General features: G+C 40.4%; 1 protein-coding gene across 2 annotated transcripts; it reads right to left on the reverse strand.

Annotated features, from left to right (window-relative positions):
• Window positions 1-46,806: 46,806 nt before the first annotated feature.
• Window positions 46,807-97,243, reverse strand: TBC1D4 (TBC1 domain family member 4). Of its 2 annotated transcripts, XM_057424041.1 has the most exons (20): window positions 97,096-97,243; window positions 90,937-91,539; window positions 89,508-89,597; window positions 85,830-85,934; window positions 83,138-83,270; window positions 81,319-81,410; window positions 80,464-80,574; window positions 79,712-79,831; window positions 75,884-75,958; window positions 74,681-74,907; window positions 72,738-72,887; window positions 64,306-64,466; window positions 63,174-63,383; window positions 58,935-59,093; window positions 57,923-58,081; window positions 57,224-57,468; window positions 54,269-54,428; window positions 51,855-52,024; window positions 49,323-49,499; window positions 46,807-49,046 (listed from the first exon to the last, which is right to left on the reverse strand). In XM_057424041.1, exons 1-20 carry the CDS (start codon window positions 97,129-97,131, stop codon window positions 48,819-48,821), a joined length of 3,411 nt encoding a protein of 1,136 aa, XP_057280024.1. In that variant the 5' UTR covers window positions 97,132-97,243; the 3' UTR covers window positions 46,807-48,818. The 2 variants fall into 2 exon arrangements, with proteins under 2 accessions (XP_057280024.1, XP_057280025.1); XM_057424042.1 differs by lacking the exon at window positions 72,738-72,887 and having other exon boundaries at window positions 97,096-97,242.
• Window positions 97,244-121,896: the final 24,653 nt, after the last annotated feature.

Genomic DNA, 121,896 nt, shown 5'->3' on the forward strand with positions numbered 1-121,896 from the left:
ATCAGAAGGTGGCATGCCATGACAGGTCTCCACTCACTAACCAAAGGCATTGTCTGCCAGGATTTTGCTACTTATACTAAATTCATACCTGCTGCAGGTAAACAAAAATAATCCGTCTCCCAAAGGCTACATTTCTTAACATCAGTTACCACAGCCTGTTATTTATTCACTGCATTTACTTTCATATATTTGCATGTTGTCATTGATACCATAATGGCTGAAAATGGTCAAATTATACATGGTTTTCTTTCACTCTACTGACCTGATTTTTCTGGTAGACAGAAGGACCAGTCTTATACCTGTCAATAACTTATAGACTCTTACTTATTTCCCTCAAGAAACAGTTTCTTTCAGTAGTTAAAAAGCACACACTTAGTAAACTGCCCTAAGACAAAGCTAAGGTCAAGTTAATGGTGCAATAAATCACTCATTATGTTAAATGATCAGTTTCCACTGTACAGTATTATTGCTTTATTGACCTCTACTTAAGGATTTGTCGCAGTAGTATTTTATTGTAGTTACAGGAAACATGTTTGTAATACAACAGGGTGCAGTTTAGCTTATGCTTCTGTTTTTATTTCATTTGGTGCTTGCTGTGGACAAAGAGCTGAAGAAGCTGGAAGTACAACATGTAAGAATGGTGAAGGTCACTTTTGCTGAATGGAAGCAGAGCTGCAGTCATTGGGGAGGATGTTTGCCTTAGAGCTGTAATGCAAACACAGAAATAATGAACCTTCCTTTACATTTTTGCCACCTGAAGCGTTTACTATCCCCAATCCCACTTCCTCTGTTTTCCACGCTACTTCCTCTTCCATTCCCACCAATCAAGGGTTACTGTTCCCCCTATTTGGCTGCAGATTTACTTTAAATATTATTTCCTTAAGTGTTTCCATCAAATTGATGCCAGGTTCCAAGAAAAGAACTCTGCCCATTCTTCTGGAAGGAAATTGGTTTGTTTTGGCTGACACTAGAAAGTTGTCACATACATCTATACTGGAAAACATAAGACAGGCCAAAAATAAAGCAAGGGCAGCAAAGAAGAGATTAAGACTGTAAATATGGGAGTCATCTCTGGAGGAAATTGAAGATGTTCTAAGCCACCTGCAGTAGGAAAGTGTGTATGTATGGTGGGAGAGTATGGGCCTAGGGTGCATGGTGTTGGGAGGAGCTCCCAGGGCATTTGTGAAGAAAAAGGAAATCATGGGAAAGAGAAGAAAGTCAGAATGAAGCAAAAATCTACAGCAGCAATAGGTTCTTACTGAAGCAAGACCTCAGATTTAGTGTGTATTGACTTCACTCAGCTGAGTCATCAAGAACTAAGTCTGATTTGATAGCTTGGCTTCGCGAGCGAAGATTTGGGAAAGGCTTTAACCATGCTTACTACAAGCACGATGACCAAGGGCATGTGGGATATGCAAATCTGTTTGGAAAAGGGTGCTTAGGCAATCAGGGAGTTTCTGACCAGGACTGTCATCTCCTGCGCAATCTCGAGCTACCCATGCGCTGGTCCGCCCACATGCAAGGTTGGATCTGCAGCTTCCCATGCACCTTGTCACCTACCATTTCGACCCTCACCTGTCCATACAGACAAGTGGGAGTGAGCCCTTCCAGCCTGTGCAGTGGATTTTTTAGGTGAGGCACAGCTTGCACGGAACTGGCCCCACTCTTTACACCTGAGGTTTAACTGCCACGGCCTAGCTAGCTAGGCAAAGTGACAGCAAAGTCCACAGGTAGTAGGTTTTGTAAGAGTGTTCTTCTCTTTGATGGAAGACCGTACAAGGCTAGACAAGCTCCATCAGCCCGGGTTTGAAGATAGGGGTTTTCCTTCTCCTATGAGGAAGGCCTGTCTTCGCTAATGAAGATTCAGGAAGGGCTTTAACCCACACATTCTGAACAAGACTGTCTAAGTCTAGACCAGACATAACTATGCATATCACCAAGTATTCACTGTTCTGTGCCTAAGAATGGGAGAATTAACACACAAACCCTTCTCTTTCATGGCCTTAACAACAGGTCTGGAAATACTAAACTTTTCATCTGACTTTGCTGCAGCCAGGTGACAATGCATCTAAGCTATTGTCACTTTACAGCTAATTAGCTTTCAGAAGGACAAGGCTCTTTTCTTGCTAGCACAAGAATATAACTAACTGAAATATATGCAGACATGTTCAACCTCATTTAAAACTAGATCTCTCTGGTAGCAAAATCTACCCAACAACTGAGAAAAACATTCAGGCGGTTCAGCCGGTGCTAAACCCCAAGTGTCTTCTGCTTTTCTGGTAGCCCTATCCAAATGAGACATTTAAAATTCACTTGAGGTATGTCTACATGATCAGCAATCACAGCAAGAGATGCAGTGAAATACAGCTCCATGCATTAGAGATTACCCTTTAAAAGACACCACTGGCTGCAAACAGATGTTATCTCCACATGCACTCCACCTCTGGATTTTACTAACCTAAAGAGTTCAAAGCTTCAGATCACAGCCACTGCCAAAATATAGGGAGATTTCAAATCAGGTTATCACAGCAAGACTTTTGGCATTATTAACATTTCATGGCACTCAGGGGGAGAGACATAGATATTGTTTAAGAAAGGAAAATTGAAAGACCAAACTCATTTTCTCTCTGTATCACTACTCAGTTCTTTAGTGTTGTTTTTACAACTTTTTATCTGGCATATTTTAGTCCTGGGCGGAGGGAATGGAAGCAGAGAGAAACAGAATGGCTAAAATATTAGTATACGTTATGCAAAACATTAAAGTCTGAGAAAGAGCAATGTTATATTCAGTGATGAGCTCTATAGCAACAAAGTTACAGAAATCACAGCAGTGTGTCTTCAATCATGATGAACAGAAATATCCCCAGGAATATAAGTAAAGCATTGATCTGCTGTGCTACTGCCCAGACTGACAGGCAGAGCAAAGTATAATGTCACCAACAGTGTGGTTACTTGCTCGGCATTGCTGAGCTCACTCAGGGTCAATGGCCATTGCATTAATGTTTTGAATATTGGCTATAAATATTACAATATAAATCTTCCATGACACTTGGAGCTGTGCTGTGTTTAAATATATATATATATATTTTTTTTTTTTGTCCACATGTGCTCATGTGGGCAAAACACATAACATTAATTCTGCCTATAAAATGAAGCTACAAAAAGTAAAGAAAAAGAGGTCTGGCAACTATACCTCATATGTATAGTTTTATATGTACCATGTAAGTGCCCATGTGAGAAACCACAGTCTTGTAACGAAAGGAATTTATTATTCACATCTGACTTCTTTTCTTGAATTCTGGTCACTAATCCATCTTCCCTGGGATTACTTCTTAATGTTTGGAACTCTATGCAGCTTTCAACAAATGGTTTAAGAGTGGGTTTTCCAGCTCCCCCTTCAAATGTGGGCTTTATTCCATATAAACACACTTTACTGAGGTCTGGGATGAGTAATACTTAGTTCTGAGACAGTTGCAGGTATAAAATCTAACAACTCATTCAGGCTGCAAATGCAAGCTCTGTCCCACCAGAAAACCAGGAACCACAGTTAGAAATCTGAGCCTTTTTTTTCTTTTCCTTTCTTTTCCTGGTGCTATATTTCAGGTATAAGCTAAAGAATATAAACAAAATATGTTCTATTCTGTATGGAAAAACTAGTATCATTTAAATAGTCACTAGAAAACTAAACTCATTAAAACCTCTTTGGCTGGATACCTGGTACTAGGCAAGTCTGCTCAGATAGCCTTCATTGCAATATTTGGCAGTGGTCAAAAAGAGGAAAACACAGAGAAACGCCATTATTAGCTGTTTAGTTTCATAGTGCAGTCACCCCATTTTTAGATCAGTCTAACAGTGCTATGAAGGGTAGGGAAAAGGGCAGTAGAGGTCATCAGAATGACCCTTCCATATTAAGGGTCAACCCCATAGACTATGACTCTTTATCCTGGAGAGAAGTATATCCAGGAGGATATGACAAAGGTCTGCAAAATCCTAAGCACTATGAAGCAGATGAAGTGACTCATGATTCTTATTATTTCTCATAATAGTAGAACTAAAGAGTTCTCAGTGAATTTACCCAGAACAGTTTTAAAAGCAAACAGAAGGAAGTCCTTTTTCATATAGGCATAGAGTGGTAGCATGATTTTTACTGACAGCCTGTGATGTCAGCCACCCACAGGAAAAAGGGTTTAGAAAACAACTGTCTGAATGAACATGGGATAGGTGGCACCTCTGTATGATCATCTGCATGCAGCTCTCATCTCCAAAGCCCCAGAGCAGCCGATTTCTTTCAGCTGAGATTATAGCAAATTCAAGGTCTCACTGTTCACGTCCTTTTTCTGTCACCCTTTTCCTCAGCATCTGCCACAGGTCATGGTTAGAGACAGCAGGAGAGATTTCTAGACTGACCAGCAGAATTTAAGATTCAGAATGTCTCTTGAACACTCATAAAACTATTTTGCTGTAAAGTGCCTGAACACAGAGGGAAGAACAACCCTGCAATCACTCTGCAAGGCAGAGGATTCTTTTAAGCTCTTGGATCTTTCTGCCAGCTCCCCATGGACCCCTTGGCTGTATAAGGCTTAAACCTCAACAAGTGGGCACCGGAGATTTATATTTGTGCACTTGCATCACTCCCAGAGAGCATGGGATATACATGGACAGAGCATACATAGGCAGCACTCCTTTGGGATGAGTTGGATAATAGATTCTGGTTTGGCCAGCCTAAAAAAATTATTATATATTTTATCTCACCATCCTATAAAAACATTTAAAATGGGGCAGGTGCAGGAGGGGAGGGAGAGGAAGGGACAGGATTTTACTCCCAGTTTACAATCCAGACAGTCACCTTTGTGAGAACACCATAGCAGCAATACGGCACAACAGCTTGCCAGAAAACACAGCAAGCTGTGGATTTGGGAACAGCTCATTTTGCTGGCCAGGCTGCTGGGAGGCCTCCTGCCTTCTCTACTCAGAGGACAAAGTTGTTCCATGCTTTGCCCTGCTCCTTCCTCCCAGAGTAATTTCACAGGTCCCATGTGTGCTGTAAAGTCGATAGAGCAGGCTGGCTGGCAAGGTCGGATAACCAGACAGAGGTATAAACAAACAGAGCTGGTTGATGATTCCTATTCCTCCTCATTTTTCCAAAAGTCAGTGGAGGGCGGTTAAAATAAAGCTGACATGATGGTGAAATAGCGATTACCCTGTTTTCTGCCAGCATTCCTGGAAACACAGCTCATAAAACACACTGAATCATATAAAAGTCTTCAAGGATTCAGTAAGAGACAAGTAAATTAGTCTTTTCTTCATTGGCATCAATTTTTGCAGTAATGATGAAACCATACTCCTTCAGCTCTTCTGAAAGCTAAAGACTTATTCAAACAGGACCTGGCTCTACAATCCAGTCATGTTGAGTAACATTTCAAGGGGATTTTGCCATGACAGCTTGCACAAATATATATTGTTTTCCTATGAATCAGTCCAGCAGAACGGATCTTTCAGCTTTTGTCACTGCTGTTGTAATTTTCAAGCTGGCAATCAGCAGCAGTACGAAGTGTCAACTAAAATATTTTGTGTCCCTTATTTGGCAGTATTCTAGAAACTACATGCCATGCCAGCTTAAGGAACCCATTGCTTAGAGTAAGAAAAGGGTTACAGTAACACACCATACTTCCACCAAAAGAAAAAGCAAACACAGGGTACTCTACTGTTACACTGTTCTGCAGTCAGCTGAGAGGTTGCACAGCACAAAACTGCCAAAATTGTTCTTTTCAAGATCTGCCTTCTATTGATAACAACTCTGCACCCCTCCTCCTCCAAAAAGAAATGGGAAAAAGATGTAATTGCATAAAGGGCTCCTCTTTGCATGTCAAGGGGAGATGAAATCTTATGTTCACTAACAGTCCATTTAACAAATGTTGTCATAAGCAAGAAAGCTTTCTCTTTATCTCCTTTTAAAGACTAAATAACATTAAAAGTGGAAACAACCTTTACACAGATGTTCTGAATGTGGGTTATTTCTTCTAAGTGTCCTGTAAACCACACTACCTTTTTCTGTAGTGCTTCAAGGATGCATCTCAGGGGCCACCTCTTGCAGAAGGGGTCCATGAAGATTTTGGTTGGTTTTAACCAGGACAGTGGTGGTAGGGGTATGGTGCTAGGTGTTCACAGGGTTCAGAGATAAAAAGGTCACGAACACAGTGAAGGAGAAGTCACTGCTTGCCTATCTTGGGAAGGCCAAATTTATGCCTGCTCACCTCAGCCCCACGGGGAAGGGAGTAAAATGTTCAAAGCACAGCACAGTAATAAGAGCATTTTTTGAAACAACGTATTTCCTTATGTGGGCTGCAGCATCTAGCTCTGTCTTAATGTCATTAGTGTTTGTGGCCATAAAATTCCTCATCACGAGCCTTTTAATGCAAGATAGACTTTTCTACAAAATCAGTAATAGTCATTGTTCACCTCATAAATACATGAAGAAACTGATATTTTATGGTGCTATCCATGGCTCATCAAGCTTTAATGTATTCCTTGTAAACACATATTCTTTATTTGGTTAGGACAATAATAGTGCCACGTGCCAGACTTAGCATTAAATCCCAGTTCTCCTATTTCTAATGGGCTGTAACAGATGCTTTATCCTCAAAGAATATCCTTCATTCCATTTTCTGCTCTAAACACCCCAAAAATCCTCCATTATTGATCTGTACCAGTTTTCCCTCATTGCCTTTCAAATTGCCACACAGACAGCACTTTGCTGCAGACACATGAATAGCTGTTGGGAGGTGAGTGATTTGTATCTTGGCACAAGAATGACTGAGAATCACATCAGTGATTCAAAATGTAGCTTGGGGGGGGGGGGGGGGGAACAAGAAAAAGAAAAAAAACTCATAAGTTATAAACACACTGTCAGAAATCTCCCCCAGATCCTAAGCATCTTGCACTTTAGCAGCCTGCATCAATGCCCATTTCAAGAGCTGGATGTGCCACCAGGTCAGCAGAGCCCCATGCCCTTGTGCCAAGCATGAGTTGTTACTAAGGTCAGGCTTGAAGAAGTACAGGTCCAGGGATGGCTTTAACGAGACTCCTCTGATTTTACTTGTAAATGTCACCTTAACCAGGAGTTTGCTTTTTTAAAGCTTCGGGGGGGGGCTTCAGGAAACACTTGCCATCCATCAGTTAGATGGAAATACTTGACTGGTTTCCAGAGCTGAGGGTGGGTCATGAGCTCTCTGCAGCTGCCTCTTGGTTTTTACATTGTTTACATGCTATGAAGTAAGACCAGAAGAAACGAAGTTAATTGCAGTTCAGCTAGTTTCATTTCATTCAGTTATTTCAAGAATAAGCACATTATATCTTCCAGAAACTAGTGTTTAGCTCAGACAGGGGTCTAATAAACATGTTATCTTCTAATAGCCTAACAACAAGATGGATAGATCATCTAGCAACTTCAGATCTGGCAAAAGTTTCTAACCTGTTCACATGAAACCTTGTGTAGCTTGGCTTAGAGCACAGTCTACTTCCAATCTGATTTCCAGAAAGCTAGTCTGGAATTGAAAGCACAAGATTATAAAAACTTGTCTCTAATATACATAAGCCACCAAATCAATCTGCATACATCACCCTGTCTGTACATACCTGTGCTGTACATCACCATGTGGGTGAGACAAAGCCCCAACATGCTGTCAGATAGGAAAGAGGTCTCTCTGTGCTTTTATTGGGTTTCATTGGATAAAGATTCAACTGCAATTGAGAAGCTGGAACTCAAATAAAAATTACTACTATAACAAATCAAGCAAATAGATATTGCCCCTAATACTATTAGTGAGATTCAGCTCAGCAGAATAAGTCAGCAACAAATATAATCAAAGATACACAGAGAATGCCTGTTGATAAACCACACTGTAATTTTATTTTTATGTTTTCTTACAAAATTGTGGGTTTCTACCTGTCATAGTTTGATTAAGGGGTATACGCACTTACTAACGAGCAACTCTACGTTTCATGTCTACACAGCTTTGTGGACATCAGGTGAGATGTTTCTCTTTCATGTGTTTTTATAATTCAGAAAAAAACCCTGTGTTTACTCTATTAGTGCTTTCAGCCAAGATGCCAATTGATTTTCAGTGGTTACTCAGCTCATTTTCTGATTCCTTCTTTCGCTCTACAGACCCAAACAACATTATTTCTCTACTCTGGCTGATTTATAGATAAAAATTTTATTGACCTTGTTTGTCAAAACCATTTTCCTCTGAATTTATGTCATACTGATTTTTCTACTGATGGATACTAGATGAGTTTATGTTTTGCATAGAAACTGTAGGCTCTTAACCACATTCTCTTAACACCTAGGTGAATTATACACTACTCAGGACAAGTGCATCCTATGTAATATGCAGTATTACATATTGCAGTACGTAATTAAATGTTGTGACACCACTGTCAGGTCATCCCTGCCTCATATTGCTCATCTCCCTTGCCATCCTGCCCTCTCACTGAATGCAGAATTGGTCCCTTCTACTCTTATATTAAAGAAGCCTTAATTTTTGCTGTCCAACATCTAACCATAGATCAGCTTCTTGTCTTCACACTAACCACAGCACCTCCAGCTTGAGGTGCTGCTGATAGAATAACTTGAGATTTATGTATTTGATTTATTCCATTTTTATGGAGGAATTCTGAGTTAAGATTTGGGGCCAGCTGAGACTAAGCTTGCTCTGGATCGATTCCAATTCAACTTCAATTAAACTTCAAAACAAAGGCTCAGGTTCAGCATCACTCTCAATGCTTGAAGCAGTTGGTAAGGGGTTTTAGCTAGGTGTTGACTCAACTCCTTGAGTCTAAAATTCACTTTTACTGAGAAAGACAATTCTGTGCACTGCTTTGGGAGCATGGGGTGGTTTGGGGTTTTTTATGACTGAAATTTCAGCTGTTAATGCATTGAGAATCCTATGGAAACTCAGTACTGGTGATCGTGTACCATTGTGGGTTTAGACAGATTGTTATCCCATCCTTTATTCAGGTAAGCCCTTACATTCATTTGTTAAATTTTAGCAATAAGATTTGTTGTTACAGAGGAAAGATATTAGAAGCCAGAAGGTGCTATGGACACTTTCTGAAAAAAAAAACAACATTCAGGAACCTTTGGAATAAACCATATATTCAGTGAATGCAATTCAGGAAATCAATTGTACCAAAAGCTGCCTTATGGTGTTAGATGCTGAAATTATGGCCCTGTTAAAGTCAATGATCATTTTGCCATTAACTTCAGGTGGGCTAGGATTTCGACTTCTTGGTCTTCCTCCTGGAGAAAAAGCCTTGCTGGAGGAAATGGGGCCAGAGAAATGCCACCACAAAAACAATACAGGAAAGGGACTATACGTAAGGACAGAGCTGCACCAGGTGATAACTCAAACACCTAACCTATATAGGTTCAGACATGGAGAACAAGTGTACACATGGGAGGGAAAATAAAAGCACAATTATGCTCTGAAGTTTTCATTGTAGCTCAATAGCACCTCAGTATAGAAAACAAGAGTAATGATTTCTTAATACAAGGCCAGAGCCTCTCTGCTAGTAAAGTAGCAGAGAACGGGGATTTCCATCTTATTACCCTACTGAGGCATACAGGAAGGATTGTGATGTGGACCAGCTGTTAGTGCAAAGCCATGCATGCCAATGTGGCGCTCCTTCTCTTTTGCCAGCACAAATAAAAGGATGTTCATTTTTCCACTTTTTTTCATTGATCTAACCAGTCTAAAAAGTTATCCGCCTATCATTGTTTGCTATATATCTGAATGCTTGAGGATACCATAAACATTAGCTTGCAGCCCAGAAAGCGAACCGTATCCTCAGCTGCACCAAATGAAACATGACTAGCAGGTTGAGGGAGGTGATTCTCCTGCTCTGTTTCACTCTTGTGAGACCTCATCTGCAGTACTGTATCCAGCTCTGGGCCCCAGCATGAAGGGTAGATTCAGATTAGATATTAGGAAGAAGTTCTTCCTTGTTGAGGGCACGGGAGAAGGTGTGGATGCCCCATCCCTGGAAGTGCTCAAGGCCAAGCTGGATGGGACTTTGAACAACTTGGTCTAGTGGAAGGTGTCCCTACGCATGGAAGCGGTTGGAACTAGATTATTTTTAATGTCTCTTCCAACCCAAACCATTCTGTGTTTGTATATTGTCCATTTAGGGCAAAATATGCTTAGAAAGCAACACAGGCAAAAATGGAGAAAGCTTAGCATTTCATACTTCCAATTCTGTGCTCAGTTCCCAAACCAAATTTCTTCTAGTAAACATGAATGATCTCCAAGTATTGGTATTTACAGCCCAGATTCCTTCAGAAAAAGAAAACTGCTGTGGTAGAAAGTTCAACAGGCATGTTTTACTGCAAGAAAATCTTTGCAATTGACTTCTTTTCCAATTTTAAGAAAGACAGGAGAGAGGAATAGTTATCATAAAGTGGGAAATAAAATTAGAGGGCAACATCCAGGGCAAGTCACCTGTTCCTGAGAGATGAAAACCCTGTGTCAAAGAAAGAGACAGCCTTGCAGGAGAGACATCTCAAAGAAGCTGTGGTGGGACAAGTGGGAGTTCAGCCTAGAAAATAGTCTCTGTGGAGCTCAGCATAGTAACAAAACCAAACACACATGCTGCATAAAAAGTGTCTGGTATGAGGGCATCTCAACTGTGTGCCTAAAGAGCACAGAACTTGCAAAAATGAAAAAAAAAAAAAAAAAGAAAAAAGGATGCTGTTCTGTTAGGTGTGGTTTTCCTTTAAAAATTAATGCATTTTAAAAATGACATTTCTTACAGTTATCTTCCAGTCATTAGCACCAGATGCCAGGAATGCAAATGAGCAGCTGCCCTTCCCAGCCCCTATTTTGGATTTTACATAGTTGAGAGAATCTTTAGACCTTAGAGCATAGTTTTTCTATAATTCCTTTCGCTAAAACAGTCTGCAGCCTGGGTAAACACTGAAGAGGGCGTAGAGCCAAGTGGTTTGTCTACATAGGCAGCTTTTTGTTTCTCCAGCCTTCACTCAGATTTACAGCTGAGCAGTTATAAGCAGTGGATGCACCCTGGAGAATTGCTTTCAACCCACACAAACAAAGCTGATATCTGTAAATTTTCCTTCTCACTCCAAGTTTCAACCAGTTTCATTGTCTGTATATATCTCAGGGATGATCTGGGCAACCTATTGAATAGTCTGCCAAGAGCACTCACCACAACCCTAGTCCCACAGGGTCCAGACTGACCTCAGAGCAGTTAATGCTAGCACAGGTGTTTTAGCACTAGCACAGATTCTTCCAATTTTTATCAGTGTATTAAAAGTTGAATCAGACTGAGCTAGGGCCAAGGTGCTGGTATTCAGTCAAAAGGTTCATGTCTCTACGTTATGGTTTAAAAGACCTTTAGTTACCATCAAAGTACTTAAAATCTGCCTTTCAGTTAAGCATGTTGGTATGTGCAGCTGTAGGGACTAATGGAATATAGATTAATGGTTAATCTAACGGCTAATCCAATAGCTAGAACATGTGATGGAGATTGATGCATCAGTAGTTCAGGGACCCAGATAAACAGTTTGTTATACCATGCCTCACCTGCAACATTGGCTTGAGCTCATACTGAACCCCAAATCACACTCAATTCCTGTCTGCTTGATAGCACTCTGCCCCAAGTCTGGAGTGAACAGAGAGAACCTATAAATATTGAAGTACAGCTACGTATATAACCCACATATTATGAATAGCCTCTACTTGTCCTGCTGACAACTTTCAGGTTCTTGATTTTAGTAATTTAAATTTTTTCAGTGAAATTTGGGTTTGGGTTCATGCACAGCAGTTCTAGATTTGTAGAGCTTTCTTTTATATCACACTTCTGTGGCTCCCTAAAGTCCACAAGAAGGCTGAGTAATTACCCTTTCCCATGGGATAAAGCTCCTATTTTAGCTTAATTGAGACTGTAAATATAAATCAACTGCTGATCAAAAGCTGAATTTTGCCCAGGCTGCTCCCTGAGTCAATATATGTCTATATTTAGGTGGATGGATGAATGAAATGTACTTGCAATAAATCCATCTACTTTGGTTTAGTTGCAACTGCAGATTACAGTCTGAAGCTACTCAGAAGTAGTGAGGTGAGGAGTTCATGGCCGGCATATAGCTGAGACTGGTAAACCTGTATTTACCACCTCTGAGTGGCACATAGTCAGTTATAGTCAGTCTATAAATACTGAAGACAAATGTGGTATCACCATCTAAAGTGAGGTGAAGCAGGGAAGGGGTAGTACAATACAGGAACCTTTAGGTTCTCAGGCTGTGTACAAGTATGTGTGCCTAAATATAAACCTCTCTTGTTTTGGTTTTGGGTGACTAGGCTTATTATTATTACACAAAAGTTTGCAGATAACAGAGAATACACTGAATAAGAGAATTTACATCTAATTTAATAAATTCATATGTATCTTATATCATATATGCACATTCTATACATAAAATATGGTCTTACGACTTCTTGTGATCCAAGCTAGCTTAAAACAATAACAAGATCTGCATTTTAAATGTTTTGTAAAAGAAACTTTGTATCCTATGATTCTCTCCATGCAGGCATAGCCTGTTATGTTCTTAGCTTACACAGTATGGTTGATAAAGTTTTAAGCATGGTGTAGCAAGATAACTGAAGGCCTAACATCAGAAAAACTGTAGGAATGGGAGAGGGAAAGAATGCAAATTTAATTTAACTCAAATATTATTTATATATTTTTAGCTGAAGCAAACTAATCGTTAGCATCAGCATTATAATGATTCTACTCTCCTAAGGCTTTGTTTCCTGGAGTCTCAAAACAAAAGGCTACAGTGACAGTTTCTTCCTGCTGCCCTGAGTAATGTTGAAGCCACAGGCAATTGATCACAGGATTCTATAGAACAAAATGATTGTGGCAAATGTGTCAAACCTGGAATATGTTTCCACAACACATACAGCAGAGGGATCATGTCTGGTGTAAGCTTAAATCCACATTAGGGACAAATATTAAATATTTTATTAATCAAATTCTTCCTCGTAGGTTATGCCTTTTGACAGACAAATACTCTTATCCCCTTCTACACTACGATTGATCAGCAAATAAGGAAATATCCAATGGTCAGCATAGTTTATAAGCTCACAGTCTTCAGCACACCTTTCTAGTAACTATTTTTGCCCATTTTTTCTGGGGAATTGGGTTTTGGTCACAGTGATTGACTCTTTTTGTCTCAGTAGGCACATATACAGTGTTATTTAAAGCAAAAGTTCAAGACCAGACTCAAGGTCAGATTTCCCTTCAGATCCTGCGCTCACATGAGAAAACTCATGCTTGGGTTACACTAGCTCAAAAACAGAGCTACTTGCTTTGGCAATAGGCTGAGCATAGCGTCTCTCATCAGACATCCACATGCCCAGCAGCAAGATCACACCCTCATGGGTCTCCTTCTAGAAGGGTACCTGCATTGCCTGACACAGAGGCAACAGGAGCTGCTGGGTGGCAGACTGTGCAGGCATGGAGAAGCCGGGGAATACATCAGGCTTTAGCTCACTGCCCAGCCCTGGCTTTTAGGGAAGCAGTGGAGGTATAACCAGTCTCAATATTTCCTTTTCCCCACTGCACTAATAAATTTAATAGCACAGCTATGTTGTTGCAATGCAGCATCAGCCTACAGAAAGTACTGGCTGTGATCCCAAAGCACTACAGATGGCTTAGTACTGCATATGGGAGCGTGTAGCATAGGATTTTATACCATGGGATGTATAGCTCCTGGATTGGAGCTGGGATTGTGCTTCGGTTTGGATAGAAAAAGCTGGTATCTATCTGCGATGATCCATGCAGACGCAGCCCAAGACTGCTGCATGGTTTCCCTATGGTGGGGCTGTGCAAGGAGGCAGCTGTTTCTCCTCCTTGCTCAGCCACTGATAGGGAAGCAGAGAAGCCTTTGAAATTATTAGATAGTGCCAGAACTGCTAAAACCAGCTATTAAAATTCTTTCCAAAGGTGTTTTTTTCATGTTTGGGATGCACATTTAACAGAAGGGAGGGGAACAAAGAGGACACAGGAAAAAATGAAATGAGATGGATTTTTTTTTTTTTGCTTTCAAGAAACATTGAAAGTGATTATTTATCATGTTGTTCAGCAGTTCAGGATTGTATCATTTGAACTAAGCTGTTTCTAAATCAGTATAAACAAGGGTCAACTCTTATATGAACACTCATATTTTTTTATTATTAATAGACAAATTAAGGGAGACAGATACAAAACTAACTAGAAGATGAAGAGAGCAAGAGCTGCTAAATGCATCTTCTAGTGTTTCATTTCTTATTTTATTTTTGCTTTGATGAAGTTCAGCTCCATTTTGCAAAGGTATTGCAATAAAGAAGGTATAATATTAGTAAATCTGCTGACTCTGTAGAAAGTTCTTTCCTTCTGGTCATAAGTGCTTTCTTCTTTCTTTAATTATTTTTCCCTTCTGTAATGAATTTATCAGAGGCAGAAAGAGCCAAACCTGCTTTTCATTTGTTAGCAAAAATTATTCACTGTCTTCCAAAAAAACAACATTTGATAGCATTGTCCAGCTGAAAAAGTACCAAGGTAAGACACAGAAGAGACCTCTTCTACTCATCTGCTGTTTGTCTGTAAAATAAGTCTTATCACCTCTTCACTCCTCAGTTTCTCCAGTAGACTAATTTGTAGTGTTTGAAAATGCATAGGTGAAACACCTCCATTTTGTCTTTAACATGAGCATCCACTGAAGACAACCAGGTTGGACAACTGTCACTGGTGGAGAAATTTGCCTGTCATAGGCTTAAAGAAAAAAGACCAGTGCTGATAAGCAAATAAAAAAAAAAAAAAAAAGAGTACAGTCTATCTTTCAAATCTCAGGCTGAGATTGTAATTTTGGCAGCTGGGAAACCTAAACAAACACATTTGCCTTGAAAACTAATGAGACAAAACTGTGGATCTATGAATAGCTTTGGTGCTATTCATACTACTGCTTCTCAGAGTAAAAGCATATTTGGGGCCATAGAACATGATAAATTATACCTACCTTATGTTATAATAGGCAGGAAATCCCCAAAATTATATGGATACATATAGTAGTACAAAATGCCACCATAGTGGTGCTTCTGTGCCCTGAGCTGGGAGTGCTCAGCGGAGACAGAGTGGTGGGATATTCTGGCAGGGCAAGATTTTGACGTAGCTGAAGCTGTGGGAGCTCTTGTCACCTCATTTGAGCCCTAATGATGGTTTTAATAAGCAAGTTAAAGCACTGGTGCCCCTGTGAGCTCAGTGTTCCTCCAGCATATGAGCTGATTGCAGTTTCACAAGCTGTGCACACCAGCATTGCTGGGGGACTAACCCTGTCCCCTTCCGTCAGACTCTTCATGCCCTCAGCCTCTAATTCCCACAGCCATGCCGGCTCCCGTGAGTCCAGCACAAATATTTGTGTGTCCAAACAATGAATCCGATGGGGGAACTGATCCAGACCAAATTCAAAGTGTGATTTTGGGATACAACTGAGCTGACACAAGCGGCTGCTGCATGGCTAGCCCAGACTCCCCATCCAACACACACAGTCCATCCTCCTCTGCTGGGCTGGCATATCCCTAAATGAAGAGACCTAAACTATCAGGAAAATATTCCTCTTGTTATTTTAGTTGTTATGTTCCTGCCATATTAACTCCTTGAACCACCACGCCACAAGATTAGCAAAGCATTCTGTGCTGGTGCAAGGGTGCAGTGTGATGGGGAGCTGGAAAAAAAACAAGATCTCCCTACGGCATCAGCTGGTGGTGCACTCCATCAGCACACCAATAATTGCATCACGTAATCGGTCCTTAACCTTACTCTGGAGCATCCTCCTCATCCACACTACAGAGCCCCTGCAGGAGGGACAGGCGCAGTGCGAGAGTGAGCAGGTGGGGATGGGGGAGAAGGACTGCTTCTCCCAGGGGTACTCTTAGTTACACCAGCAGAAAAGATGGGCTTGGAAATCTTTGTGGAAGAGTGCTGAGTATTTCTAATTGAGAATTTTTCCATATTTCTTTTTCTTGCACAGCATTAGATTGCTGGGTACTGGAGTGTCCTTTATGATTTGAAAATAGGAGGTTTTAATTATTAAAATGTGCTGGTTTGTACTTATCTTTTATAGGAGATAAAATGTATATGAATACATCAAGTATTTATTTGTTTTTTGGAGATGAAAATGACTGTTCTTTAAAGTAGTTCGTTTATAGTAACAAAGCCTAAAAATCTAGAACAAAACTTTCCAAATGGCCTAGTTCAGTTTCATTGGGTTTTTTTTTCTGGTTTCTTTTTTTTCTTTCCGGTTGATTCCTCACCCTTGTAGGTTTTCATCTTTCCATCCTGATTAAAGCTAGGAAAAGCCTCACAGATGATACTCTGTCAGACATGAAAATAACTTCCTATGCATCTCTGGCTCTGAAGCAACATTAGCAATACCTAGTGTCTTCTTGTTCTGTGACCAAGGTTGGGCTACACGGGAAGCAACTGCCAGTGAAGGGAGCAGAAGGAGCATGAGCTACAGTTTGGATGCACCCGAGCCCCTGCAAGGTTACCTACAATCTTTACCCCATCTCAGAGATTACAAGTATTCTGGAACCTGAATCCCCAGACAATCTTTTTAGCAGGAGCCAGCACCCACTGGGACAATTAAGAAGGAAAATCTGCAAGAAAGAATTTAGAGAAATGTCTTTATTCCTTGCTGAAAAAAAGATTAAGCGCTGCAGGGAAATGCTGGTCTCTAGTGGGCACTTCCTAGCTGAGGCAAGTTTTCATTGTACTTAGGTAGCTGGCAATAGATCATGTATTGCTGCAATAACATGACTCTGAAGTATGAACCCTGATGCTCGCTTGAAGTTCATAGAAGAAAATCCTAGATATTATTGCATTCTCCATACATCCTGAGATGCACATGGCTTCTCCTAGCAAGACAGCAACACTTGGTATTCCTTGTGCTATGATGATGGGGCCATTTACATAAAAGCTGATCACCATCAAAAGTGGGTAGAGAATTATTTCCATGTAGTTAGGCGTAGTTGTTTGAGAAATCATTGGGATATTTTAAACCATAAATGAAATTCCTACTGCTTAAAATTAGACTGGAAATTCATTGGAAAAATACTTAGCTAATATGACCGGCCAGAAGAGGTAAGAGATATTGTTTTCTCTCTCACATAAATTATTTTACATTTCCTTACATGGGCATCACCTTGCTGATGAAGTGAAGGAATATGTTATTCTTTGTAGTAGCTGAAGACTGGGAAGTTGAGGTAAACTAAGGATTTGCCCAAGTGCCCATCAGGGGCACAGAAACACACAGTGGAAGAAAGCTTAACACAATATTGTATAAAGGAGAAAAAGGCTATAAATATAAGGCAATCAAGTTTTTCACTTTTATAGCTCTACACATCTATCCATTCCTTGAACACAGGACTGCATTATTTAAAGACAAGTGCAGGATAAAGTCATAAAGCTCCAAGTGCTTTTCTATTGCCTCACATTCCCTGACTGATATTAAAAAGAAAGCAAAACAAAGAAACAAAACCCAAATGAGAGACAGAAAAAGGAGTTTGCTAAACATGAAGTGTAGCCTTAGACTAGCCTATCAAGCCCTGAATTATCATAGAATCATAGAATAGTTTGGGTTGGAAGGAACCTTCAAAGGCTATCTGGTCTAACCCCTCCAGAGTGAGCAGAGGTATCTTCAATTAAAACAGGTTGCCCAGAACCACATCCAGGCCTGTCCTTGAATGTCCCCGGGGATGGTGCATCCACCACCTCTCTGGGCACCTGTAACAGTAGTTGACCATTCTCATCGTAAAAAAATTCTTCTTCATATCCAGCCTGAATCTCCCCTTTAGTTTAAAGCCATCACCCCTTGTCCTGTCACAACAGACCCCGCTAAAGAGTCTACCCCATCTTTCTTATAGGTCCCCTTTAAGAACTGAAAGGACCTAGAACTGATATGGCATAGTAAACTTTCAAGTTTTTAACAGGAAAAGCATGTATGATAGGCTTGACTTATGTTAGAGAGTGATAATAAGCACTAATAGCTTAAGACATGCAGGCATATGGGTGAACATCCTGATAAGACCCAGAACTGCTATAACATACTATTCAGAAAGAAACTATGGAAATTGAGGCACACCATACTGAAACACTTCTGACCAGATTCAGGGTTTATCCACCGAATATCAACATCAGTACAGCTCATTGTCAGCAGTCAGCACTTGATGCGCTTGATGTGCTGCATTTGCAGGCAGAGAAGAGAATCAGGAGTCTAGCAATGTCTTCAACCACAAAAAAAGCTGTTGCTAACCCATGGGAAATGAATTTCAGACTCAGAAGGGTGAACACCTGTGCTGTTTGTTAACATCCTGCTTGCAAACTAAAGCACAACTTTGCTTGCCTATTCCCACAAACTTCTAAGTCAAAATCGGGATTTCTGAGTGGCTAAAATTTCCTCATTTCATTCATTCCTGCTCCTGAGGGCTGTCGGTCAGAAACAACAGATGCAGTATTTGGAAGAGCCAAATATAATAGTGTTTCAAACTGAGTAAATTTATTTTGTCCCTCTTAGAAATCTAAAGTATTGAAAAGGAAGGTGGAGCAGCAAGCCCTTCAAGGCACAAATATTCACTATGCAACAGGAAGGAAACAAATCTCTAAAGAAGAGGTACACCTTCCTTCACCCACTCTGAGTATTTCATGGCAGCTTATCTCTTCACGAGTTAGACCTTCTCAGCCATTTTCACTGCTCAGTGTAACAAGTTAGTGAAAAGAAGACTCCTGTTTGGTTGGAGCTGGATCCTGTGTCTTCATGAGCTGCCACTGCCCTCTTTCCCATACCATGCTGCTCATGGTGCAAACAGTGCAGGAAACAGCTACAGCCAAGATCCCAGTAACATTTCTTTACTGAGGATAACCAGACAACTCCTTAAAAGTGAGACATAGAGACGCCACAGCCACATCCATAGACAATCAGGCCATAGGCATTCAGGATAGGATTCACCTGCCATCTCAGTTTGCCCAGGTCCCTTAAGGTCATTTTATAGATAGTGGAGAGAGCATGCATTGCATCTAACCTGGCTAGAGAGCTGAATTAGAGTGGGATGAGGATTCCTGCTCCTTTTTGCTAAGGAGCTTTTGGGGGAACTAGCTCAGGATTTTGATGTTGTGTTAGATGCCTAGCTTAGAATTCACAGAAAGTCTTGTCCAGCTTCCCCCTCAGATCACAGAATAACTTTAGCATCTTATACCAAGCTTGAAGTCTACAGTAGAATATTGAAAACACAGCTATAATGAACCATGGACAAAAGTGGGAGAGCTCAAGAACATTGGAAGTGGTCTGGATCCCAATCCCTACAATAAAATAGCACATTAAAAAGAAAACTCAAGGAAGGTCTTAAATAGTTGCCCAAGCACCCATGTGGTGGTCAAAAATCCCCTCCAGCAGTCCCTGCCAGTCTCTCATGGAGGAAAACTCTTGCTGCCCACATGGGGAGCAGCTTTCCCTGCAGTAAGACACACTGCAAGTATTCAGTAGACAATAATCTGAAATCCTTTAGTATCAGCACATACCTCCTGATAAAGTCCTCCCTGTCTGAAGGGTCTGGACAGACTTATGGTAGATGCTGGTGCTCCAAAAAGAGGAGGGAAATGGGCTGAGTCAAAGCAGACGAGCTGGTCAGCTTACAGTGGCTGCAAGGGCTCCATAATGTGGTCCTACTCTGCCAGGTACTTGGCAACATGAAAGGTATTTAGTAGCTACATGTATTGTAATGTATTTTGACAGTAGGATGGTCATCCAGTCTTTATCTACATTTAATAACATATAAATACAGTTTGCTCTGGTTTACAGGGAAACATGCAACCCACCAGCAGGAGCCATATAGAAATGTAAGTCTGAAGAGTATTCAGCAAACTGACTTTGGACTTACTTCAAGTGACTGAAATAAAGACATAGTGTCCATTCTGTGTACCATTCCTGCTTTGACAGGTTGTTTCTCTGGGGAAAGGACCAGAGCTTGCAGCACGGAGCATCACACACACTTTACTCACCTTCCTGAGAACCTGCTGTCTGCAGCAGACCAATTTGTTATGAGTAGCTGCGCTTTGCAGCATATGCATACCTGCCAAGAGGATTAAGCGTAAATACAGAAGGAGTATAGATTCCCTTTCTCAGGGACACTTCCTCCCTCCTGTTGGTAGTGAACCGTTGTTATAAAGAAGGACTCTGTATTTCTGTAAAAAGGAAGTTATGCCTTTTCACACAGCACCCTCTGTGCCTCTATGTAAGCAAGACAGTTCCAGATGAATTTCCCACAGCTTCCCATTCTTCACGTTTCAGGAGGTGCAGGAGCCCGACTTCCTGGCAAGTTTTCTCTCTCTCTTTGTCTTCTGCCACTTCAGTCACACAAGTAATACAGTTGGATACACTCCTCTTGCACTCGTCATTCTTCACCAGTTTAAAGTCTACCATGGGCCAATTCCTAGCAGTGGCCAGATATTCAACAGTGCTCAGAACTGATAGTAAGTCCTGAAAAGCTACCCCATAATGAATTTCAAGTTTGTCTTGGCAAAGGTGGAACAGTAGAGTGCAGTTTTATAGCTTGTGACAAAGGATTCCCTAAAGCTGGATAAGTATTAGGTTTCCAGTTCCTCCTCCTACTTAAATTTCTTACATATTCTATGTAGCTTGTGGTATTAAAGAAGTTATGATACAAGGAAAGATTTTTGGTTGGTTTTGGTTTAATGGGAAATGTCTCAGAGCACTCAGCAACTCAGCTAATGTGGCTTTTGAAACATACTGCCACAGCAAGACACTTGGAGATACAGGGATTTCTTCTCTTCCTTTCCCTCCCACCCACTTCCACATTGTCTGCAATTTCTCTGGCAGAGGAGCTGAAAATCAAAATCTTACTGCTGGAGGGAATACACTGTACATCTGTTTCCAAGTTCAGAAATTATTGAGATCATATTGTTTGTGGATCTACAAAGACATTGCCTTGTTCTAACAAAGACTAATGCCAGTTCTGCCTTGTTCCTGCTGTACATAGTTATATTATTGCTGTTTATACTTCCCTTATTACTTTTGAAAATTATTGCACTTCATCTTGATCATCCAATTGGTACGACACACAACACCATGTAGCTGCTTAATTATGCATGTGAGTGTTCAGTTTATCAAAACTACAGCTTTCATGCACAAGTCTCTAGTAAGGAAATGACTCCTGTAAGTTGTCTTGTGAGACACATCTCTGCTTGACTCCCAGATACCTGCACTATAGTGTCACAACATTCACATCATAGTGTGCAACAGCACGGCACCATGAAATGCAATGAGAAAATAGGAAAAAACTGCTATTGTGTCATGCTGACATTGTCTACTGTAAAATGTGTAGTGGCCACATTTCCCCAGCAAAGTACAGGACTTAACTTCTCAAAACCAGCCTCATCATGGAAAACAGAACTGAGGAAAGGGCCCTTGGATGCACTTCCAGCCATTATCCAGCCACTGTTGTTTGTCTGCAGCTTTGGTGCCTTCAGTGTCACAGCTATGCAATGGTACTGGGATAGAGGGAGAATTTTTGCCCTTATCAAACTCATGACGAATTAATTCCCCAGCGCTCTGAGTCCAGACCAAAGCAGACTGACTTCTGTATCAAAAATCACACCAGATGACAATCCTGGTGATTTCAGCATACTGCTAATGTGTTTCCTTTACTCTAAAAGTTGGCTGTATGGATATGCCAGGACAGTGCTTAGAGCTAATACTGCCACAGTCTGTTCTGTAGTTACTGTGAGGAGAGACAGATTGAGTCATTCTGTTCAATTCCTCTCCACATGTTTTAACATTATCTGGTCAACATATAAAGAAACACCTACATAATTGTCCTGTATCTTTCATAGCTTGAAGGATTATTGGTCAGCTAGCACTGTCTCCTCTGATTTCTGTATTAGGTAAGTCTATTCTCTTGGACAAGGAATGTTATGCTTCTTAAACTATGTTTCTGCAAAGAAGACCTAAATGATTTGCTGCTGTGGCTCATTAGCTTGTCCTTGCTGTTGAGAAAGGACACTAATGCTTATGAGTTAAATGTCCAATTCAGCTGATGAAGAGCTCCAATAGCTTCATCTTCATTTTGTCCACACTTCATATTAAATTTCCTTGCAGATTAAGAATTATGTAAAATGCTTAAATCACTGCAGAACTGTTTTGTGTGTGCTGGTCTGTGGGTAATAAGATATAATACTGCAAAGAACTAAAATATGGCAAAGATAGGCAGGATAATAACATTTTGAGGAGCAAAGCAGCAGGACAAGAGGCTGTAGACCAATTTGGGAAGTAAGTTACAGGGAGGTAAAAAGTCATGGTGAAAGTCATTTTCTTACAGACAAGTGTCTAAGAACCAGACCACGGATGTTCCCCAAACCACGGGTAAGTTTATTTTGTGAATTATGGTGTAAGATGGTCAGTTTTCCCATAACCGTTACCTGCTTTTCCATGTGCCATGACTCATGAAAGAAACTCTGTATATGAGGTGAGCTCTGATGCTCAGCAGATCTTAGCTGTGAACACCCCCTTCTTCTCAAGGCCAGATCCCTTCCCATCCTGGCAAGTTACATTGGGATGATGCCTGCCAAGGTCTCAGATTTTACCTTTAAATCTCTTAATTTTATGTGACCCGTAATTCCTTGCTTTCTAATAGCAACAACATATTTTTTAAGAAAGTAATTCGATTAGTTGTGTATTCATTCACCTTTTGATAGAATTTTCTCTTCAGTAGCTACATTACTTTAATAGCTTAAATTCTGTTCAGTTACATCAATATAAATATGTCATTCTTTCAAAATACGTAGTTTTCCACTTTTAACATTCAGTTGAATGTTACAACTTCTGGGTTTCAATTGTTTTAATGATAGCTTTCGTGTCCTTAGGTATAGGAAATTTGCATATTAGATTGATTATCTCCCTTTTTCTTGGCCTTTGTATAGAATCCTTTCCTATTAAATACAGAGAATCAGGATTCACTACTAATCTTATTACTTAGACCATGAAAGCAGATTGGAAACATGATTGCTGTTTCCTTTTATTCCTATGAACAAGAAAATCTGTCCAGTTGCTAGAATGGAGTTATAGTGATTCATAATGAACTAATTCACATTAGTGACTCAACCAACACCCAACACCCAAACCAACCAATTAACAACATTAAGCCAGTGATTAATTTCTCTTGTGACATTTAGAATACGTGCTGCACTTACAAAGGGTATATGTGGGTACCCATTAGCCTGACAACTGTATTTGTAATCAGCTCAAGACTTGTAGTGAAAATCCACTGGTATCTATAATCACATCTGTAGACAACAATCATAAAAAAATATACTCTGTGCAGTTACTGCCTTCCATATTTTACATATTAGCTGCACTAGCGTTTTATATCACAAAATGTTGCCATTTGCAAATACTTCTATTCATAAAAGCAGAAGGTACAGTGTTTCTACAAGACTGCACCCTTTAAAGCTTTGATCCTGCAAATGCTTAGCTTTGATGACACTTGAATGTGACTATTACTGACGTTATTAAGGTTAAGCATATTCATGTCCACTGGATCACTCCTTCGCACCTAAGAATCTTGAAGCAGGAACATTGCCTAGAGATGAGTACACCTCTGGGAATAAATTTTCATTGATGTTTTTCTATGCACAGTGTATAAAGAATCAATGATGTATGTATTTCTCTTCTTTTAGTGAAAATAAATCCATCCTGTGTCCTCAGCAAGACTAGTTTATCACCAGTACATCACAGCTAAATGAGTCACAAGTCACCTAAGGCCAGTCCTGCCTCCACAGATCTCCCCTCCATGTCCCATGCTGGTTTCTACCCACAGAAAATACAGCCTTTAACAGCATCTTGTCAGGACTCACTTAGTAGAGGACAAGATTACAAGTTCAAATCTATGTGTTTTATATATTTCAGGCAAATTCCATCCTAGTTTTATAGGTTCATATTGGGATGGAGCTCAAACAGAGAGGTATGAATTAAACTACTGTGGCAGCAGGCAGCCCCGTGAGTACCAGGCTTGAAAGGATCAGGACTGTAAAAGCATTATTCACATATCATTATTAAATATCGTTACAGAATAGCATACCTAGATTTTGTTCTTGCTAATTCAGCAAAACAGAAGAATAACTGCAGCTTATTATTCTTCACATGGGCATTTACTATTCCTGAGAAACAGTAAAACAGGAGAGGATTGGGACTGCAGCACATGAGCAGCAGAGCAAGAAATACACAGGTTTAGGTAATCACAGTGTTTTCACTTGTACAAGAAATACAACCCAAATACACTCCTGAAATTAGCAGCCAGGGTCTCCAAAATAAAGTTCTAGAACTGGGTTCTTTGTTTAAGGGAGAAAAAAGCCAACAAAAACAGCAAAACCCACACACCATAACCTCCAGCATGGCACTGCACACAAGCACATGCAGACAGACAGTCCTGCAATGCCAATTTTATTGCCAATGTCAGCTCTGCATCTGCCTCACAGCGGGCGAGCAGAACCAGAGGCTTCGAAGCACAACTCAGACAAATTCTGCACACACACACACACACACACACACACACACACAAACGTCAAAGGCGTGGCTCAGAAATCACATTCTGAGCTCTTGAAGCACACCTAACTCATCCCAAGGCTCAGTGCCATGAGACACACCTCATCAGTGCTGCCATGGGGGTATTCCCTGCTCCTGGGAAGGCCTGGAAACATCCTCACTGATGCCCAACCCACCCATGGGCATCCTTCCCTTTACAGAATCATAAAGTGGTTTGGGTTGGAATGGAACTTAAAGGTCATCTAGCTCCAAATCCCCTGCCATGGGCAGGAACAACTTCCACTAGATCAGGTTGCTCAAAGCCCCGTTCAACCTGGCCTTGAACACTTCTAGGGATGAAGCATTCACAGCTTCATTGGGCAACCTATTCTGGTGCCTCAGCACCCACAGAGTAAAGAACTTCTTCCTTATATCTAATCTAAACTTCTCCTGTTTAAATTTGAAGCCATTGTCCCTTGTCTTATCACTACAGTCCTTGATAGAGTCCCTTCATCCTTCACCCCAAACAGTCCCCCTGGCCACAGCGCTGCCAGTGCCTTCCCATCAGCAGATAACCATGGCAACCAGCTTCCAGCCCCAGAGGAGGCAGCTAAGCTGGACTGAAAGTCTCCCTTCTGCTCCTGCCTCCATCATATGCAGCAAATGTGCAGGTGAGCAGTTTCCCTGTCTCCCTCAGATTAGGGTGTGCATTTCTGCCTTCTTTTGTTCCCTTCTTTCAAGACATCACCAGCATGCTTGCCACGGACACTCTCACACTGCTGATATTGCTCATTTAGCAAAGATACTGTCCACTGGCAGTCCTCTTGCACCCTACCTACTGAAATTAGTCCCTTGGTAGGCAAGCCCCATAAATTACTGACAAACACGGAGGCTCTGGCCATGCCAAGGATTTTGTTCCGCCATGCTCAGAAACCAGGCAGCCGCATAATAAATAGATTCTTACAACACAATTAAATTGGGTGATCAAATAACTGTAATCACTATAAAGCAGTTGTTGATGCCACAGATATTTAGACAGGATGACAGATTGCACATCGCTTCCTCCTTCCTTGCCAGCAGAGCCCCAGCAGCTGATTTGCACACTGTGGCCCCATGGCACTGCAGCTGAGCCCTCAGTGGATTTGCAGTAAACCTATTGGTCCTCAGACAGCAAACACACACAGATACAAGCCTTCACACTGATTTCTGTTAATTTGCGGTATCAGCAGCCCCAGACCAAGCCAGGCTGCCAAAGAGTTTTGAACTCTGTTCAGAGGGTAGTTTCATCCTTGTTTGCGAGCTAGTATTTTGGATATCCAGCTAAATCTGAGTTGCAGTTTGGCTTCGAGTTCCTTGAATGAAACACTTTTTGTTTCATGCTGTGGCACTCCTTGCCAGATCTCAGAAGGAAAGAAGACAGCAGAGTTTGAACATAGCAGGATCACACAGACCTGCCTCACTGATGATGCAGCAGTTCAGAGGCTGATGCTAAACCTCTGCGCTGCATCCAGGTTGCCTCTGACTGCTGTATTACCCTAAAGGGAGGCTGAGAAACAGGCATCTACTGTATTTTTTCTATGGAGGGACCAACGTCAACTGTGTCTGTATCTATGTTCGAAAGAATCTGCCTTTCCTTTGAAAATATGCATAAAATTACTACCTGCAACCTGAAGAACCTCTTTATAGACCCTTTCTAAAATCCAAATTCTGACTATTGTAGCAGGTGAGTTTCTGCTAGCTGGGATAGCTGAATGGCATGGGTCATGGATGTGCTTCAGGTGACTGATTGACCTAGCTGGCTAAGGTAGCACTGACATCTTCTTCAGCTGTGCCATGAAAATAACAGCCTTTAGCAACATCAGAAACCTGTGTTTTCCCCAGACAGATGCAGTGGATGGGCCACATATGTAGCCTATTAACACAGAGAGATGATATGTACATACTTCCTGCCTCATCCTTCTAAAAAGGTTATTAACTGTCTTTCTTACATCTAAGGGGAGAGATTGGCCAGAGCTGTCATATGTTCCTGTCAGATTTTTCATTCCAGTACTGCAAATTAGGGCTTCAGGGAGTTAGCAAAGAATAAAGATAGGTGGTACAGAGCCGGGAGGAGGGAAATGTTGAATGCTGTACTTTCATAGGGTTTAACAAAAAGGGGATCAGAGTGAAATTCCTCCCTGTTGCAGAGGGCTAGCTTGAGTCCCATGAAACACCTCATCAAACCCCAGTGGCTCCACAGCTGAGGCAGATCCTTCATACAGAAAAAATACCCCTATTAGAAAAGAGCAGTCTGGTTTGATGTTCACAGCATTTCCAACTGACTCCAAGAAGATACAATTGCAAAGTATATTTACAATATATAGTATTGGCATACCCTAAGCAAAGATACAATACGCAGCATTGGCATACCCTAATACTATCCTCAAGTACATAAGACACAGTTATCACTAGAATGTCTAAGGAGAGGTAGAGATATCATATCAATTTTCTCCTACACAAGAAAAGCCATTACTGGTCAGGAATACAAAGGCTATCGAAGTGATGAATTTCTGCACTAGAAAACCAGTTACAAGAATCCTCCACTTCTTTGTGATCTGCTCACTGCTTGTTCATACATTCACAAAAACAATATTATCATCTTTCTGTTGGTTATTTCTTTATGATATTGTACATGTCACATCTTGTTGTAAGTCTGAGCATCTCAGAGACTGCCCTAATGTATGCATGAAAAAAAGGGGGAGAAAGACCTTTGCCAAGTTCCCACCATACCTGCCCCAGCCTGTTCCCACACTAGGGTGAGAGGAATGTGGTGCTTTGGTCAAAAAATTTCAGATGCCTGACAATATTTCAAACCCCTCATCATTTATCCTGATGACTTTGCTTCAGCTCTGTTTTGGCTCCCCATCTGACACAGCTCCAGTGCTCTGGAGCACCAAGCTCAACCCATTTGAGTGGTATCAATTGCCCTGATGAAGCCATAACTGCCTAGAGATGATTTCCAAAGAGAAGAAATGCAGAAAAGATGAAATAATCAGTTCTGGTAAGAGTAGGATTCACATCATGAGTTGCCTGAAATTTGTCAAGCCTTATAAAAGAGCATGAGTATTTTGAGAAACTGGCTAAAAACCCAAAGCAAATAGTAAAAATCATTAACGGCCCTCATTTAGAAGTTCAAAGTACAGAACTACCACAGGAGAGTTTATTTCTGGCCTAACCCAAGCTTTGTTTTCTGCTTTGTTTAGATGGTTCAGGGCAGCCGGAGGGGAAAACTTGTCATTTTATTAATCTGTAAAGCATCATGTACACCTTATGCTCCAGAGGTTCAGCAGAATACTATTAGTTATAGCAGCAGCAGAAAGGTCTCATGAAAGTTTGCTCTTTGGAGACTTTAAGACCCATCCCTACCCAGCTAAAAAAAAAAAAGCAGCCCAAATACAACAGAGTACACTACAAATTAGCACTAAAAGAGCTTCCAGGATTTGAATGTTTCTCAAAGATTTACTGTGCATCACCAGAAGGCTTTGCGCATACAGAGAAACATACCAAAACTTCTTTATGCAACCAGCAGTTTGACTCTACCTCCTACTGGTTTTGCAGATAGTCATGTTTTGTTTAAAAAAGAGTTTTCCCTAACTAGGGCCTGGCTGCTTCTGCTTGATTTTTCAGTGAGGTCATCATAATCCTGTTTTATGATGCCACAGTTTGTTCCCATGAAAATAATTGCCATGTCGTAAATTCAGCATTATAACTTTACTGTGAGATGAAGAAAGAAAAAACAGGCTGTGGGGTTAAAAATACCTGGTGAAGCAAACAAATCCTTCTGAAAGTAGCCACAGAGGATTGAGAGGGGAAAGAAAATAAACCACCTAAAAGGTAAACAGATGTGGACAATGACACAAGCTGAGATTGCCTCCAGTGTGAAAACTCTCCTGCATGAGACAAATCAGAGCATTTAGGTCACAGAACAGTCATTCCTGTGTGAAGACTAGAACATACGGAATTTACTGCTGTTAATTAGGGTGTGCCTATGGCAAGGCCACTGCAGTTGGATTTGCTTCAATTCAGAAATGCTCAGCTCAGCATAATGGTCTGGTGGGGATTCAGAAAACCAAGTGGGTTGGGGGTTTCTTTTCTTTTTTTTCTTTTGTCTTTTTTTTTTTTTCCCCACAAATACCAGAAGAGACAATGTAAAAATCAGGAGGAATAATAAGAGGAATAGAAGAGCCCCTACAGTCTCCAAGATGGAGTGATAGTGCCCCAGGTGAGGGACACACCTTTGGGATGCCAACTAGGACACAGGTCCTATGCCTTTCTATTCTGCTTAGGGTCAGTTCTTGCCCTTCACAAAATGAGGATAGTGATGCTTAGTGACCTATGTAAAGTTCACTGGGTTGGGATGAAGGGGATCTGGACTCTGTTAAAGTCACTTTCCATCATTTGCTGAGCTATGCTGTGCCAGTTCCTTTGCTGCACCCTGGGTTCCTCAGCCCAAACAGGGCTAACAATACCGACCCCTCGTATAGAGAGCTTCCCAGTCCAAAAAAAAATCTGGATGTTATTATAATGATTTGCAATCACATCAGAAAGGTGGGATTAATTTGTTCAAATTCAGATGTTTAAAATATCTTTAACTCTTTCATAACAACCCTAAGATTATTCTTATAGTAAGTTTAGAAGTTACTGTTCTCTTTTGTGTTTGTACACAATATTTATGGGACTCAACCCAATCACCAAACACAAATGCAGTCCTGAATATGAACTACATTTTGAAGGAACTGTTGAATGCTCAGGAACTGAAATCTGTAGCTATGATGTGAAACACTCTGGCCCCTCAGAGAACCATGTAATGGAACGAGGTTGACCAGCCTTATTTTCTGTATTCCAATGACTTAGTAATAAATAGAAGTCTTACTATTCATTATTCTTAATTAGGAATAGAATTCCTAAACAAACCAAAGCTGTCCATATAGCTATTAAGGTGATGCCTGTTTTTCCAGTGAGATGTTTTTTGTCCCTTTGCTCTGCTTTTCCAAGTTCAACTTCAACAATTCAAATTTGGGACTAATAACGACATAGAGTTCTGTGGACTTTGGATAAGGTCTGTGTTGAACTACAGTATCACATCCACACTGGGCCTTATGTGTTCCAGATGACTATCTTTGTCACAGTACCCATGATGTGTCTTATGGACCTGACAGGGTGAGACAATATGATGCTTGGGGAAAAACCTTAAGTTCAGTAAAGTCCCTCAATGCTCATTATGATCTTATAAGCTGAAAGAGGATTTTTAACAAGCCTTCTAAATTGTACTGTCTCACCTGAGCATGAATGAGTCCAAACCAACATTTTTAATGAGATCGTTTGCTGTAGATCCAAGCATGTAATCAATCATGCTTTATCTACGTCTTTCCAGGGGAAGAGAGGGCAAATGAAACTGCAGCACTTAAAAGAACAAAGTCACAGATATACCAGCCATAGTGCTCGTCAGCTGCAGAATAAAGAGATGGAGATTTTAGAGTCCCCATGCAAGGAGATGCCCCTTTTATGAGCAAACTTTATTTAAAGAAGGTTCACAGCTTTCATTTCTGCAGTAAAACCTGAGAAATGGACCAAACAAGACTGGCCAGTTATGTTTGAGGCATCACTCTTAATGATCGGTTTTCTCTTTGACGTCTTCTCTTAAACATTTTCTGCTACAACAGCATGTACTTGCTAGTTCATTTGACAGCCTGTGCTGCCCTATACATAGACCTGGTTTTATATCAGGTTCATTGAGGTTTAAGAGCAACTAAAATGTAAAAGAATGCCCTTCACTTAGTTTCACTGTAGCGTTGCAAAGCTGCACAAAGATATCTGCAATTTTCTGAAGGACACATTGACCCACAGACCACTGTGGGACACCACGATTTTCCGTCAGTGCTTCAGGGATTGAGAACTCGTAAGGTTTTTTGGTTGTTTGTGTTGTGGATTTTTTTCCTGCAATGATTTAACAATGGAAATTTACATCACATGAGATCTTCCAAATATAGCCTGTACTGATGAGAAGAGATATATTTATCTATCTCCCTTTGTACTTCTCTAAGACCACCACAGATACAAAGTAGAGGTTATTAAGAGTGATGTCTCAGCTGTATTAGCCTTTCTATACCGCACCTGAATACATGTAGTTGAATTTATTGAGTAGCTTTATATTACTATACACAGAAACCGAGAAAAAATTCCTTCACTGAACTGGGGAAAGAGATTGAATTAAGGCAAAAGATATTTTGTTTTTTATTCAATTAAGAACTTGGAAAAAAAAATCATTGAAAATATAGAGTGGCAAAAAGATGTTTTCTAACTTACATGTTTTTGCAGTCAAGTGTATCAGGAGCTTGTGAAAATATTCACGGTCTTTTCCTCTGAAATAAGCTAGAGCAGAAAGAGAATATATCCTCTTAACTGTTTTCTGCTAGTCTTGAGATAGCCTCTCATGTTGACTAGATTCCTCATACGGTTAGAAAAATCAAATATTACTGAATATTATGAGTAGAAGACAGATGTTGAATGCCTTGTTCAGATAACTATCCATATTTTTTCTGCCTTATTTGAAATACACAGGATAATATCAGAAAAAATCCTGAAATACACACAACCTCCCCAATAATTTGAAGACTCACTGTCACGTCTGGGCAGACTCTCTACAGTGAGAAATCTTTATTCCTTATTTATGCTCATTGCTACCATTACAGAGTACTTTATTAATATTTTTGAACAGATATTTAATGAAGGCCGGTCATTCTTGACAGGATTCACCTCTGTTTTAACACATAGTAAGTGAAGGACAGCAGCCTCTCCAGAGCTGCTTCTGTCGCAGTCACAGTTGTTATGTTACTAGCAACTAATTTCATACTTTCTGCTACTGTCAGTTCAGGGTAGGTCAGGTTTGAAGCAGTGGTTAGAATTCAGTTTCACTGATAGCCATGTCCAAGAAATGGAAAGAACAACATGGTTTATTTGAAAACAATACTTTTACTTGTTCAGTTAAGGAGTCTGCAAGTCTGGGTTCATAGATTCAGCTGAGCTACACATTGCTGAAGTCCAAAGTCTTTGCCTTTAATATGGCTAATACCTTTCCCTGGCCAGATTCCAGAGGGATTGCATTACAAGTCTAGACAAGATCACTTAATTGACTTATGCCAGAAGGAAGATGACTTATTAAATAAAATGTTATTTGATTTAATCATGTTTCAGAACTGACTTCTCCAATGGTGATCTGGAAAATCCAGGAGGCAATGTAAATGCCCACATCCTGATGCCAGTGTGAGCAGCAGCTATGCTACCCCTTATATCGTGTTTCTTGAACAGATTTGCAGGTAGAGAAAAACTAGGAGGCATTTATAAAACTTCAGCTGGTCTTTTACTTGCTTATAGACCATTCTTGGGGATTTGGTGGCAAGAATCCCCAACTCAAGTCAATTCAGCAGATGGGTGAAGAAATACAGATGAGTGATCTGAAAATGCAGAATTGTTCCCCATCTCTTGCTGTTGCTATCTGACATAATATGAACGACAGACATTACAAAAAATGCCAATACGTTACTCAAACAGTCCATCCTATTCAGAAGTAGGCAAGGTAAGGTAAAGGGACTCTTGGACAGGCACTCACCATTGGATGGGATTTAAACCCAAAGGTCCTCACACAGCCCCACAGGCATCCCTCTGCAGAAACTGTTGGGTTTAGTTTCAAGTAAGATAAAACACTAATGGAAATGGGGCCTGAAGAGTAGGTGTGATACACAAACGGCAACTTTGATCATCTTTTTACCTTTCCCACACCAGACTGAAGCAACATTTGGAGGCAGCCGTGCAGAAACCTGAGGCAAACTTCTCCATTTCATTCTACCATTTGGAGCACTTTGCCATCCTCTCTCCATCGGCTGTGCACAAGTCTGATCTCTGTCCCAGGCCCACAGATCTTCAGCCCTGGGCTGCGGAAGCTGCTGCTAATTGCTTGGATATACAGAGCAGGTGGCAAATCCCCTGATCTGTGCCAGAGCTGAGGGGACTTTATTGTGAGGTGGTTTAGACCTTACCTGCACTCATAGAGACAGAAATGGCTAAAAAACTCTAAGGACTTAATCAGACCCACTGAATCCAGAGAAGCAAAACACATACTGTGAAGCCATAGCAGAGATCTCAGTACAGTGACCAGAACAGGAAAGTGTGAAAATGCGCGTGTGGTGGAGGATGAGAATCAGAGCAGGCAGCTGCCCGTCATATAGCGCAGGAGTACACAGTGTGATGGGCAACACTCACACAGGCACGGGGGACTATTTTGTCCTAACTTTGTCTTCTGGACAATCCATGCTATGTGGTTACTTTCCAGTTACCAGTTCTTCCTAGTAAAAGTGGAAGAGCCAAGGATCATGTCTAACCATATGAAGTAAAATCTACTTTTCTGAGGGGAAAAAAAAAAATCTCATTAAGGACACCCTATCAAAGAATAACAACAGCAAAAACGCCACACATCTACTCAGGTACAGAATGCATATCTGAAAGGCAAACCTGAGAAGCCCTGCCAGGTTCCCTTGCCTATGGCAGAAAAGGTCATCTCTGCCCCAAAGCAGGAGCCAGTGCTGGTAATCTCCAACTGATGGGTCAAAACAGAAACACATGTTTGCATGCTGGTTGTGTTAGCTTTACCAGTTGATTTATGTTATTCAGCTAGTTCCTCAGCAACAACAATATGCACTGCTTACTGGAAGATTATCAAGGAAGTAATTTTCCCCATGAAATACTCTAGTAATTGAAGGAGTAGAGATCTTTGCAAAGAGACAGAAATAGTTGGTTTTTACATGTTGGACACATTTTAGCTTTGCTATTGTGACGTGGGAGGGTTGAAGTGTCAGCTGCAATTCAGTTTATACATCCGCATGTGCCAAAGGTCTGGAGCAGTACGTGTTTGAAATGAGCTGCTTCCTGCCAAAAAAAGGACCACATTCTCCATGAGAGGGGATGTATTTGGTACCATAGTCACCTCTTTTTCCCCTTTTGCTTCTGTGTATGCTCATGTGTTCTAAGCATACACAAATACATTGTCTTCTTATACTACAGGCTTCAAAAACAAGGTGAAAAGTTGTGTTTTCCGAGGTCTAGACAGCTCAAAGAATTATATGGTTACAAAGATCTACCCACAAGGGGATTCACATGAGGAAACACACAGGGTGTGATGGGGGAATAAAAAAAATAAAGAAAGAAAAAAATCAAAAAGGCATTCAAAAATGTAAAAATCCACAAACCTGATGCTTTTCAGGATCCTAACCAGTAATTGCTCAAGCTGTGAGAAGACAAAGATCATTGAGCTGAAATATTGGTAGTAGCTCTTCCACATGGGAATAAAAGGTCACAATGACGTTTTCCCTCCAGGATGTAGTTTCCTGATTTCTCCCTGGTACCAGGAATGAATTCACAGAGAAAGCCGTGCCCTTGTGGAAGGCGTGAAATCTTCTGCTTAATATTTACATCTTTACTGAGCAGTAATATGGAAAACAGGCTTGGGAAATGTAGAACCAGGCAGCTTGGGGAATACTCCAGCCTGGGCTGAGCCTCTGCAGAGGCAGACAGCCATCTACTGCCAAAAAATGAAATAGAAAACAGCCACACAGGCTTCCCGAGGGCTGCATTACAGAAAACCATGCCTCACATGAGACAGCTTTGCTTGGCACACCAAGCAATCCATACTAGCCAGCATCAGGACAAACCTGTCTCAGGGAAACATAATATTTTTTTCTCCCACTGACATGTTCATGCTGCATCTAGGGGAAAAAAAAAAAAAAAAAAAAAAAAAAAAGAGAAAAAGAGGGAAACAGATGATGGAGGGGGAGCTTTTCCATACAGATATGCTGCAGGTTTTCAGTTTCCATTTGTGGAAAATCCCTTCTCCCTCTCCCTCCACCTCCCTCAACATGCACAGTTGAATTCACAATGAATCCCCACAGACTGAAACGCTGTGAGCTCTGACAACGAAGGGCAGCGAAAGGAGGCCAGCAGTGCAAATTGGAGCAATGGGAGTACACTGCAGGTAGCTGAATATCAGATTATCCAGGCACCATAGCCTACAGCTTCCACCTGCAAGGAACTAAAACAAAAGCCTCCCTTTGTGTCCCAGGGTTTTGCAGGAATTAAACACAGCTCCCCTTTGTGGCAGACCCAGACTCTCACCAGGAATAGGGAGCAGCCAATAAACTCCCCAGGCTGTCCTCAGGGAATGGCCTATTTTAAGCCTGCTTGCAAACATCTCCCTGCGTATGTGCTGTATTTTCACGGAAGAATAATTTAATCTTCATTGCCATCATTAATTTTTGACAGAGAGCACCATACGACATCCTGTTTACGGCCCACTAAATCTCCATTATGAAGCCATGCTTACAGAAAGAAGAACAATCTGAAGAGCCATGTTAACTTTTATGATTACATTCCAGCCCTGAAATACAGAAAGATGATTAAAGTTAAAAAAGAAAAACAAGTATAAAAGAAATAATTAACATTTTGCTACGCTGCTTTCATACTCCAGAGCAAGAAACTTTTGTTTAAATAAACTGCAGTAATACAGCATACCTTTAAAAATGCATGCATAACATACTGGCATTCATCCTTATGCAATATTTACTCGGTTTTCTCCTGCTGTGTTGAGCACCACAGGTAAGTGCTGCTATCCAGAGCCAACAGAAATTCTATGACAGAAGCAGAGATTTAACTCCAATGAGTATTTTGCTAATACTTCTTCACACACTCGTACCTTTTCATTTAGAAACCTAAGGTGAATTTTTGTGAGAATTGTTAATTTCCCATGTGGTAAACCACTCAGAACCAAACCCCACCATCACATGGCAGAGCACATAGGTGTTTCATCACTATTTCCCAGTGCAACCACATTACCAGCATCAGTCCTGGCTGGGATCAAACCTTCATTCCTGCAGTAGGACTCCACACTGAAACAACCTGCAATGCCAGTGCTGGGCTGTCTGCAACCCGGTTCTAAGCATCTAGCCATTTTAGTGATTGTTCCTTGAACATCCAAGCTCTTCCATGTTCAGGGTCTGCCCTGAAGAGACACCTTAACCACATCCTTGTGCTCTGCTAGCAGGTGCAAGTAAGATGAGTTATAGGTAGACACTTTATGCTGTTGGGTACAGTGTGACACAAGAGGTATTCACCAGCCACAACACAGCATGCAATGCAGCACCATTCCAACAAGAGGGAAATCCCCTCGTTTAGGCCTGGGTTTACCCAACTTAGTTAGGCACACCCAATTAATTTAACACTTTCTCAAAAGTCAGTGGAACAAGAGAGATCTCTCCAGAGGATCATTCCAGTCTTAGACCAAATTACTTGAAACTTAGCATAAGGTCTGGATTATCCTCTGGAGGTCTCCCACTCCTCCCCTCCTGCAGAGAGTGCATAGAAACACCCAAATAAGTGCCTCACATTGCACATGGGTATTCTGGACAATAACTGTCCTCTAACCCACCACCTTTCCTTAGCTTTGAAATGACACTTTCCCTTTTGTGGTTTGAAGGACATCCAAGGCAGAGAATTTCTGTCCCTACCTAACTATTCCAGTTAGGCAAGACTATCCTCTTCCAGTATGTACTTTAGTAAGTATATATTCTATTAAGTATTTTGTGAAGCATTTAATTGCATACTTAATACAGTACTTCCCTTACAATCCTGCTTCTAGCAGCAGTCATTATTCACTTACAGCCAATCTCTTTTGGATTTAAGAAAGTTGAGTCATGTCTCAATACACTAAAATAATCCTCATTAATGTTAGCTCCCAGTCATCAGTTTCTAAGGAATAATCTTAGTAGCACTATTGAGGTGACAGCTCACGTCTGTGCCAGGCAAATTCAGGTTTGTGTGGGCATGCCGTTCAACTGGAGTCTCTCGAAAGAATATATATGGAAATCAAGATGATAACAATTAGACACTACAGCAAATAGCACTGTGGTTCAACTGATCTTCTTAGATTAAGAACGAAGTTCTATAAAAGTTTATCATTGTGTATATTTTGTAAGTTTACACAAAGCCTGAGTTTCGGATTCATTAGTCTTTACAGTCTCCCAAAATGCAGCAGCAAGCACCCGTAACTCTCTTTGTTAGAGGAATAAACAAAATCTGGCAGGTTTATTTTTTTTAGTGCTATATTTCTATCTTAGTGATGGAAACAAAATAGAGAATGAGTAATAGTTTTGACTGTTTTCTGCTGAGTTCACTCGCATTTGAGGGTTTTGCAGAAAGAGCAGGGGATGTTTTAATCACCGTCTTCAAGCACTCCTATTCATTGTGTGACATTTCTGGTGGCTGTCAGATATGACCATCTTTTTCTTTCGTTTTTTAATCTTTAGTAGTAGTACAGCCTGCTGAACCTCACAGCCTTCATCTGGGAAACACTGATGCCCTGCTTGGTACCTCCTCCGCAACCGCACGCTTCCCCACTTCTGGGGATTTTTGCCTCCTCCACCCATTTTCTTGAAGAAAAGTTGCTCTCCTTTCTCCCAGCTTGATGCCCCCAACTGCCTCCTGCCTATTTCCCACACGGATGATGTCTTCTCCTTCCTGAGCCCTCACAGTCCCTATTCCCTTTTTGCTTAAGGCCACCTGCTCCTGCTTCCCAGCAGCCCTATCTTAGCCTTCATCAGGGAGTTGCAAAGACTTGTGAAACAGCTGGTGACAGCTGGGAACTGCTCCTCAACCCCTAAAGAGTGCATTTTGCAAAATCAAAGAAATAGGCTACACACCCTTGAGCCCTCTGTACTGAGATTGTATCTATTGTTCACATGCACAGAGCAATGTATATGTTAACATTAAATAAAAAAAAACAATCCAAACAAAAACCAAACAACAAACAGACCATATGGATGCTGCTGCATTTGGAGGGTTACAAAGCACCAACCCCAAGGAGGCCATGTGGTCCTTGTTTGGATTTTTCTGCAAGCAGGATTTTCCCTTCACCTGCAGTTCGGAGGCCAAGCCTCAGGGGTTTTGTGCACTGGATCTTCACTCAAAAGCTCACCTCTTCCTTTCCTGGATTTCAGAAGTTTAAATGGTGCTGAACTTGCTCTTTGGGAAGGGGGAGAAGTTTCACTCACTTCAGTGCTGAAGTGCCTTTGGTGTTGTGGCAAAAACCTAGCCTATGGCTTGTTTCACATGGGAAAAAGAACCCTGCTTGTGGGGAGCAGTGAATGTGGGAGCCTTCAGGCTGTTTTGGGGTCTACTAATTATTTGGTTGTAAGTGCTTTCTCCTCTCTTCTTTGTTACAGTGAAAGGGAGGTAACCATTAATATCTTGACACATTTATAGAGTAGAGGATTGCTGGCAGAACCCAAGGGTGGCATCACCAACCTGATCTGTGACTTAGACCTCATGGGCACAGGCAACTTCAGCATGCAAATAAAAGTGGCACAGATTTCTCTCGCATATCCAGTGCAACCCCAGTCCTTGTTCTCTCCTTCAATACATCTTTCCTCTTTCCCTTTTGTTTCTCTTCCTCCTTTCCCATCATTACACTTTTAGCTGTTTGGAGTGGTTTGCTACTGTGCACGCACTACAGATGGTAGTTGAGCACACATTTATTTTATGATAGAGATATTGAACCAGGCCCTAAACTTCAGCACGCTCTTCCTACTTAAGGCATCTGCAGCAGCAAATCCTTTTCCTCTACCTTTCTTTGGACCTCCAGGGAAAGTTTCTTTGCTATTAATTTTCCTATTACACACAGGATGGACTACAGTTTATTGCTGTGTTCAGAGGCTTACACTGAGGCTCTCTTCAGACTGCAGCTCCCCTGGGATGAGGGGAAAGAAAAAAGCCTGCTAACTTGGATGACAGTGCAGTTGAAGAACAGCAGCGCCTCAGGTCTCGGAGTCACAATCCCCTCTTCTCTCTTTTCTGCCCTCCCTGACATGGCAGCTAGAGACCCCAGCTCTGGGGTCCAGGAGCAAGGAAGGGCCAGAAAGTCCTATCAGGATCCTGATTCACACAGGGGAGTAGGGAATGAGACTCATGCATGCTCCAAGGAGCAGAGGATCTGTCATAGCCCAGATAGCCTGAGGGTTCATGTTTTGTTTAATGGCATGTTCATTATAATTTCCCTCAAAGCATGCCATAAATGGGAGAGAGAGTCAATAATTGAGATGCTTTGAGAGTTTACTCATGCTCGTTATTTGAATCTCTAAGTATAAGAATAAACAAACAGGCTGTGGAGGTTGTCCATGTTACATATTTCCACTTGCAATTTTTCCAGGATGCATTTCAGACCAGAAATGAGGCTTTTCACTTCCTTAACAACTGTGCTAACTATTAGATTATTATATAGAGGGAAAGAAAAGAGGTATCACACCTCCTCACTTCTTGCTGGTATTTGGGGTGGGTGGGAGAGAAGAAACTAATGGGCAAATGGAATGGGCAAATGCTTTAGGACCCACCACAGCCAGAGAAAGGTGGATATCAAAATTAGATGAATGAGATTTACTCTTTGGAGTTGTCTCTATAAAGTCAGTGCTGAGCCAGAAAGCTTGATGAAGGCTAAACCAAACATTCCCACTTCTAAAATCAGGTATCTACAATATAGTTGTACGTCCACCAAAACCGATCACTGCTGCCCTAGGGCCATGCTGTTCTTCTTACAAACTCACACTCACCCTTTTTCTCACCTCTTTCATTTAACAGTGAGTTTCTTGGGACACTGTACATCTTTTGCTGCCTTACGAGACTTACGTTGTACCATCTCCCTAGGCCCTGTTATATTACAAATAAATACAGTTTCCAAAATGCATGGTTCTCCACTTAGCAACTTCGCATTATTTTAGTGCTTTGGCTCTCTAGGATGCTATGATCATTTCAGGTGGTGCTTTTTGTAAGAAGTAAGTAGGACAAATGTCAAGAAGCCAGAAATCCTCAAAAATTGGCATGTTATCATGTGCTTTGGCATAAATAAACTGCTGTTAGAGCAGAAGTATTTGTCACCTCTAATTTATAATTTCCTGCCATAATTCCATTTCTTCCCGTCCTCCCATGTGCAACTACTTCACACATCCCCAGCCTCCCCAGCTAAAGTTTCCTCTAGGGTTGCTTGACTGCATCAGGCTTACTTCCACTGAGAGACAGTTAAAAAACCCTCCAACACCTTCACATATGAGGGGTGTTACAGTCATTCAAACCCTGAACTTCTAACAAGGAGACAGATGTGGCAGGCATAAGAAGCATCTTCTTGTGTTGCTTGCACATAGCTTCTGCAGGAACATATGAACTAACACCAAGGAACTGCCAGACCAGGCTCTCTGCTTTTCACAAGAAATGGACAGTAATACTACTGCCCATTGGGCTGACAGAAATACACTTCTTAGAAAAACACAGACCTCTGTGTTTCCCCAGCAGGCTGAGGCTGGCAAGAACATTGCTCACAAGCCAAGGAAAAGAGTCAGTGATCTCAGCCTTTGTGAAGAATGCAAACAGGAGGGGAATGACTCCACACATGGGGACTAGCTGACCCAAAGGGAAAAGATGTACAGCAGGATCCTGCACTTCTGCAGAGGATATAAAGTTGGAAAAATATGAGGAAAATACAAACACACAGTTTACTACTTGTCTGAACATTTTGCTCAAAGGAGAGTGTCAATGGGGACCTGCCTAGGTTAGGCTGTAAAAAGAGTATCAAGTGTCAGAGCTGGGCTACTCTCCACTGCACTCTCATGTTTCCCCCCACCTATTGATATAACTAAATCACCCAACCCTTTCCTACAAAGAGGTTTACTGCAGCACTATGTCAAGTTTATTCTTACACAGAAAAGAGGAACCAAAATCCTTGTGGAGAACTTTACCTATTGGTGACCATTAGAAAACTACTGGAAGTTATCCTCCAATATATCCTATTATAGAAATGCACAAGTCTGTTACTAATAGCAGTTACACCACTGTGAGCAATTCAGTGGTTCAGCATACCTCGTTTCCCTTCACTGGTCCATTTGGAATAAGAAAGACCATGTAGCATTCACTTATTTTAGCCAGAAAGTGATAAAATGATGTTCTTCCCAAAAGACTGCTGCGTTTTCTCCTCCACAACCTGTAATAACCAGGAGTCAGAAAAAAAACCCCAACATTTCAGCCCATCAAAGCTCTCTGAAATTTTCAGGATTACCACAAGGGCAGAGGACACAAACATCAAAAATTTTGGTTGTGATGATGGCTTGGCAACACATCCAGCCTCAACAGCTATCATTGCTCAGCAAGGAATCCCAGCTACTGGAACCCCAGGCTATGCAGGATGGAGACATACCTGGTCATCAAATTTTTAAGATCTTCTCTCCCTCTCCAAAAGCCTTAAACACAGCCAACATTAACGTTGTTTCTAATTATTTCTTAAACAAAAATGTGACATCAAAGAATTACTCTGTAGATTCTCCCTCATCTATATTTACCCAGGCATAATACCAGCTGCCTGCACAATTTTTGCCTTGCTAATGCACAACAATAATCATAGATCCACCCACAGACCATCTATTTTTGTAGAGTGCAGAAATAGACATTAAACCTATAAATGTCAGAGCATGCCTTCATATTAGATGTTAGTATTATTTAAATTAGCACTTGAATGATGTTTTCACAATGCGATAGCTTTTCAAATGATGGTATATTGCACATGAAGTGCACTGGCCCTGCTTTAAGCACCCTTAACCCATTAGGCCCATCTATAATTTGGTGCTTTTAGAAATGCAAACGCATTGTAGAAGAGATGTGGTCTCTTTGTTTATGCCCAGAAGTCCCCATGGAAATGCTGATGCCATAATTACCTGGGTATGGTTTGAACATTAGGCTCTGGTCAGGAGGTAAACATGCCTTGTGCTTGTTGTCCAGATGTATTTGAGAACAGCTGTGCCTTGGTGGTTGGAACAGTGTGTTATCTTGAATGTGTTCTCTGTGTATCAGAGCAAATGCAACATCTGAAAGCACTGCTGTTGGAGGGAAAAAGTGTTAACTGGAAAATTGAAGAAGCAAATCATGTTTTCTCTGTAGCTCTGGGAAAAACAGGAGAAAGTCATTTATTTTTGTTCTGATCACTGAAAACCTAGTGAGATTAACCAAAAAAAAAAACCAGGAGGAAGAGTTTATTCTTTGAGAGTGGGCATGGGGAAATGGGCATGCAAGGAGGACTTATAAAAAAAAAAAAAAAGGGAATTATAAGTTCAGAATTGGACTGCAGTTAGACAATATTAGCTCAACGCTGGTTTCAAGAGACATAAAAACAAATCCTGTGCAACCAGAACAGTACAAAAGGAGACACCCAGAAAGAGATTGCTGGGGACAGTATGCCTGTTGTAGGTTTTAAAAGTGCTTCCACAATTCTCTCGCACAAGAGCGCTGCAACTGAGGCATCCGTTTCTGAGAAAGCCGTGTTTATCATCTAGTAAGTCCCCTCATTACAATTAAGTCTTCAACCACAAACATCGCATTTCATTACAAACAGTGTGCAAAGAGAGCATCATGCTTCATCAGGCAGGAGAATGAGTTAATTCTCGTCTATGGAAGAAAGAGGCACAGTGTGCTGCTCACCGTGTGCATTGCCATGCAACCACTACAGAGTCACACACACAAGCTGCACCTGCAAAAGCAACAGTGACACCTCGTGGGCAATATTCAGTTTCAAATTTAGTAACTAAGATTTTTTATGAAGCATCAAACTTTACTAGATTGATCACAAAAAATATATGGCTAATTTTTTGTAGCACTAGCAAAAACACATTAAAAAATTAACCTTTACTGAGTGCTGCAGATGATAGTGTAGACGGTCCAGCAGCTTCATGCAAAATTAGTCCTGCATTGTCTTGGAGAAGTACTGATGGGACGCTGACTGGCACTGGGGTTTTAGTTTTAGTTAGCATCAGGTTTTAGTTAGCAGTGGTTTAGTCAGCATCAGGCCTACACTTTGATGGAAATATCCCACTGAACAAGCCAGGCTTTCCATAGTATTATTAGGGCTGTTTTGAGGCTCCAGCTAGCCTGGTCTACTCTTCACAATGTGGCCCTGCATATCTCTATTTCCTAGGACTGCCAAGGATAGTAAACTAGGAGGAGCTGTGGACTCCCTCAAAGGTAGAGGCCTCACAGAAAAACCCAGATAGCCTAGAGAGCTAGACAATCACCAGCTGTATGAAACTTAACAAGAGCAAGAGCTGGATTCTCCATCTGGAACAAGTTATACACACATATTGAGGGACAAGAGGCTGGAGAGCAGCCCTGCAGAGAGATCTGGGGCCTGGGTCGATGGCAAGTTGAGAGTATGAATCAACAGTGTGCCCTGGCAGCCAAAGGGGCAGCTGTGTCCTGGGGTGCATCAAGCTCAGCATCACTAGCTGGTTGAGGGAGCTGACTGTCCCACTGGTGTGGCCTCATCTCCACTACCGTGTACAGTTTTGAGTGCCACAGTATAAGAAGGACATCAAACAATTGGAGTGTGTCCAGAGGAGGGTGAAGAAGATCGTGAAAGGGCTCAAGGGCTAGGCTTCCAAGGAGAAGCTGAGGTCATTTGGCTTGTTCAGCTTGGATACGGCAAGGTTGAGGGGTGACCTCATTGCAGTCTACAGCTTCCTCAAGGTGGGCAGCAGAGGGGGAGGTGCTGGTCTTTCTGATGACCAGTGACAGGGCAGCAAGAAATGGAATGAAGCTGCATCAGGGGAAGTTCAGACTAGACATTAGGAAATGGTTCTTGACCGAGATGTTGGTCAGCCACTGGAACAGGCTCCCCAGGGTAGTGGTCACAGCACCACGCCTGTCAGAATTCAAACAGTATCTGCACAATGCTGTTAGTCATATGGTTTAGTTTCAGGTAGTCCTGAACTCTGCAAGGGTCAGGCAGCTAGACTCAAAGATCCTTATGGGTCCCTTCCAACTTAATATACTGTATGATTCTATTCTAGGTAACCCACTTGCCCAGCCAAGGGAAAAGCAATTACAGGCTCAAACCAGTTCTTTCCTCACTATGTTTCTTATGTTCTCAAACAAGGTTTTCAGCTGGGTGGCTACTCTGGACTTGAAGAGAACTTACTTACACTATACACCATTCTTCCTGCTACACTCACACTCAGAACTGCATGATACAAGCCACTTAAACTTTTCAGACAAAAATGGCCATATACATCTAAATATCTGCTACACCAAATACGAAGTATGCACAGGCAATTGAAGTAATAATTTGGACAGATAGCCACACAGAGTACAGCCAACCAGTGCAACTAGGTCTCTGTTTTGAAGTCAGATACAGACTTACGTCCCACACTAAAAAGTAACATCTCTTAGTGCAGCATTTTACAAGCACAAGATCACTCAATACTTCTTCCCATGTATGTTCTGGCAGGACACTATGTATGGCATTTATGTCATCTCTCACCATGCACTAACAAAAATAAAACCAATATATTAAAACCTTCTAACTCTCTTTTACCAGAGTGAAGACTTGAATAAGTTGTAATTGGAATACTGGAAGTGTTTGGATAAGCTCCAAGGTACTTTTTGAGGTGGTAAGAATATGAGTAATTCCTGATTTCCTTGTTAAAGAATGGTTGCTGAACGAGAGTTCTGAAGAGAACAACAAAAGGAGCGGAAAACCTTCTCAAGTCAAAGGAAACTCCAAGACAACATTTTGAGAAAGGAGCACCACCAGCTCCTTCCTTTGGCCCAGAACTAAGGTCAACATTAAAATAAAACCAAACAACACATCAACTACTAATCTGTCCAGATAACACTTCATTACAAGCCAGTCAGCACACAGCCATTAGCTGCTCAAGGCATGCAGGAATTTCTGCTTTACTCCCCAGCTTTTTACTGTCACTGCTGCATTTAATATGCTTTCAGACAGCATGAGCTAACATGTTAAACTTTAAGCATATAAACTCTATCCCCTGCACACCAGATGTCTGGAGGAAGGATATAGCCAAGCATTCAATATGGTTTTTTGGAAACAAACATTAAATTTTGTTCTTTCTAGTCACTAGAAAGACTGAGGAAGGCAAAGCATACGTTAAATGCATTCCGTGGTAAACACTGACAGTAAAAGCTGAACTACAGCAGTACAGAATCAATTACACTTCTTCAAACAGATGGTGTGCGTAAGGCTTGACATGTTACAGCCTGCACGTGCCTCTCAACACCCGTCTATGACTACAGAGACCGAGTGGATAATCAATATTAACAGTGCCCTGGAGTTGTTCACCTCAACACACAAAAAGCTATTCACACTAATACCTATGTGCATCTAAATGCAGACCCTCTGGATCATGTAAGTAGTATCAAATTCATGGACCAAACTGCTGAAATTCTTTCATATGTTGTAAAATGTTTGGCTTTCTTGTAGTGATATTAAGCAAACCAGTGTCATGTTGAAAAGGGCATAAATCAACCCACTTCAGATTTACTAGAGTTGTTAATTTCAAGTCAGGTCTTCAACAGGCACAAGTCCTTTACCAGGAAACTACTTTTTTCCCTGTGTAATCTAATGCTCTTTTAGTGAAAAGTGAATGAAATGCAACTTGAAGGTATCCTAAATAAATACTGTTCTTTTTAGGAGATAAATACTTTTGTTTTTAGGAGAGAAAAAATTCAAGACAAAAGCAAGAAAACTTTCTGGCTGAGTTTTCTGTCCATAAAAGATGTGAACACCAGAGAGTTCCCTACATTAGCTCTTCTTACCAGACTGACCTATTTCAACCGTATTCCTGGCAAGCAGTACTCTTCATTTACAGGCTAGTTTGCTAGCTAAAAGGATGGATGTGTTCCCAGACTTTTAAAAAAGCCCTTTGCCAGCAGGCACCAGTCTAAGTTAGCTATTCCTGAAAAAAGCAGATACTTTTTCCGCCCAAGCTAGTTCTTTGCTAGCTGACTGCAAAACCTGAAAGAACTGTTGTGCTTACCTCAGGTAAAACAATAGCCTTATTCAGAAAACTTTTTTCCAAACACAAAAACAAATTATGGGAGTAAACCAGCAATTTGTCCAAACCCAGGAGCCATTCCTCCTCCCAAGCAAATACCCTTGCACCTCTGTCTCTAGCACACTGCACCTTAGTGTTAATCAACTGCAGGCAGAACAGAACAGCTGTAAAGCTATCCATACAATAGACATGGAGAAACCAACACATGGACACAAACACATACGTCACTCACAGTCTTCTAGGTAAATCTTGCTGGTTATTCATCTGAAGATGAGCTGGAGGATATCAGCTTGAGTGCAGACTTCAAGCTAGACACCCTAGAGATGCACAGGTACAAGGCACACTTGTATTCAAAATACACATGCCATCACAAATGTCCTGATGTCTTGAGGCACTTGGCTCTTTGTGGGTTTACTTCTGTATTGATTCTTACTTGTTGATACGGTCTCCTCCTCCCATGCTAGATGCACAATTTAGAATTCATCAAATTACTGTTCTCAATATGCATACATACTAAATGAACTGCTACAGAAAAAAAAAAAACCTTTTAACAATTTAAACTTCAGCTAAGACCAATGTAAGTCTATTTTCCCTGATAAGAATTTCTATCCTCTCCATGTCGTTCTACAAATCCTGTAGGTTTTTTTTTTCCCCACAACTAGAAACTAGAACCAGGTCCTTCTCATCATTCGTGGATGATCAGGGGACTGGAGCACCTCCCGAATGAAGACAGGCTGAGGAAGTTGGGGCTGTTCAGCCTGGAGAAGAGAAGGCTGCGTGGAGACCTCATAGCAGCCTTCCAGTATCTGAAGGGGGCATATAGGGATGCTGAGGAGGGACTCTTCATTAGGGACTGTAGTGATAGGACAAGGGGTAACGGGTTCAAACTTAAACAGGGGAAGTTTAGATTGGATATAAGGAGGAAATTCTTTCCTGTTAGGGTGGTGAAGCACTGGAATGGGTTGTCCAGGGAGGCTGTGAATGCTCCATCCCTGGCAGTGTTCAAGACCAGGTTGGACGAGGCCTTAGGTGATATGGTTTAGTGTGAGGCGTCCCTGCCCATGGCACGGGGGTTGGAACTAGATGATCTTAAGGTCCTTTCCAACCCTAACTATTCTATGATTCTATGATAAACAGTACTACTAAGATTGTTATTTGAAATATAGAATAACAAAACCAGCCAGAGGCCATAGGAAATGCAGCAATGACATTTATTGGAATTTCTCCAGGCATTACATGAAAAATTTTGTAAGTGAAACGGAGGATAAAGCACATTCAGTGTATCTTAAAAAAAAAAAAGTTGTATCTGAATAACCTTGCTTTTTTGTAACACACGCTACTGCAGTTCCTGGGATTGGTTTGGTATGTACACATCAGCTAAAATTCACTCTGAACAAAACTGCAAGCAACTGCCTTTCCACTTGGCATTTTCCCACCTAGTACAATACAATATTCTTGAAATACCTAAACAGATTCCACATAATTTTATACACAGTGTTAAGACCTTTCACCCCAACTGTAAAAACAAAGACTGTTAAGTAAATCAGTATCTGTAATCAAATAAAACACGGTGGAAGTAAAAAAAAACAACAGAAAAACCCAGGAGACCCCAAGCCCCCAAGTCCCAGAGCAGCGCGCAGCAACTCAGCATTGTTGTTCCTCACTTTTATGTTAACATAAAGCATAACTTAGAAAGCAGTGATACTCAGTCCTTGCTTTCTAAATTGGACAACCTTATGCATAAAGACACTGCTGGATTTGGCACTTGGCTTCATTGTTTTTCTTACTAAAAAGATTAAGTGCTTCCTGAAATACAGTATAAAAGGTAAGAGATAAGGAGCCACTGTAATACTCAATTAACAGTTCAGACATGCACTCCAAAACACGTGTCTATTACACATTTGCTTAAGCCTTCTCAAAAATTCCACTTAAAGACATTGTCAAATCTATATGCATCTTTTTATACCTTTATAAATACACTTTCTCCCTTGAAATAATCAGAGCTTACCTCACCTTCTGCTCAGAACATACAAATTCATGACTTCTGTTTCCAAAAGAAGACCACAAAGCAGTATTAAACCAGGAACAGCCTGGAAAGCATTATTAAAACTGCACCTGTACTTCAGAATCCCCTTTGAAATGTATATTGACTGCGTGCGTGAAAACTGAAAGGTACATAATATTTGAAACTTGCTTGGTCCCCTCTCATGCACTTAAGCTCAACTTTCTGCAACCTGCCTCAATTTTCTCTTCAAATAAAATTCAAGAACAGCTTCCTGGCTCCCACTACAATAAGACAAGGCTACTTGCAATATTTCTTTGGTTAAATGAGAAACCCTTAATGCCTAACTCCTATGACAGCAAGTCTTCTGCGGAATATTAACATCAGAATAAATACCATTCCACAGCCTTGCTTCCTTCCTCCTGTCATCATGACCAGCCCCAGGACAGGTGGAAGCAAAGAGGCTGGGATGGAAGTAGCAGTCACCATTAGCTCTTGCCTTTACAAGTTCTGCGAGTGTGTATAGATACCTATTTCTTATCTCTGAGTTACGGAGGTGGAGCTATGACATGATGCTTTTTGTTTCCAGTTCAAACATGCATGTGGAATTACAATGCTGACTGGTACAGCCCAGGCGGCGGATGGCACTAGAGCTCTTTCTGTACAAACCAAGTCATGATACTTGTTCTGCTAATTGGTCTGTGCACACAATATCAGCAGAATTAAAAGAGAGGCACGCATGAGTTCCCACAGATTTTCCACAGGAGATGTGAAACATGCTGCTCTGGAGGGAAAATTACATTCTTTTTTTTATTTCAAGTATTACTCAACATAGATATATATAAAGACACTCTATCCTTGTTTCACTACAAGACAAGCATATCCAGAGTGAATTCGTAGATCACCATTATCTTGGTTTTTTGACTACTTGAATTTCTCATTTCCTTTAGGCAACTCCAAATATACATCTACTCATCATAATTACACATGAAAATCCTTTATTTTCCCCTTGTGATTTATTTACATAATCATAAAAAAATTAATAGCCTGAATTTGCATACTGACATTTGAAGGCCCATCTGTAGTTATGAGTGTCCCAGCACTAGTTTTGGATAATACCATTGCCTATTGTTAAGTCCTTTGAAAGCAGCATATTCAACTGTTCTTTCCCTTTATTTTGAAGAAATGCTGCCTAGAAAACCTTGGTTTATGGCTTACTCCTTATTTTATTATTTGGGTTGTAGTTAATTTCCTTCAGGAGCAGTTCACAGTCAGACAATGCTTCTGCTGGCAAATACTTCACTATCTGCTCTAGAGTCTTTTGGTAAGTTATCTTCTCCTGTTCCAGGGACTGAATCGCAGTCTTCATTTTGTTCTCTCGAGTCAAAATAGTCTCCAGGCTGGATTCCAAACTCTGAATTTTAGCATGAGCAACCTGTAAATAACAACATGATAATAAATTGAGATGAAATGAATAACTGAAGGGTAGAGATATTTTCAGAAAAAGAAATCCAAATCCAGAAGGGAAAGTCCAAGGAATGAAAAAGGAGTTAAAAAATATGTCTAACAAGTAAATCACTGTAACTGAGAGAACTGCTCAACTACATAAAGCCTTGCAGTTAGGAGACATCTCGTGCATTTAAAAAATCCACTCTGTTAGCTGAATCATAGAAACTCCCTCTCCATGAGTTTGTAGTCTTAAGTCATTTACCTGTAGCTTCTCCAACAAATCCATGTTTTGTCTCTTCAGATGACTGTTTACCCTCTCCAGCTTCTCCAGAGGTTCACCTTCATCACAGGGATTCACATTTTCCTGCAGTTCATCCTGAAGCACATGGTATTCTACTTCATAGGCATGGAGCTGTTTTGAGATATCCATCTCAAACACCTATCATAAGAGAAAAAGCAATTTTTAAATAAGCAGAGAGCACTTATTCCACGTGAATGTCTGGCTAAGAGGCAACTCTGCTGGATTAACTCCAATGTTTTTTCCTGTTCCTCTCAAAGAAAGTATTTTAAGGGTAAATCTACAGAAAGAGCAGTTTAGCATCTAGAGTTCTTACTGTAGCCAGAATAAATCACAGACTTTAGAACTGGGTCATCATTTTTACAATTACCAAATACCATCTCTTACTATGAGATGTATCAGTAGAAAAGTCTTATTTAATCCAAGAATTTTATAACATGACCGAGTCTAATTTGCTCAGAAATATTAAGTTCAAGAAAAAAATTTTAAACTCAAGTCTCACCAGCTTCCGATGGGAGCAGGATCACACAATGAAAACTAATAATATAGGAGTTGTCACCCTCAAAACTGGATCTCCTGACTCCAAGTGCCAATTTATAGTCTTTTATAAAAACACCCTTCATGGTTACAGTTTCCCTGTGCTCTGTCTCTGCATGAAGATGATACACTATTTTTGTATTGTGTTGCATTGTGAAGACTATGGAACTGAGCATCGAACACTGATGGGACAGTATGACTTTTATCTGTTTATACATTTAGTCACAGCCTCTCAGCTTCTGAAAAGTTACCAAATAGTTTAGGCTAGGAAGTGAAAGATGCCTACACTGACATTAATTCTGTTCCTTGTTCTAGAGATCACAAACGTTACACCAACAGAAGACAAACACAGGTCCCACAAAACAAGTTCTGCACTGTGTTCAGTGTTCTTCAGGTAATTCAAATGGGGTAAAATTTCAATTTACATATGGTGTTCAAGCTGGGCAAGTGTCATTTTCCTCTATGTAGCTAACTGGTAAATTCTTCATCTGTGTATTACAGTCCCACATAACATCTGATTTTTTTTTCATTATCCACCATAAGACAGTCCTGAGAATTACAACACTGTGACAGCCAAACAACTCCACCTGCAGCCGGCCTAGGGAGAAGCAGTACAATATAGCAGTCTACATGTGAATGCAGAACCAGAAGGCTGCTCAGCAAGAGACCACACCACAGGCAAGCAGGCAGCCTTCTTCTCAGAGCTGATCTGACCTGCATGTATCCACTTCCACTCCGCTCAGGCAACGTAACCTATTCTCTCCTAAATCAGGCCTGGCTTTGCATGAAGCCACTTCTATCATGTTTGCCACAGCACAATTGCTCTGGAACTCGTGCAGACCATAGTACAGAGATTTAATTTCTAATAGTATAAAAACCACTGAACTACCACCTCTATCACTGCCAGAATCAGTGAGTTGTGAAGATAGACACTGAAGTGCCTGATGCAGGGTTAGTGTGGCAATCACAACTGGTGCAATGAGGAAATGAAGATTTTGATGTCAACTAAAAATAGATTCTTAACAGACAGTACACAAAAGGTTCAGGTGTTAACTAAGCCACAGGAATGCATCAGTGTCAACTGCACTCCTGTATATGGAGATGATTTTCTAGAGCTCTTCTATTATATCCAAACTGCCACCTGAAAGGGGAAAACTGCTGACAGGTTCATAGTTAAGGTACTAAACAGAGGCTTATTTTCAATTTTCAGCTTCAGTGCAGAGGCAGATGATGTAGAGTGATAAAGATCCCAGCCTCTGACAGTATTTCACAAGAAGCTTTTCCTAAATCAGGATCTGTAACTCTTTGTTTATCTTCCATCCTCACTCTTTGTCACAAAGTTGCAATGGTACTGATGAAATAACACTACTGCAGTACTCCTTCCCAAGAAAGGCAGGGATCAGTTCTAACAGGCATGAAGCACCACTGGCATGAAGCACCTGCCAAACGTGATCCTTCCAAGGTCAAGGCTGACTTGTAGGATTTTAAGTTGGAGGTGTCAGAAAAGTTCCTATGGAAGGACACCGGCCCTGTGCACCCGGAAGTTTAAAGGATCAGGAGAAGTTGCTGTGATGCTGCCTCTTCCCATTATGGCAAGTTGTGCTTCCAGTCATAAATGGTAGCATGGAGCAACAGCTGGGTTTAGGTTTGGAAAACAAGCTACTTTTATTCTTCTGATGGTGACATGAAATTTACAAGCAAAGTCAAGTTTTCCCAATAGCTAGGACACAAAAGAACCTTTGTACTAAACCTTGAGGTTGCAACTAAAGTCTTGCCAAATTTGCAGTTCAAAACCCACTGAAATTAGCTCATATCCTATTTCTCTACAAACTACTGGCAAGATGACACCTTTGCATTTCAAACCAAAAGGAACATACTGAGAAGACTTTTATATATACCTTAGGTGTGATTCTAAAGGGGGTGGAGGCTTGGGAGGAGTAAAAAGAAAAGCAACTTTACCTGAGTAATAATTTTTTCCATTTGAGGCTGAGTCATATCTGGAACAGTGGTTTTAAGAAAATCAACAATGTTCTCAAAACTCTCGCATCCCATTATAGATGTTTCTTGACTGCTAAGTAGGCTCAATGCTACTTTAAATATGACTTCTGTTCCTTGAAGAAAAATAATGTCTAAAAAAGAAAATTATTAAAATATCTTGAAAACGAGAGCTAGTCATTGAATAAATATGCATATTTGCTTGGATGTTTTTCTTTCTAATCAATCATACTGCAGATTTATCCAGTTCAGATGTGCAATTTCATGTCTTATTTCAGTAGGAGGTTAAAGCATATAAAAGTACTTTGTGTCATCTTACAGGTATGAGAAAGCATTAAAGAAAATACTGCATACTTGTTATGTCTGTAATGCTTATCTGCAATAAGCATTTCATTATTGATTACTGTAGACTTCAGACTGTTAACTAGCTGCTAACCTTTTAAGTGCACTTGTGACTGAAAAGCAATTGGGAAGTGGGTCACAACACAATATACTGTTTCCTACAGGCAAAAGCTAGTCCTTAAGAAACGGTCATGTAGATTCCATAACCAATCATACTATTTTTGAAATTCATGGTAGAGATCACATTGGCTGTAATTTAAGCCCTAAACCCTTACTTTGAACTAAATTACATAGACGTGAGGGAAAAGTCCAGGCTCTGCAGAAATCAGTAGAGAGAGTGCATAGAAACAGGAATCTTGATCACAGTTAACTAGAAACGCAGTCTTGGTAGCAGTGGTGGACTTGAGTTACTGAGATGAATGCAGCACACGAGCAGTTCAAATAAGCCTCCTGTGCTGTCGGATCTGTCACACTACCAAGAGCAGGGCTATGCAACTGAACAAACTCAGCTTCTGATCCTGATCATGAGAGATCATCCCCACTCAAATCCAGTATCAGTGGGTAGTACCAGGACATTGGTGAGACAGCCATCTCACTTGTACACAGTTCCTAAGTCTCCCTTCTCCAGTGCACATTTAAACAGCATAAATACAAGTATATAATTTGTGATGGGTAGACATTAACCATCTGTTTCTGGTATGTGAGAATGGCCTATAAGACACTGATGATACAGGAACCTAAAGCATTAGGAAGTACAACAACATAGTTCAGTTTTAAAATGGGAACATGCCTTGCTCAGCTCATCTGCAGAGAGAAATGAACATTGACCCTCCCCACCCTTAAAAAACTTGTGTTCCAAATTTAAAGCCTACTGAAAACAAACAAATTACACTTTAGGCTTGGAAAGCAAATCAATAAGGAAAAAAGACCCCAAAATGCTCAAATGCCTGGAATCCAATAATCCCACTGGGTAAGAGACGTACCAATCTGAAAAATGGATACACCAATCATTTGTTTACCCAAAGAGCAGTCAGAAAAAGTCTGCTGTAAAAGGGAAAAAACCCTCTGTAATGGAGAAATCACTACGTTAAAAAAAAAAAGAAACAAAGAAACCCCAAACCAACCAGCCAAACCTCTCTTACCCCCAAAACCACAAACAAATCAAAAACCTAACACACTCCAGTAATACAACATGAGACAAAAGACGGGCTGAATTTCTTAAGACAAAACAAAAGGTGTCATATGAAACAGAACGAATGTATAACGGTCTGATTTAAGAGGAAGTACATAAGCTCCTGGACTCTTGATGCAGTTTACTAATGTAAAACTTACAAAACCCAAAAAGAAATAATTAAAAAAGCTGTATTAGTAGACATTTGATTAAGTTTGCAGCTCTTATTGACAACAGAAGAATACAAAATCAAGTACTTGCCATGCTGACACGGTAAAAACTGTAAGGCACAATCAATATTTAAGCTTCTGTACTAGAAGTTATCTGAAGAGCAGTATATAATGAAAAAATTATCAAAATGGAATAAGAGGGCTAGGAAAACATTCAATATATACCTGAGTACCTGAAACAGCCTTGATATTCAAGCTCACTTGAATTTTTACTAGAAAGCCCTTTAAAATCAGTTATTCAGAAACTCATTCTTGAAAATAAATGCATTCTTTTTTCCATTTGCAAGTTCAACAAGATGAACTTTTCTACAGACATAAACTGAATGCTTGATGCGTAAAATACATTTGCAACAATAAACTTCCTGATGTTCACACTTCATACTGTTATTAGCCAGAAGTATGTTGGCTAGTAACAGCAGACATATTTAACTGTTCAAGTCTGTTTCAAATAATACATTTTGGTAATGCTCTCTGAAGAGGAGCTGACAGTTCACCACGAAGAGTGTTGCTACTTTCCACCCACAACAGTCACCTCAAATGTCCCTAGTATGTAGAAAACTACTCCCTGAGAGTTTCAAAAAACACAATGGACAACATTGTTCTGTTTACTACTGCAATAGAAAAAACTTTCTTACCAAATACTCTGGCTACAAATCCTAATGGAAACTGAGATGCGAACAGTGTAAGAAACCATGGTGCAGCATAAAGACTGGGACTGATTTCATTTTCTTCAAGATGATTATACAAGTCTCTGTGATAATCATGAAGAAGCCTTGACAGCTGATACATCTGAATCTACAGTGCATGAGGGGGTTAGGGGAGAAGAAAGTAGAGAAAGAAAAGTTTAGCTTTACTCAGTTTTCCAAACCATTCACATTTCACTTGAGGGAAACTAAAAGTACAAATGGCACTGTAAAATGATGATTAATTGTTGCCTAGGGCCTCCAGGGATACCTGATCATGCATAAACGACCCACACCTAAATAATGAAACCAACACTGTAATCATTAACAAACAACAGTTTGAACCTGCTTATTAATGAAGTATCATTTCAGTTACACAGGCTTAAGGAAGAAAAGAATATATTGATCTAACTTTATCAACAAACCAGAACTTTCAGTCTTGCAACAATGAAAGTAGGTTGAACTATTTCTGGCTAAATTTACACATTTCAGCTTTCATCCTTTGAAACCTGGCCTTATATTTGCTGTTTTTAAAGCTCCTATGTTACAATCATCACTTTAGACAGCTTCTGTACCCACAGAATACATTAGATGTGGTGGGTCAATAGAGATACCACATACATATTTTCCAACACACCTCCCATATGCCAGTGGTCCAGAGCAATTTAAAATACTGATGCAAAAAGTGCTGCTACACAACCTGCAAAAGGTTGAAAAGCAAAGTGGTTAAAAGTTTCTATTCACTGCTAAAAATATCGCTCTGTGGCAAATCATTTCCTTGCTGTTTCGGTATTTTATATTCCACAGTAAGTCACTCACAGCACAGGGCAATGCTTCTCTCAGCAGAATATGAGAAAGAGACATACATTGATTAGCTGTGAGGTCCAATTTTGCTGTCAACAGTATCTTATGCTTCAGGTGAATCCACTCCTCAATGAAGAAATGACATACTGGATCCAGCTACTTTCCTACTTTTAGTGGTCATGATTCTTCCCTACCAAAACCTGACTGCACTTGAAGCTATCTATCAGTCAGCAGTGTCTGCAAGCAGACAGATCAATTCTCATCAGGCAAATTACCTAAATTTGTGCATGCACGTGAGTCCTTGCTTTAACTGCCAAAGATACTAACTAAGTACAGTTCGGACAGAGTCGCCACGAAACACATTTATGTGTGAAATTAGGATAGTATCACAGAGGCAGTAAACCAACTGGATGAGTTTGTTATGAACTAAGGATCTAGATGACTACTCTTTCCAGACAACAATTATAAATCTAAGAGAAGTAAATTCTCATAATCCTAAAGAAACATCCAACTTTTTTCACCTACAGGACAGAAGCTAATTCTGCGTATAAACTTGTGTTTCAGTACTGTAAATGAAAAAGAATTTGAGTGCTATACTCCTGTTAAAAATCAAAGAAAGGGCTATCTTCAGTAGTCTGATTTGTCTTGAGCAGACAAAACTTGCACTTTTGTCTAGGATGGAATTACTGCCTAGGAGCAAACTGTGGGAAAAGCAAGGTCATGTCACTTAAAGGGCAAACAGTACTACAAGTAGTAAGCATTCTAAAAATTAAAAAAAGTGTTCTTTGTAAAGCTTTTGACAATGAAAGTTTCCAACTCATTTAAATCAAAATGTGAAATCCTGGACATCTGCATGCCCCTAAATCATCAGATGCTACTGAAAGTCTGCAACTGCATTATAACATACAAACACTAAGAGAGCAACTTGGGGGGGGGGGGGGGGAACCCAAACCCACAACCATGCAGTTATCACAATTTGATGCCTACTGCTTCAACACATATAGGGGGAAAATGAGACAGGGAAGAGGTAGAATGATGCTTTTTGTGGCTGTTCACCCTTGATTCATCACAAAAAACTTATTACAGTATACTTACATCCACAGTAAAACACTCTTCTCAGTTTTATAATAAGCACATTCAATTTAACTGCAATCTATTCTATTGTTCTGGACATTTGCCAAATAAGCACCTGAAGTGACTGATCACGAAAGTGGACTGAACTCCCCCTTAAGTTTTTACTTAATTGTGTTTACCATGCAGGGAGCAGAAAAAAAACCCAGATTTTTGTATCTGCCTCCTATGCTTTTTCTTTCTCCACTGTGGATTGCAAAATTTAACTCAGCAGTCATATATCCCTTTATAATATTAGGGGCTTATAGCATACAGTTATCTAACTCAGCAGACAGCTGCATCTTAAGGTGAAAGACTTCTTAAACTCTAAACCCTGAAATTTATACAGATCTGAAAGATTTTCTGTCTCCTTAAGCAGCCTTGAGTATCTAGCTGTTAAAAGACTAACATTGCAGGGAATTCATTGTTTCATAAGCAAACTAAATGATCGAAAATTCATCTTTTTCTCTCTGTGTTGAGGGTGATGAGGCAAAGGACAATGAGAAAACAGAGGTGCAAATGATAAGACAGAGCAGCTCCGTTCAAATGCCTGTGGAGCACACTGACTGGCCACTGGGTGGCACTATTGATTCGACTTGGAGTTACAAGGTTAAAATCTACATCTAATTGCTCAGGGACTGAAGAAAATTATAACCATATTGATTTTTAAACTCCATCTATACAGATGCAAGTATAGCGGGATTTTGGCATAAGGAAGAGAGAGAAGTGAGGAAAGGGAAGAGCAAAGTAGCAGAGAAAGCAGAGTTTCCAAACAGAAGATGACTGGGACATGTGACAGGAAAAGTCTGCAAGTTCTGAACTTCTCTGTTTGCAAATTGAGAGGCAGAGAGGGGTTCAATAATAATATCTGCATGCACCTCACAACCTCCAAAACACCATAATAAGCTTCATAAGGCCCTGGAGAACATGAGCAACCTCTGAGAGCTCAAAGCTCATTTCAAACTCTGGTTTGCTTTAGAAGGACTGACTTACCTGTAGTGACATCATGTCTGGCCTGTACTGTTTGCGGAAGCCAAGGTCATACATAAGGAATTTCAGCATTTCAAAGGCCTGTTCTTCACTCATATGCAGAAGCAGCACTCCAGCTACAAAGCTGATACCTTGACAGTAACCTACTTCTTTGTCCAGCAAAGAATACGCTTTCAGGAGATTAAAGAGTGATAGCTGTCCTGCTCCCAGGTGGGCAGAAAAGTAAGGGTGCGTAGGAAATGTCCGTCCTGAAGTAAAGAAAGAATAGTTGATTTATTTCTTCTCAAAAAACTGCCTAGATCCATCTGACAACTACCACTGCTCTCTCCCCACAAACCATTTCTCTTTGCTTTCCTATGCAAGTTGACTTTTGTGAGATCAATCTGTATTTTGCCACTGATTTTATACTCTATTCATTGAGCTCATTTAATATTCTCATCTGCATAGAACTTGCAGAAGCTACTGCTTGATCTCTCTTTTCCGATAAATGTAGAAGAGCATAAATACAAACAGCATAACCTAAGAAATCATCTGCTTAGAGGACACTAAGTGACATACACAGAACATACCCTGATGACACAGAAAGTGGTGCTGATAAGGCAGCATCTATCTCCAGCAAAAGCTTTTATTACGACTGGTGTCTTTTCACTCAAAGACCCACAAAACAAGTCAGAAAAGTCTCCCATCTACAAACAGACATACCTAGATCTACAAGGATGGCATGCTGTTGAGCAGTCAGTTGTTTGAGAAGTTCTTTGTAAGAGATGTCAGGAGGCTGCTGCTTGTTGGGCAGCCTGTGTCTAACTCGATGTTGCACAGCCAAAAACTGCCAAATTTCTCCCCGACGACTTTTTGGTACACCTGCAGGACAGTCAAGAACAAGAGGGCTAAGTGGTGGCCTATTTTTAGTGCTGTAACATGAGAATTTGCTTTGTCATAATCTTGGCCTGACATCATCTTGGCTGAAGCACTCTGGAGGACCCCATGCAGGTAGTCAGCTGATTCAGTTCAGTTAATGACAGACAGGTTACAATGAAATATTATTTTTAAGCATCTGTAACACAGACATGAGATTCCATGGAGGAGGGCACAGTGGTGCAAGCAGGCTCTACATTCACATTATAGTAACAAAGCTCTCTGGTTCCCCTTCTGGCCTATGGCTAGGCCACAGAAGCTCTCCTTCAAGCCAAAATCCCAAACCTTTCACTCAAGGATAAAAAGAACAACTAAAAGACCATATTCCAGACTCTACAACATGTGGTCATTCTGACTCTCTGGAGCTTGGTTGTGATTCCCCTACATTTTGGGCACAATCCACATTAAACATTTACTTACTGCCTTCTTAGTAAGTAAAATCAGAGCATCTGAAACTCAGAGTCAATTGGAAAGGAGCCAACTGACTAGAAACCAGAAGCTTATGGTATAAGTTGCAGAAGCTCAGTGTATGTTGTAATAACACATGGGCATAAGATGCTACTTGCAGGAGTATGACTATACATGGTTCTGCACTACTGACATTATAATCTGCAGACACAGCAGAACTATTTTCTATTTGGCAGCAGGAGGTGGGTGCATTTGTAAAAAGAAGGCAATCTTTCCATTACTTTGTGGTACTGGAAAAAGTGTATTGCTGGTAAACTTCCTTCAGTATCAAAAGGGAACAAAAATAATAAATCGTCAGGCTTCATAGTTAAAAGCCACCCTACATAAATACCTTCCTTCAAAGTGGAATGAATATCTTCCATGTCACATCGGATTTTGGCTCTGCAGTTTAGTAACTTCTTATCCCAGACATTTATGACATCTTTCTGACATGTACCAACTTCATCATAGTCCAGTTTTATTTTTCTTGATTGGAGTTCATCTCTGCTTGCTAGAGCACAGAACACGAAGGAAGAGCACATGAAAAAACAGAACATCAGGAAATTACAAGAGACATCAAATACAAAAACCCCATTCAAGTTAGATGTATCTAACTTAGATAATCTGACTAGGGATAAATACACCTTTTACATTTATCAGTGAATAGCCGAGATGGGGCCAGTCTTTTGTCGTAAGATGCTGCAGGTAACGGCTTCTATTCCTGTGCCATGAACATTAGGAATTCATGAAGTATGTGAAAACATTTTTTAAGGCTTGGGTCAAGAAGAAAAACACACTCAACACAACTTTACTACATCTGCTGCTCTTCTTCGAACTGTAACACCACCCTCGATCCTTTTTCTCTTCTTTGTATTGAACATTGTGAGTGTTTTGGTACGAAAAGTACCAAACATATGAACATTTATATTAGAAACTTAGGCAAGCAAGTCTTCTAAACTGAAGTCTGTCACACTGGTTCCAGTTTTCACATGTCCCTTAAGAGAATGGTAAGAGCTCATGGTACTGCTACCTGGCATCATCAGACTGACTAGAAGTAAAGAGAATGAACCAACATGAACCATATCCAGAAGCACAAAACTCATGTTGCTATAAAGTGTGCTACATAGGACTACCTGGCACAAAATATTTATTCCAGAGGACTCACTATTTCTGAAATAAAGCTTCACTGCTACTCCTAATTTCATGGAGGAGCAGCTTTCATTTCCATTACTGAGAAATTAACTGTGATTATTCTTTATACATGATATACAAGCAGAAAAACACTCCAATTCCCCATGCTGGTGTAAAAAACAGGAATAAAGACCTCAACGTGTCTTAATTTACAGAGACAGGATTAATTATCATTGGACTGAATTACAGATTTCACAACATTACCTCTGAAAGCCACAATTGAGTTTATCACAAATTTGCCTTGATCCACGTGCAGTACTTGCTCCTTGCAGGAGACTCTTTTACAGATGTGCTCCCTTCCCCACCATTACTTCTGGGTGAAAGCAAACTCTCATTCATGTTTTTTATACAACCTCACTTTGGATAGAGGCAATACTGGATCAATCCATAGGATCACTGCCTATCCCCACTTCAGAAGGGAGGTGAGAAATTATTTCCAACACTATATGTTACACATTTGAGACTGCAGCTATTCAAGATTAGAGGGGGCCTTGCAGAAGCAGCAGCATGCTTCTATAAAAATGGGAATGTGATCTCTCAGCCAAGAATTTGCAGTCCAAATGGGGCAATTTTAAATGCTACCCTATTGCTGTATGATTTCATCTTCTCATAAGCAGTACACAACAGGCTGAAGACAACAGTAGCATATTTCAGTGTGACAATGAACTCCAAGATTAAGTGCACATTATAATTCACTGAAAGGTACTGTAGTTCTGCAGTCAACCCTAGTGAAAGTCACCAAACTGGGCTGTTGATCATACTTGCCCTACCTACTTATGCCACCCTTGGTTATTTGCAACCATCCTTGTTAATGTTCTTCCTAATCATTGCTAGGTAGCCTTCTACTTTTCTGTAGTTCTTATATTTCTAGGTAATCTACTGGAGAAAGTAGTTTATAGCGTCTCAGAAAAAAAGAATAAATATATATAAGCAAGTTGGTGCAATTCACAGAACTTACCTTCTGTAAAACAAAGAGCTAATAGTATTCAAGTCTCCTCGACAGCAAAAGAAATAGGAAAAGAGGTTCTATTAATATTTTGTAAATAAAAATCAACAAAACATGAACAGAAAACCACTACAACCAATTCCACAGCAATTCCAATCTTAAACCAGTCATATACAGCTGAATAAATTCACAGCTAGGAACCTGGCTTTATGTAAAGAAACAGCTGCATTTCTGGTTTTACATTTCCCATTCCCAAGATGTCAGGATGTCAATCACTGCCTGAACCAGCACTGTTTGGAATGTATCAGTTCTGCATATGTCCTGTCCATAAAAAGACCTACATTACAATAGCCCACAGGAAGGAAGCCTATGGAGAGGCATTAAGTTTACTTTTCACCCTCTGAAAACAAGATAGTGAATTCCAGCTAGCCGGAGCAGCAGTTTTACTAGCAGTACTTACAGACCTGCATACAAGAATGGAGACATACTCTCTGAAGCACAAACTATGATGTGGGCTTAAGTGTGAGTGCCACTTTGAAGTCTCCACTGCTGACACTCCTGTTTTCACCACGAATGATCAGGCAGGAAGAATTTATTCTCTACATCTCTGTCAGAGAATGCAAATAACTTACTGAGTCTTAAGGAACTAGGCTGATTTAACAGTTTTCAGTACCTCTCATTTGTCCCTCAGCAGCTCATACTCTCATACTATCAGGAGAATAACATAAAACTAGTCACTACAGCAGATTTCCAGGCTCCCCACCCCACAACAGTAGATTCACCATTTGCTAAAACAATGTCCTGGGTTCAGCAGTAGCAGTCATTTTTCTCCTCCTTGGTAGCTGGTGCAGTGCTGTGTTTTGACTTTCGGCTTGGGAACAGAGCTGATAACAATGATGTTTTGGTTTGGCCAAGGACTTTGTGAGCCTCATGCTCTGCCAAGGAGGAGGGGAAGCTGGGAAGAAGCAGAGACAGGACACCTGACCCAAACTGACCAAAGAGGTATTCCATACCACAGTACGTTATGCCCAGGATATAACTGGGAGTTAGCTGGAAGATCTGGGAGACTGCAGGGTTGGAGGAGGTATTGGTCAGAGCTTGGTCGGGCTGGGGGGGCGAGTTATTGGTCAGCTGGTGGTGAGATGTTGTATTCTCTTCCCTTGTTATTTCCTTTATCATTATTATTATTGGTGGTAGCAGTAGTGATTTGTGTTATACCTTAGTTACTAAACTGTTCTTATCTCAACCCGTGGGAGTTGCATTCTTTTCGATTCTCCTCTCTGTCCCTCCGGGAGTAGGGGGAGGGCAAGAAGGGAGGGAAGTGAGTGAACGAGTTACTTGACTGTGTTTAAAGCACGACAAACAATAAAAGCAAATTTTTGGCTGAAGTCAGAAGAGACTTCTCTGAAAGCATTCCCTATGAATCTAGGGGTTTCCACAGAAGCATGTGTCCACAGGGAGACAAACTGTAGAGACAGTGCAGAGAGAAATACACTACATGTGTAGGAAACACATTCAAGGATGAAGACTTGTTAGGGATATGGAAACACTCCTGTCCTGCTGTTTTTCTTTCCTCTCCCTGCCTTCTCAGTAAGCATCACTAAAGAACGATAAAGAGTTAACTGACCTTAACAAGATAATTTTGTTTGAAGAATCGGACTACCATATAATGAGGTTATAGACCAGACAGGAGAAGATGAGGGCAGCAATTGCAGAGAGAACATCTGAAATTTTCAACTTGCACTGAAAGCAATTAGTCTGTTATACTGAAGAACTTCTATGATGTAGGATAGACACCGCATTCTGTTTTTCATTTGAGTCATGAAGAGTCATAATAATGAAATATCAGGCAAAAGATCAAGCAGCTTACAAGTCAGCATGGCCAACTTCAGATCCCTCAGGAACAGCAATCAACTATCAGTGTACAGTGCTCAGCTTCCAAAAATAGATCTTCCTGACATACCTCAAGAGCCAGTCACTCAGAAGTCATATTTGGATTCAAATATTTATAAATTACCACTATGATGTGGCTACTGAAGGACAGAAAGCCTGGACAGAAATGCCATGTGCTGCAAACGACTGAAACAAGACACAGAGAGTAAGGTTTACCATACCTAAGTGTCCACATGGCATCTGTTCCCCTGACTCCACATCAAAATTCCCAGACTTAGTCAGCTACATCATAGACTGTAGCAACCTTTGCCTAACATGCATAAAAAAATGAAAGGTTATCACTTTCTTCTTTGATTAAGGTGACTCAGCAAGAGTTGGCAGGCAGACAGAGAACCTGGTAGACTCTGAGAAAGGACTGGGAAAAGACATTTTTTTCTAGCACTGTTAACCAAAAAGTTTAAGAACCACATCTCTGTTTGAGGGGCCCAACACCAGTATGGTTTTCATCTCCAGGTAGCAGAATTTATAATAGTTTTTAGGGATATTTTCTAAATAGCTAACCTTCCAGCTTCTGGTTTTCTTTTTCCATTCGAAGTAACAGGATTTGTTGATGGATGGCTTTTCTCCACAGACTTTGTAGTTCTTCTGAGTTTTTCTTCTCTCCAGTTTTATCTGGACCATCTTCATTTTGCAGTACTACAGCAAGAGGGTCCTCTTCCAGGGGTGGAGCAAGCGGCGATAATGGTAACAGTTCACTTCCATCATGACCATCTGCAAAGAATCAGAAAGTTACTATAGGAAACTCAGATTGTTTGACATTATCACAAAAATCTGTGTCACAACAGAACAAAAATAGCTGTCTTCCACATTCAGCAGTGAGGTGCTGATTCCAAAGACAGAGAAAATGCAGTTCAACAGTAGAGAATTATTTTTAAACCAAGTGTTTTATTTAAATCAAAGCTGCATTTAAGTGAAATGAAGCTAACTAAAGGGTCACACAGTATTTCAACTCTTTCCCCTATGAGCTCCTTCTGTAGTTACAAGGAGGTATTTATCCATAAAGTCTCCTCTACAGCTGAGCTTGTTTACTCCTACGAGTTACTACAGCTTCTATACTAAAAGCAATTTTTTCCACCTACACTGCTAAGGTGCACTGTAGGGAGTGCTACAGCACCTTATGATCACTAAATATAGAGTTTGTAATTTACCTATGGTTGGGAATCCTGCCAACAGGTCTTTATCAACACAGCAGGATTTCAGATATTTCAGGGGTTTCTACCTTAAATGACCTAAAGATGTAAGATTTATTAACACACTCCACAGGTGCTGTGTGCAGCACAAAGACAGGGCAAAAAATTTACCATTTGTTTGCATTATGTAAGCAGGCTAGGGTAAAAATTTGCTAACTGTTAAAGAGGATATCTTTGTCAGCAAGAGGCAGTTCTTCGTTTCCTTGCTACCAGTGCAGCCATGGCAGATGGCAATTTATTTGATCTTGATGACAGAATCCTCTATTCAAGCCAGCAGAGACCTACAGCCCACTAAGCACAATGGATCTCTAGTGAGGTTCTAGCAAGAATATTGTATTAAGCTGCTTCCCTTCTCCCTTTCATATCTTCACATTGCAGTTCACTACAGTAATAACTATTCAGTAACAACTGCTTGTTTATTTTCTTTAAAAGCACACACAGACCTGGATGCTGCATCTTGGAAGGAGATTTATTCATAGGTGAAGCTACCTGCAGGAATATTCTCCGCCGCCAGGAGATGCGGCGAGGTGTAAGCGCAGCCCCCGCAGCATTTAGAGATTCACTGCTGCAGACAGTTGATGTTCTTTTCTTTCCCTCCCCATCACTGAAGGAAAGAAAAAGCAGATCAGATGATCGAAGTCAGTCATTTTTGGAAGGGAAAAAAAACCCTTATATTAAGCCTATCTAATGGTCAACCAACCCTGCAGGAGCATTTGCTGGGAAGCTCTAGAAGGCAAAGTGTGCCGTATGTGAGCTTCACCTTGAATGTGGAAGTGTCCAATTATTTCCCTGTAACACAGTGCTGTGAAGTTTGCATTACATAACACCAAGAAGAATGCATAGCATTCATACAGTGTTTGGCTGGAAGCTCAGAATAAAAGCTAAACTTTATGGAAAGCTAAGAGAAAAGGTTCTGTTTTGCCACACATTGGTCATATAGGGGCGATCTGATGTAATACCCCTAAAAGCACAAGATGCTGCTTTAACAGAGCACAACACTCTATTTGGTGCCACTTTAAATGGCGTGATGAGCTCACAGGTGAATATTGCACTGAAGGCAATATTCTGGCCTTCTCATGCAGCCTCTTCCATATGCTTCAAGAAGTGGACAATTCATGTGCACAGTTAAAGCCCAACGTTCCCCGCATTTCATTAGCATCTCCGGATGAGGGAATAGAGCCTCTGCAAACAGGAAGAATTCTTAAGAATTCTTAAGAAAAACCCCTGTTCTAACAACACACAGGCCTAAACATCTACATGTGAAACACACTGCAAGATCAACTAGCAGAAATAGTCCAATAATTAATTCCAGTTTTTAAATAACATTTTCCACTTTAAGAAAAAGTTGCTAATTCAAATTCAAGAAATCTCTAACTACTCTATATGGATTACAGCGCCGAGACACTGGGTCAAGGCAGAGCATGAGTATTTCTTGTATTATACAGTTCACCCCACGATGACCTGAAAGCAGCTGATCTCCTCCCCAGTTGTCATGTACAAATATATTTACACAAGAATTTTAATAGCAGCTTATTCTGCTGGAAGAGGTAAAGAGAGGATACAGGGAAGCTTTGCTGGGAGGTCATCTTAAGAGGACACCAAGCACACCTCTCTACTGACTACTGCCACAGGACAGGGAGAGGATATTTAACTTTCGTAAGTATGTGAGCCACTTTCAGAAATATCTCAGCATTTTGCATTTGTGTTAGTGAAACAGATGCACAGATCTCTCATAGCAGTGGGTACATTGATTATTTGCCACAAACCCTTCCATGCAATGTCAACAGTGTCACATATAACTACAGGCTTCTTGGGAAGACAGTGTCAAATATGGGGAGCTGGGTCTGCAACTTCTTCTAAGGGAAAACTGCTAAATCAACACAGCAGTAGCTACCCTCAAACCTTCATGCTGTGAAGAATTTCCATGCTACAGTGCAAAGTCCCTAGAAAGAGCTAGATGAAAGGGAAGCCTAACACGGTAAGTTTTAGCGGCCAGTCAGTTGCAGATGATCACAGTTTGCCAGCTGCAGCCCATCTCCCCACATCAGGCTTGGACTAAAGGAGACACAGATTATGAAGTATCAGCTACACCAGTCTATGAGAAACACCATCTTGATCAGCACTTTTCATATCACATACTCTGTGTTGAATGACAATCCACCAAGCTAAAATTGGCCTTTTTGGTAATCAAAGCTGTCCCTATGCTAATGATCTACAACAGCTCCATGACATCTGTAAGCCTCAGTGAGCAAACTGCATTCAGTATCATACACAGGTATCAGACCACGCTTCCATAACCTGGCAGAGAAATAATCATGTCTTTAAGTTCACCTGGTCACCATTAGGTACCACCTAAGCAGTGCTGTGTACTAGAAGCCCTGGATAAGAGAGAGTCTGAATTATTCTCTACTCCTGATTTATTTTCTACCGTGCCTCAGTTCCCTATTCATCATACTATTAGTGGTTGGTCTATTAGTAGAGCCCCATATTGCACTAACCAAAACAGCAACAGAAAACTCTGTGACAATCTTCTTCAGTTAACTTTTACACAGGCTTTGGTAATGGGGTAACCACCGCTTGTGCTAGCTAATCAAAGACTACAAAACTAATATTGAATCTAGAGGTGCTGTTTCCCAAAGGTATTTCAGTCCAACAACTCTTGGAAATAAGGTATTGAGTTTGGATATAGTAATCATTATAGCTCACATTTCTATAAATAACTAATGGAACTTCTTCTCAGTGTTTCAAGTCTTACATATCACGTGTAAGAACACAAAAACTGAGTCATCCCAAGGCTGACTAAATGGAAGCTACATACCAAGGGAATGCTTTCTTTCTACTGGTAAGTACAAAAACCTACATTCAGCTACTGTGCTCCTAAACATAGAGACAGTCCTAGGAATGCTCTATCCCTGGTGGTGTTCAAGGCCAGGTTGGACAGAGCCTTGGGTGACAGGGTTCAGTGTGAGGTGTCCCTGCCCATGGCAGGGGGTTTGGAACTAGACGATCTCAAGATCCTTTCCAACCCTAGCTATTCTATGATTCTATGAATAGTGTTCAGTTTACAGTAGTAGAATTTACAGGAAAGTCAGAATAAGAGGGTAGCTATTTTGGGGTATGAAAGCTGTTCACATCATTTAAGCCACAGAGTTTACAGTGGGATAAGTTAGTCACATGTGCTACCTTGTGAAGTGTGCAGATCATACAGTTCTGAGGACTGGTATTTCTGTTATTAAACCCTCCCTTCTAAAATTCCCCTGCTATTTTAAGCAGCTAACATTAATTAACTCCTCTTTCAAAGAGCTGTCTGATGAGCAATTAGAGAAAAGCTTTTGAAAGTGTCATGCACACATCTTCCTATATTCAATGGAAGGCAACGGTACCTGTGAACCCATCAAGATTTAGGAAAGGGAGCTAAGAATTTTCATAATTTCAAGACAGACAGACCAAGTCCTAGTTTAATATTAGATCTGAAGATGTGAAACAATATCCTACAGAGTAAAAGCAGGAAGAAGTCAGAGTAGAATAGCAGTGTCTACGACCCTGTGGTGAAATAGTTCAGAAAGTTGGTGCAAAAAAACACAGGAGTTAATTCAATTACATATTCCCCACCTTGAAAGAGGAGTTGCACAATACTTATTCCCTAGACTTTACCATCTTTCATACATCAAGTTAACTGGCTGGCTTCACTTTTTGTCATACTTGCAAGATTACTTCAGGTTCTAAGGTAGCTGCGGATTTAAGCAGCCAGGCAAGTAGCTGCTCTGCTCAGACAGGCCAGCAACACCTCATTCAGTTCCTCTGAACAGGGTGTGGATAAAAGAAAAAAAAGTATATCTGACCATTAGCTATCACTCCCTGCAATAGGAAGATGTTTATTAATGCAAGAGGAGAGACTGTGAGCAAAAGCAACTCCAAAACAACAACAGCAACTTCTTAAATGGAGCTCAGTCATTGCTACTGAAAAGCAGAGCAGAGTTTTCACTACCTCCCAACCTGGGGAAACAGAGACTTTCACAGATTTCCTGTCACGGCACTGATACTGAACCTCAACACTCACAGGAAGAATTCTTAAGAATTCTTAAGAAAAGACCCTGTTCTGACAACACACAGGCCTAAACATCTACATGTGAAACACACTGCAAGATCAACTAGCAGAAATAGTCCAATAATTAATTCCAGTTTTTAAATAACATTTTCCACTTTAAGAAAAAGTTGCCAACTCAACAAGAAATCTCTAACTACTCTATAAACTGTGGGTTATGGAGCTGAGACACTGAGTCAAGGCAGAGGATGAGTATTTCTTGGATTATACAGTGACATAGCCTCCAAGAAGACAAAAACAACCACTTTTCATAAGTTCCTGTCCTGCTGCAACCTACCAGCAACTGAGCAAAATGAACCGCACTGGAGTCAATGCACTGCAAATTAAGAGACAGCAGTACATAAAATCTTAATGAACTACAGAAGAGATACTTAAGAACTGAACTGCAAACTAGGACATGATTGCAAGAATTGGTTTTTATTTATTTATTTTAAGAAAATGACATCTAGATTATGGTACAACTTCTGCACCAGAATACTTGAGATTGGTAAAACAAACATATGAAAGGGCAAAGCCAAATAGTTCAATAGAGAAATACCACAAAACTGAGTGTTTCCAATTCATTTTACTTACTGTTCCTATTTTAATCACTTATCATACCTCTGGAAAACACTGACAACGCAATACTCTATATTTAAGACAAATGCACCACAGTTCACTTTGAAGAATAATGGTTCCCCATAAGGCTACTTAGCCTATGCTCCTGACCCAACACAGAAACCAAAATTTACCCATCAGCTTGTATGCAATAGAAAGTGAAAAGCTATAAATTCAATATAGTGCCTCAAATATTTCAGGCTTGTAGGTAGTTAGGGCCTGGCGGCCAGAAGATATCGCGCTGTATGGAAAGATAGAGCCCCCAAGATAGAGCCCCCTGTTTAATAGCCAATAGTATGTAGCTTGTGATGTAAGCAGACAGAAGTGACGCTGTAAACCCAGAGTATATAACGCTGTGTTGCGAAGTAATAAACGCCATTTGCCGTCCACCACACTGGTGTCTGTGAGCTGATGGCCCAAGCAGCCTGGGGTTGGTCGCCGTGCCGGTCCTGAACCAGGTCGCCACACCTTGCGAAGGCAACACAGGCTGTACGTTAATCCTTTAAGCTGTTGCAAGCAATTACCGAAGTACTCATGAGTACAGAGTACTGATCATCTAAGTGTTTTATCCCACGTAATTGCAACTCAGTTTCAACAAAGCATCGTCCCATTCACTATACTATCAGATAATGCATAGTAGGAACATGAGACTGTTAGCTTAGGGGTAGAAAAAAAAGAGGAAGGAATAAAAAAGGGGAAAAAAGGGAAGAAGAAACTCCAAAAACTTGCTCAGATTATAAACATGCTTATTGCTTAGTTTCAATTACCTATATCTCTTCCCAAAACCGTTCTTTAAAATGCTTCCAAAGATGGATACTCAAAACCGCATAAAGCTACCCTTTTTCTTGTGAAGTCTTTATACAATACTTATCTCAATTATTCTGCACTTGAGCACATGCGAGCCAACTGACTCCAGAATACTACTACTGCTCATGACAAGGTCGGCATTTTTGCCTAGTTTTCTTTCATTCAAATTTCTTCTCTTGATTGCTCTAAGGAGCAACTGAATCAACTTTGCAATTTGGAGGCCGTGACGGTACAAAATCTCCCAGTCCAAGTACAGAAAGCTAGTATTTCAGTTCTTAGGACTTTAGGTGGTAGAAGCCTTATGTAAGTGAAACAGATGAACTATTTCTCCTTTCTGGGAGGAAAAAGGACTAGTCGATCAGTTTACACCTCTCTCTTAGTTCTCACTCCTGTCATGTTTTTATTCTGAATAACTATTTTCTGCTATTTTATTTGAAGAACATCCCTAAGTATTTTACTTTCTTCATGAGAAATGAAGCTGTTTTAAAAAAGCAATCTGTTTAAATTCAAGTGGTGATAAAGCAGCTTAAACTATCCTTGCATAACAATGTAATGAACAAACAGTGTGGGCTAGTCAAACTTATGCTTAAAGATATCAAATTTTTAAAAGTGGTTCTTTTATGTTTATATTAAAAACCCCAGATAGATTCTTCCACAAGCCTGGCTTTCAGGAGTAGCTGTTGAATCAATGCCAGAATTTCCAGAAGTTACAGGAATGAAAGTTCAAAAACAGATTATGCTCTCAAATTCCTGTTTGCTTACCTCCATGTTGGCAGGATATTTTTAATAATCCTTACTGGTGCTTGTGTTCAATATTAAACGCAGTACAACACATTTGTCAAAAGCCAAGATTATGCAGACCACTTCTACCCTAGACTTCTCTCTAGATAAATGAATTGACAATGCAGTAAAAACATACTGAAGGCACTTACTAATATTGTGTTTATGCCCAACTTCACTATACAGTTCCTTCCTTAAAGCAGAAAACATTGCTGTTTTCTCTCTTCCACATAAATCATCATAGTAGCGAACATTAGAATTTAACCCAAAAACCTCAGCTTTCCTACAAACATTGAGGAAAAATGATTATTTTTTTTTTACCACAGTGAACTTATCTGGAGAATATTTTTTTTTTCTCCTGGCTCTATGTATCTCAAACACAGACATTTAAACCCTAGCAAGTCAACTGAGGTTTCCTTTTTAATGGAGGTCACAACACTTTTAGGGTATGATTCATGCTTTCTAAATGAAAATGTTCCCAATGACAGGCACATCTTGCTGTATTAGTGTCCAGGTAGATATACAGGCAGGATCAGTTTTGTAAATGTCACAATATTAAAGACAATCTAGGATAAGAGAAACTCTATTGCAGACACACCAACTTCTCCCCATTGATGAGATGAGATTGTGACCATATGCCAAATGTGATATACATGGATCAGAATCATCTTCTCTACAGCAGCCAATACATAAATGACACATATAAAATAAGCAGAGTTACTTCTTAACACCCAGCTGCCCAGCTGACCCTGGCTTGATGCTCTTTGCATAGGCCTTTCTGACTGCTACAAATCAAACATCTTTCTAAAATTAATCCCAACTGAAACTGTCTCTGATCCTGCAGTTCACCAGAACACCAAGAAAAGCTGCATGCTGTTTCATGTGTAATCTCAAAGCTGCATGATATGGAAAGTCAGACTATAAAGATTTTTTCTGCAGTGCAATGAGGCTAGGATACACTTTATGAATGTATAGTAACCATGATTAGAAAGGAAAATGCACTGAAGTTTTAATTAGGGTTCCTAACAGTTGAACAGCTTGTAGTCTTCAGATTGTAAAGGACTGACACACAATTCCAACATAACATACATTCACATGGGAATTCTAACACCTCACTACTGGAATAGAAGGTTTTCTCTGTGAAAAATATCCAAAGAAAAAAAACAAAACCCAAACACCATAAAAAATGTCAATTTTTAAACATTTATAAACCTAATGGCACAACACATATTTGCAAGCTAAATCAGGGAATCAGGGAAAGTTTAAAGAGTTTCAGCCACCAACAGCTGGACAATAAATTTTATTCTCCATTAGGCATTTTCAAGTGACAGTTTTATTACCTCAGTCACTCTTTTCACATCAGCATTATTCATTTGACGCTTCTTTCTGTGTTTGATGTATTCACTTCATGAACCCAACTAGACACCAACACTTCACCCTTAACACTGCAATTTGCTTACCATGACAGCTCAGGCCCAGTTGCTCCCAGCAAGATCTATAGGTAACAAGTTACAGTTTTCACAAAAGTTTTTGCACAAATTGAAGATTACCTGGTATCAGAAACCTGTACAGTATAAAACCTAAGTAGAAACACAATGATCTTCTGGGAATTACTTCTAATTTGAAGATCTCCCTAGAGTCCTAATTACACCCAGAATCCAGATCTCATCAACTTTCGGTTCTGGTAAAAATGAAATCTCTACCGTCAATTTCCAGGGAGAAACAGTGACAAAAGCACCTTCTACAACTCCACAGTTTTCTGTTGGGAATGATTAGAGCAGAGCTACATTCAGAGATGAATAGTAACAGAAACACAAGTATAGTTCAGTGAACAAGGACAGACTGACAAAGGAAAAGGGAGCTCTCATTGACAAAAGAGAAATACAAATGCAAAAAAAACCCATCATGAAGTTCAAAACTTTCCACCTTAGTCACTACAGGCCTACTACAGAAAGATAATCCATAGGCAGTTTCCTCAAGTACCCTCCTGAAAGACAGCCTATTCTTACTGTAAGAAGTGTGACTTCATTTAGATAATTGAGTCTTTCACACTGATGTCAGAAAGGCCTTCCTGTATCTTTGCTTTTTCCCAACTCCAATTTGAAGTTATTTCATGATTCTCTCTAAACATCTCATAGCTAGTACCATCCGGCTAACATGGTGTTTCCCCTTCCTCATGCACAGGCATCCCACGTTAGTACAGTACACTCTTCACATTGCTATGGCTTATTTTCACATGCCAGTGATCTCAGCAACACATGCTGGTTTGCATTCAGCAGAGAAAGCATTAAATTGGCATGACACTCCTAAAACCTATTGCATTTCAAGTGGCAAACAAATGCAGCAGATGTGCAACGGTGGAACAGAAAGAGGTCACAGCTACTAGATGTCAGCAGACAGGCCTCTATTTTTAACAGGCTTTTTTTTGCCAAAAGCCTGTTTGTCCATTTGCATCAAGTACTTAAGAAGTCTGTTAGAAATGCAGGAGCACGGGGCAGAGTGGGAGACATCCCATGAGCTGCACTGCACAGGGCATCCTGTTAAGCTGGTGGCACTGAAGCACTAGGCAGGAGACAATGCCCTCACCTCTTAAAGAAGTCACTGTCTGAGTGCTGGAGCAACCTTCCTGAGCCCTGGTAAAAGCTTTTCAGGAAAGAAGGGGCAGAGACAGACGAGGGGAGACCAGGCGACGCAGATTCACTCTCATTGAGAGCGCGCCGAACCCCAACAACAGGACTGTGCGGGCAACAAGAGAACATAGCACATGGGTCAGCACGGATTTGGATACAACAACAAAACATCCAGATGAAAGATACTGGCCAAGTACCTCCTCTTGGCTTCCAATAACTTTGTTTCCCAGAAGATAAAATATATCAAGTGCACTACTGGGCAGTTTTCCTGCTGATACTGATTTTGCTATTACAGATGATTTCTTTAAAGAAACATTTCACTGAAATTGCAGAAAAGACAGACCACATTATTTCTTTAGCCTTATTTATTCTCAAGGCATAGTCAGAATAAAGAATCAGAAACATTCAGAAAATATTCTTAGAAATCTGCTTCCAGTAGCATGAACCACTTTGTTTCTTCCCTACAGTCTTCTCTTGCTTTTTTTTAATAACATGTATTGCTAGAACACATTAGAAAGTATAGATTATTTAAATGCTGTATTTTTGGATAAATTTCTGTAAAGTGTTTAAATCAAGATATTCCTATGACACAGTTAAACGTTACTTAATAATAGTAACAAATGTTGGAGGACGACATAAAAATTCAGTTTCTTTTACTTAACATTTTTTATTAATCCTCACTAGGAAAGAAGAAAAAGTCCCAGCCTAGAACCAAGTTGTTACAAACTGTTTTGACTGAGAATCTGCTGATGATGCTACTTTAATCAGCAACTTCTTAAAAGTTACTACAAAGAAGTGAAGTCAGCAAGTCCTTCAGTCTGAGCTGTCAGGGTTTCCTGTTTGCATACAACATGGTAAGTGCAAAAAAACCAACCAAAGCTTATCTCACTAAAAAACACACTATTTATCTCTTTAGAAACACAATGTAACAAAGCTATTTCAAGGCTGGCTTCTTAACCTTCACCCTCTTCCATTCTCTTTAACAGAATAAACTTTTTTGCTTTTCTCTACAGGCTGGTGTGGCATTCACACTTATGTTTTAATCTAGACATCAGACGGCTGAGAAGTTATTATTTAAAGTCATTTTTAGAATGACTAAAAAGTGAAATTGCAGTCAAGCACTGAAGCACATGAGTAGTTTGGAGAAAGTGCTCCTCCAAAAGAAAAAGATCAGCTCCTTTGTGCCTCAATCTGTTTTGAATTGGTCATCTACTGCAAATAGCCAGGATAGAGGCAGAGAAAGAAACTGCAACCAAAGAGGCCCACAATGAACTGTGGGGACCTCTCCTGACTGAGTGAAGGAACTCCTGAAGAACTGTCCTCCACATCTTAATAGCTGGAGTGTCTCCAAAAAGGAAGGGGAAAGAAGTTACAGAGGGAAGCTGTGCAGAAAGGCAAACAGGGAAACGGCATGCCGCACAGTTCAGTGGAAGTATTTAATCCTTCAGTCCTTCCATGAAATTCCTCATCAGTGTTAATTCTGGACATACTCTCTGGGAGCTTCGGCTAACACACAGACACTTGAAGCTGTCAGTGCCTCTTTCATCCTGGCATAAGATTGTCGGGCCACCATCTCTGCGGCTAAAAGCAGTGAGGACCTCTTCTCCAAAAGGCCTGACTGCCAAAAAGGTTCAGCTCACAGGTGGCAAATAAATAAATAAACAGATGGGCTCCAGCATCTAGCAGACCAATCAATTCACTGGATCGATGACTCTCCTGAATTGCTAATTCAGGGATTAGCAAGTTACTGCAAAGCCCCAAACTACCCAGAGGTAGATAAGACAGGCTGAAAATAAATAAATAACTAGGACCCATAGCAATGCAGAAGCAGCTTCTGTAAAAAGAGAGAGGTGAGTGGCAGGAGGCAGCAGTCGCGTGGCATGGCACGCCGTGACTCACCTTGTCGTCTCGACGCAGGTCTGCCGCAGCAGTGGGGACCGGACGCTCTGGGACCTCCCGTTCTGGAAGGTTATCCTGCGCCTGGCGCTGGATGGGGGGTGGCTGAAGGTGTGTGCACGTCTCCTGAACTGGGGGGAGTCCGAGCCTTCCTCGGGAAACGGCTGCCAGGCTGAGGATACGGGGGACGATGGAGGAGTAGCTGGTGGGGAATCGCCTGGTGAGATGTCCTGCAAGGAAGTGCTGGCAGAGTGAGGCCTGCCGCTCTGCGCCCTGCGGCAGCTCCTGCCTAACCCCACCGGCTGCACGCCGCATTGGGGCACCCAGAGCCTCTCCCCCTTCTTGGTCGTGGCCTATTGTATGCTAATTATCACCAAAACCAGACATCCTTTGGTAATTTACTCCAAACCAGCAGTGCTCTTCTTAAAAAAAAAAAAAGAGGAGGGAGGAATAAATATGTATATGCAACGCAAACAACATACTAATTACTCCGGGCATCCTCTCACATGGATCGGCATTCCTACCAGACTTCTGGCTCTATCAGGAAAACACAGGAATTTGAAAGAGTAGGGAAACTGCTTTTAGCTAGCTTCCTCGACATATCATGAGCATACTTCCTGTGCCGTCATAGCGATATCCTGGAAGAGAGACTGTTATTACACAGCCAGCTTATGAGTAACTGTAGCAGGAAAACCGTAACAGAATCTTCACCTCCTGGGAAAACCAGCAATCAATCCTCACGTGAGGTACAACATTAAAAACAGGAAATAAAAAGAAAGTGAACAGTTCTGGCCGCTCGCCCCAGACTGCATCCTCAACAGCTGGTTTTAGGTCAAAAATTCTTACTTCCCTAAAGCAACTTACAGAAAGGATTCTTAACCTTGAGAGCATTTCTTTTTGTTACGATATGACCTTTTTAACTCCCTTAGTGAAACAAGCCAAAAGCTGACCAGAAATTCCCTGCTTTTCGTAAAAGCAAGAGAAGTGTAGAAAAAAAGGGCTGGCAAACAAACCACAGATTAAAGCTGAATCTTCAAGTCAACATATATGCCAGCGTTCCTACGCACCTCCCTGTGGAAAATCTCGAGTTTTGTAAATTGATGTGCTTTGTGCTACTTCCTTCAGCTAGAAGCAGAGTGCCAAATTTACGCTTCATTAACACCCGTGCCTGCAAACATGCCAATTTTAACTAAGCTCCTTACATACTTTGTCAGAAGCAAGGCTGTTGCAGCGCTCAAAGCTGTCCACACTTCCCAGTCGGCCTCGCATTCGGTTGGCTCCCTGCAAGAGAAAAGGTGAGTAACTTCATCTGGTCTTTTTTTCTGAAGGTTAAACAAAGATGGCAACAGCTGTGCAGGTGAACACAGGACAGTTCATGCACGTGACACATCTGATGTAAGACCACAGATCATGGGGCTAGAACTGGATTGTACAAGCAGTGACATCTTCAGGTGGCAAAACTGTATCTTCTCCCTGCTTGCTCCCAGGAGTTTTAAGCCTGTAGCTCTATTGTCTGAAGCAACTGAGTATTTCCTGATTCATTTAAGTTAAATAGCTGAGTTGGCTTAAACAGTTGAGTTCAAAGCTCCAGACTTCAGTACTGTGCTTGCACTGCAGCTAACGGATGCATTTGACATACTACAATCTCAACAGAGTTTAGCCTCTATCTAAACATTTCAGACAAATTAAGTCCACCTGGACAAAAGCAGGGAAAGCACTAGAACACTTTAGAGAGGAAAAAAATGCTCTCTAGCAGCAAATCCAGCCAAACAGCACCAAATATAAAGAAGACTTTTTAATTATAATGTAGATCGCCCTGAGGCAAATTAGCCAGCAACCAGTTAGCAGATCTTTGCCAAACTTGTTGACAGTCATCTGGTTTCACAGGAAAAGGAGATAGAGATGCAGTACTTTTGACCACCTTCCACTCCTAATTCCCACGAAACACTGGTGATGCATGCTGTTAGACACTTTCGACAGCTGAAGTTGCTTTCAGTACTTTATATGGGAAAAAAATAGTCTAGGTTTTAAGAAAACTATAGACAGAGCTCCTCTTGGTATGCTTGCAAGTCCAGGGGAAGTTTTGTCAACATCAGCAGTATTTATTTAGCTGACTTTTTCCTGGTAAGATTTATTTTCATGACTTAAGAGTGCTCTTTAAGTACACTATCTCATTTAAGCTCATTACCAATGAATGATCTGCCTAAAGCATCTCCTCACTGATCCTCACAATAAAACAAGAGCAAAGGATAACTTGGAAGTTTCTCACTAGCTTTAAAAACACACTTTTGGCCCTGTAAGAAGGACTTTCTGGTTCAGAAAAAAACACCCAACAAATCAACAGAGAGGTTAGTGCAGCATAGGCTGGAAGAAATCTGTTCATGAGGTCAAAGAGAGGTTATATTTATTTTTCTGAGGTATCTCACTAGGAAGCCACAGCCTGTTTTCAGTTCAAACCTGACAAAAATAAAATGAGTCCCTCAAAACAAACAAGTGAAAAAGTGACATTCCTCTGGGACTGAGTGAAGCCAGAACACAGAACGTAGTATGTTTCCCTATGGTGAGTTGTATTCAAGTAGCTTAAAATGTCACTTGATGCTATTTATCTAGCTAAGAAGCCATCCACTTAATGTCTTCCCAGATATCTGATTATTATATACTTATTTCTAATTTTGCTAAGATTGAGGCTGCATCTCTCTCCCATGTATACTGACTTTTTTTTTTGTACTTCTATCTTTCTAGCTACAAAAAGATGCTGAATGCACACTTTAAAAAACAAAACCTGAAGTTCTTTCTTGGTCTCTTTGTTACTAAAGGTACTTTAAAATAAAGTGTTGTTATACATAATTAGCATCCTATTACATCAATACCATGTGATTTGCAGCTGGCTGAAGGAGGGGAAAATCCACCACACCAATAGATATTTGATATCTAAATACCTTAGGAATTAGCCACAGTCCCTTAGGCTTTTAATAGCTTGATCAAGAATGAGAACTGTCAAAACAGTCACTGTATAACACATGCATGAACATGACCCACAGTATACACACACAGAGATACTTGTACATATTTGCTCTAACCAAGTGATTAATGGTCAAACTGCACTGTAATTTTTTTTCTCAGTCTTGCACGGTGTAACCTTTAAATGGACCTGCAAGAATGAACCCCTACCTGTACCGTGATTCACTATATTGCACTGCTCTTCCTGATCTATAGCAGGTTCATGTTAAAGATGAGACAACAGCAAGTCCACTTCATAAATAGCAGACTTAAAATTGCCCTAAACTAGATTGGGATGTCCACTTCTCATGAACTCAATCATGGACTTATGTAGACCCTTACACTATAACATGCAGCATGTCACAGTGACCCTGGTGAGAAGGAACATACTGCATCAAAACCAACCAATATATAAGCAGTTTCCCTTCAAAGACTCTTCAACTTAAGCAGTGCATTTCATCTAAGTTACTTTTCTTGACACGATCAGACTGCTATTATGTCTGTATATCGCAGGGCTGCTTACTAGGTTATTCCCAATGATGTATGCCTGTTCCAAAACCACCACAGGGTTAGTGACTCACTGTCAGAGCTTGGGCACTTTCTAGTCACATGTCCTTTAGATGTGGAAAAGCAATCAGACTCAGCACAGGCATGACTATAGCTGTCACCATCTGATGCTATTCCAGACTGCTGAAATTATCCAGATCATCTGACCATCATTGCCCTCTTTTCCATGCACTCTCTCTTTTCATATTCAAATTGAGCCCCTAGTGTGTAGAACTTCTTATACAACAGAGGACAGATTTGACCGGAAGAATTTTAATGCTAGCTTCAGTCCTAGATCAAATTCACACCTAACTATAAGTTCTAAGGATTCTCCCCAGCAAATAGTATTTTGCCTACTTTATAGGGAACATTAGTGGCATTCTATGTTTGTAGATTACTTTGACATGCCCATATAAGCTGCAGGATAAGTGCAACTTAGACCATGATTTAGCACGGTACTTTAAAATCACTAGCAGAAGGAACTTAATTTCACTGCTCAAAATTATAGTTTGACCTCTCCATCCAGTATTCATAGCTCATCATACTTTCTCTGTAACAACATGCTGGATCCCAGGCACCCAGCCTTCTTCAGTTACCCCTCTATGTGCCTCTTCTCTGCTTCCAGGACACTCCCTACTGAGCAGGGAACATTAAGCAGAACTTGCAATTCAGACTTCTTCTTTAAAAAGCTATTTAACAGAAGAGAGTTCCAGTAATTATTTGCAATTCAGTATCATGCCTAGCTAGCAACACTGAAATGAAGAACCACTCACTTTTTAAGTGTATTGCTTTTTATTGCCTTTTTTTTTTTTTCCACAAAAGGACAAATTTGTTACTAGTTCCTAAAGATTTTTTGCGACCAATATGAGCAATTTTAGCTATTAGAAGTAAGACATTGCTTCTCTGAACAGAAAGATTTCTAGTTTATGCAGACACATTCATTCACACTTTCAAAAAAACATAACATGTCTTTAGGGGATCAAGCAACCATCCGGATTTGTTTTTTTATCTTTAATGGGCTCATATGGCAGCAAGTGGTCACAGAATCACAGAATCAACTAGGTTGGAAAAGACCTTTAAGATCATCAAGTCCAGCTTTTACCCCAGGATTCTGAAGCAACACATCTGATAATCATAGAATCATAGAATCATAGAATAGTTAGGGTTGGAAAGGACCTTAAGATCATCTAGTTCCAACCCCCCTGCCATGGGCAGGGACACCTCACACTCAGTTAACTCACTTGCACCTAAAATGAACACTCATTATTTAGAAAGTTATCTTTTTTTCCCTCTGTACATGCAGCCTTAACATAAACTTTATAGCACAGTTAAGCCAAAAGCAACCCAGCTGTAACCCTCAGATTTCACAACAGGGATATCACTTCATGAAGTGTTTATCAGACTGAAGCCAAAACCCAGAAAAATCTGATAGATCTTTACTATCAAGGATATCTGGGAGAATTGCTGACAACGCGTTGTTAACCTTACCCTTGAGAAGATATTTTCCAGAGAGCTAGTCAAGGATTTCTTGGCCTTGTTTTTCAGAACGTCAAGTTTAAACCTGCCACCGCTGGTGGTGCTTTCTGGAATGGCACTGTTAGAAAAGGTCTGTCGAAATGAGCAAGGACACAATTTAGCTTTGGCAATTCTTTTTGCAATTGCAGACCTCCAAAGACTAGAGCTGAACCAGATTACATAGCAACAACATACCCATGGCCTTCATTAAAAAAAACCACCACAAACAAACAAAAAATCCCAGCAAAACAAAAGCCCCCACATGCCCCACCCCAAAAACACAGGTAAAAGCACACTCCACCCCTAAAGACTATCTTGCAAAAGCGTATCAGTTTAACAGTACTGTTACCCATTTCCTTTGCTAGGTAAGTTTGGAGTCTAAAATGAAACCAATGTCCTCTTCATCCTTATTCTCCCCAGAAATAACTGTTTGGGAGTGAAGATCAGGAAGAAAGGGAAAGGACAGAAGAAATATCCTCACACTGTAAAGAAATCTAGATCTAAAAATAATTGGTTGTCCTTCTTCCCTCTCTTCTTGTGCCCCAAGCTTAAAATAACAAGCATTCCACTATTAATCAAACAATTTCTCTTTCACAGTCCTCTCTTAATTACAAAATGCAGCTTCAACTATCCGTGATGAACTCCAGCAGTAGCCTGATAATATTCAAGGTTGCATTTTAGCAGAGGGGAAGGAAGGAGAATAATAATACAAAAATAAGCTTTACCGATGGTGCTTCACCAATGTGAACATGTGTTTTCTGCTTAGTTTCACAGAGCTGGCGTAGATGTAAGATCACAAGTTCATTTTCTTCCTGGTCATTTTCAGGCTTCATTTTCTGTCAGTAACAGCAAAGGAAAGAAAATGTTGTCTTTCAAGTCAAGATACTGATATGCCAGATGCTAGATTCCACTATCATTGTGTCAAATTGCACTACTGTTTGTGTGACTTCATACTCCTGAGCAAAATAGACCAAAACTTTCCACATGCAAGATGTTACAGGCTAGGGAGAGGTAGGAGGCTTAGGCCCACACATTTTGTTTTCTAAGGTTGTCTGCCACTGGATAGCCTTATAAATGGAACAGGAAACCCAGGAAAACCAAACAGCCACTCCCTTGCTCTGGTAGCTAGAGACGAGTGTAGCCTTTGGAAGCCTAAATTATTATATATTTCATCCACTTGAATACATCTACTTAGATCAGAATCTTGCCTCAGAATAAGTAGAAAAAACCCGACTTCTGAAAATGCCAGACATATTCTTGATAACTGCATGTCTCACATGCTTTTAACTCAGTCCCAGATCACTTTCAAGTAGGGAAATGTGTTTACAGATGAAGAACTACAGGGAAGGAAAAGAATACTCTGGGTATGAACACAGAGCATCTCAGCAGACTTGGAAATCAAAACTTTTCCCATAGCAGTGTATCACATATGAGGTTAGGTTGGAGCATGCTATTTCAGCGTGATGTTTGGTGGAAAAATAGTAGATTTTAGATCAACTACATAACAAACCTAGCAAAAACATCTAGTCCATTTTATCATGGTCTTTTTCAAATTTGAAAGAACGCTTTTAATGTATTACCTGAACACGTTCAAAAATGTCTGCTTGCTCATTATCAGTTAGTGATGACAGATGTCTCTGAATTACAAGTTTGGCTCTTGGTGGATAGAGTCCTGAGAAAAGAAAGGCACATTAAAGCTTTTAGATTCTAAAATGACCTCTCAAAAAAAATTTTTGAAAAATATTATAGGAGACAGAAGCCTGCATTTGAGTTTATACATGTTTAACATATGACATTTGTGTATCTGCAGTATCAATGACTCAAAATACTTCCGGTTTTGCTAAACCACATAGTTTTGTCTTCCTTCTTTAAGCAGTGGCTGGCTCCTGTGTAAAAGGTTGTGGACTCACTGATGTCTTATGTCCTAGCATAAAGAGATCACTGACAGCTGGAAGCCTGACAAATGTATGAGAGAGGAGGAAGAGAGGAACAGATCAGGAATGTAACTACAGAGACACTCAATGCAAAAGATACTCAGAAGTTTTCAGATGCTTTTAACTGAAAAATTTAGATGCATTTCTACCCAAGGTAAGGATAGGGTACAGGTCATACCTGAGAACTGAAGACACTTTTAAACACAAGAACAACATAAAAGCTGTAAGAATAGATGAAAGAATTTCTGGTGTTCAATAAAACACATGCTTGCTTACAAAGCATGTTCTAGGAAGCTCCAAAGACCGTGGGGAAAATCAAAACCCCCAAATCAGATGAAAATCTGTATTTTTTTCCATCCAAGGTAGATATTATTTATAGAAAATTGGAGACAGAACAGATCAAGACTTTTCCAAAGTCATGAAACTGTAGGTTTTGATTATGATAAACTTCTAGACTCTAAACAAAGCAGATGGATAAAAACAAAAGGACACTAAAATAAGTCTTTCAGTCACTAAGTACAAACTTCATGAAACTACTATTACAGTAATCAACTTGTTACCCTAGAAAAGACTTTGATACTGGCTACTTATCCCGGGCTTGCAAGTACCTTCATTCAGGATACTTACACTGTCTTATACAACAGCCTCTGTAGTTTTTACTTTGCAGAAGACTTTCCCAGCCAAGCTTTACCACTTCTGAAGGTCTGTTCTTAAGCGCAGAAAATACCAGTCACAACCTAACAGCATTTCACTCCACTAAGACTTTATACTCTGCTTTTCATCCACCAGAGGGAGATAAATAGCAATAGTGATTTTTAATGAACAGGAGAACTGGCAATTACCAACACCATCATCACCAGACCAGAAAAGACAAGACTACTGTAACATACTTGCTCTTTTTGCATACAACACTTTGCAAGGAGACACAGCAGAGAAACTGCAAAAATAGGATCCTCCTACTGACTTCATTTTTAATTCAATCTTGCAAGACTCTTTTGGATGTGTTCCATCATACCTCACTTCCAGAGTAACTAAAAGGTTTGTTTATTTATATTTGAAGCCTTAACTTTCTTTATTAGATATTAATCTCCTAACTTAATCATTTATTTCTCCATAACAGAACTAGGTTCTGAAGTGTATAAGCGAATAAACAGAAAGAAGGAAAAAAACAGTTCCACACAGGAAGGTGAACTGATGGGTTTTTCTGATCTGCTTAACATTTGAGAGAGGTATGATGATGAAATGGTATGCATTTACAAACAGAAGCTATACTATATTCAGTTGCAATATTGTTACTGCTATCACATCTACTTGATTACAGACAGTGCAAACTGATGGTAAGAGCTGCTTATTGGGATACTTTTCCCTCTGTTCTTACATTGCTGAAGTTGAAATCACACGCTTTAACATAATTTCTTCTAGAATGATCAGAAAAACACTATTAGAAAATAAACTCATCTGCTACCTTCAATTCTTTCACAAAGTTTGTGCAATGAATGCATAGGGCAGGCCTCACACAGTTTAATCTGCGTCTTGGCATTTTGCAGAGCTGCAGCAGTGCTAAAGGCTTGTTTCAGGGTTAGCATTACCTCATCAACCTATAAGGGAAGGATGGAAAAGTCAGTATATAAACAAAAATGCATGACATACACATCAGATTTATAAATCACATCACAGACAGATGCTTTATAATAAAACAAAAAACTCGCTTGCTGTCTTCTAGAGATCAAGGTTATCTTCCTAGCTATCTACCTTTTCTGTGGATGCTCACCATCTTAAAGTTCAGCCAGACAGCATCATTTTGAGTACATAACTGCAGCTACTCAAGCTTACTGGGCAAGCAGATGCAGTCTTAAAAAGCTGCTGGCTAAATAAAAAAAACATTGGTTTCTTTTTCTTTAGCATCAAAATTCTCCTGTGAACTACACATGCTCCTCTCAATGATTTTTCTCCTACCACTGTACCATTTTAGCGCAAAACCCCATAGACCCATCCTACTGGCAGATGGGAGCTTCCCACAGCAGTTCACTTTTCTCCAGACTACTGTACAGGCTACCAGCTTCATTAGAATCACCAACTTATGTTTAATCACTTATGTTAAAACCTGCCTTGCAGTCTGCCCTAATCTTTCCTCTGCCACTATCACAAATACACAGTACTATGTTCCCGTACACCAGCACTGGAAAAGCTCAACTGTTGTGTAAGAAAGGTCAAGGAGACAGTGTTTTTCCAAACTCATTCAAATATGCTCCCAGACTTTCTATACAAAGCACTTGGAGTTCTCCTGTCTTCTGTATTTTAGGGGAATACAATGCCTCTTAAATGTTGTTTAGTCTTTGCATTAGCATGGAAAGGAGGAGACAACAGTTTGATGACAATCTTAGGAAAGAAAACAATATTCTACTTCAGAATATTTGCTCCTTGCTCTTTCCTGTTGCTTTGCTTTATAAGAGGAAGAAGAAAGCTGAAATATTTAACAACAGAATTATGCAGTCGAACACTGAAAACCTACAGACTTTTTTGAGGGTCTGGCATCCAGGGACAGGGGGCACAGGGACCTGAATACATAAATTTGAATCAGTTTGTGTCAATAAGTTTAGTTATTTGGTTTGGGTTTGAGTTTTACTTTGTTTGATTGTTTTTCTTAAAAATCCACAGTTTTAAGCACTACCAGTAATTTCTGGGTGCTCTCTCTTCTCACCAACAAAGCAGGGCACTGAGCAGCGAATACCCATCCTGCAATACAGGCTTGAGATGTTTTTGAAGTTGGCAACAATGCCTCTCAAATGAAAGATCCACAGAACAGTGCTAAGCATATGGATTATGACTACCCTAAAATCGTAAGAACTGTGGCACAAACTGTAGCGAGGTTCAAAGCAAATATACACAAGCCTACCAATATAGCCTGCTTGGCAGCACAGAATCCGGAAAGCATTAGGTTTTACAGCTCTGCCCTGCCACAGCCAAACTGCTGCTGGAGTCCAAGAGACTGCATCTTAAAATAGCTCAGGAATGTTTATTTTACATTGCAAACTGGGCATACCTACACATATCAATACTAAAATATGTAAAGAGGTTCATAAAAACATGGTTTCTTTATACACCACATTAAAAGTCTTTCAATTTTGCATGGTCAGATTTATCAATAGGTCAGATGTAACATTTTCTGGTAGTACAAAGACTGGGCTGATTTCATAATAAGCTCCCATTTTGATAAAAGTGCAGCTGCAGCTACCATTGCATACCCAAGGCTGTCAGCTGCTTTAACTTTTATTGATCTAATACTATTCACTCTCAAGCTAGTCAATGGATCAACAAATTATGCTTTCAGCTAGCTAGAAGAGTGATTTTTAAGTTTAGCTGAAAAAAGTGAGCAGCAGTTAGCACAGCCATCAGGAACAAACATTTTTCAGAACAGAAACCAACTTCTTTTAAAGTGTCAGTGCTTTAAAGTAAAAATGTAGTAGCCAAAATCTCCTGTGTCTCACATTATTAAACTGTCTGTAGCAACTAAGTCACTGGCACCTGGAACTTCAACTGCTTGATACATCCTTTATCAAATATCCAATGGACTATTTTACTGTTGTACACACCCACACATATTACGGTTTTCTTCTTCTCTGATCAGATGCTGCTATTTTCTTCTCCTGAGGAACAAAACGCTACAGGAAATATGCTAAAGCCACATGCAGGCTAAAGCCACATGCAGGCTAAAGCCACATACAAGATCAGCCAGTAGTTTAAACCCTACTCTGAAAAGGATGTTTGGGTTTTGTCATCAGCTTTGTTCCTGATTCAGTACATTACATGTTTAATGGAGAACCAAGTGTCTCGACAATTAGAAATGCAAGAGTTACAATCAAATACAGAGACCAAACATGCTGTCAGTCTGCATGTGTGAACCCATCCATCTGGATCTTTTCCTATTTGTTATTGATATATGCATCAGCAGAGTAGCGGGATATGGCTACGTATCAGCAGAAAGTATGCATTTCCTATTGCGTATTTCCACATTCACAACTGAGGTCTCACACCTGAGAAGACGTAACCACTGAGGCTCATCTTACACAGCAGAATAACAGACAGAATAACAGACATTTAGGAAATACCTCAGACATTCTCCGACAGAAAGGTTAGGATCATTAATAAATACTTACCAGAGACTCACTTGCACACTGGAACACATAGCAAACATACTGGTTTAACCCAGCTTCAACAGATTCCCGGCAAATGAAACCAAAGTGATCGACGTGTTTTATACCCTGAAAGAGTTTAAAAACAGCATTAGTGGACTATTTTATAAATAGTTTTAGTTTCCAACGTGATCCTAAAAATAGTTATCAGACTCCAACACTTACCAACAGAAAAACTTGAGAAATTAAAAATGCATACTCCTAATTATGTATTTTACAACAGTTATCCTTAAAATTGCTCTTCATATTTAAAAGTTACATAAAACTCTTTCCACAATCAAAATAAAAGTTATATGCCAATACACCTGGGCCTGAATGTCTTCCATTAAGACAACTGGATTTTCAGGGAAGTGAACTAAAGAGTCCTAAACTGTATTTGGAATGGCCTCTACAGTAAAAACTTGATGTAATGAGCCCACACTAAAATATGGGACTGCAGCAGTGTCAAAGTAGCAACAGATCTTTGTCTTCCTGTAATACAAATTAGGACTACACCAAAAAGAGCAGGGAAGGAGTGGTGACATGCAGAATTCCAACCAAATTCTTAGATAAATTCTTTGAGACTAACATACCAGAAGTTTCAAGACTTACTACACATTACTACTGATGTTTTCTTTCAAGATCCTAGTCTAACTGCTTGACAGGGAACGTTGCCTTGCTAAAAACAGCACTGAGAAGATCAAAGAGAGCTGCTTCCTAAGAAGCATTATAATCCCAGTCCCAATTCATGGAACATGACTCACTATTGTTAAAGCTTTTGCCAATGTTTTTATCATCTGAGTATGGGAATAGCAGATTTTCTCCAAAAGAAAGCCTAATCCCTCAAGTTCAAATACAACAGAAACTTGGTTGCTTGGATCCATCTCCAAAGAAAACACCTGTACCAGGGAGGAGGCAAAACAACTTGTTTGTCACTACAGAAAACACTCTAGACAAAACTGGTAATGCAGTACGTGACAGACTGAACATATTGTCATGGCATGCTGTAGTTTTTAAAAACAAAATTCCAAAAGTCACATTTATGCTACTTAAACAAAACAAAGATGCAGACAGCATCCAAGATGGCATAAATTTCATTTGTTTACCATAGTCCACTCTAATCCTGACTTAACTGAATAGTTTTCCTGTGACAGGAGTCTTCAAAAAAGTACAGTTGTATACACAAATGTTGATCTATAGAACAGTGAACTGTTCCCTCTGTTTTGTAAGGAAGCCATATTTAATAAAGGTGGTTCAGTGAGATGGCAGTTCCCTCGCTGCTGACACTGCCTGAACAAGTCTACTCCTGTCTGACTTCTCAGTCTCTGTGGAACATTTGAGGGGGAGATGGACGTGCTACTTGCACTACTGAAGTGTAAGTAACACAGTATGTTCCTCAATTAACTCCACCACATTTCTTTCAGAGGGTGGCTGGACTTGGCATGCCAAAAAAGCAAAGTGCTTTTTTGTTCAGGGTTCCTTCAAGGTCAGCAAGGCTGCAGCAAGAAAACCTGTACAGCTGCTTGACACCTGAGCTTAGACAGCACACACAGGGTTTATCATCAATTACAGTTGCGGCTTTGACAATTACATGGAGTGTAGATAATGAATTGAATGCAACAGATCAACCATTCTTAAGCTATAGAATAAAAATACCTTTATTAGACCAAACTAAAAGAATCCAGAATGCTAGCTGAACAGAACATCTCCTTTTCATTGTTTGTAAAGCTTACAAGAACAAACATTCCTAAGTTGCAGTCTCACAATACGCAGTAAATCACTGCTCTATAATCCATACCAGAGAAGCCCTGTGGCTAGCACCAAGTTCTTAAAAGAAGTACTGATGAGGCTTATGCAATCAAATCCTTACTCTGGAACGAATTAATGTTTCATTTCTATTGAATATATTAAAAAAAAAAAAACAACAAAACAACTTCTCTAAAGTAGCCGTTTTGCATTAAGAAAAAAATAAACCAACCCCCCTGCAGTATTGTTAGTGCCTGTTTGATTTATTCAAGTGTGCAGAATAACAAAAGCTTTGCTTCAAATGAAAGTGAAGAGGTGGAGTGAAAAACTCCACCCCCGAAGCCCAACACACAGCATTACCTAACACCATGTACTGTACACAGTTATTTTACTGAAGAAAAGTCAGGGCTTGAAGGTCTGCCATGGTCTTGCTGGTCTCCACCTCACTTTAAATTCAGCAGAACAAAGGCTGTACCTGCTTAGGACTGTTTTGTTGACTATTACCAATATGGATATGCAACCCAGGAGCTCAGCATGTAAAGCTGAAGTGTCAATTTTATTCAGTTCAGGACACCAAATGGGAGAAGACTCAGGCTGTCTGCAAATTTTGTTTTCCATACCACTATTTTAAGAATCTCTTTGATCTGTATTTATTATAAAGCTGTTAATACATCATTGTTGGATTATACTGTCCCATTCTATACTTGCATTTGCCTTTTTTCTCTACCGGGAATAATACAAATTGTAGTTAAACAGCAGAGTCAGCTTAAGGGCCTAGACCTTTAGTTGGTAGCTCAAGACTCCACTTGAGTTACAAGAACTGACCACTTCTTACTTTGTATTAGCACTGACACCATAGTCATGCAAGAGCAGATTTGCTATCAGCATTAAAATGAAAGCACTGAGGGGTGAAATACAGGTTTATAGCATGCCAGGAGGAGTATTTTAAACTAGAATAACAATGTTTAAGGAGGCCTGAAGTGATGTATGTGCATGGTGAATGAAAAAAGGTAGTAAGGCAAGACCTCAAAAGAGAAAGTGCCCAAAGTAAAAGCTGCTGAACAAGATGACAGAATGATGAATCCCTCAGCCCTGGGTTTTAACTTTGCAAGACACATCTATTTATTACTTAACATAGCTAGGTTCACCTATTGCCATATTCTCCAGAAGAAAGGATGCAACTGAACTGCTGTTTTTCTGGAGGGCTGGTCCAATGCTTCCCTCCTTTCATTACAGAGACTTTCAGGAGCTTAGCTGCTCAGAAACAGCATACTCAGGACATCCTAAATGGAGATTAAACTACTTCCAAAATCATATTCAATGCCCTCCCAAAGCAGAATAGTTTATACGTTGTTTTCTGACCAATGATCAAAGCTGCCACTACCACAGCTCAGACTGGTTATTTTGCATACATCTTTTCTGTACTTAAGCTTCTGGGGAATGACAGAGAGTTATTTTTGTGCAGTATCTACTTGAAACTGCTACCAGATGAGTGAAAGCCCTGATCTGAATAATAACTCATACTCTTGTAAATGTAAATCAGTACTTCAAGTCTGCTGCAAGTGTTCATGAAGCAATCACAGTTTCACAATTTCTTTCAGCTGTACTCCCCAGATAAGCTGATGCATCAAACTTCATGCAGGATTTCTAGATACATTAGTCACAATTGCTCAAAATCCTTACCCCCTCTTTATCTCTTTTACAGCAATTTACTTTCATTCAGAGTAATTTAGGTAGGATAAACTGTTTAAAAATGGCCTTTGAGGCTGAATAAAGGAAAACAGCAAAGAATGCTGAAAAAGAATTCCGAATTTCTTTTTCTTCAGCTATGTATAGACCAGCAAGACAATCCAGCTGACGAACAAATAAACTGCTTTTCTCCTGATGATCTATACGTTGCTTTATATTAATGCTTACCTGAGAACATGAGGAGATATCTTTAAAATTCTTTTCAAGCACAACAGATTTGGTGTCTGGACTGATGAGGTTAACTTCAAACCTTCCAACCTAGGGAGGAGGGGTAAGGAGGGGAGAAAAATAAGTTTAATATATCACTACCTTGGAGGCACAACACTAACAGCAGCAAAAATGTCACAAATCTAACCATTTCTTGTTTACATAAGAGTACCTTTGGCACAACAGCTTACTCAGTAGGAATGAGGGTGCCATAATTCATCCTGTGTTGAGTAAGAATATTTCAGCAAGACCAGCTGAATAGGAAAGAGGCTCGGAAAGAAGACAGCTTCCCTGCCCCTCTTTTCTTTTGGAGTTAGTTTGGTCCAAAGATCATATGTTTGACAGACAATACTAAAACCTTTACTAAACAATGTGGCTAGAGTAAAACTTGCAATAAAAAACAGAATTTTAAGATAATTTTTTTTTTTAACTATACCATAGATCAGCTGAGAAACTATCCTGATCTTTTGGTTTTGTATCAATTCTGGATGAAAAAGAGTAGTTTCTGCAGCAAGCTATCTTTCAGCTTTCCCAAACTGTTTCTCAGGCATATGGAACTTGTTCCATAGACTTCAGGGAGTTTCTCAGCTAAATCCTTTTCATTACTAGTGATATCTGTGGCTTTCAAAAGGGCAATGCATTTTCACTTCAGTTAGCATTTTTCCAAAAGACTAAAAGGCAAGAATGATCTTTAAAACAAATGAGAAGACAAAATCCAGGCATTTAGCCCCATTATTTTAAGGTCCAAAGATCTTCTCTTTTATGGGTCACCTCCTTCAAGTGTCCTTTTGTTTTCTCAATAGAAGCTCTGATGATGTCAAATGTACTTCAGGCAAGAGAAGAAATAACCATGAGGTCTGAGGGAAGAAAGCTTCTGGGAATAGACATTGAGTACTCATCTGAGAAAGACAAGATGAACAGTACCATAAAGGGGCTGGCTCAAACATAAGGCTGTGAAAGCCTTATGTGAAGTTGTGAGCTTCTTTCTAATGGGACAAAAAAAGAGGATTTGTCCGCATGAAAGTCTTCATTGATTCTCTTTCTGAGTATACTCACTTTTTTCACGTATATCTTAGATCTCACCAGTACAGACAAACCAGAACTGCACATAAAATAATTCTTTCACTAGACATTCTGCTCCTCTAAATAATTACTTCATATGTAATTATTTTTTCTTAAAGTTTACCTGAGATCATGAGTCGAGGCGACTTCCTTAAGAAAGTGGAGCTACTTGTGTTCCAAGCATTTATGAACAGATACATATTTATGACTAATCATGAGACCATACTGAAGCCCTATTACTTATCTCACAAAACCTGTCTCAGCTTCAAACTGCATGGGGAAGGATAAAGTGCAAAACCAACATAAAATTGTGCATCCGAGTACACACCTGGAACAGCATTGTCCTGTTCTTCTCAGAATCGGAAGGCTGAACATGACTGGGTGCACTTGCGTGTCTCCTGCGTGGCTGTGTTTTCAAGTTTGCGTCATGAACCCTTCTTTGCATAACTGCAGTGACACTGCTGCACCGGGAGCGAAACTCTTGCTGCTCATCAAAGCCAGAGTCCTCTAAAATTCGCTCTGGAAAGGAGCCACGAGTGCTGGCCAGGTTGGCCAAGCTGGTCTGGCTGCCAACTGTAAACATCACAGCATGCCCTCCAGTGTTATTTGGGCTGTCCAGCTCCTCAAATGGGCTACCCAATGGAGAAGCTGGAGCATTTCCTTCACACAGGGGTAAGTCCAAACTTGACTCGTTATTTCGCTGCTCGTTTAACAGTTTCAGGCGCTGGCGCTCATGAAGGCTGAATTTCTCAATGCAATCATCAATTAGTGAGGAGGGAGCTTTCTTGTGAGCCACTGTGACCTTTCCACAGTATAAGACCTCAAATTTTTGAGAGTCATAGAAGGCATCTTCACTATCCTTACTTGGCTTGGCATCTTCTTTCAGTGCTGCTTTGGAGACTTGTCTTATGCTGCTGATGACATCGGGAACCTAAAGGACAATACCAGAAGTCTGGTTAGCAGCCACAAGATAGCACACACAGTGATACATCAAACATTTCTTACTGTAAATATTCACAAAAGTTACTTCTTCAGTCGGCTACCACTAGTTTCTTGGCTGAAAATATAAAAATAGTAAATTCTAAATTCTGTATAGAAAATTTATGCATGGGAAGCAAAGCAAATGATTCCTTAATTCTTTACTAGAACCTGTTTCAGAACACAGGGTTTTAAATTACCAGAAGGTCTACTGATAAATGTTCCCAGCTGAGACTGCCTTCTCTTTTGTGTAGCCCTCTTCCCACATCAGCATCTCTTGCTGACGTATTTTGCACAGAGTCATCGCTATTTCTTTGGATTTCTTTTGCAGAGCCAGATATTCCATTCTTAGCTGTGGAAACAGTTCTGTGAAAGAGAGATCAGCAATCCCACCAGTTTCAATTGACAGTTCTGGAATACAGGCAGCAAGCATACAGAAATTATACCAAAGGACCATGTATAACTGAATTAGCTTCATTTATTATCTGCTACAAAAACCTCACCCCATCTACCCTACTGACACAGTTCACTTCCCTACTGTCTTGGTCATCATGCAGTGTAGCAGCACACCCAAATCTCTGCTGTCCTCCATCAGTCTTACCTACATATTCCTATTACACCCTGTAAGGTCAAACTGCACACCTCCAGTAGAAACTCATAATTTCAGCCCTGTCTTTTAAGGCTATGTGGTTCTTCCTCCATTTTATCCCAATCACCTTGGGAGGGTCAACCTTCAGTATTAACATACTTAATATGTGAGCTCCTTTTTCATTTTGCCTTCACTGAACAACATATTTTGCCTTCCTTTACCAACTTTATTGACTGCAGATCAGAGTAATTCCAGTTGCTCTTTTGACAGTACCTACCTCTGTTTAACCAAACCCCTTTCTCACCAGGTTTCATCTTCTCTGGAAGGATAATGAATGACATCACATTACATGCATTGGTGAAGTTATTAGCAACAACGAGATCCAGAGAGAATAACTATCTGATGTTTTTTGTAAGAGAAACTCAACACTCGCTGAATCCAATGCAATCAATCAACAACTTCTGTATTCCATACAGCTTCCCACCATATCTGTATTTGATAATTTGTTTCAAAGTATTTTTCTATTAAGAAAAGATAACACTGAAGCCACACTTTAGTAAATAATCCATGATCCCTACAGTATCTCTTACTTTCAGTCACATGATACCAGCTGAAACTTGCTAATGAGGCAGTGATCTCATATACCAATACTTTTGCATGTCACAGTGGAAAATTACCTCATCTTAATCCCCATCTCTTGTTATACCCTCCTCATCCACTGGGCATTCAGCTCAAATCTGCTTATAGTACATTTACTGAAAAATGAAGTTCAATTACCCTAAGATCTACTGACCGTTTGGCTTTCATCCCTATAGATGTCATCATCAGCTCAGTTTTCAGAGAGGCTAACAGTTAGTCTTGATAGGACACAGACAGCAGAGTGTATTTAATCTCCACTCATTCTCGCTACCAGGCTGCTGCCCTACGACCACCCGCAGTGAGTTTCCTCCCAGCCATTCCAGCTCAGCTGAACATGGATAATTCTCACTTACTTTATAATGTTGGTTCATATCCCAAGATGCAGCTCTTTCCCCAATGATCAGTCCTCTTATTCTTTCTATGGTCTGTGCTAAAGAAGCTCTAGATTTTAAACTCCTTAGCTCTCTATCTTAGCAAAATTCACAAGCTAGCTGTGTTTTAACTGAGATTTCCCTTTTTAGATCCAGAACCTGCTGCAGAACAATCCAGTTACATTTCTATTTGAAGTACAGTGACATACAAAAATTCTATTTATAATGCACAAATTCTACATGTAATCAGTTAGAATAAACAATGTCAGCTGTTTAATTTGGATTTTTTAAAAAGTGTACTATCACTTCCCTGCCAATAACTGGGTTCTGCCACGCATGTCTAAGATGAAATACTAGCGAAGGAAATCTTAAATCTTTTCAATAATGCCCAATAGCCTCTTAACACATCCTATACCCCCGCCAGCAGATCTCCAAACAGTCTAGAGAAAAGACACTATCAAGTATACCGCAACAGGATTCCCTACCCATCCCCTCCTCTGTCACAGATCTCCCCCACAAACATACGTACAGTTTTAAGTAATTGCAACTCCATACAAGAAAACCTCACAGCCCACCACCCTGCTGTTTATCACTTGATTTTCATCTTTTCCAGACTCTGCATGCTTTTCAGACACTACTATTTGAGCCACAATTACTATTTCACAATCCCTGCGCAGCTTTTGCTTCTACCTCCCACATAAACCACTACAGTATTTTCACTTCAGCCCAGAAGGATCCTAACATAAGAGCAGAGGTTTCAGCTCATACTGCCCAACCAATCCTTATGTTCCCTGCTTTGTTTAGGTAGCCTCTTTTACAGGCTGTATTATAATTTTTTTTTACACCCTCATCAGTATTCATTTTTCCTGTTGTTCTACCTATCCACAGAATGAAAATGACAAATCAAGTTGAAAAACTGAGAACCATTTAATCTCTGTGGTTATGAATAATTTTCTTACACACACATAGAGAAGAAAACAATGTAATACAGGGATATCACAATTGATAAGAAACATCAGTCAGTTCAGAACCAGTTCCAGATGCTTGTTAGCTGTTTCATGGATCCTCTAGATAGTATGGTGTGTAAAATAGCCTCAAGTATAAGATGCAAGACAGATACTAACATTGCTTGGCAATTAGTCATACACAAGGCTTTATTGGTCTTTGGTGTACAGGAATATCTGTATACCAGTGATGGTGTGCCCAGTGATTGACAATGTGCCAGCTTGTACTGTTAGACCTCACCATCTTCATCCATAACTGGGATCAAGTGGAGTCTCAACAACAGTTTGAACTATATTTTCCTGACATGCAAGACACAGGAAAAGTTACACAATTCTCAAGCATAGCAACCATCCCAATGTGGTTTTACGTATTTCTTTGGCATATATCCTTGGGTTTTGACATTTTGCTCCTCTGTATATCAAGAAACCCCAGTCACAAAAGTTTCATCATCAAAGTTGTGTAACTTTTTTTAGATTTGGATATTAGCTGTTAATGTTGAAAGTGTGGGGCAAAGTTAGACCAGACAGTAAGCACAATGGAAATTTAAAATACTGAACGGACAGGATGAAGTTCCTTAACCAGTTTTAGAAAACAGTTAAGTAATATTAAGAAGACAGACTCCTGAAACAGTCAAAACTTATTAATGTGTTTTCACATTAATACAGCACACAATGCTTTCTCTAGTACACCAGCATCATTATGCATGCTGAAGTCTGTCAGGTATTAATAAATTGATACCAAACAAAATTAATGTGAGAGCTTCAGGTGAGCTTTTTTCCCCTCCAGGATGTCAAGGACTGTACATGCCTGTCAGGAGGCAACAGTGACATGTGAATTTTAAGATCCTTGAAACAGCGCTCATAGGAACTCCTAAATCTCTGAATAAAGCCAAGACAACTCAGAAGAGCAGCTCCTTCTTCGTGTTCTGTATCAAACTTCCCACAAATGCAAAAGACAAGGATAGACAGTGGATACTGTAAGTACAAGACTAGATGTGTGATATTACTGTTTCGCCTCACTGTGAGGAACACTCCAAAACCTGGGGGGAACATAACCAGGGGAGGAACAAGCCACCCCAAAAAAAAACCAAAAACCCCAACCCCCTTCTAACTCACTCCCCCCAAAACTACACTAACAAAACCAACCAACCAATACTGTGAATTAAGTGGCAAGTAAGAAGAGCTCCACCATGATATTAAAGAGGCACTACTTCATTCCAGGGAAACATGATCAATCTAATAAGTCTAATTAAAGGGAAAAAAAAACCAACCCAACAAAAACCACCAAGAAACCCAAACCAACACTTGGGAATCCAAATCAAGTTTATTGTTCATATTTGAGTAGCCTAAGATTGTATGAATCATTCTTCACCCAATTAAATCTCATTCAATATGTGGTGACTCAATAAGTAAAGAGAGCTGTACTCAAACCAGAAAAGATGGCACTGGTCAAGTTCTGCACTACGTACAGTAAGATACAGCTCTGAATATACAATGTCAGATGTAAATCATGACAGGTGTTATTCTGTCACAACCTCCGTTTTCTACAAGCAGCAGACATTTGATAAGCTGAAACTAATGACAGCATCAATATTAGCAAAATAGTCCCCCAAGCTATTCCATTTGCACACTCCCTTTGCCCCTCCTCCTCCAAGATCTTGGCTGTACACCTTCTGAGCTACTGCTCTATATCATCCACTTGGCCAGCTTGTGTAGAATAAGGCTGCAGCACTTAGCCCTGGCTCAAAGACAGATATATTAATACCCTAGATCTGTTAATTCCAGCTCCGCAGTTCACAGGCTCCATCCAGTACTGTCCTTTTATGACTGGACCTAGAACAGGGTCAATACATAATAGCAAACACCTTCCTCGTCCATAAATAGTACATTATCCATGTGAATAGTACTGCCAAGAACCGTTTACCACACATCAAGAAACTTCACTGTGTTCAACATAGAAATGTATTCTGACACTGGAAACATCAGTTTAACTGATGTAACTAATCCAAGCTCTTTCATCTGACTTGACTAAAACCAAAGCGAGAAACCAAGGAGGACTAGAGGAAAATAAGTAGCACCAAATGAAAGCTTTCTTCTCAGGTTTTCCCATATCATGCAACAAGTTTTTTGTTATAATTCATTCCAACTTTATTAACCCCGCCTTAACCCCCCCCCCCCAAACAACTTCAGTTGTGAGGTGTTTATCGCCAGTATCCTGAAGTTCCAAAACAGAGAGGCTATCAAGCCTACTAAATTACGCATGCTGCAGTGTAACACCAGAACAGTTTGTCACAACTCTAGAGTAGGCAGAGTATCTCCATGGTGATACTCCACACTTTCTTTAATAGAAGTGACAGAAGTTGAAGCATTCAAAAAAAACCCAAAACTTCCCTCTGAATTTACAACAGCCTCCAGTGAACAAAGGTGGAGCTCCCCTTTTTGCTGGAAGGATAGCATTCAAATGCTCCTGTGGTAATTACCAAGCACTGCTTTCAAGTTTAACCCAGACTTAGAACTTGCGGCAAAGAATGAAATTCACTTGCTGTATATCATTATTTCCACAGGTGGACATAATTTTACTATGCAGAGAAGCCGTAGCTCTTGTTACTTTGTTTCTAGCTTCCACATGGAAAATTTCAGTCTGGAATTTATTAACAAAGCAAAGTCCCTCTTCATATTATAAGGCTTATAAATATTAGCATGATTGTGAAGAACTAATCGAACAAACAAGCCTGACAAATCTGGCTACTTAATGGCAGCAGCTCTAGCAAGGCCATTATTTTGAAAGCAAGTAAGAAGCTCAGACCCTCTCACTCATTCACCATGCAAGGTGCAGTGTCAGACTCCTTCCACCACACAGACGTGAGATGAATGAACTCCACATGCACGTTAGGAGCAGTCAGTACCTTCTCGTGTGATTTCCAGTTCAGAAGCACAGGCATGTCCAAGCAAAACAGTCACCAAACTTCAGTGTCATGAACATGAGGACTCAGAAACAGATTCCTGGGATAAGCAAGTGCAGAAAGATCCCCTTTTCACAAAGGGCTGGTGGTGGTGTAGCATTTCTTCAGGGTCAGCTCATGATATCACAGAAACCGTTATACTTCAGGAGCCAAGTATTTCCCGACTTCAGGCTGGAAGCTCCCACGCTGCCTTGGGTTTGAATAACGAGACCCACTCATGATCCAGCTATGGATACTTAAAAACAAACAACAGAGGAACAGGATGCTGTCCAGAAATCAACTCCCTGCTCCTTGCTGATTACTAGAAGAATCTGACATCTACCAGTTAGAAACCAGCCCAATGTGAGACAAAATTAGGAGCAATTGGACATGACTCCTTTCATTTAGCATCCAGCTGTATATCCACAAGACTGCTTAGATATTAACAGCCACAGCAGTGACAAACAACGGAGACAAAATAAGTCACATATCACATCCTGTTACGTATCAGGCACTCGACACCGAGGCAAAGTTCTTATCTTACAGAAAAACACACTCAAATGCCAGCCCAAGCACAGATACCAATAACTGTTCTCAACCAGAAAGAAGGGTGGGAGAGGGAAAATATTGTTTTTTTTTTAACTGCTATAAACATTTTTACTGCCATGCAGCTAGTACAGTACTGATCATCCAAACCTTTTATACTTCTAAATCTACAGCAGTCTGCTGCTTCACACACTGGTGACAGTGCTCCACTCAACAGTCTTCATCATTAAAAATGCATCTTTCCAATAAAGAGATGAAAGACCAGCCCACAGTGATACAATTTATGCAGTCACACAAACAGTTTGTTGACTGTTTATGCTGGAGATATTTACAAACTGGAACATAAGAATTTTTCTCCATCAGCTGACTTAGTGCTGCAGGAATACTGACCACCTTCAGTTGTACAGAAATCAGGAGGATTTGTAGCCAAGAGAAATGCTATCACAAAGGGAAAAGAATAGCAACTGAACTGCTAAGCATTTCTACAACCCACCTGCACTTAGTGTACTTCTAAAAACACAGTTTAGAAAACACAAAGTCTGGTTCACAGCAGGCAGTAATAAGCACCTGCCATCAACTTCATTCTGCTGCTAGTCTGAGCTAACATAACACAAGCCCAGTAGCAGGAAAGCTGGAACAAAGGAGCTGGCAAAAACAGACCCAGTGAAAGCAGCTTTTAGATCTTCAAGCTGTCACCCCTGGCAGCTACCATTTTCACTTTTCTGCTGTTCCCTACAGGTTCATGAGTGCAGCCAAAGCTTACAGCAATAGAAAACACATGAGAAACAAGCCAAAAAACCCATTAAAGAACTGCATGTAGTGAAGCTTTTCTTTCAGGAGAGAGAGTCTTCCTCTTATTTGCCTGGACTGTATTTTTTACCAGGTGACTGGTCAGGACCCAACTAGGTTTGTTTCTAAAGAACTACTACAGCGCAATGAACTTACTTTACTCTGACATTCAACCTCATCCTGTATATCAGGGAGATCACATACTCCTGCTGAAGGTAAAGCTAAAGACTACCACTAAACCAGCCTAAAGAGAGACTGATTTTTAGATAGGTAAGCTAAAATAAAATTAATTCTCAAAATAATTCTTAAGACCAACCCAGGAATTACTTGAGCTGTTTAGCTTTGATACAGTCAATAAGCACAAAAAAGTCTACCACAGCCGTACAGCATACGCTTAGAAAAGCTATCACGTTACCCAATTTCTGCTGCAAACTTGCAGGTCACCTGACACATCCTGCGTGATACACACATACACAAGATGCTGCTCTGCCAAATATCTAAATTTAAATAAGCAGTATAATGATAGAAGGTGGATCAAGTTACTTAGCAGGAAAGAATGTGTAAGTTACAAGATTGTTCGGATGCCTGACAGACAACAGATGCCTTTTTTTATACTTGCATACAAGCACTCTACAGTGGTATATCAAAGAACTTTAGTGATGGTAGTGACAGCATAGCCCAACAGGATCATCGCTTTTGTAAGGAAAGATCTTGCATTCATTATTTCACTCCTCAGTTTAGGCTAGTCAGGCTGATGCTTTTACACCTTTCAGACACAGCTCACATTCTGCTTGAATACTCTGCAACCCACAGAATTATCAGTACAAAGCTCTCATGATGATCTGTATGTTCTCTGAATATGCAGAACATTAAGTCTCAATACCCTAACCAGTTATATACTTTGAGCATATGCAAGTACTCTCAAGTTTGGTTCCAAGTTTGGGACATAGTTCCCAGTGAAAGATTCAGCAGAGTACAGCTTTCTTGTAACATCAGTTCATCTTAAACTTTCCAACTGCTTTAAACAAAGTTTTTCCAAACTATGAGAGCAGAAATTCAGATATTAAGTAGGAATTTTATCCTTAAAAAACTGCATTTTTATCTATATTTGGCACTTCATTTTCTAGTAAGAGGTTTATTAAAGATGACATTTTTAAGAACTCCATCATATTTAACACATACCCTATTTTTAAAAGTGCTTGCCTGAGAAGATAAGGCTGTCACGTGGACAGTCGCAAACAATTAGTACATTCTCTTCATTCATTTCCTTTTGGGTAAAAAAAAGCCTCAGTTGGAGAACTCATTGAAGTATTTTGACCATTTATGGGCACTATCCACTTCTCAAACACAGATCAGAAGATAGTTCATTTTAGCAGATTTAAAGCGCAAGGGCTAAGACTGAAATGAGTGCTCCATGTACCATGTTTAAGAAAGTGACAATCTTTCAGTCAGTAGTTTTAGACAGAAGCTCTCAATATTTTCAGTTAAAAAGATGAATTAACATGTTAAGTCACAATGAAATGAACACACCTTGAAAAGTCTGGTTTTTTTCCCTAGTCAGGATATTGAGTTTGACTCCTGCATGGCAGACCATGATAACTCCTATAGCGATTATCAGCCCAAATTTGATTGAAGACCATATGCATCTGTTTTCCATGGATGCCACCACTTTTATAATTATTTGCTACAATACCAACCTTCTTCTTCTATTGCTGAAAGACAAAATGGTAAGTGGTTACTAATTCAGTGCTCACTCCGGGACACGGGAAAAATTACCAGCTGTTCAGTCTAAGAGATCTAGCAGGTATCTATATATTTGGTCCAGAAAAAGTCAGGCACTGCAATAACTTCTAGACCACTTAAGAAGGCTAGAAGTTCCTCAGTGACATGAAACTAAGGAGTTAGGTCTTTTCCTATTTGATGTTTTCCCAGAAATGCTAGACTGCAGTATTAAGAAATTTCTGACTACAAACTTTCCTTAAATAAGGCTCTGCTTACAGAAAAGTGGACATCAGAAAGAAAAGCAGCAGCTGACAAATCCAACAGAGACACACAAAAACTTACTATTGAGTTCAAGACTTCTTTTCTCAAAAGGGCATTCACTACATACTGTTAAAGATAAATGCACACGATTTTTCAGACAGTGTGTGTGGAGTAGAGAAAAAATAAATGGATTGCAACCTAATAGCCTTCAATCAGCTTTTCCACCCCTGCCAAGTAATGCTCATTATGTTTCTCCTACTTTGGCAATACACACCTGTACAAGCTCCAGCTTGTTTGGTAATCTCGCAGTTCACAAGAGCAACTGTATTATCTTGTGACAGTATCAAATGCCTAAGCAACCAGTAGTACAATTAACTTCTTCCAGATAACAACCAGCAAACAACCCTAGCATAAACACAGGGGTAAAGGATTTCAAAGCCAGATGCTGAACTGATCCAGATGTTGAATTCCAACCGCTTTGAAAACAGGTGCCAGGCAGAAGAGGGAGATTCCACCTAATTAGACTTCCTCCAGCACAGAAGTCTTGAATCACCACTTTGCCTGGGAGAGAGAGGAATAACGAATAACATGCCTGAAGGCAGAGCTTCCACCACAGAGCACCAAGAGCTACTTTTGCTGGAAGTCACAATACTGTAATCTTGGCAATCAGTAACTGTTAAAACTACTGAGATTTCATCAGCTGCCTATGGTAGCTGTGAAAAGAATAAAATACAGTTAGATTGTTACGGTGTTCAAAAGCAAACACATACAGACACAGCTGAATGGGTAAGATTTCAGACTTAATAGCTGGCAGTAATTAAGTGCATGGCTGTTTTATTTTTTCACACAGAGGAAGTCCAAAAGAGCTAGAGAGTTACTGTTAATAATATTAAAAAAAAAAAAAAAAAAAGAAACAGGGATGGCTTCTGTGAGAAACAGCTGGAAGCTTTCCCCATGTCCAACAGAGTCAATGCCAGCCTGCTCCAAGCTGGACCCACCGCGGGCCAAGGCTGAGCCCATCAGTGACAGTGATAGCACCTCCCTGACAACGTGTTTGGGAAGAGGGGGAAAAACTACTGCCCAACCACAGCTGGGAGAGAGGAGTGAGAATATGTGAGAGAAACAGCTCTGCAGACACCAAGGTCAGTGAGGGAGGGGAGGAGGTGCTCCAGGAGCTGGAGCAGAGATTCCCCTGCAGCCCATGGTGCAGCCCATGGTGAGGCAGGCTGTGCCCCTGCAGGCCATGGAGGTCCATGGTGGTGCAGGTATTCACCTGCAGGCTGGGAGGACCTGACGCCAGAGCAGAGGGATGTCCAATGGAAGCTGTGACTCCATGGGAAGCCCACGCTATAGCAGGCTCCTGGTAGAACCTGTGGCCCTGTGGAGAGGCCCTCCTCTCACAATGGAGCAGGTTTGCTGGCAAGACCCCACACTGGACCCACGCTGGAGCAGCCTGATCCTGAAGGACTGCACCCCGTGTAAGGGACCCAGGCTGGAGCTGTTCATGAAGAACTGCGGCCCTGGGAAGGACTTACACTGAGGAAGTTTGAGGAGAACTGTCTCCCACAGGAGGGACCCCACACTGGAGCAGGGTAAGAGAACTGAGAAGTCCTCCCCCTGAGGAAGAACCAGAGGCAGAGACAGTGCATGTTGAACTGACTGCAACCCCCACTCCCCATCTCCCTGTGCTCCTGGAGGGGAGGAAGTAGAGAGATTGGGAATGAAGTTAAACCCAGGAGCAGGGAGGTGTTTTTAAGTTTAGGGTTTATTTCTCATTATCCTACGCTGGTTTGGTTGGTAATAAATTACATTATTATTTTCCCCAAATCAAGTGTGTTTTGCACATGATGGTAACTGGTGAGTGATCTCTCCCTGTCCTTATCTCAATCCATAAGCCTTTCATTATATTTTCTCTCCCCTGTCCAGCTGAGGAGGGGAGTGATGGAGCTACTTTGGTGGGCATCTGGAGTCCACCAGGGTCAACCACCACACTAGTACTGTTAGCACATCTTACTTGGGTACCTATATGTTAATGTACATTCCCTGCACATAGACGAGAGTGGAAGCAGAGCCCCGATGTCTAGGGCTTGGCAAAAGTACATATGGCTATTAACAAGGCAATCTCTTGTCATGTGGGTGCTGTCTGGCCTGGAAACTAAACTCCCATTTCTGGACTGATAGGAGGAAGGATGGGAAGGGAAGAATGGTTTTGCCACTGACCCAACATTATTTAACTGACACATTTAAATAAGTTATGTTGAAGGATAATATAAACCCAATTCACTTCAGATCACCACAGGAGTTTCTTAAATCATTTCAGCTAAGATCTTACTTGTTATGGTTGGCTGCAATTAAAGCAAGGTATAACTTCAATTAAAGTTTCAGAAATAAGTATGCAAGTTTTTCTTTCATAAAAGATGTCAGTTTTCTCTGGACAGATGAACTTACAACTCATTTTATCCATCATTTCATCATTCTACAGCTGAAACTAGATTTTACTTAAAATAACTCAGCTTATGAAATACTTCTCTCTGCAACTGAAAGCCAGTCTGCTGACGAGAGTTAGCAGTGAACATGCAACTATTAATGGAAATCGGAAAACAAGCTCCCCTGAGGAGTGAACTTAATTCCTCTCATCCATCAACTCTCCCTTCCCTACGGGAACTTAGCCTATCTGGGAATTATCTACATTAGGAATTCATTCTTCGTCATGTCTGGATGTCCTGTTTTCACTGAAATCAAGGCTGAAACTCATTTTGCAAAGCCAGCAAGGCTTCCGGAACAGTTCCATACATTTCTATATAGTAGACACTGGTCTGCTTCAGGGAGGAACAATAGAAATCTCAACTTCAAGGGTTATCCCAAACATGACAGAAATATACAACACTAGTTAGATTTATTATTCTCTTGGGAGTTTTTAAACACTTGTCATAGTCCCAAGCGCTGTAGTTTCTGTTTGCTGATGACATCTCGGGGAGCTGAAGCTAGCATAAGATACAAGTTGGCTCATTTCTGTGATTTTGCTCTCAGAAAAAAAATACCTTGTATAAATTAGTAACTTAAAAATGGAATTATGATACAATGAAGCAGGTGTAACATTCTTAGTTTATCAAGAGAGTTTTATTAGAACTATAGAATTTCATAATATGAACAGTTAGCTAGAAGCAAAACCTGAAAAACACATAATTCATTGGAGAAGCCCAATTAAATTCATAGACCAAGAGGGAGTTTAGTTCACAGGGATTTACATTAATGGAAATTAGTAGAACTGAATATATTAATATCTCCATATTTTTAGTTAAACAGAAGCCAAGTGGACCAAAGTAATCTCTTTTTCTTCTTGGAATTCTGTTTGGGGTTTTTTTTAGGTGTAGGAGAGGACACTAAAAGAGGGTTACGATGCACTGGAGCAAACAGTGAGAAAAAGTAGCAGAAAAACATAAAACCAGACATGTTTGCTCCGAAATCCAGTACTTGGTATGTAAATTTCGAAGTGGCCCATGAGAGCAGCTTTGTGCAGTGTTGTAACCTGCCTAGTTGAGGCGGTTCTGCACAGACACCTGAATCTACATCCCTTCAAGAGATTTTTACATCCTGTTTGCCTTCATGGGAACACTGGGATTGAATAGGCCAAAACTGGATATTCATCTTAATATCATACTAAAAGCACTGTACTGCTGAAAAGTCTATGAGGTGATGTAAAAGCAGCTTCTACTGACCCTACTATATAAGACAGCTAACCTGTTTCATCTTGAGCAGAGTGAAGATTTTCATTTTTCTGGATTTGATCTATGATCTTAGTTTTTCCAATATGCTTCTTCTTCCCAAGAAGTACAAGAGTATGCTAAGGTGCTTATGCTTATCACAATCCTTGTTCAGCCTGTTTGATTGCTTCAAAGATGCATCACATATAATTACTAGTCTTGAACTTCAGCAATTTAGAATTGCTCACCAGGATGTAACATTTGAGAAGCTGTATTGTTTTCCATTACTAGCAGCTTCATGATGATGGTTAGCTTGTTTTATTTAGATGATGCCTGCTCTGAGGCTGATCATAGTGGACAAGGATTCTAAAGGACACAAGGTATAGTTGCTACAAGGAAATTGTAAGGCTTAATAGCATTATTTATATGGACGGTAAAACATGCTACCAAGCGAAGAGATGAAAGAGCAAACAACTCCAGCTGCTAAAAGCACACTCACACTTGCTGTTAACCCTAAAACTCCCAAGCATCTATCAAAACCACAGTGGACAAAACAGTGTGTTTCTTACCCCATAATTATATGCAGCAGGATTACAAAGCCCCAGATTTACAAGAACAATCACCCAAGTGATGACCAGAGAACAGATGAAACTCCTACCAGAAGCGGACCTCCCTAACAGAGTTGGTCCTTAAAAAGGTTCCTATTAAGGGTTCCTAGCTTGGGAAGGAAAAGATGACCTGGAAAATGAGATGCCAAAGAGCTTCCCCACTACCTCTCCCCAGCATTTTCCTCAAGAGATCACACCAAAAATGTTTACTCCTAATTACATATCATTATAGCTGCATACAATCGTGGACATGGTTATGTTTCCACAACACTTGGTTGGATGCTCACACCTGCAGAAGGTAAGAACATACTTCCACACACCATTTACAAAAATTGTCTAGTTTTTTCCAGTGCTTTCCCAGTCTTCATGAGTATATTTCCTCAAACACAGACTTAGAACTGTGGCTATGAGACTACCCAGCGGCTGCTGCTCATAAACTGGCTAAAATGGACTTCAGAGTTATTAGGTCCCTAGATAATTTAAAATATAAAACAGACTGAACAGGGGAGGGAGCTGCTCTTTATAATACAAGTCCCTTGATCACGTTAAAAACAAAGGTATATTTATGTAATTTCACCGCTTATCTGAACACCACCCTGTGCTATCTAACAAAACACACACTGCGCTTTCATGATCAAACACCCCGTGCTAAGACAACCTTACCTTTCCACCAGGATGTGAACACGTGTCCTGAGCCCTATTATAAGGGCCACAGGAACAGGCAATTCCAGTTTTTTGTACTCAGCTTGGATTTAATTGGCAGCTGCTTGGTAAAGCATCTGCACACCCACAAGTCTGAAAGGGTGCCAGCTGAGGAGCCAAGTGGTTTTAGACGGCTGCTGCTCACATAGCATACTAATACAAAATTAATCATAGCATATTAATTTGTATGAATATGCTTGCATAACATTCATACAAATTAGGTACTGTGTTTGAGTCTAGCATTTACTCTAATAGCCTAGATGACAATGGAGTTAAAAAAAACTTGATGATGGAAGAGACAGCCCAAGAAAAAATAAGGGATCCGATTGTTTGAGGTTTGTTTGTTAGTGCGGTTGGTTTTTTTTCCCCTTTTCTCAATGAAAACTACAGAATGAGGGCACACCATTCATATAGGAGGATGAAATGTTGTGAATGAAGCCGAGTTTCAGAAAAACAGGGTGGTTATGGGGAAAGCTTTATTTTTTGTCTCTTTCCATCCTACTTTCACCTCCAGTTGAGACAGGGGGGCGAGAGTGTGAGTGAGCGGCTGCATGGCTGTCTTGCTGCTGGCCAAATTTAACTTAGCATAAACGGTAAAAAAACACAAGACACTTATGATTTTCATTAATATCCATATGCTGCTGAATAAACTTTTTGTCCTTCAAACATAGCCTGTTTTTAACCTGGATTTCTCAGACTGTTATACAGCGTAGCATGGATGATCAACGCAGTAACAGTCACTGAGCTTAAAAGCCAATACAGGCCCTCCTGTGTGCTTTTGCTACTGGTGGCCAAGCAACAGACCCATGCAGGTGTAGACTTCAAACATTAATGCAGAAAATCAACACTTGCCAAGCACTAATGCTAGCTCAGTCTCAGTTCCAGGCCTCAAGTTGCACACCGCCGCTTTGTTTTTGTTTTAACTTCAGATTTTTGCATTCTAGCCTTTACATTTTTACATCAACAGCCATATTCAGTAGCTGAGCATCTTGGCTAAGAGCTTCCTATTTAGACAGCCAGAAACCATGCAGCAACCATGGACTTCTGGTCCAAATGAGGTCCTGAAGTCATCAAGGAAAGGGCCAAGAAACACCCACATGCAGAGCTGCAGTAAATAAACCTTGCAACATGCACAGTGGGCTTTAGAGTGCTTGGCAACAGTACGGAGGTGCGGTTAGGAGGCTACAGCGCTGATCCTCATTCCTGTTTTTCTTATTCTCAGGGTTTAGTGAGAGCCCTTTGCAAGTGCTTTTAATTTTAAAAGCAGAAGCTAGTAAATTATTCCTCATTTTATTCTGAAGAAAAAAAAAAAAAAGAAGGAATTTGTTTACTACAGTGTTTGGTATATTTACAAGTGCAATTTCATTTCTTTGGCAGATCTCTCAAGTAAGTTTGCCAGTAGACGTTTAAGGTTACAATATTGAATTGTAATTGCTTGGGAGAAAAAGAAGAACTTGCTTTTTTGAGACACTCAAGAATGGGATGAAAAACTGAGATCTCAGCTCTTTCTGGCAGTAAATTCTCCCCTGCCCTAGCAGTGTTTCTCCATTATTGTAGGCGCAAGCTTTAATCTCTGTCCTTTTAAGGTGACATACAGAAGAGTCCAGAGAGACTGATCAAACATTTCTAGTCACTAGGTCTCTGAAGTGACCGAGGGTCTTTCTCTCAAATCCACCTGGAAGATCAATGCCTACTTAGGTTTGCCTGATCTGATACATGCAGTAAGATTTTTATAAAGTAATTGCAAAGACTATGCAGTATAAGAAAACCCACCTGTGTTAAAGCTTTGTCTGTATCAGAATGTTTAAACAACAGCAGTTTAGCTAGGAGGTAAAAAGGATTTCTTTTGTGGGTTGTTGGTTTTTTTTTCCTGAGGGAAAAGGGGGTGGGTTTGTTTTCTGCTTTTGTTTGGTTACTTTTTCTCACCTAACCCATAGCAGTAGCCTATTTGCTCCTTGAAAGGATTACTTTTTTTTTCCTCGGTCCTTCTGTCCTACACGTTTGACTAGGAAGTTAGAGAGGAAACGTCCTTCATTTTATTTGCTAGCAGTGGAGGGAAAGAGCAAACAGAAACAGATTTGCTCAAAAGCTGGACTCTCCTATTGGATTATGATTTAAACAAAACAAAAAATTGCTATAATGTGACAGTGCAAGTATTTTTGGAGGGGTTTTATAGTCTAAGTTTAAAAGCTTCCCTACTACCACCTGACTTGAAAAACAGAAAGCCAAGTCTTCATGAGACCTTTATTAAATCTTGCAGCCTATAATGGATAAGTTAAATCTGCACATTTTTCCCCCTCTCTTCCTCCAGAGAGAAGGGGAAACTTTTTTCCTGAAACCTGAAGCAAATAACAAAGTCCATCCCAAGAGGAAGATGACAGAAAGCTTTCCCTGCATTTCACCTGTGTCACTCATACATTCAGCTGCATGCTGACATTTCCTAAAGCAGCCAGGTTCTAGTGAACCTACAGAAGTTCACACAAGGTGAACCAGCAGCATCCACTCCATATCTCTGTCAGATTCCTTAAGTCGCTCACAGTAGCATCATTTTCCTACACATTCAAGGAATACAATATAGCTTGTAAGATGCCATCAGATTTCAGCAACAGGGAAAAGCCACCATCAAACACTTCGTTTTTTTTAAATACAGTACTGAGTCTTTATGCATCAAGCAACTGAAAACCCTGCAACTATGCAACTTGAAGGTGAACTTGGAGAGATAAGATCAGGTAAGATATACAGGTGCTTTACCGTGAACTCTGCCTGGAAACACTTACAAGCACTGGCAAGCACAGTCAGAGATTTGGTGAAAAATCGCATACAAATCATTTAAAGCTCCAATTTTCTGAAGTTAGACTCAGCTTATGTCCATGTTTACTTTTAGGCATCAAGCCCTGTTTCTCTGTGCTTCAAAACATGAGATTTCAGATACTTCATTCCCCAATAAAGTTGATTTATATTACACAGCACATAAGTAGCATGAAGAACACAACCTGATCTGTGGCAGCTGACAAACAACAGACAGGACATCAGCCCATTTATATATGCTATCACTATGGAACAGCCTCATAAATAAAGAACAGAATGGCATGAAAGCCTGCTCATCTCATCTTGCAAAAAGCCAAGTTAAATCCTTTCTCCAATGCTTTTGCAAAGCCAAAATAAATTCTCCACAGTTCCTGCCTAGTAACAGGTTCTTGAGGAACTTAAATTAATAAAAAAAAAAGCTGCCAGGAAGGAGGTTATTTGCCTAACTACGGTTCTTCAGTCCAACTCAACAGGGCTTGGAAGAGAGGCAGTTCTTCTCAAAAGATTGTTCTGAGGATTCAGAAACCAGGCAACACAGTATGCTGCATCTGCACAGCTTAACTTTTGCAGAAAGCATAGCCAACTTTATCATTCACAGTACTGTTTCTACTGCTTGCATTCTGGTAAACAAGTACTTGTACCAACAACCATGACTTGACACCTTTATTTTTCATACACCCTTAGGTTCCAATTAAACTCTAAGGCAGGGAGCAAGGCTGATTCCTGTTTACAAAGCATTCTCATTTATCATTTCACAGAATGAAACTACTAGGATAATGGTACAGCGTAATAGAACATAATAATGTCCAATTTTTTTCCTTTTTCCATAAAATTAGTGCTGGGAAACAGAACTTGGACTGAAATTTCATATTGCCTTAGTTTTGATCCTAGATAAGACCTGTCAATCACAAAGGTGTTTGTCTCAGTTACTAACAGTAGTATCTCAAGTAATTATCTGAGAGACAACCAGGAATATACAAGCAGTTGTGTCCCATCCCTAGAGTCAAAAGGAACAGAAGGATAATACCAAGAAATTTCATCCTCAAGCACAAACAGAGAAAACATACATTCGGGAGCCTTCTTTTGCTAGAAGCTACCCAATGAGCAGCACTTCATCCCTCGCTTCAGGTATTTGATACTCTCAGGGGAAAATAGAGCTCCCCAGCTCCTAGACAGCAAAAGAAGAGAATGTTTGGAAGGAAACACCTACTTATTTTGAAAACAGAGATAAAAACCTTCTTGGGATCTCCATGGCTTATTTGTAGGTGTCCCATCTGCCTTTGTAAGGGATCATAGTGTGCTGGCAGGCTTCTCACAATGGTAGAGTTGCAAACCAGGCCACGGGACTGGAAGGAATAATCACAAGCTCCTGTGTGAAACACAACGGACCAGACACCCCGTAAACCTCATTTCCTGGCTAAAAAAAAAAAAAAAAATTTCTGAAATTGCATCATCAGCTCCTTCTTGACTACCTCATTCATGTAAGTGTCTCGGGTCCATGTCTTCCACCGAATCTGACCACTGTCTTGCCACCTTAAGAGTGACCTTTCTTGGGGAAGGGCAAGGGAGGAGTGGAGAAGTGAAAGTGAGCAAGTGGCTGTGTAAAGTAGAGGCACCCACACAGAGAACTGTCAAGCTAAAGGCAGCTGTTCTGCTTAGTTGGCCAATACACACATAAGTGTGTGTGCAGCAAACATCAGCTGCAGCTGGCATAGCACACTGTTCCTTGCCCAGCAACTAGCTGAGAACATAGGATAAGCTGGAAAATTAGAAGACTGTTTAGAAAATAAAACTTCGTAAGTTGCTTTCTATGAAAGAAATCTTCCTGCACATCTTATTTGTGTGTTTTCCCTTCCCTCTTATTTCTGCTTCATCTCACCAGACGATTTCAAATTAATTTTCCAGGAAATGCTGAAGGCCTAGCAGAATCTTTTGAGTTATCCAGCAGATTATACAGTACAACTTTCTTATCTGTTTTAAGCAGAAGGAAGTGGATCAAAACACGAAAGTCTGTAGCTCACGAAATGGCAGAAGTATTTGTTCTGCAGCAATCTGGACTCTTCCCATTACTGAATGAGAAGCTGTATTACCGTTTTAAATGAATACTAACACAGTGTTTGTCATTTCAGGCACAGCAAAGATCACTTTGCTTCACAAGTTGAATACCTCCTTCCTACTCCTTCATAGCCACACCCACATTGCAGTATTTAATTGGTTAGTCATAGTTCTCTAGGGCATTAAGCCAAATGATTCACACAAAGACTTCATTATCACCAATGCTATACCAAATCAGTGTGTTTAAGCTTGACCTGTTGATATCTACACTTTGCTGGATGTCATTCAACACCATTTGCTATTTAAGAATACCAAAATCATTGGACTTCGCAAAAGCAGCTATATCCCCAGCAGGACAACAGCAAGCCTCACACATCTCAGTTAGCTTGTCTCACAGTGCATTTTCGCAGCTTCAATGTAAAGACTTCACATTTGCCAAGTATGTCAGAGCTATCCCTCACCTCCTTCAACAGAGTATCTTCAAGGGTGTTATACTACCAAGCTGGAGTATCTGTTCTGTGTCTTCAAGGACTGAAATGATTAACTGGTTTAATACAGTGAGTGTTACATAACCCTCATGCACAGAAACAATTCTTAAAACGTTGGCAGAGACAGTAAAGATTTTGCTGTCCTGCAAGACAATGCAACAGCCACTCAAGCTACAATCAAGTTCAACATTAAAAAAATTAGAAAAGCTGACTTTCTGGTATACTTGCTTTCAACAACAAAGATGAACTCCAAATAGCACATAAGAATCTGTTACAGAATTACTGTGTTTGGCTAGTCAGGGATCTTCAACTCCTAGATAACTATGTAATAGTTAAATACTTTGTCTAGGTCCTATGCTGATCATTTTTGACAAAATGAGCTGAAGCAATTCATGCATACTGCATACACTATTTCTGTAACTGTCAATGAAAACACCACTCTCCCATGCTTTAGACAAGACTTTATTATGAGTAAACAAACTGGATTAATAATTAAGTGGGTGGTAAATAAAAGATGGAGAGGAATTTTATTCCTACACATAAATAAGGTACAGTTGCCATTTGATGTAGGAGATGGATCTTCAACCTGTAGTTGAATCTCTTCCTGTTCCATTCCCAGAGAGCTTTCAGTTTTTCCCCTCCTGAAATCAGCCTGATTGAAGAATCTGAATTCCCACAGCAAACAGCTGAAACACATTTAGATTGCAGAGTGCCCATCTCACTGACATATGGTCAGGCACTAGCACGCCAGACTCCAGACTTGATTCACTACACTTCACCAACTATCATGGCAGTTTGAACGTCTTTGTTAAGCCCATATGTAGTGTCTATGGGTGAATACACTCAAGACTGTGCAACAGCAACAGAGTGAGAAACCACTAACACAGAGCTCAATTTTTTATTATCTCTCCATACACCAACCCAAGGGTTACTCTCCAAGTATCCCAAACTAGGCAGTAGTCCCTTTAAAGATGAGTAAATACAGCTTATCTTCTTCAACTGCCTTCTATTTTCTAGTTTATTTAAATACTGAACAAGAAGAACAAAACCTCAATATAGCTTCCACTCAAGTCATTCAAAAGATGATTTTTTAAAGAGCATCGCATCAGTACCAAGTTTACTGAACCCAGTCTGTTATTTCAAATGATATTATACAGATTAAATCTTGGTTTGACTTCATCTTGGTTATTTACTTACCATTCCCTTTCTAATTATTTCCCATCGGCTTTCTCTTGGCTGTCTTGTCTAAGTCAAAAATTAATTCCTACTTTTAAGAAACTTATTCCTCCTAATACAAATCCTTCCTATACTCTTCAGTTATACCATTAAAAAAACAGATTAAGCAACAGGGGTATTTCCTAATATCCAACTACTTAATTATGAGAACTTACTACATACTTCAATTAAATTTTGACCTTTATCCAGAATTTAACCACCTTCTCCAAGAAAGACAATAACTTGCATTAAGAAGAAAAAAAAAAAAAAGAGAAAAGCCTTCACATCTTCCCTCTATATTGCACTATCATCCAAAATATTCTTCAACCTTGAAGTATGGTTAAATGACCAACTGCTATCTGAGCTGCTTATTGACTGACGGTATTACTTGTTATCATCCAAACATAAACATCTGTGAAGGCAGAATGTTTCCTATCACATATAGCATTACCCCAGAGATGCATATCAAAGGCTTCCACTTCAGTCCCCTGCCATTAAGTACACTCTAACAGAAAGAAGGTCACATATCTACATCACAGTAACAGCTTTCTGCCCTACCACCTCTACCACGCTGTCATGTGGTTATTAAGTGCTAATTTCCTTCTTAATGAATAAGCCTAAACGGAGGCATTAATTTCAAAGGGAGCAGTCTTCCGGATACCAGCTCCGCATCCTCTCCAATTAGACTTTATGGATAGCAGGATAAACTATAAGGAGGACTGAGCTGATTCGTGCCTAGCAAGCCTGGGATCCCTCAAGGAGTCCCACCACAAAGCTTCAGCAAGTCAGAACAGGATCAGCTCGTGCATTTACTGAACAATTTATCTTGCTTTGACAGTTCTGGGAGCTGCAGAAAGCCTTCCAGCCCTTCCCTTAGAACAGGGAGTCTCTAGTTTCCAAAAGTCCTTGCTCAAGTTTTAGACATTAATCAATGTTTTCTTGATGACACTTGCTCACAGAAACCAAGTAAATGTATTTTAAAATCAGAGATACAGACTTCCTTTTGTGTGGAAGATGGTCCTGCTAGTCCAAATGGTTAACTTTGGGCAGTATTTCTCTTTTCTTAATCAGTAAGGAGTCTACCAAAGGTTCTTTATGTCAGATCCTAATTAGCAGGCCAGCTTCATCAAAATTATGCCTTGAATTGCCAGTTTTCTATGAAAGCATATTAACTTTCAGGAAACAGCACAGCCTACTATACAAGTAATTAATTTGCAAGCTGGAGAAGAAAAATAGAAATCTGTCTACAAAGATGTCAGTTGTACAAGTAAATCCTCCTTTACCCTTCTACTATCCTCCGATTTTGCAGGAAGGGTCAACTTTTCAATTCAGTTAATAATGCTGCTGCTGCTATGCCTACAAAGAAGCCATTTTTGCACTCCAGAGTCAGTTTCTCCAATTTAGTAGCCCCCACTTGAGGAATACTTACAAAGAGTCTTAATTCTAATATATCAGCACTTCTCGGTTGGGTGGTTTGTGAGGTTTCTCTTCTTATTTTAGGCAAAGTGTATCAGATCTGAAAAAAGACACCAAACACTGAGACTCACAGATTCTGTGAAAGATAAGCCCTTGCCAATTGCACATTAACACCTCTTTTAACTGATTCTGGCTGAATTACTGGAGTAAGGGAGGTTGTTTTCTTATAGAAACTTAGAGAAGAAAAAAAAAAAATTAATAAAACCCAACAACAAACCTGTATCTAGGTTCAAATTGTACAAAGGACTCAGGTTTAGTTAGCTTGTAGGAGAAATCATCTTTGGCAATTTGACTTCTGACAACAGAAAAATAGCGTGTGGGAGAAATGATGCAAATGAAGTCAGAAAGGGTCACCTATAATGATGACAATAAATAACCTGTGGGCAAGAACTGGTTTGCTGGAAGTGGAATGGCATTGAGAAGGCAATCTAAACACCTCTCATAAGGACGACCTGATGAATGCCATCACCTGGGCAACAAGAAACCAAGCTACACTGTATCAGTTGATTCTTTGCCTGTTAGTGCCATTATCACAGTATTTAATCAAGAGTAACACCACCTGTACCAAATTCATTTCCCACCGCCATTTTTTTTCTCCTGCCCCCACCTATGAACTGAAAGTTATTATCCAAGAAATTACTATAGCTATGGAGAGAACTCTGCTGCAAAAGAGTAGGATAACAGTGAAGAACTAACGTTAGCTTTAAATATGAGGAATGCTTAGGGAGTTAACTCTTCTACAGATTTAGACCTTTCACATGACAGCAATGGATTAAATATTATGGCAGGTATCAAAAAACAATTTAGCAAGCCTGCAAAAATCAGCAAGAGATTTTGTTCTCAGTGACAGAAAGCAGAAGAGCAGAAGCTAGAATATTTGCAGTTCCTTGGGGAATGTTGCACAATCCGTGCTATTTGTTCCTTACCGAGAGCCCAGTCCAATGCTAAGAAGGCAGAAGCTGCTCTTTGCAACTCATAGAAGAGTTACTTAGGGTTGGAAAGGACCTTAAGATCATTCAGTTCCAACCCCCCTGCCATAACCAGGGATGACATCTCACACTAAACCATTTCGCCCAACACTCTGTCCAACCTGGCCTTGAACATTGCCAGGCATGGAGCATTCACAACCTCCCGGGGCAACCCATTCCAGTGCCTCACCACCCTCACAGGAAAGAATTTCTTCCTTATATCCAATCTAAACTTCAACTGTTTTAACCCATTACGCCTTGTCCTGTCACTACAGTGCCTAATGAAGAGTCCCTCTCCAGCATCCTTATAGGCCCCCTTCAGATACTGGAAGGCTGCTATGAGGTGTCTACGCAGCCTTCTCTTCTCCAGGCTGAACAGCCCCAACTTGGACATGGACAGTGGGACTGAGTGCACCCTCAGCAAGTTTGCTGATGACACCAAGCTGTGTGGTTCGGTTGATACCCTGGAGGGAAGGAATGCCATCCAAAGGGACTTTGACACGCTTGTGAGGTGGGCTGATGCCAACCTCATGAAGTTTAACCATGCCAAGTGCAAGGTCCTACACCTGGGTCAGAGCAATCCCAGGCACAGCTACAGGTTGGGCAGAGAAGAGATTCAGAGCAGCCCTGCAGAGAAGAATGGACTTGGGGGTGTTGGTTGATGAGAAAATGAACATGAGCCAGCTTCAGTGTGCGCTCGCAGCCCAGAAAGCCAACTGTATCCTGGGCTGCATCAAAAGGAGTGTGACCAGCAGGTCAAAGGAGGTGATCCTGCCCCTCTACTCTGCTCTTGTGAGACCTCACCTGGAGTATTGTGTGCAGTTCTGGTGTCCTCAACATAAAAAGGACATGGAACTGTGGGAACAAGTCCAGAGGAGGGCCACGAGGATGATCAGGGGACTGGAGCACCTCCTGTATGAAGACAGGCTGAAGAAGTTGGGGCTGTTCAGCCTGGAGAAGAGAAGTCTGTGTGGAGACCTCATAGCAGCCTTCCAGTATCTGAAGGGGGCCTATAGGGATGCTGGGGAGGGACTCTTCATTAGGGACTGTAGTGACAGGACAAGGGGTAATGGGTTAAAACTTAAACAGGGGAAGTTTAGATTGGATACAAGAAGGAAATTCTTTCATGTTAGGGTGGTGAGGCACTGAAATGGGCTGCCCAGGGAGGCTGTGAATGCTCCATGCCTGGCAGTGTTCAAGACCAGCTTGGATGAGGCCTTGGGTGATATGATTTAGCATAAGGTGTCCCTGCCCACGGCAGGGGGGTTGGAACTAGATGATCTTAAGGTCCCTTCCAACCGTAATGATTCTATGATTCTATGTCGTGTGGGACAGTGTCGAACACTTTGCACAAGTCCAGGTAGATGACATCAGCTGCTCTACCCCTGTCCATCGGTTCCGTAGCCCCATCATAGAAGGCCACCAAATTGGTCAGGCAGGATTTCCCCTTAGTGAAGCCATGCTGGCTGTCACCAAGCACCTTGTTGATTTTCATGTGCCTTAGCATGCCTTCCAGGAGAATCTGCTCCAAGATTTTGCCAGGCACAGAGGTGAGACTGACTGGTCTGTAATTCCCCGGGTCATCCATTTTCCCCTTCTTGAAAATGAGGGTTATATTTCCCTTTTCCAGTCATCAGGAACTTCACCTGACTGCCATGATCTTTCAAGTATGATGGACAGTGGCTTAGCAACTTCATTTGCCAACTCCTTCAGGACCTGCAGATGGATTACATCAAGTCCCATGGACTTGTGTATGTTCAGGTTCTTAAGATGATCTCGAACCAGATCCTCTCCTACAGTGGGCCTAAGGTCTTCACTCTCACAGTCCCTGCATCTGCCTTCCAGGACTTGGGTGGTGTGGTCAGAGCATTTGCCAGTGAAGACCGAGGCAAAGAAGTCATTCAGAACCTCAGCCTTCTCCAAATCCAACTGTATTACTAAACTCCTCCTTAAATGGACCAATAAAACAAACTAAAAATACACTCAGCCAACCATACCTCCCACAACAGAAAATCCCTTTATTTTAGTCACAAATGGCAACTATGAAATATTTCAAAATATGTCATGTTTTTTTCCCAAACTGTAGCTCTGCTAGAATACCACCAGCATTGCTGCTTCTGATACACAGGCAGATGCTACCTGGCAGGAAATATGTAATTCCCTACCTAGACTTTGTTCTTGAAAATGCTAATGTGTCAAGGGAACAATCTTGCAGTATTATAAAATATTATTACTACATCAGTGATTCAGTCTGGCAGTCTCTCCAAAACCATCAATGTAAAGAGAAGAGGTCTTTTGCACCAAGCAGACATGTCAATAAAGGTATTTAACACTGTTGCTCCTATTACAAAATAAATACTAGCTGAATGCACCAGAACTAAGTGTTTTCAAATGGATGGAGACCAGGCAATTTTTTTCTTTTGGGGGAGCATTTATTCTCAGGCATAAAACTCAGGCTAACAACTTAGTCAAATACTAGCATTTAGAACTATAAAGTCAGAGCAATATGTCACCATCCAATGGATCCTTTTAAAATACTTTGAAATGACTCCAATAACCAAAGAGAAGCACGTGAACACTCTAGGGGAAGAGACATCATTTCTAGAATAAATTACTAAATTGATATACATGCATGAAACACTCAAGAGATCACATTATAAAGCTTATGCATATATTGGGTGAGAAGTTTTATTACGGATCAATTCTTAATAAATCTTTCTCTGATCCTGAGTCCTGCCTCTTTGAGCCAAACGGCATTACTAAAGAGGCTCAAAATCTCAGCGGAAGGGAGACTTAAAAAATTTAAGTGTCTCAGCAATCAGTCAAAAGTCAGAGTGCATCTTTGAATCATAGAATGGGTTGGGAAGGGACCTCAAAGATAATTTAGTTCCAAACCCCCTAGTTTCAAAGCCTCATCCAGCCTGGCCTTGAACACTGCCAGGGATGGGGCAGCCACAACTTATCTGGGCAACCTGGGTCACTGTCTCACCACACTCACAGCGAAAAATTTCTTCCTAATGTCTAAAAACTATCTACCTAATACCTAGAATCTATTGTCTTCCAGTTTAAAGCCATTTCCCCTTGTCCTATCACTATATGCCCTTGTAAAAAGTCCCTCTCCAGATTTCCTGTAGGCACCTTGCAAGGTGTAACACTTCCAAGGCCGGATGGGGCTTTGAGCAACCTAGTCTAGTGGAAGGTGTCTTTGCCCATGATAGCAGGGCTGGACCCAGATGATCTTTAAGGTGCATTCCAACCCAAACCATTCTATAATTCTATGAGTACTACCCCGAGTAAAGCACAGCTACAGCAAAGTTACTGCGGAGCTGCCAGCAGTTGAGGATGCTTCCCTGTGTCTTCACTGCAAAGTAAACAAATCTGAACAAGAGCTGGAATGCACCTCATGCTCCAACCTGCACCTCTAAGTCTCAGGGCTGGTCTGAAGGCTTTCCACAGCAGTGCTTCAGTGTAATGGATGAGAGCTTGGGTTTAGTGGAAATGTACACTCAAAGGAGGAGTTGAACCAATGTACTAGGTCTGAGGATTCCAGGCACCCACCCATACACAGCCAGCAAGACAGATGCCACCCAGTCGGTCTCCCCGCTGGAATACTGGGAAGACAAAGTATGCACAGGGGTGGAAATAAGGTAAGTGCACTTTCATATCTTTCTAGAGGTATGAAAGTCTTATTATCTTCCACTTTCATACAGCATCAAAACAACAATGTACTTAAGCCTAAAAGAACTTTGATGTGCTTACTCAAATGTAAAGAACTAGGTTACTTTAATTTGGAACAGGGGAGATACCATGCTGTACTTTTCCTCAGAAATATCTTAGTTTCACAAATTATCAATGTCACCCTTTAAAATCAGAAGGCTCTTCACCTGAAGTCTAATTAAAACTGTCTTAGGAAGTGATGTTGCTGTTTCTCAGCATGATTTGTGGTTAAAATGATGACGAGAGGGGTACAGGAGGGAAGAAAATAGTCTGTGCTTTATTCAATCTTATTAGGAAGAAACTAAAGGAAAATATCCTGTATGTTCTTTTCCCTTAAAACACACACGTGCTCCAAAGCAGAGGCTAGCACCACCAAACAGCCTGATCTGACTACACAGTACAAGTGTATCACCCAGGCTTGTACTGACAGTCATTCAATAGGGAAATTCAAATTCATACTTTCACAATTTACCAGTCAGATGTTCCCTACAAGTTACAGCCTCTGAGGCAGGGAGGAGAAAAAGCATATCCTTTAAGGTTCACATTTTGCATGTGCACTGTAACTCAATACCACACAGAAGGCGGGAAGAAGGATGCACAGCAGCCGAAACTGCTGCTAGCATTCACCAACAAAAGTCCCCTTCCAGGTTCAAAGTGCTGCCAACATTTTGGGGTTTTGTTACACAACTGCAAGAACAGTTTCAGCTCCCACTGTGTGCAGATTTTCTCTGCTAGCAATTGTTAAAGACTGCTTTTCCCGCTGTGTTATGGAACAATAGGAATGATAAATGTACCCAAGAGCAATATTTGAGTCAAAGATTATTGATATCAAGTGCTGGCGTTTGGCATGAGATGAACTAAGTTCAGTTACGTTACAGACAACTCCCCTTTGCCAAAACCCTAACCTCACTTTTTCCAGAGGAAACAAAATCCTCAACGTAAGTAAAAACATTTTTAGGAAGGTTACCCACTTGAAACGATATGGCTAGTCCCACTTTTTGTTATGGGCAGTAAAATGCATAGAACTAAACCCAGACACATTTGATGTGATGTTTAGAAAAATTCAGTAGCATGAAGAGCTTAGCTTTACCCATAACTTGTCTCTTCTAGTACAGGGCAGTAACACCAACAGTCACTACCATGTTTCAGTCCACTTTCTTTTTCATCAAGGTTGTTTGTTTATTCAGCCATTATGAACTGAGTGAAAGTACGTTTTGCTTAGGTACACTTTGGTCACCATCAGCTCCCCCCTAGGAATCATTGTTCACGATCACAAAATTTGCTTATCTTAATATTTCAGCATATTCTCCTATTTGTACTGAACATCCTTCTTATCAAAAGGTACACATACCACTGGGTTCTTTGAAGGACTTCAAAGCTTCCCTTTTTGAAAGCAGCTACACAAGCACATACCCAGCCACAGCTCACCCTTGAGAGCAGCAGCCTCAGACACCTCTTTCATACAGCATGGAAAGCGTTTTGTGAACCCAGGCCTTGCACATCCAGCTCTAGACATGGATATTTTGGGTGGACAAGACACACCTCACAGGAGCGGTGACACCAGGATGTTGCAGCAGGAGACGACGTAGAATCAGAGCTCTGCTTTAGGAGGGTGCTCAGAAGCAAGGCGGGAGACGGAGGAAGTCAGGAAAGAACATTTTCCAACCTAAGTGAAACCGTTAAACTATGAAACTGTTTAATGCATTAATGATAAATGCAAGCAGTTGAGTAGTGGAATACTAAATACATGCAGCTTCTCAAAAGCGAGGTGCATAAGTTCAGAATGTGTTTCATCCCAGGTTTTATCACTTTTGATAAATGAAAGTGCAATTGGGGGCTGAAACCTTTCTGTTTTTACCACTCTGTAAAGTGTGTTAGAGTAGCCAGGTTAGATCCTAGAGCATTTATTTGTACAATAACTATGCACAATTTCAGTGCTCAAGTTTAAAAGGGAATATGTGGAAGTTTGGCACCCATTTCATATGCACATTGCTTAAGGCACTATGAACATTACAAGAGAAGAGACATAAAATTAAAAAAAATAAAAAGCCATCTCCTGCCTTCCTGGAGATACAATCCTTGCAATTCAACTGAGAAACACAATGAACTGACACAGGATTAAAAGGACGGAATAAGATTAATTTTTTTAGTAAAGTTTTGTAACATAGCTTCAAGACTCTAGAAATGAAGTAAGAAGAATGCAAAGATCATCCTTCAAACACATTGATGCAGATTCTGCCCCTCCAGGACTATTTAGTCTCTTTCTGCAATAACAATCCTTCTGTCCCCTTTATCTCCTCTAGCTTTGCTCTAGTGCAAGAACCTTATCATGAGTTTTACTGCTGGACCTCTTAAAACCTAAGCTTGTGGATGAAATACTTCTATTTACATTTCTTTAAATGAAATTGCTGGAAGAGTGGAAGGAGTCAAAGCAGCGTGGTCAACAAAACAAATACAGCTTAGGTTAAAGTACGCACTCCTTTGGGAACCGGTGGCTGTAATTGTGGTGTACCAGATTATGGATAGCAGAAGCATGCGTCCAGGAAGCTTGTATTTGTGCAGACATTATGTGCCCTCTTAACCACAGAAGCGGCATGGACCAGCTTTGCTGTTCAGTGCAGCCAAGTGGAGGAATAAGCAGCAGGGCAAAACATGCAATTCAGAACTGTAACAAAGCAAAGGAGAGAAAGATAAATGTAGGAAATAGTGCACGTTTTACCTGACTCTACTCTGATTCTACTCCCCCATTCCCATTACTATTCCATTTTCTTAATTTGTGCCTGTAGCTCAAAACCAAGTGCAGTTTGTATCAATATTTGTATGCTAGGTTCTTAAATGACAGCTTGGTTTCAATACTTTACCTTGTTACTCCTGCAGAACACTGAGCCTCACCTCAATTTATTAAATTGAGCCTCACTTTACATCACAATCAGGTTCTACTATTATTAGAGAACAATGTAGTTCTAAAGAAGTGACGGTCTCAAAATAATATTTTGCTTTGCTGTAATTTCATGATCAGTGATGTACGCATTCCTTTTTGCATGCTATCAGAAACGCGCATCAGAGAACTAGGAGGCAAGTACCTGGCATAACTACAGCGCATGCCTATCTTTGCTACTGTTAGACAATTACCTTCTTTTCAAGTAACATACTAATATTTAAGAGGAAAATAAATATTTAATAGCAAAAAAAGCTCTGCTACATACTCGCTCAGCAACCATACAGAATAGAAGAACATCAGCACTGTCAGCAATCAAATGCCATAATAGTACCCAAGCATACGTTATGACTTTAAAGTCTGAGATTTCATTTTAGTCTGGCATAAAAGCTTTTTTGTTAGCAATATGAAACTGCAGTTCAAAATTTCACAGATCCTAGCAGAACAGATTAACATGCGTTTTTCATAATGACGCTTTTAATCACTAAGCAATTCAACAACCCTATTGTGGAAACATTTCCTGATACTATTAAGGAAATACTTCTGGCTCTGATATTCAGAGTCTAGGGTTTTTTCTCATTAGTTAAACACAAAGGGCGTGAAATCCAAGTGTCATATAAGCATTCAATCATGAATTAAGAGAAGCATTGGCAAACTCCTGATTTGACACAAAGAATAATCCAAGTAATTTACAGCACATAACATTTGTCATACACCTGCATAACAGGTTATAACTTAACAAATGGATACATAAATTTTCTTTAGGAA

The sequence above is a fragment of the Pezoporus wallicus genome, unplaced genomic scaffold (genome assembly GCF_028554395.1).
Source record: "Pezoporus wallicus isolate ANWC-B61680 ecotype Strahan unplaced genomic scaffold, APGP_CSIRO_Pwel_v1 contig_16, whole genome shotgun sequence".
Taxonomy (NCBI): domain Eukaryota; kingdom Metazoa; phylum Chordata; class Aves; order Psittaciformes; family Psittacidae; genus Pezoporus; species Pezoporus wallicus.

Bases quoted from the DNA above. Each gene is read 5' to 3' on its own strand.
- TBC1D4 (XM_057424041.1), bottom strand. From the start codon at position 97,131: ATGCCTGTGCTTCTGAACTGGAAATCACACGAGAAG. The intron at 89,598-90,936 runs GTGTGTACTCGG...CCTCCTCCCTAG, and splicing joins ACAGGACAATGCTGTTCCAG to GTTGGAAGGTTTGAAGTTAA. The intron at 79,832-80,463 runs GTAAAGCTTATT...TCATTTCGACAG, and splicing joins ACATTGGTGAAGCACCATCG to ACCTTTTCTAACAGTGCCAT.